This window comes from Lissotriton vulgaris, chromosome 2_1, assembly GCF_964263255.1.
Source record: "Lissotriton vulgaris chromosome 2_1, aLisVul1.2, whole genome shotgun sequence".
NCBI classification, from domain to species: Eukaryota; Metazoa; Chordata; class Amphibia; order Caudata; family Salamandridae; genus Lissotriton; species Lissotriton vulgaris.
The window spans coordinates 1,060,826,359-1,060,970,537 of NC_141687.1; positions in this window are offsets into that span (position 1 = coordinate 1,060,826,359).

The following is a 144,179-nucleotide window of genomic DNA, read 5'->3' on the forward strand; positions in this document are numbered from 1 at the left end:
AAATTGCCATTTTTACAGAGTTTTGCTTACTCAAAAGCTTCAATTTTGCCCCGTTTCAGGCACAGAAATGACTTTAAACACACTTATTTTAGTTGACAAAGTCATAATTCACATCCAACAGTCATTTAGATTAAAACGATTAAATGTTAAAATTTCATCATTATAGACCATTTTGGGAACGTTCGACAGGTCCGGAGTCATCGCTTTTCATCCGAAAATTGATTTTTTGGACTCTACCAAAAATGATTCAAAATGTCAATTGGATCATGCCTCATGTTGAATAACCACTTTTTAAACCCTCACAGTGACCAAAATTGCCATTTTTAAAGAGTTTTGCTTACTCAAAAGCTTCAATTTTGACCCGTTTCAGGCACAGAAATGACTTTAAACACACTTAGTTTAGTTGACAAAGTCATAATTCACATCCAAAAGTCATTTAGAGTCAAAAGATTAAATGTTAAAATTTCATCCATATTGACCATTTTGGGATCGTTCGACAGGTCCGGAGTCATAGTTTTTCATCCGAAAATTTATTTTTTGGACTGTACCAAAAATGATTCAAAATGTCAATTGGATCGTGCCTCATGTTGAATAACCACTTTTTAAACCCTCACAGTGACAAAAATTGCCATTTTTACAGAGTTTTGCTTACTCAGAGGCTTCAATGTGGACCAGTTTCAGGCACAGAAATGACTTTAAACACACTTATTTCAGTTGAAAAAGTCATAATTCACATCCAACAGTCATTTAGATTCAAAAGATTAAATGTTAAAATTTCATCATTATAGACCATTTTGGGAACGTTCGACAGGTCCGGAGTCATCGCTTTTCATCCGAAAATTGATTTTTTGGACTCTACCAAAAATGATTCAAAATGTCAATTGGATCGTGCCTCATGTTGAATAACCACTTTTTAAACCCTCACAGTGACCAAAATTGCCATTTTTAAAGAGTTTTGCTTACTCAAAAGCTTCAATTTTTACCCGTTTCAGGCACAGAAATGACTTTAAACACACTTATTTTAGTTGACAAAGTCATAATTCACATCCAACAGTCATATAGAGTCAAAAGATTGAATGTTAAAATTTCATCTATATTGACCATTTTGGGATCGTTCGACAGGTCCGGAGTCATAGTTTTTCATCCGAAAATTTATTTTTTGGACTGTACCAAAAATGATTCAAAATGTCAATTGGATCGTGCCTCATGTTGAATAACCACTTTTTAAACCCTCACAGTGACAAAAATTGCCATTTTTACAGAGTTTTGCTAACTAAAAAGCTTTAATTTTGACCCGTTTCAGGCACAGAAATGACTTTAAACACACTTATTTTAGTTGACAAAGTCATAATTCACATCCGACAGTCATTTAGAGTCAAAAGATTAAATGTTAAAATTTCATCCATATTGACCATTTTGGGAACGTTCGACAGGTCCGGAATCATCGTTTTTTATCCGAAAATTGATTTTTTGGACTCTACCAAAAATGATTCAAAATGTCAATTGGATCGTGCCTCATGTTGAATAACCACTTTTTAAACCTTCACAGTGACCAAAATTGCCATTTTTACAGAGTTTTGCTTACTCAAAAGCTTCAATTTTGACCCATTTCAGGCACAGAAATGACTTTAAACACACTTATTTTAGTTGACAAAGTCATAATTCACATCCAACAGTCATTTAGAGTCAAAAGATTAAATGTTAAAATTTCATCCATATTGACCATTTTGGGATCGTTCGACAGGTCCGGAGTCATCGTGTTTCATCCGAAAATTCATTTTTTGGACTGTACCAAAAATGATTCAAAATGTCAATTGGATCGTGCCTCATGTTGAATAACCACTTTTTAAACCCTCACAGTGACCAAAATTGCCATTTTTAAAGAGTTTTGCTTACTCAGAGGCTTCAATTTGGACCAGTTTCAGGCACAGAAATGACTTTAAACACACTTATTTCAGTTGAAAAAGTCATAATTCACATCCAACAGTCATTTAGATTTAAAAGATTAAATGTTAAAATTTCATCATTATAGACCATTTTGGGAACGTTCGACAGGTCCGGAGTCATCGTTTTTCATCCGAAAATTGTTTTTTTGGACTGTACCAAAAATGATTCAAAATGTCAATTGGATCGTGCCTCATGTTGAATAACCACTTTTTAAACCCTCACAGTGACAAAAATTGCCATTTTTACAGAGTTTTGCTAACTCAAAAGCTTCAATTTTGACCCGTTTCAGGCACAGAAATGACTTTAAACACACTTATTTTAGTTGACAAAGTCATAATTCACATCCGACAGTCATATAGAGTCAAAAGATTGAATGTTAAAATTTCATCTATATTGACCATTTTGGGATCGGTCGACAGGTCCGGAGTCATAGTTTTTCATCCGAAAATTGATTTTTTGGACTGTACCAAAAATGATTCAAAATGTCAATTGGATCGTGCCTCATGTTGAATAACCACTTTTTAAACCCTCACAGTGACAAAAATTGCCATTTTTACAGAGTTTTGCTAACTAAAAAGCTTCAATTTTGACCCGTTTCAGGCACAGAAATGACTTTAAACACACTTATTTTAGTTGACAAAGTCATAATTCACATCCGACAGTCATTTAGAGTCAAAAGATTAAATGTTAAAATTTCATCCATATTGACCATTTTGGGAACGTTCGACAGGTCCGGAGTCATCGTTTTTTATCCGAAAATTGATTTTTTGGACTCTACCAAAAATGATTCAAAATGTCAATTGGATCGTGCCTCATGTTGAATAACCACTTTTTAAACCCTCACAGTGACCAAAATTGCCATTTTTACAGAGTTTTGCTTACTCAAAAGCTTCAATTTTGACCCATTTCAGGCACAGAAATGACTTTAAACACACTTATTTTAGTTGAAAAAGTCATAATTCACATCCAACAGTCATTTAGATTCAAAAGATTAAATGTTAAAATTTCATCATTATAGACCATTTTGGGAACGTTCGACAGGTCCGAAGTCATAGTTTTTCAACCGAAAATTGATTTTTTGGACTCTACCAAAAATGATTCAAAATGTCAATTGGATCGTGCCTCATGTTGAATAACCACTTTTTAAACCCTCACAGTGACCAAAATTGCCATTTTTAAAGAATTTTGCTTACTCAAAAGCTTCAATTTTGACCCGTTTCAGGCACAGAAATGACTTTAAACACACTTATTTTAGTTGACAAAGTCATAATTCACATCCAACAGTCATTTAGAGTCAAAAGATTAAATGTTAAAATTTCATCCATATTGACCATTTTGGGATCGTTCGACAGGTCCGGAGTCATCGTTTTTCATCCGAAAATTGATTTTTTGGACTGTACCAAAAATGATTCAAAATGTCAATTGGATCGTGCCTCATGTTGAATAACCACTTTTTAAACCCTCACAGTGACCAAAATTGCCATTTTTAAAGAGTTTTGCTTACTGAAAAGCTTCAATTTTGCCCCGTTTCAGACACAGAAATGACTTTAAACACACTTATTTTAGTTGACAAAGTCATAATTCACATCCAACAGTCATTTAGATTCAAACGATTAAATGTTAAAATGTCATCATTATAGACCATTTTGGGAACGTTCGACAGGTCCGGAGTCATCGCTTTTCATCCGAAAATTGATTTTTTGGACTCTACCGAAAATGATTCAAAATGTCAATTGGATCATGCCTCATGTTGAATAACCACTTTTTAAACCCTCACAGTGACCAAAATTGCCATTTTTAAAGAGTTTTGCTTACTCAAAAGCTTCAATTTTGACCCGTTTCAGGCACAGAAATGACTTTAAACACACTTATTTTAGTTGACAAAGTCATAATTCACATCCAACAGTCATTTAGAGTCAAAAGATTAAATGTTAAAATTTCATCCATATTGACCATTTTGGGATCGTTCGACAGGTCCGGAGTCATCGTTTTTGATCCGAAAATTGATTTTTTGGACTGTACCAAAAATGATTCAAAATGTCAATTGGATCGTGCCTCATGTTGAATAACCACTTTTTAAACCCTCACAGTGACCAAAATTGCCATTTTTAAAGAGTTTTGCTTACTCAAAAGCTTTAATTTTGACCCGTTTCAGGCACAGAAATGACTTTAAACACACTTATTTTAGTTGAAAAAGTCATGATTCACATCCAACAGTCATTTAGATTCAAAAGATTAAATGTTAAAATTTCATCATTATAGACCATTTTGGGAACGCTCGACAGGTCCGAAGTCATGGTTTTTCATCCGAAAATTGATTTTTTGGACTCTACCAAAAATGATTCAAAATGTCAATTGGATCGTGCCTCATGTTGAATAACCACGTTTTAAACCCTCACAGTGACCAAAATTGCCATTTTTACAGAGTTTTGCTTACTCAAAAGCTTCAATTTTGCCCCGTTTCAGGCACAGAAATGACTTTAAACACACTTATTTTAGTTGACAAAGTCATAATTCACATCCAACAGTCATTTAGATTCAAACGATTAAATGTTAAAATTTCATCATTATAGACCATTTTGGGAACGTTCGACAGGTCCGGAGTCATCGCTTTTCATCCGAAAATTGATTTTTTGGACTCTACCAAAAATGATTCAAAATGTCAATTGGATCATGCCTCATGTTGAATAACCACTTTTTAAACCCTCACAGTGACAAAAATTGCCATTTTTAAAGAATTTTGCTCACTCAAAAGATTCTATTTTGACCCATTTCAGGCACAGAAATGACTTTAAACACACTTATTTTAGTTGAAAAAGTCATAATTCACATCCAACAGTCATTTAGAGTGAAAAGATTAAATGTTAAAATTTCATCCATATTGACCATTTTGGGATCGTTTGACAGGTCCGGAGTCATCGTTTTTGATCCGAAAATTGATTTTTTGGACTGTACCAAAAATGATTCAAAATGTCAATTGGATCGTGCCTCATGTTGAATAACCACTTTTTAAACCCTCACAGTGACCAAAATTGCCATTTTTACAGAGTTTTGCTTACTCAAAAGCTTCAATTTTGACCCGTTTCAAGCACCGAAATGACTTTAAACACACTTATTTTAGTTGACAAAGTCATAATTCACATCCAACAGTCATTTAGAGTCAAAAGATTAAATGTTAAAATTTCATCCATATTGACCATTTTGGGATCGTTCGACAGGTCCGGAGTCATCGTGTTTCATCCGAAAATTCATTTTTTGGACTGTACCAAAAATGATTCAAAATGTCAATTGGATCGTGCCTCATGTTGAATAACCACTTTTTAAACCCTCACAGTGACCAAAATTGCCATTTTTAAAGAGTTTTGCTTACTCAGAGGCTTCAATTTGGACCAGTTTCAGGCACAGAAATGACTTTAAACACACTTATTTTAGTTTAAAAAGTCATAATTCACATCCAACAGTCATTTAGAGTGAAAAGATTAAATGTTAAAATTTCATCCATATTGACCATTTTGGGATCGTTTGACAGGTCCGGAGTCATCGTTTTTGATCCGAAAATTGATTTTTTGGACTGTACCAAAAATGATTCAAAATGTCAATTGGATCGTGCCTCATGTTGAATAACCACTTTTTAAACCCTCACAGTGACCAAAATTGCCATTTTTAAAGAGTTTTGCTTACTCAGAGGCTTCAATTTGGACCAGTTTCAGGCACAGAAATGACTTTAAACACACTTATTTCAGTTGAAAAAGTCATAATTCACATCCAACAGTCATTTAGATTCAAAAGATTAAATGTTAAAATGTCATCATTATAGACCATTTTGGGAACGTTCGACAGGTCCGGAGTCATCGCTTTTCATCCGAAAATTGATTTTTTGGACTCTACCAAAAATGATTCAAAATGTCAATTGGATCGTGCCTCATGTTGAATAACCACTTTTTAAACTCTCACAGTGACAAAAATTGCCATTTTTACAGAGTTTTGCTAACTAAAAAGCTTCAATTTTGACCCGTTTCAGGCACAGAAATGACTTTAAACACACTTATTTTAGTTGACAAAGTCATAATTCACATCCGACAGTCATTTAGAGTCAAAAGATTAAATGTTAAAATTTCATCCATATTGACCATTTTGGGAACGTTCGACAGGTCCGGAGTCATCGTGTTTCATCCGAAAATTCATTTTTTGGACTGTACCAAAAATGATTCAAAATGTCAATTGGATCGTGCCTCATGTTGAATAACCACTTTTTAAACCCTCACAGTGACCAAAATTGCCATTTTTAAAGAGTTTTGCTTACTCAGAGGCTTCAATTTGGACCAGTTTCAGGCACAGAAATGACTTTAAACACACTTATTTCAGTTGAAAAAGTCATAATTCACATCCAACAGTCATTTAGATTCAAAAGATTAAATGTTAAAATTTCATCATTATAGACCATTTTGGGAACGTTCAACAGGTCCGGAGTCATCGTTTTTCATCCGAAAATTGTTTTTTTGGACTGTACCAAAAATGATTCAAAATGTCAATTGGATCGTGCCTCATGTTGAATAACCACTTTTTAAACCCTCACAGTGACAAAAATTGCCATTTTTACAGAGTTTTACTAACTCAAAAGCTTCAATTTTGACCCGTTTCAGGCACAGAAATGACTTTAAACACACTTATTTTAGTTGACAAAGTCATAATTCACATCCGACAGTCATTTAGAGTCAAAAGATTAAATGTTAAAATTTCATCCATATTGACCATTTTGGGAACGTTCGACAGGTCCGGAGTCATCGTTTTTTATCCGAAAATTGATTTTTTGGACTTTACCAAAAATGATTCAAAATGTCAATTGGATCGTGCCTCATGTTGAATAACCACTTTTTAAACCCTCACAGTGACCAAAATTGCCATTTTTAAAGAATTTTGCTTACTCAAAAGCTTCAATTTTGACCCATTTCAGGCACAGAAATGACTTTAAACACACTTATTTTAGTTGACAAAGTCATAATTCACATCCAACAGTCATATAGAGTCAAAAGATTAAATGTTAAAATTTCATCCATATTGACCATTTTGGGATCGTTCGACAGGTCCGGAGTCATCGTTTTTGATCCGAAAATTGATTTTTTGGACTGTACCAAAAATGATTCAAAATGTCAATTGGATCGTGCTTCATGTTGAATAACCTCTTTTTAAACCCTCACAGTGACCAAAATTGCCATTTTTAAAGAGTTTTGCTTACTCAAAAGCTTCAATTTTGACCCGTTTCAGGCACAGAAATGACTTTAAACACACTTAGTTTAGTTGACAAAGTCACAATTCACATCCAACAGTCATTTAGAGTCAAAAGATTAAATGTTAAAATTTCATCCATATTGACCATTTTGGGATCGTTCGACAGGTCCGGAGTCATCGTTTTTCATCCGAAAATTGATTTTTTGGACTCTACCAAAAATGATTCAAAATGTCAATTGGATCGTGCCTCATGTTGAATAACCACTTTTTAAACCCTCACAGTGACCAAAATTGCCATTTTTAAAGAATTTTGCTCACTCAAAAGATTCAATTTTGACCCATTTCAGGCACAGAAATGACTTTAAACACACTTATTTTAGTTGAAAAAGTCATAATTCACATCCAACCGTCATTTAGAGTGAAAAGATTAAATGTTAAAATTTCATCCATATTGACCATTTTGGGATCGTTTGACAGGTCCGGAGTCATCGTTTTTGATCCGAAAATTGATTTTTTGGACTGTACCAAAAATTATTCAAAATGTCAATTGGATCGTGCCTCATGTTGAATAACCACTTTTTAAACCCTCACAGTGACCAAAAATTGCCATTTTTAAAGAATTTTGCTCACTCAAAAGATTCAATTTTGACCCATTTCAGGCACAGAAATGACTTTAAACACACTTATTTTAGTTTGAAAAGTCATAATTCACATCCAACAGTCATTTAGAGTGAAAAGATTAAATGTTAAAATTTCATCCATATTGACCATTTTGGGATCGTTTGACAGGTCCGGAGTCATCGTTTTTGATCCGAAAATTGATTTTTTGGACTGTACCAAAAATGATTCAAAATGTCAATTGGATCGTGCCTCATGTTGAATAACCACTTTTTAAACCCTCACAGTGACCAAAATTGCCATTTTTAAAGAGTTTTGCTTACTCAGAGGCTTCAATGTGGACCAGTTTCAGGCACAGAAATGACTTTAAACACACTTATTTCAGTTGAAAAAGTCATAATTCACATCCAACAGTCATTTAGATTCAAAAGATTAAATGTTAAAATTTCATCATTATAGACCATTTTGGGAACGTTCGACAGGTCCGGAGTCATCGCTTTTCATCCGAAAATTGATTTTTTGGACTCTACCAAAAATGATTCAAAATGTCAATTGGATCGTGCCTCATGTTGAATAACCACTTTTTAAACCCTCACAGTGACCAAAATTGCCATTTTTAAAGAGTTTTGCTTACTCAAAAGCTTCAATTTTTACCCGTTTCAGGCACAGAAATGACTTTAAACACACTTATTTTAGTTGACAAAGTCATAATTCACATCCAACAGTCATATAGAGTCAAAAGATTGAATGTTAAAATTTCATCTATATTGACCATTTTGGGATCGTTCGACAGGTCCGGAGTCATAGTTTTTCATCCGAAAATTTATTTTTTGGACTGTACCAAAAATGATTCAAAATGTCAATTGGATCGTGCCTCATGTTGAATAACCACTTTTTAAACCCTCACAGTGACAAAAATTGCCATTTTTACAGAGTTTTGCTAACTAAAAAGCTTTAATTTTGACCCGTTTCAGGCACAGAAATGACTTTAAACACACTTATTTTAGTTGACAAAGTCATAATTCACATCCGACAGTCATTTAGAGTCAAAAGATTAAATGTTAAAATTTCATCCATATTGACCATTTTGGGAACGTTCGACAGGTCCGGAATCATCGTTTTTTATCCGAAAATTGATTTTTTGGACTCTACCAAAAATGATTCAAAATGTCAATTGGATCGTGCCTCATGTTGAATAACCACTTTTTAAACCTTCACAGTGACCAAAATTGCCATTTTTACAGAGTTTTGCTTACTCAAAAGCTTCAATTTTGACCCATTTCAGGCACAGAAATGACTTTAAACACACTTATTTTAGTTGACAAAGTCATAATTCACATCCAACAGTCATTTAGAGTCAAAAGATTAAATGTTAAAATTTCATCCATATTGACCATTTTGGGATCGTTCGACAGGTCCGGAGTCATCGTGTTTCATCCGAAAATTCATTTTTTGGACTGTACCAAAAATGATTCAAAATGTCAATTGGATCGTGCCTCATGTTGAATAACCACTTTTTAAACCCTCACAGTGACCAAAATTGCCATTTTTAAAGAGTTTTGCTTACTCAGAGGCTTCAATTTGGACCAGTTTCAGGCACAGAAATGACTTTAAACACACTTATTTCAGTTGAAAAAGTCATAATTCACATCCAACAGTCATTTAGATTCAAAAGATTAAATGTTAAAATTTCATCATTATAGACCATTTTGGGAACGTTCGACAGGTCCGGAGTCATCGTTTTTCATCCGAAAATTGTTTTTTTGGACTGTACCAAAAATGATTCAAAATGTCAATTGGATCGTGCCTCATGTTGAATAACCACTTTTTAAACCCTCACAGTGACAAAAATTGCCATTTTTACAGAGTTTTGCTAACTCAAAAGCTTCAATTTTGACCCGTTTCAGGCACAGAAATGACTTTAAACACACTTATTTTAGTTGACAAAGTCATAATTCACATCCGACAGTCATATAGAGTCAAAAGATTGAATGTTAAAATTTCATCTATATTGACCATTTTGGGATCGTTCGACAGGTCCGGAGTCATAGTTTTTCATCCGAAAATTGATTTTTTGGACTGTACCAAAAATGATTCAAAATGTCAATTGGATCGTGCCTCATGTTGAATAACCACTTTTTAAACCCTCACAGTGACAAAAATTGCCATTTTTACAGAGTTTTGCTAACTAAAAAGCTTCAATTTTGACCCGTTTCAGGCACAGAAATGACTTTAAACACACTTATTTTAGTTGACAAAGTCATAATTCACATCCGACAGTCATTTAGAGTCAAAAGATTAAATGTTAAAATTTCATCCATATTGACCATTTTGGGAACGTTCGACAGGTCCGGAGTCATCGTTTTTTATCCGAAAATTGATTTTTTGGACTCTACCAAAAATGATTCAAAATGTCAATTGGATCGTGCCTCATGTTGAATAACCACTTTTTAAACCCTCACAGTGACCAAAATTGCCATTTTTACAGAGTTTTGCTTACTCAAAAGCTTCAATTTTGACCCATTTCAGGCACAGAAATGACTTTAAACACACTTATTTTAGTTGAAAAAGTCATAATTCACATCCAACAGTCATTTAGATTCAAAAGATTAAATGTTAAAATTTCATCATTATAGACCATTTTGGGAACGTTCGACAGGTCCGAAGTCATAGTTTTTCAACCGAAAATTGATTTTTTGGACTCTACCAAAAATGATTCAAAATGTCAATTGGATCGTGCCTCATGTTGAATAACCACTTTTTAAACCCTCACAGTGACCAAAATTGCAATTTTTAAAGAATTTTGCTTACTCAAAAGCTTCAATTTTGACCCGTTTCAGGCACAGAAATGACTTTAAACACACTTATTTTAGTTGACAAAGTCATAATTCACATCCAACAGTCATTTAGAGTCAAAAGATTAAATGTTAAAATTTCATCCATATTGACCATTTTGGGATCGTTCGACAGGTCCGGAGTCATCGTTTTTCATCCGAAAATTGATTTTTTGGACTGTACCAAAAATGATTCAAAATGTCAATTGGATCGTGCCTCATGTTGAATAACCACTTTTTAAACCCTCACAGTGACCAAAATTGCCATTTTTAAAGAGTTTTGCTTACTCAAAAGCTTCAATTTTGCCCCGTTTCAGACACAGAAATGACTTTAAACACACTTATTTTAGTTGACAAAGTCATAATTCACATCCAACAGTCATTTAGATTCAAACGATTAAATGTTAAAATGTCATAATTATAGACCATTTTGGGAACGTTCGACAGGTCCGGAGTCATCGCTTTTCATCCGAAAATTGATTTTTTGGACTCTACCAAAAATGATTCAAAATGTCAATTGGATCATGCCTCATGTTGAATAACCACTTTTTAAACCCTCACAGTGACCAAAATTGCCATTTTTAAAGAGTTTTGCTTACTCAAAAGCTTCAATTTTGACCCGTTTCAGGCACAGAAATGACTTTAAACACACTTATTTTAGTTGACAAAGTCATAATTCACATCCAACAGTCATTTAGAGTCAAAAGATTAAATGTTAAAATTTCATCATTATAGACCATTTTGGGAACGCTCGACAGGTCCGAAGTCATGGTTTTTCATCCGAAAATTGATTTTTTGGACTCTACCAAAAATGATTCAAAATGTCCATTGGATCGTGCCTCATGTTGAATAACCACGTTTTAAACCCTCACAGTGACCAAAATTGCCATTTTTACAGAGTTTTGCTTACTCAAAAGCTTCAATTTTGCCCCGTTTCAGGCACAGAAATGACTTTAAACACACTTATTTTAGTTGACAAAGTCATAATTCACATCCAACAGTCATTTAGATTCAAACGATTAAATGTTAAAATTTCATCATTATAGACCATTTTGGGAACGTTCGACAGGTCCGGAGTCATCGCTTTTCATCCGAAAATTGATTTTTTGGACTCTACCAAAAATGATTCAAAATGTCAATTGGATCATGCCTCATGTTGAATAACCACTTTTTAAACCCTCACAGTGACCAAAATTGCCATTTTTAAAGAGTTTTGCTTACTCAAAAGCTTCAATTTTGACCCGTTTCAGGCACAGAAATGACTTTAAACACACTTAGTTTAGTTGACAAAGTCATAATTCACATCCAAAAGTCATTTAGAGTCAAAAGATTAAATGTTAAAATTTCATCCATATTGACCATTTTGGGATCGTTCGACAGGTCCGGAGTCATCGTTTTTCATCCGAAAATTGATTTTTTGGACTCTACCAAAAATGATTCAAAATGTCAATTGGATCGTGCCTCATGTTGAATAACCACTTTTTAAACCCTCACAGTGACAAAAATTGCCATTTTTAAAGAATTTTGCTCACTCAAAAGATTCTATTTTGACCCATTTCAGGCACAGAAATGACTTTAAACACACTTATTTTAGTTGAAAAAGTCATAATTCACATCCAACAGTCATTTAGAGTGAAAAGATTAAATGTTAAAATTTCATCCATATTGACCATTTTGGGATCGTTTGACAGGTCCGGAGTCATCGTTTTTGATCCGAAAATTGCTTTTTTGGACTGTACCAAAAATGATTCAAAATGTCAATTGGATCGTGCCTCATGTTGAATAACCACTTTTTAAACCCTCACAGTGACCAAAATTGCCATTTTTACAGAGTTTTGCTTACTCAAAAGCTTCAATTTTGACCCGTTTCAAGCACCGAAATTACTTTAAACACACTTATTTTAGTTGACAAAGTCATAATTCACATCCAACAGTCATTTAGAGTCAAAAGATTAAATGTTAAAATTTCATCCATATTGACCATTTTGGGATCGTTCGACAGGTCCGGAGTCATCGTGTTTCATCCGAAAATTCATTTTTTGGACTGTACCAAAAATGATTCAAAATGTCAATTGGATCGTGCCTCATGTTGAATAACCACTTTTTAAACCCTCACAGTGACCAAAATTGCCATTTATAAAGAGTTTTGCTTACTCAGAGGCTTCAATTTGGACCAGTTTCAGGCACAGAAATGACTTTAAACACACTTATTTTAGTTTAAAAAGTCATAATTCACATCCAACAGTCATTTAGAGTGAAAAGATTAAATGTTAAAATTTCATCCATATTGACCATTTTGGGATCGTTTGACAGGTCCGGAGTCATCGTTTTTGATCCGAAAATTGATTTTTTGGACTGTACCAAAAATGATTCAAAATGTCAATTGGATCGTGCCTCATGTTGAATAACCACTTTTTAAACCCTCACAGTGACCAAAATTGCCATTTTTAAAGAGTTTTGCTTACTCAGAGGCTTCAATTTGGACCAGTTTCAGGCACAGAAATGACTTTAAACACACTTATTTCAGTTGAAAAAGTCATAATTCACATCCAACAGTCATTTAGATTCAAAAGATTAAATGTTAAAATGTCATCATTATAGACCATTTTGGGAACGTTCGACAGGTCCGGAGTCATCGCTTTTCATCCGAAAATTGATTTTTTGGACTCTACCAAAAATGATTCAAAATGTCAATTGGATCGTGCCTCATGTTGAATAACCACTTTTTAAACCCTCACAGTGACAAAAATTGCCATTTTTACAGAGTTTTGCTAACTAAAAAGCTTCAATTTTGACCCGTTTCAGGCACAGAAATGACTTTAAACACACTTATTTTAGTTGACAAAGTCATAATTCACATCCGACAGTCATTTAGAGTCAAAAGATTAAATGTTAAAATTTCATCCATATTGACCATTTTGGGAACGTTCGACAGGTCCGGAGTCATCGTGTTTCATCCGAAAATTCATTTTTTGGACTGTACCAAAAATGATTCAAAATGTCAATTGGATCGTGCCTCATGTTGAATAACCACTTTTTAAACCCTCACAGTGACCAAAATTGCCATTTTTAAAGAGTTTTGCTTACTCAGAGGCTTCAATTTGGACCAGTTTCAGGCACAGAAATGACTTTAAACACACTTATTTCAGTTGAAAAAGTCATAATTCACATCCAACAGTCATTTAGATTCAAAAGATTAAATGTTAAAATTTCATCATTATAGACCATTTTGGGAACGTTCGACAGGTCCGGAGTCATCGTTTTTCATCCGAAAATTGTTTTTTTGGACTGTACCAAAAATGATTCAAAATGTCAATTGGATCGTGCCTCATGTTGAATAACCACTTTATAAAACCCTCACAGTGACAAAAATTGCCATTTTTACAGAGTTTTACTAACTCAAAAGCTTCAATTTTGACCCGTTTCAGGCACAGAAATGACTTTAAACACACTTATTTTAGTTGACAAAGTCATAATTCACATCCGACAGTCATTTAGAGTCAAAAGATTAAATGTTAAAATTTCATCCATATTGACCATTTTGGGAACGTTCGACAGGTCCGGAGTCATCGTTTTTTATCCGAAAATTGATTTTTTGGACTCTACCAAAAATGATTCAAAATGTCAATTGGATCGTGCCTCATGTTGAATAACCACTTTTTAAACCCTCACAGTGACCAAAATTGCCATTTTTAAAGAATTTTGCTTACTCAAAAGCTTCAATTTTGACCCATTTCAGGCACAGAAATGACTTTAAACACACTTATTTTAGTTGACAAAGTCATAATTCACATCCAACAGTCATATAGAGTCAAAAGATTAAATGTTAAAATTTCATCCATATTGACCATTTTGGGATCGTTCGACAGGTCCGGAGTCATCGTTTTTGATCCGAAAATTGATTTTTTGGACTGTACCAAAAATGATTCAAAATGTCAATTGGATCGTGCTTCATGTTGAATAACCTCTTTTTAAACCCTCACAGTGACCAAAATTGCCATTTTTAAAGAGTTTTGCTTACTCAAAAGCTTCAATTTTGACCCGTTTCAGGCACAGAAATGACTTTAAACACACTTAGTTTAGTTGACAAAGTCACAATTCACATCCAACAGTCATTTAGAGTCAAAAGATTAAATGTTAAAATTTCATCCATATTGACCATTTTGGGATCGTTCGACAGGTCCGGAGTCATCGTTTTTCATCCGAAAATTGATTTTTTGGACTCTACCAAAAATGATTCAAAATGTCAATTGGATCGTGCCTCATGTTGAATAACCACTTTTTAAACCCTCACAGTGACCAAAATTGCCATTTTTAAAGAATTTTGCTCACTCAAAAGATTCAATTTTGACCCATTTCAGGCACAGAAATGACTTTAAACACACTTATTTTAGTTGAAAAAGTCATAATTCACATCCAACCGTCATTTAGAGTGAAAAGATTAAATGTTAAAATTTCATCCATATTGACCATTTTGGGATCGTTTGACAGGTCCGGAGTCATCGTTTTTGATCCGAAAATTGATTTTTTGGACTGTACCAAAAATGATTCAAAATGTCAATTGGATCGTGCCTCATGTTGAATAACCACTTTTTAAACCCTCACAGTGACCAAAATTGCCATTTTTAAAGAATTTTGCTCACTCAAAAGATTCAATTTTGACCCATTTCAGGCACAGAAATGACTTTAAACACACTTATTTTAGTTTAAAAAGTCATAATTCACATCCAACAGTCATTTAGAGTGAAAAGATTAAATGTTAAAATTTCATCATTATAGACCATTTTGGGAACGTTCGACAGGTCCGGAGTCATCGCTTTTCATCCGAAAATTGATTTTTTGGACTCTACCAAAAATGATTCAAAATGTCAATTGGATCGTGCCTCATGTTGAATAACCACTTTTTAAACCCTCACAGTGACCAAAATTGCCATTTTTAAAAAGTTTTGCTTACTCAAAAGCTTCAATTTTTACCCGTTTCAGGCACAGAAATGACTTTAAACACACTTATTTTAGTTGACAAAGTCATAATTCACATCCAACAGTCATATAGAGTCAAAAGATTGAATGTTAAAATTTCATCTATATTGACCATTTTGGGATCGTTCGACAGGTCCGGAGTCATAGTTTTTCATCCGAAAATTGATTTTTTGGACTGTACCAAAAATGATTCAAAATGTCAATTGGATCGTGCCTCATGTTGAATAACCACTTTTTAAACCCTCACAGTGACAAAAATTGCCATTTTTACAGAGTTTTGCTAACTAAAAAGCTTTAATTTTGACCCGTTTCAGGCACAGAAATGACTTTAAACACACTTATTTTAGTTGACAAAGTCATAATTCACATCCAACAGTCATTTAGAGTCAAAAGATTAAATGTTAAAATTTCATCCATATTGACCATTTTGGGAACGTTCGACAGGTCCGGAATCATCGTTTTTTATCCGAAAATTGATTTTTTGGACTCTACCAAAAATGATTCAAAATGTCAATTGGATCGTGCCTCATGTTGAATAACCACTTTTTAAACCTTCACAGTGACCAAAATTGCCATTTTTACAGAGTTTTGCTTACTCAAAAGCTTCAATTTTGACCCATTTCAGGCACAGAAATGACTTTAAACACACTTATTTTAGTTGACAAAGTCATAATTCACATCCAACAGTCATTTAGAGTCAAAAGATTAAATGTTAAAATTTCATCCATATTGACCATTTTGGGATCGTTCGACAGGTCCGGAGTCATCGTGTTTCATCCGAAAATTCATTTTTTGGACTGTACCAAAAATGATTCAAAATGTCAATTGGATCGTGCCTCATGTTGAATAACCACTTTTTAAACCCTCACAGTGACAAAAATTGCCATTTTTACAGAGTTTTACTAACTCAAAAGCTTCAATTTTGACCCGTTTCAGGCACAGAAATGACTTTAAACACACTTATTTTAGTTGACAAAGTCATAATTCACATCCGACAGTCATTTAGAGTCAAAAGATTAAATGTTAAAATTTCATCCATATTGACCATTTTGGGAACGTTCGACAGGTCCGGAGTCATCGTTTTTTATCCGAAAATTGATTTTTTGGACTCTACCAAAAATGATTCAAAATGTCAATTGGATCGTGCCTCATTTGAATAACCACTTTTTAAACCCTCACAGTGACCAAAATTGCCATTTTTAAAGAATTTTGCTTACTCAAAAGCTTCAATTTTGACCCGTTTCAGGCACAGAAATGACTTTAAACACACTTAGTTTAGTTGACAAAGTCATAATTCACATCCAACAGTCATATAGAGTCAAAAGATTAAATGTTAAAATTTCATCCATATTGACCATTTTGGGATCGTTCGACAGGTCCGGAGTCATCGTTTTTGATCCGAAAATTGATTTTTTGGACTGTACCAAAAATGATTCAAAATGTCAATTGGATCGTGCTTCATGTTGAATAACCTCTTTTTAAACCCTCACAGTGACCAAAATTGCCATTTTTAAAGAGTTTTGCTTACTCAAAAGCTTCAATTTTGACCCGTTTCAGGCACAGAAATGACTTTAAACACACTTAGTTTAGTTGACAAAGTCACAATTCACATCCAACAGTCATTTAGAGTCAAAAGATTAAATGTTAAAATTTCATCCATATTGACCATTTTGGGATCGTTCGACAGGTCCGGATTCATCGTTTTTCATCCGAAAATTGATTTTTTGGACTCTACCAAAAATGATTCAAAATGTCAATTGGATCGTGCCTCATGTTGAATAACCACTTTTTAAACCCTCACAGTGACCAAAATTGCCATTTTTAAAGAATTTTGCTCACTCAAAAGATTCAATTTTGACCCATTTCAGGCACAGAAATGACTTTAAACACACTTATTTTAGTTGAAAAAGTCATAATTCACATCCAACCGTCATTTAGAGTGAAAAGATTAAATGTTAAAATTTCATCCATATTGACCATTTTGGGATCGTTTGACAGGTCCGGAGTCATCGTTTTTGATCCGAAAATTGATTTTTTGGACTGTACCAAAAATGATTCAAAATGTCAATTGGATCGTGCCTCATGTTGAATAACCACTTTTTAAACCCTCACAGTGACCAAAATTGCCATTTTTAAAGAATTTTGCTCACTCAAAAGATTCAATTTTGACCCATTTCAGGCACAGAAATGACTTTAAACACACTTATTTTAGTTTAAAAAGTCATAATTCACATCCAACAGTCATTTAGAGTGAAAAGATTAAATGTTAAAATTTCATCCATATTGACCATTTTGGGATCGTTTGACAGGTCCGGAGTCATCGTTTTTGATCCGAAAATTGATTTTTTGGACTGTACCAAAAATGATTCAAAATGTCAATTGGATCGTGCCTCATGTTGAATAACCACTTTTTAAACCCTCACAGTGACCAAAATTGCCATTTTTAAAGAGTTTTGCTTACTCAGAGGCTTCAATTTGGACCAGTTTCAGGCACAGAAATGACTTTAAACACACTTATTTCAGTTGAAAAAGTCATAATTCACATCCAACAGTCATTTAGATTCAAAAGATTAAATGTTAAAATGTCATCATTATAGACCATTTTGGGAACGTTCGACAGGTCCGGAGTCATCGCTTTTCATCCGAAAATTGATTTTTTGGACTCTACCAAAAATGATTCAAAATGTCAATTGGATCGTGCCTCATGTTGAATAACCACTTTTTAAACCCTCACAGTGACAAAAATTGCCATTTTTACAGAGTTTTGCTAACTAAAAAGCTTCAATTTTGACCCGTTTCAGGCACAGAAATGACTTTAAACACACTTATTTTAGTTGACAAAGTCATAATTCACATCCGACAGTCATTTAGAGTCAAAAGATTAAATGTTAAAATTTCATCCATATTGACCATTTTGGGAACGTTCGACAGGTCCGGAGTCATCGTGTTTCATCCGAAAATTCATTTTTTGGACTGTACCAAAAATGATTCAAAATGTCAATTGGATCGTGCCTCATGTTGAATAACCACTTTTTAAACCCTCACAGTGACCAAAATTGCCATTTTTAAAGAGTTTTGCTTACTCAGAGGCTTCAATTTGGACCAGTTTCAGGCACAGAAATGACTTTAAACACACTTATTTCAGTTGAAAAAGTCATAATTCACATCCAACAGTCATTTAGATTCAAAAGATTAAATGTTAAAATTTCATCATTATAGACCATTTTGGGAACGTTCGACAGGTCCGGAGTCATCGTTTTTCATCCGAAAATTGTTTTTTTGGACTGTACCAAAAATGATTCAAAATGTCAATTGGATCGTGCCTCATGTTGAATAACCACTTTTTAAACCCTCACAGTGACAAAAATTGCCATTTTTACAGAGTTTTACTAACTCAAAAGCTTCAATTTTGACCCGTTTCAGGCACAGAAATGACTTTAAACACACTTATTTTAGTTGACAAAGTCATAATTCACATCCGACAGTCATTTAGAGTCAAAAGATTAAATGTTAAAATTTCATCCATATTGACCATTTTGGGAACGTTCGACAGGTCCGGAGTCATCGTTTTTTATCCGAAAATTGATTTTTTGGACTCTACCAAAAATGATTCAAAATGTCATATGGATCGTGCCTCATGTTGAATAACCACTTTTTAAACCCTCACAGTGACCAAAATTGCCATTTTTAAAGAGTTTTGCTTACTCAAAAGCTTCAATTTTGACCCGTTTCAGGCACAGAAATGACTTTAAACACACTTAGTTTAGTTGACAAAGTCACAATTCACATCCAACAGTCATTTAGAGTCAAAAGATTAAATGTTAAAATTTCATCCATATTGACCATTTTGGGATCGTTCGACAGGTCCGGAGTCATCGTTTTTCATCCGAAAATTGATTTTTTGGACTCTACCAAAAATGATTCGAAATGTCAATTGGATCGTGCCTCATGTTGAATAACCACTTTTTAAACCCTCACAGTGACCAAAATTGCCATTTTTAAAGAATTTTGCTCACTCAAAAGATTCAATTTTGACCCATTTCAGGCACAGAAATGACTTTAAACACACTTATTTTAGTTGAAAAAGTCATAATTCACATCCAACCGTCATTTAGAGTGAAAAGATTAAATGTTAAAATTTCATCCATATTGACCATTTTGGGATCGTTTGACAGGTCCGGAGTCATCGTTTTTGATCCGAAAATTGATTTTTTGGACTGTACCAAAAATGATTCAAAATGTCAATTGGATCGTGCCTCATGTTGAATAACCACTTTTTAAACCCTCACAGTGACCAAAATTGCCATTTTTAAAGAATTTTGCTCACTCAAAAGATTCAATTTTGACCCATTTCAGGCACAGAAATGACTTTAAACACACTTATTTTAGTTTAAAAAGTCATAATTCACATCCAACAGTCATTTAGAGTGAAAAGATTAAATGTTAAAATTTCATCATTATAGACCATTTTGGGAACGTTCGACAGGTCCGGAGTCATCGCTTTTCATCCGAAAATTGATTTTTTGGACTCTACCAAAAATGATTCAAAATGTCAATTGGATCGTGCCTCATGTTGAATAACCACTTTTTAAACCCTCACAGTGACCAAAATTGCCATTTTTAAAAAGTTTTGCTTACTCAAAAGCTTCAATTTTTACCCGTTTCAGGCACAGAAATGACTTTAAACACACTTATTTTAGTTGACAAAGTCATAATTCACATCCAACAGTCATATAGAGTCAAAAGATTAAATGTTAAAATTTCATCCATATTGACCATTTTGGGATCGTTCGACAGGTCCGGAGTCATCGTTTTTGATCCGAAAATTGATTTTTTGGACTGTACCAAAAATGATTCAAAATGTCAATTGGATCGTGCTTCATGTTGAATAACCTCTTTTTAAACCCTCACAGTGACCAAAATTGCCATTTTTAAAGAGTTTTGCTTACTCAAAAGCTTCAATTTTGACCCGTTTCAGGCACAGAAATGACTTTAAACACACTTAGTTTAGTTGACAAAGTCACAATTCACATCCAACAGTCATTTAGAGTCAAAAGATTAAATGTTAAAATTTCATCCATATTGACCATTTTGGGATCGTTCGACAGGTCCGGAGTCATCGTTTTTCATCCGAAAATTGATTTTTTGGACTCTACCAAAAATGATTCAAAATGTCAATTGGATCGTGCCTCATGTTGAATAACCACTTTTTAAACCCTCACAGTGACCAAAATTGCCATTTTTAAAGAATTTTGCTCACTCAAAAGATTCAATTTTGACCCATTTCAGGCACAGAAATGACTTTAAACACACTTATTTTAGTTTAAAAAGTCATAATTCACATCCAACAGTCATTTAGAGTGAAAAGATTAAATGTTAAAATTTCATCCATATTGACCATTTTGGGATCGTTTGACAGGTCCGGAGTCATCGTTTTTGATCCGAAAATTGATTTTTTGGACTGTACCAAAAATGATTCAAAATGTCAATTGGATCGTGCCTCATGTTGAATAACCACTTTTTAAACCCTCACAGTGACCAAAATTGCCATTTTTAAAGAGTTTTGCTTACTCAGAGGCTTCAATTTGGACCAGTTTCAGGCACAGAAATGACTTTAAACACACTTATTTCAGTTGAAAAAGTCATAATTCACATCCAACAGTCATTTAGATTCAAAAGATTAAATGTTAAAATGTCATCATTATAGACCATTTTGGGAACGTTCGACAGGTCCGGAGTCATCGCTTTTCATCCGAAAATTGATTTTTTGGACTCTACCAAAAATGATTCAAAATGTCAATTGGATCGTGCCTCATGTTGAATAACCACTTTTTAAACTCTCACAGTGACAAAAATTGCCATTTTTACAGAGTTTTGCTAACTAAAAAGCTTCAATTTTGACCCGTTTCAGGCACAGAAATGACTTTAAACACACTTATTTTAGTTGACAAAGTCATAATTCACATCCGACAGTCATTTAGAGTCAAAAGATTAAATGTTAAAATTTCATCCATATTGACCATTTTGGGAACGTTCGACAGGTCCGGAGTCATCGTGTTTCATCCGAAAATTCATTTTTTGGACTGTACCAAAAATGATTCAAAATGTCAATTGGATCGTGCCTCATGTTGAATAACCACTTTTTAAACCCTCACAGTGACCAAAATTGCCATTTTTAAAGAGTTTTGCTTACTCAGAGGCTTCAATTTGGACCAGTTTCAGGCACAGAAATGACTTTAAACACACTTATTTCAGTTGAAAAAGTCATAATTCACATCCAACAGTCATTTAGATTCAAAAGATTAAATGTTAAAATTTCATCATTATAGACCATTTTGGGAACGTTCAACAGGTCCGGAGTCATCGTTTTTCATCCGAAAATTGTTTTTTTGGACTGTACCAAAAATGATTCAAAATGTCAATTGGATCGTGCCTCATGTTGAATAACCACTTTTTAAACCCTCACAGTGACAAAAATTGCCATTTTTACAGAGTTTTACTAACTCAAAAGCTTCAATTTTGACCCGTTTCAGGCACAGAAATGACTTTAAACACACTTATTTTAGTTGACAAAGTCATAATTCACATCCGACAGTCATTTAGAGTCAAAAGATTAAATGTTAAAATTTCATCCATATTGACCATTTTGGGAACGTTCGACAGGTCCGGAGTCATCGTTTTTTATCCGAAAATTGATTTTTTGGACTTTACCAAAAATGATTCAAAATGTCAATTGGATCGTGCCTCATGTTGAATAACCACTTTTTAAACCCTCACAGTGACCAAAATTGCCATTTTTAAAGAATTTTGCTTACTCAAAAGCTTCAATTTTGACCCATTTCAGGCACAGAAATGACTTTAAACACACTTATTTTAGTTGACAAAGTCATAATTCACATCCAACAGTCATATAGAGTCAAAAGATTAAATGTTAAAATTTCATCCATATTGACCATTTTGGGATCGTTCGACAGGTCCGGAGTCATCGTTTTTGATCCGAAAATTGATTTTTTGGACTGTACCAAAAATGATTCAAAATGTCAATTGGATCGTGCTTCATGTTGAATAACCTCTTTTTAAACCCTCACAGTGACCAAAATTGCCATTTTTAAAGAGTTTTGCTTACTCAAAAGCTTCAATTTTGACCCGTTTCAGGCACAGAAATGACTTTAAACACACTTAGTTTAGTTGACAAAGTCACAATTCACATCCAACAGTCATTTAGAGTCAAAAGATTAAATGTTAAAATTTCATCCATATTGACCATTTTGGGATCGTTCGACAGGTCCGGAGTCATCGTTTTTCATCCGAAAATTGATTTTTTGGACTCTACCAAAAATGATTCAAAATGTCAATTGGATCGTGCCTCATGTTGAATAACCACTTTTTAAACCCTCACAGTGACCAAAATTGCAATTTTTAAAGAATTTTGCTCACTCAAAAGATTCAATTTTGACCCATTTCAGGCACAGAAATGACTTTAAACACACTTATTTTAGTTGAAAAAGTCATAATTCACATCCAACCGTCATTTAGAGTGAAAAGATTAAATGTTAAAATTTCATCCATATTGACCATTTTGGGATCGTTTGACAGGTCCGGAGTCATCGTTTTTGATCCGAAAATTGATTTTTTGGACTGTACCAAAAATGATTCAAAATGTCAATTGGATCGTGCCTCATGTTGAATAACCACTTTTTAAACCCTCACAGTGACCAAAATTGCCATTTTTAAAGAATTTTGCTCACTCAAAAGATTCAATTTTGACCCATTTCAGGCACAGAAATGACTTTAAACACACTTATTTTAGTTTGAAAAGTCATAATTCACATCCAACAGTCATTTAGAGTGAAAAGATTAAATGTTAAAATTTCATCCATATTGACCATTTTGGGATCGTTTGACAGGTCCGGAGTCATCGTTTTTGATCCGAAAATTGATTTTTTGGACTGTACCAAAAATGATTCAAAATGTCAATTGGATCGTGCCTCATGTTGAATAACCACTTTTTAAACCCTCACAGTGACCAAAATTGCCATTTTTAAAGAGTTTTGCTTACTCAGAGGCTTCAATGTGGACCAGTTTCAGGCACAGAAATGACTTTAAACACACTTATTTCAGTTGAAAAAGTCATAATTCACATCCAACAGTCATTTAGATTCAAAAGATTAAATGTTAAAATTTCATCATTATAGACCATTTTGGGAACGTTCGACAGGTCCGGAGTCATCGCTTTTCATCCGAAAATTGATTTTTTGGACTCTACCAAAAATGATTCAAAATGTCAATTGGATCGTGCCTCATGTTGAATAACCACTTTTTAAACCCTCACAGTGACCAAAATTGCCATTTTTAAAGAGTTTTGCTTACTCAAAAGCTTCAATTTTTACCCGTTTCAGGCACAGAAATGACTTTAAACACACTTATTTTAGTTGACAAAGTCATAATTCACATCCAACAGTCATATAGAGTCAAAAGATTGAATGTTAAAATTTCATCTATATTGACCATTTTGGGATCGTTCGACAGGTCCGGAGTCATAGTTTTTCATCCGAAAATTTATTTTTTGGACTGTACCAAAAATGATTCAAAATGTCAATTGGATCGTGCCTCATGTTGAATAACCACTTTTTAAACCCTCACAGTGACAAAAATTGCCATTTTTACAGAGTTTTGCTAACTAAAAAGCTTTAATTTTGACCCGTTTCAGGCACAGAAATGACTTTAAACACACTTATTTTAGTTGACAAAGTCATAATTCACATCCGACAGTCATTTAGAGTCAAAAGATTAAATGTTAAAATTTCATCCATATTGACCATTTTGGGAACGTTCGACAGGTCCGGAATCATCGTTTTTTATCCGAAAATTGATTTTTTGGACTCTACCAAAAATGATTCAAAATGTCAATTGGATCGTGCCTCATGTTGAATAACCACTTTTTAAACCTTCACAGTGACCAAAATTGCCATTTTTACAGAGTTTTGCTTACTCAAAAGCTTCAATTTTGACCCATTTCAGGCACAGAAATGACTTTAAACACACTTATTTTAGTTGACAAAGTCATAATTCACACCCAACAGTCATTTAGAGTCAAAAGATTAAATGTTAAAATTTCATCCATATTGACCATTTTGGGATCGTTCGACAGGTCCGGAGTCATCGTGTTTCATCCGAAAATTCATTTTTTGGACTGTACCAAAAATGATTCAAAATGTCAATTGGATCGTGCCTCATGTTGAATAACCACTTTTTAAACCCTCACAGTGACCAAAATTGCCATTTTTAAAGAGTTTTGCTTACTCAGAGGCTTCAATTTGGACCAGTTTCAGGCACAGAAATGACTTTAAACACACTTATTTCAGTTGAAAAAGTCATAATTCACATCCAACAGTCATTTAGATTCAAAAGATTAAATGTTAAAATTTCATCATTATAGACCATTTTGGGAACGTTCGACAGGTCCGGAGTCATCGTTTTTCATCCGAAAATTGTTTTTTTGGACTGTACCAAAAATGATTCAAAATGTCAATTGGATCGTGCCTCATGTTGAATAACCACTTTTTAAACCCTCACAGTGACAAAAATTGCCATTTTTACAGAGTTTTGCTAACTCAAAAGCTTCAATTTTGACCCGTTTCAGGCACAGAAATGACTTTAAACACACTTATTTTAGTTGACAAAGTCATAATTCACATCCGACAGTCATATAGAGTCAAAAGATTGAATGTTAAAATTTCATCTATATTGACCATTTTGGGATCGTTCGACAGGTCCGGAGTCATAGTTTTTCATCCGAAAATTGATTTTTTGGACTGTACCAAAAATGATTCAAAATGTCAATTGGATCGTGCCTCATGTTGAATAACCACTTTTTAAACCCTCACAGTGACAAAAATTGCCATTTTTACAGAGTTTTGCTAACTAAAAAGCTTCAATTTTGACCCGTTTCAGGCACAGAAATGACTTTAAACACACTTATTTTAGTTGACAAAGTCATAATTCACATCCGACAGTCATTTAGAGTCAAAAGATTAAATGTTAAAATTTCATCCATATTGACCATTTTGGGAACGTTCGACAGGTCCGGAGTCATCGTTTTTTATCCGAAAATTGATTTTTTGGACTCTACCAAAAATGATTCAAAATGTCAATTGGATCGTGCCTCATGTTGAATAACCACTTTTTAAACCCTCACAGTGACCAAAATTGCCATTTTTACAGAGTTTTGCTTACTCAAAAGCTTCAATTTTGACCCATTTCAGGCACAGAAATGACTTTAAACACACTTATTTTAGTTGAAAAAGTCATAATTCACATCCAACAGTCATTTAGATTCAAAAGATTAAATGTTAAAATTTCATCATTATAGACCATTTTGGGAACGTTCGACAGGTCCGAAGTCATAGTTTTTCAACCGAAAATTGATTTTTTGGACTCTACCAAAAATGATTCAAAATGTCAATTGGATCGTGCCTCATGTTGAATAACCACTTTTTAAACCCTCACAGTGACCAAAATTGCCATTTTTAAAGAATTTTGCTTACTCAAAAGCTTCAATTTTGACCCGTTTCAGGCACAGAAATGACTTTAAACACACTTATTTTAGTTGACAAAGTCATAATTCACATCCAACAGTCATTTAGAGTCAAAAGATTAAATGTTAAAATTTCATCCATATTGACCATTTTGGGAACGTTCGACAGGTCCGGAGTCATCGTGTTTCATCCGAAAATTCATTTTTTGGACTCTACCAAAAATGATTCAAAATGTCAATTGGATCGTGCCTCATGTTGAATAACCACTTTTTAAACCCTCACAGTGACAAAAATTGCCATTTTTACAGAGTTTTGCTAACTAAAAAGCTTCAATTTTGACCCGTTTCAGGCACAGAAATGACTTTAAACACACTTATTTTAGTTGACAAAGTCATAATTCACATCCGACACACTTATTTCAGTTGAAAAAGTCATAATTCACATCCAACAGTCATTTAGATTCAAAAGATTAAATGTTAAAATGTCATCATTATAGACCATTTTGGGAACGTTCGACAGGTCCGGAGTCATCGTGTTTCATCCGAAAATTCATTTTTTGGACTGTACCAAAAATGATTCAAAATGTCAATTGGATCGTGCCTCATGTTGAATAACCACTTTTTAAACCCTCACAGTGACAAAAATTGCCATTTTTACAGAGTTTTACTAACTCAAAAGCTTCAATTTTGACCCGTTTCAGGCACAGAAATGACTTTAAACACACTTATTTTAGTTGACAAAGTCATAATTCACATCCGACAGTCATTTAGAGTCAAAAGATTAAATGTTAAAATTTCATCCATATTGACCATTTTGGGAACGTTCGACAGGTCCGGAGTCATCGTTTTTTATCCGAAAATTGATTTTTTGGACTCTACCAAAAATGATTCAAAATGTCAATTGGATCGTGCCTCATTTGAATAACCACTTTTTAAACCCTCACAGTGACCAAAATTGCCATTTTTAAAGAATTTTGCTTACTCAAAAGCTTCAATTTTGACCCGTTTCAGGCACAGAAATGACTTTAAACACACTTAGTTTAGTTGACAAAGTCATAATTCACATCCAACAGTCATATAGAGTCAAAAGATTAAATGTTAAAATTTCATCCATATTGACCATTTTGGGATCGTTCGACAGGTCCGGAGTCATCGTTTTTGATCCGAAAATTGATTTTTTGGACTGTACCAAAAATGATTCAAAATGTCAATTGGATCGTGCTTCATGTTGAATAACCTCTTTTTAAACCCTCACAGTGACCAAAATTGCCATTTTTAAAGAGTTTTGCTTACTCAAAAGCTTCAATTTTGACCCGTTTCAGGCACAGAAATGACTTTAAACACACTTAGTTTAGTTGACAAAGTCACAATTCACATCCAACAGTCATTTAGAGTCAAAAGATTAAATGTTAAAATTTCATCCATATTGACCATTTTGGGATCGTTCGACAGGTCCGGAGTCATCGTTTTTCATCCGAAAATTGATTTTTTGGACTCTACCAAAAATGATTCAAAATGTCAATTGGATCGTGCCTCATGTTGAATAACCACTTTTTAAACCCTCACAGTGACCAAAATTGCCATTTTTAAAGAATTTTGCTCACTCAAAAGATTCAATTTTGACCCATTTCAGGCACAGAAATGACTTTAAACACACTTATTTTAGTTGAAAAAGTCATAATTCACATCCAACCGTCATTTAGAGTGAAAAGATTAAATGTTAAAATTTCATCCATATTGACCATTTTGGGATCGTTTGACAGGTCCGGAGTCATCGTTTTTGATCCGAAAATTGATTTTTTGGACTGTACCAAAAATGATTCAAAATGTCAATTGGATCGTGCCTCATGTTGAATAACCACTTTTTAAACCCTCACAGTGACCAAAATTGCCATTTTTAAAGAATTTTGCTCACTCAAAAGATTCAATTTTGACCCATTTCAGGCACAGAAATGACTTTAAACACACTTATTTTAGTTTAAAAAGTCATAATTCACATCCAACAGTCATTTAGAGTGAAAAGATTAAATGTTAAAATTTCATCCATATTGACCATTTTGGGATCGTTTGACAGGTCCGGAGTCATCGTTTTTGATCCGAAAATTTATTTTTTGGACTGTACCAAAAATGATTCAAAATGTCAATTGGATCGTGCCTCATGTTGAATAACCACTTTTTAAACCCTCACAGTGACCAAAATTGCCATTTTTAAAGAGTTTTGCTTACTCAGAGGCTTCAATTTGGACCAGTTTCAGGCACAGAAATGACTTTAAACACACTTATTTCAGTTGAAAAAGTCATAATTCACATCCAACAGTCATTTAGATTCAAAAGATTAAATGTTAAAATGTCATCATTATAGACCATTTTGGGAACGTTCGACAGGTCCGGAGTCATCGCTTTTCATCCGAAAATTGATTTTTTGGACTCTACCAAAAATGATTCAAAATGTCAATTGGATCGTGCCTCATGTTGAATAACCACTTTTTAAACCCTCACAGTGACAAAAATTGCCATTTTTACAGAGTTTTGCTAACTAAAAAGCTTCAATTTTGACCCGTTTCAGGCACAGAAATGACTTTAAACACACTTATTTTAGTTGACAAAGTCATAATTCACATCCGACAGTCATTTAGAGTCAAAAGATTAAATGTTAAAATTTCATCCATATTGACCATTTTGGGAACGTTCGACAGGTCCGGAGTCATCGTGTTTCATCCGAAAATTCATTTTTTGGACTGTACCAAAAATGATTCAAAATGTCAATTGGATCGTGCCTCATGTTGAATAACCACTTTTTAAACCCTCACAGTGACCAAAATTGCCATTTTTAAAGAGTTTTGCTTACTCAGAGGCTTCAATTTGGACCAGTTTCAGGCACAGAAATGACTTTAAACACACTTATTTCAGTTGAAAAAGTCATAATTCACATCCAACAGTCATTTAGATTCAAAAGATTAAATGTTAAAATTTCATCATTATAGACCATTTTGGGAACGTTCGACAGGTCCGGAGTCATCGTTTTTCATCCGAAAATTGTTTTTTTGGACTGTACCAAAAATGATTCAAAATGTCAATTGGATCGTGCCTCATGTTGAATAACCACTTTTTAAACCCTCACAGTGACAAAAATTGCCATTTTTACAGAGTTTTACTAACTCAAAAGCTTCAATTTTGACCCGTTTCAGGCACAGAAATGACTTTAAACACACTTATTTTAGTTGACAAAGTCATAATTCACATCCGACAGTCATTTAGAGTCAAAAGATTAAATGTTAAAATTTCATCCATATTGACCATTTTGGGAACGTTCGACAGGTCCGGAGTCATCGTTTTTTATCCGAAAATTGATTTTTTGGACTCTACCAAAAATGATTCAAAATGTCATATGGATCGTGCCTCATGTTGAATAACCACTTTTTAAACCCTCACAGTGACCAAAATTGCCATTTTTAAAGAGTTTTGCTTACTCAAAAGCTTCAATTTTGACCCGTTTCAGGCACAGAAATGACTTTAAACACACTTAGTTTAGTTGACAAAGTCACAATTCACATCCAACAGTCATTTAGAGTCAAAAGATTAAATGTTAAAATTTCATCCATATTGACCATTTTGGGATCGTTCGACAGGTCCGGAGTCATCGTTTTTCATCCGAAAATTGATTTTTTGGACTCTACCAAAAATGATTCGAAATGTCAATTGGATCGTGCCTCATGTTGAATAACCACTTTTTAAACCCTCACAGTGACCAAAATTGCCATTTTTAAAGAATTTTGCTCACTCAAAAGATTCAATTTTGACCCATTTCAGGCACAGAAATGACTTTAAACACACTTATTTTAGTTGAAAAAGTCATAATTCACATCCAACCGTCATTTAGAGTGAAAAGATTAAATGTTAAAATTTCATCCATATTGACCATTTTGGGATCGTTTGACAGGTCCGGAGTCATCGTTTTTGATCCGAAAATTGATTTTTTGGACTGTACCAAAAATGATTCAAAATGTCAATTGGATCGTGCCTCATGTTGAATAACCACTTTTTAAACCCTCACAGTGACCAAAATTGCCATTTTTAAAGAATTTTGCTCACTCAAAAGATTCAATTTTGACCCATTTCAGGCACAGAAATGACTTTAAACACACTTATTTTAGTTTAAAAAGTCATAATTCACATCCAACAGTCATTTAGAGTGAAAAGATTAAATGTTAAAATTTCATCATTATAGACCATTTTGGGAACGTTCGACAGGTCCGGAGTCATCGCTTTTCATCCGAAAATTGATTTTTTGGACTCTACCAAAAATGATTCAAAATGTCAATTGGATCGTGCCTCATGTTGAATAACCACTTTTTAAACCCTCACAGTGACCAAAATTGCCATTTTTAAAAAGTTTTGCTTACTCAAAAGCTTCAATTTTTACCCGTTTCAGGCACAGAAATGACTTTAAACACACTTATTTTAGTTGACAAAGTCATAATTCACATCCAACAGTCATATAGAGTCAAAAGATTAAATGTTAAAATTTCATCCATATTGACCATTTTGGGATCGTTCGACAGGTCCGGAGTCATCGTTTTTGATCCGAAAATTGATTTTTTGGACTGTACCAAAAATGATTCAAAATGTCAATTGGATCGTGCTTCATGTTGAATAACCTCTTTTTAAACCCTCACAGTGACCAAAATTGCCATTTTTAAAGAGTTTTGCTTACTCAAAAGCTTCAATTTTGACCCGTTTCAGGCACAGAAATGACTTTAAACACACTTAGTTTAGTTGACAAAGTCACAATTCACATCCAACAGTCATTTAGAGTCAAAAGATTAAATGTTAAAATTTCATCCATATTGACCATTTTGGGATCGTTCGACAGGTCCGGAGTCATCGTTTTTCATCCGAAAATTGATTTTTTGGACTCTACCAAAAATGATTCAAAATGTCAATTGGATCGTGCCTCATGTTGAATAACCACTTTTTAAACCCTCACAGTGACCAAAATTGCCATTTTTAAAGAATTTTGCTCACTCAAAAGATTCAATTTTGACCCATTTCAGGCACAGAAATGACTTTAAACACACTTATTTTAGTTTAAAAAGTCATAATTCACATCCAACAGTCATTTAGAGTGAAAAGATTAAATGTTAAAATTTCATCCATATTGACCATTTTGGGATCGTTTGACAGGTCCGGAGTCATCGTTTTTGATCCGAAAATTGATTTTTTGGACTGTACCAAAAATGATTCAAAATGTCAATTGGATCGTGCCTCATGTTGAATAACCACTTTTTAAACCCTCACAGTGACCAAAATTGCCATTTTTAAAGAGTTTTGCTTACTCAGAGGCTTCAATTTGGACCAGTTTCAGGCACAGAAATGACTTTAAACACACTTATTTCAGTTGAAAAAGTCATAATTCACATCCAACAGTCATTTAGATTCAAAAGATTAAATGTTAAAATGTCATCATTATAGACCATTTTGGGAACGTTCGACAGGTCCGGAGTCATCGCTTTTCATCCGAAAATTGATTTTTTGGACTCTACCAAAAATGATTCAAAATGTCAATTGGATCGTGCCTCATGTTGAATAACCACTTTTTAAACTCTCACAGTGACAAAAATTGCCATTTTTACAGAGTTTTGCTAACTAAAAAGCTTCAATTTTGACCCGTTTCAGGCACAGAAATGACTTTAAACACACTTATTTTAGTTGACAAAGTCATAATTCACATCCGACAGTCATTTAGAGTCAAAAGATTAAATGTTAAAATTTCATCCATATTGACCATTTTGGGAACGTTCGACAGGTCCGGAGTCATCGTGTTTCATCCGAAAATTCATTTTTTGGACTGTACCAAAAATGATTCAAAATGTCAATTGGATCGTGCCTCATGTTGAATAACCACTTTTTAAACCCTCACAGTGACCAAAATTGCCATTTTTAAAGAGTTTTGCTTACTCAGAGGCTTCAATTTGGACCAGTTTCAGGCACAGAAATGACTTTAAACACACTTATTTCAGTTGAAAAAGTCATAATTCACATCCAACAGTCATTTAGATTCAAAAGATTAAATGTTAAAATTTCATCATTATAGACCATTTTGGGAACGTTCAACAGGTCCGGAGTCATCGTTTTTCATCCGAAAATTGTTTTTTTGGACTGTACCAAAAATGATTCAAAATGTCAATTGGATCGTGCCTCATGTTGAATAACCACTTTTTAAACCCTCACAGTGACAAAAATTGCCATTTTTACAGAGTTTTACTAACTCAAAAGCTTCAATTTTGACCCGTTTCAGGCACAGAAATGACTTTAAACACACTTATTTTAGTTGACAAAGTCATAATTCACATCCGACAGTCATTTAGAGTCAAAAGATTAAATGTTAAAATTTCATCCATATTGACCATTTTGGGAACGTTCGACAGGTCCGGAGTCATCGTTTTTTATCCGAAAATTGATTTTTTGGACTTTACCAAAAATGATTCAAAATGTCAATTGGATCGTGCCTCATGTTGAATAACCACTTTTTAAACCCTCACAGTGACCAAAATTGCCATTTTTAAAGAATTTTGCTTACTCAAAAGCTTCAATTTTGACCCATTTCAGGCACAGAAATGACTTTAAACACACTTATTTTAGTTGACAAAGTCATAATTCACATCCAACAGTCATATAGAGTCAAAAGATTAAATGTTAAAATTTCATCCATATTGACCATTTTGGGATCGTTCGACAGGTCCGGAGTCATCGTTTTTGATCCGAAAATTGATTTTTTGGACTGTACCAAAAATGATTCAAAATGTCAATTGGATCGTGCTTCATGTTGAATAACCTCTTTTTAAACCCTCACAGTGACCAAAATTGCCATTTTTAAAGAGTTTTGCTTACTCAAAAGCTTCAATTTTGACCCGTTTCAGGCACAGAAATGACTTTAAACACACTTAGTTTAGTTGACAAAGTCACAATTCACATCCAACAGTCATTTAGAGTCAAAAGATTAAATGTTAAAATTTCATCCATATTGACCATTTTGGGATCGTTCGACAGGTCCGGAGTCATCGTTTTTCATCCGAAAATTGATTTTTTGGACTCTACCAAAAATGATTCAAAATGTCAATTGGATCGTGCCTCATGTTGAATAACCACTTTTTAAACCCTCACAGTGACCAAAATTGCCATTTTTAAAGAATTTTGCTCACTCAAAAGATTCAATTTTGACCCATTTCAGGCACAGAAATGACTTTAAACACACTTATTTTAGTTGAAAAAGTCATAATTCACATCCAACCGTCATTTAGAGTGAAAAGATTAAATGTTAAAATTTCATCCATATTGACCATTTTGGGATCGTTTGACAGGTCCGGAGTCATCGTTTTTGATCCGAAAATTGATTTTTTGGACTGTACCAAAAATGATTCAAAATGTCAATTGGATCGTGCCTCATGTTGAATAACCACTTTTTAAACCCTCACAGTGACCAAAATTGCCATTTTTAAAGAATTTTGCTCACTCAAAAGATTCAATTTTGACCCATTTCAGGCACAGAAATGACTTTAAACACACTTATTTTAGTTTGAAAAGTCATAATTCACATCCAACAGTCATTTAGAGTGAAAAGATTAAATGTTAAAATTTCATCCATATTGACCATTTTGGGATCGTTTGACAGGTCCGGAGTCATCGTTTTTGATCCGAAAATTGATTTTTTGGACTGTACCAAAAATGATTCAAAATGTCAATTGGATCGTGCCTCATGTTGAATAACCACTTTTTAAACCCTCACAGTGACCAAAATTGCCATTTTTAAAGAGTTTTGCTTACTCAGAGGCTTCAATGTGGACCAGTTTCAGGCACAGAAATGACTTTAAACACACTTATTTCAGTTGAAAAAGTCATAATTCACATCCAACAGTCATTTAGATTCAAAAGATTAAATGTTAAAATTTCATCATTATAGACCATTTTGGGAACGTTCGACAGGTCCGGAGTCATCGCTTTTCATCCGAAAATTGATTTTTTGGACTCTACCAAAAATGATTCAAAATGTCAATTGGATCGTGCCTCATGTTGAATAACCACTTTTTAAACCCTCACAGTGACCAAAATTGCCATTTTTAAAGAGTTTTGCTTACTCAAAAGCTTCAATTTTTACCCGTTTCAGGCACAGAAATGACTTTAAACACACTTATTTTAGTTGACAAAGTCATAATTCACATCCAACAGTCATATAGAGTCAAAAGATTGAATGTTAAAATTTCATCTATATTGACCATTTTGGGATCGTTCGACAGGTCCGGAGTCATAGTTTTTCATCCGAAAATTTATTTTTTGGACTGTACCAAAAATGATTCAAAATGTCAATTGGATCGTGCCTCATGTTGAATAACCACTTTTTAAACCCTCACAGTGACAAAAATTGCCATTTTTACAGAGTTTTGCTAACTAAAAAGCTTTAATTTTGACCCGTTTCAGGCACAGAAATGACTTTAAACACACTTATTTTAGTTGACAAAGTCATAATTCACATCCGACAGTCATTTAGAGTCAAAAGATTAAATGTTAAAATTTCATCCATATTGACCATTTTGGGAACGTTCGACAGGTCCGGAATCATCGTTTTTTATCCGAAAATTGATTTTTTGGACTCTACCAAAAATGATTCAAAATGTCAATTGGATCGTGCCTCATGTTGAATAACCACTTTTTAAACCTTCACAGTGACCAAAATTGCCATTTTTACAGAGTTTTGCTTACTCAAAAGCTTCAATTTTGACCCATTTCAGGCACAGAAATGACTTTAAACACACTTATTTTAGTTGACAAAGTCATAATTCACACCCAACAGTCATTTAGAGTCAAAAGATTAAATGTTAAAATTTCATCCATATTGACCATTTTGGGATCGTTCGACAGGTCCGGAGTCATCGTGTTTCATCCGAAAATTCATTTTTTGGACTGTACCAAAAATGATTCAAAATGTCAATTGGATCGTGCCTCATGTTGAATAACCACTTTTTAAACCCTCACAGTGACCAAAATTGCCATTTTTAAAGAGTTTTGCTTACTCAGAGGCTTCAATTTGGACCAGTTTCAGGCACAGAAATGACTTTAAACACACTTATTTCAGTTGAAAAAGTCATAATTCACATCCAACAGTCATTTAGATTCAAAAGATTAAATGTTAAAATTTCATCATTATAGACCATTTTGGGAACGTTCGACAGGTCCGGAGTCATCGTTTTTCATCCGAAAATTGTTTTTTTGGACTGTACCAAAAATGATTCAAAATGTCAATTGGATCGTGCCTCATGTTGAATAACCACTTTTTAAACCCTCACAGTGACAAAAATTGCCATTTTTACAGAGTTTTGCTAACTCAAAAGCTTCAATTTTGACCCGTTTCAGGCACAGAAATGACTTTAAACACACTTATTTTAGTTGACAAAGTCATAATTCACATCCGACAGTCATATAGAGTCAAAAGATTGAATGTTAAAATTTCATCTATATTGACCATTTTGGGATCGTTCGACAGGTCCGGAGTCATAGTTTTTCATCCGAAAATTGATTTTTTGGACTGTACCAAAAATGATTCAAAATGTCAATTGGATCGTGCCTCATGTTGAATAACCACTTTTTAAACCCTCACAGTGACAAAAATTGCCATTTTTACAGAGTTTTGCTAACTAAAAAGCTTCAATTTTGACCCGTTTCAGGCACAGAAATGACTTTAAACACACTTATTTTAGTTGACAAAGTCATAATTCACATCCGACAGTCATTTAGAGTCAAAAGATTAAATGTTAAAATTTCATCCATATTGACCATTTTGGGAACGTTCGACAGGTCCGGAGTCATCGTTTTTTATCCGAAAATTGATTTTTTGGACTCTACCAAAAATGATTCAAAATGTCAATTGGATCGTGCCTCATGTTGAATAACCACTTTTTAAACCCTCACAGTGACCAAAATTGCCATTTTTACAGAGTTTTGCTTACTCAAAAGCTTCAATTTTGACCCATTTCAGGCACAGAAATGACTTTAAACACACTTATTTTAGTTGAAAAAGTCATAATTCACATCCAACAGTCATTTAGATTCAAAAGATTAAATGTTAAAATTTCATCATTATAGACCATTTTGGGAACGTTCGACAGGTCCGAAGTCATAGTTTTTCAACCGAAAATTGATTTTTTGGACTCTACCAAAAATGATTCAAAATGTCAATTGGATCGTGCCTCATGTTGAATAACCACTTTTTAAACCCTCACAGTGACCAAAATTGCCATTTTTAAAGAATTTTGCTTACTCAAAAGCTTCAATTTTGACCCGTTTCAGGCACAGAAATGACTTTAAACACACTTATTTTAGTTGACAAAGTCATAATTCACATCCAACAGTCATTTAGAGTCAAAAGATTAAATGTTAAAATTTCATCCATATTGACCATTTTGGGAACGTTCGACAGGTCCGGAGTCATCGTGTTTCATCCGAAAATTCATTTTTTGGACTCTACCAAAAATGATTCAAAATGTCAATTGGATCGTGCCTCATGTTGAATAACCACTTTTTAAACCCTCACAGTGACAAAAATTGCCATTTTTACAGAGTTTTGCTAACTAAAAAGCTTCAATTTTGACCCGTTTCAGGCACAGAAATGACTTTAAACACACTTATTTTAGTTGACAAAGTCATAATTCACATCCGACACACTTATTTCAGTTGAAAAAGTCATAATTCACATCCAACAGTCATTTAGATTCAAAAGATTAAATGTTAAAATGTCATCATTATAGACCATTTTGGGAACGTTCGACAGGTCCGGAGTCATCGCTTTTCATCCGAAAATTGATTTTTTGGACTCTACCAAAAATGATTCAAAATGTCAATTGGATCGTGCCTCATGTTGAATAACCACTTTTTAAACCCTCACAGTGACAAAAATTGCCATTTTTACAGAGTTTTGCTAACTAAAAAGCTTCAATTTTGACCCGTTTCAGGCACAGAAATGACTTTAAACACACTTATTTTAGTTGACAAAGTCATAATTCACATCCGACAGTCATTTAGAGTCAAAAGATTAAATGTTAAAATTTCATCCATATTGACCATTTTGGGAACGTTCGACAGGTCCGGAGTCATCGTGTTTCATCCGAAAATTCATTTTTTGGACTGTACCAAAAATGATTCAAAATGTCAATTGGATCGTGCCTCATGTTGAATAACCACTTTTTAAACCCTCACAGTGACCAAAATTGCCATTTTTAAAGAGTTTTGCTTACTCAGAGGCTTCAATTTGGACCAGTTTCAGGCACAGAAATGACTTTAAACACACTTATTTCAGTTGAAAAAGTCATAATTCACATCCAACAGTCATTTAGATTCAAAAGATTAAATGTTAAAATTTCATCATTATAGACCATTTTGGGAACGTTCGACAGGTCCGGAGTCATCGTTTTTCATCCGAAAATTGTTTTTTTGGACTGTACCAAAAATGATTCAAAATGTCAATTGGATCGTGCCTCATGTTGAATAACCACTTTTTAAACCCTCACAGTGACAAAAATTGCCATTTTTACAGAGTTTTACTAACTCAAAAGCTTCAATTTTGACCCGTTTCAGGCACAGAAATGACTTTAAACACACTTATTTTAGTTGACAAAGTCATAATTCACATCCGACAGTCATTTAGAGTCAAAAGATTAAATGTTAAAATTTCATCCATATTGACCATTTTGGGAACGTTCGACAGGTCCGGAGTCATCGTTTTTTATCCGAAAATTGATTTTTTGGACTCTACCAAAAATGATTCAAAATGTCAATTGGATCGTGCCTCATGTTGAATAACCACTTTTTAAACCCTCACAGTGACCAAAATTGCCATTTTTAAAGAATTTTGCTCACTCAAAAGATTCAATTTTGACCCATTTCAGGCACAGAAATGACTTTAAACACACTTATTTTAGTTGAAAAAGTCATAATTCACATCCAACCGTCATTTAGAGTGAAAAGATTAAATGTTAAAATTTCATCCATATTGACCATTTTGGGATCGTTTGACAGGTCCGGAGTCATCGTTTTTGATCCGAAAATTGATTTTTTGGACTGTACCAAAAATGATTCAAAATGTCAATTGGATCGTGCCTCATGTTGAATAACCACTTTTTAAACCCTCACAGTGACCAAAATTGCCATTTTTAAAGAATTTTGCTCACTCAAAAGATTCAATTTTGACCCATTTCAGGCACAGAAATGACTTTAAACACACTTATTTTAGTTTAAAAAGTCATAATTCACATCCAACAGTCATTTAGAGTGAAAAGATTAAATGTTAAAATTTCATCATTATAGACCATTTTGGGAACGTTCGACAGGTCCGGAGTCATCGCTTTTCATCCGAAAATTGATTTTTTGGACTCTACCAAAAATGATTCAAAATGTCAATTGGATCGTGCCTCATGTTGAATAACCACTTTTTAAACCCTCACAGTGACCAAAATTGCCATTTTTAAAAAGTTTTGCTTACTCAAAAGCTTCAATTTTTACCCGTTTCAGGCACAGAAATGACTTTAAACACACTTATTTTAGTTGACAAAGTCATAATTCACATCCAACAGTCATATAGAGTCAAAAGATTAAATGTTAAAATTTCATCCATATTGACCATTTTGGGATCGTTCGACAGGTCCGGAGTCATCGTTTTTGATCCGAAAATTGATTTTTTGGACTGTACCAAAAATGATTCAAAATGTCAATTGGATCGTGCTTCATGTTGAATAACCTCTTTTTAAACCCTCACAGTGACCAAAATTGCCATTTTTAAAGAGTTTTGCTTACTCAAAAGCTTCAATTTTGACCCGTTTCAGGCACAGAAATGACTTTAAACACACTTAGTTTAGTTGACAAAGTCACAATTCACATCCAACAGTCATTTAGAGTCAAAAGATTAAATGTTAAAATTTCATCCATATTGACCATTTTGGGATCGTTCGACAGGTCCGGAGTCATCGTTTTTCATCCGAAAATTGATTTTTTGGACTCTACCAAAAATTATTCAAAATGTCAATTGGATCGTGCCTCATGTTGAATAACCACTTTTTAAACCCTCACAGTGACCAAAATTGCCATTTTTAAAGAATTTTGCTCACTCAAAAGATTCAATTTTGACCCATTTCAGGCACAGAAATGACTTTAAACACACTTATTTTAGTTTAAAAAGTCATAATTCACATCCAACAGTCATTTAGAGTGAAAAGATTAAATGTTAAAATTTCATCCATATTGACCATTTTGGGATCGTTTGACAGGTCCGGAGTCATCGTTTTTGATCCGAAAATTGATTTTTTGGACTGTACCAAAAATGATTCAAAATGTCAATTGGATCGTGCCTCATGTTGAATAACCACTTTTTAAACCCTCACAGTGACCAAAATTGCCATTTTTAAAGAGTTTTGCTTACTCAGAGGCTTCAATTTGGACCAGTTTCAGGCACAGAAATGACTTTAAACACACTTATTTCAGTTGAAAAAGTCATAATTCACATCCAACAGTCATTTAGATTCAAAAGATTAAATGTTAAAATGTCATCATTATAGACCATTTTGGGAACGTTCGACAGGTCCGGAGTCATCGCTTTTCATCCGAAAATTGATTTTTTGGACTCTACCAAAAATGATTCAAAATGTCAATTGGATCGTGCCTCATGTTGAATAACCACTTTTTAAACTCTCACAGTGACAAAAATTGCCATTTTTACAGAGTTTTGCTAACTAAAAAGCTTCAATTTTGACCCGTTTCAGGCACAGAAATGACTTTAAACACACTTATTTTAGTTGACAAAGTCATAATTCACATCCGACAGTCATTTAGAGTCAAAAGATTAAATGTTAAAATTTCATCCATATTGACCATTTTGGGAACGTTCGACAGGTCCGGAGTCATCGTGTTTCATCCGAAAATTCATTTTTTGGACTGTACCAAAAATGATTCAAAATGTCAATTGGATCGTGCCTCATGTTGAATAACCACTTTTTAAACCCTCACAGTGACCAAAATTGCCATTTTTAAAGAGTTTTGCTTACTCAGAGGCTTCAATTTGGACCAGTTTCAGGCACAGAAATGACTTTAAACACACTTATTTCAGTTGAAAAAGTCATAATTCACATCCAACAGTCATTTAGATTCAAAAGATTAAATGTTAAAATTTCATCATTATAGACCATTTTGGGAACGTTCAACAGGTCCGGAGTCATCGTTTTTCATCCGAAAATTGTTTTTTTGGACTGTACCAAAAATGATTCAAAATGTCAATTGGATCGTGCCTCATGTTGAATAACCACTTTTTAAACCCTCACTGTGACAAAAATTGCCATTTTTACAGAGTTTTACTAACTCAAAAGCTTCAATTTTGACCCGTTTCAGGCACAGAAATGACTTTAAACACACTTATTTTAGTTGACAAAGTCATAATTCACATCCGACAGTCATTTAGAGTCAAAAGATTAAATGTTAAAATTTCATCCATATTGACCATTTTGGGAACGTTCGACAGGTCCGGAGTCATCGTTTTTTATCCGAAAATTGATTTTTTGGACTTTACCAAAAATGATTCAAAATGTCAATTGGATAGTGCCTCATGTTGAATAACCACTTTTTAAACCCTCACAGTGACCAAAATTGCCATTTTTAAAGAATTTTGCTTACTCAAAAGCTTCAATTTTGACCCATTTCAGGCACAGAAATGACTTTAAACACACTTATTTTAGTTGACAAAGTCATAATTCACATCCAACAGTCATATAGAGTCAAAAGATTAAATGTTAAAATTTCATCCATATTGACCATTTTGGGATCGTTCGACAGGTCCGGAGTCATCGTTTTTGATCCGAAAATTGATTTTTTGGACTGTACCAAAAATGATTCAAAATGTCAATTGGATCGTGCTTCATGTTGAATAACCTCTTTTTAAACCCTCACAGTGACCAAAATTGCCATTTTTAAAGAGTTTTGCTTACTCAAAAGCTTCAATTTTGACCCGTTTCAGGCACAGAAATGACTTTAAACACACTTAGTTTAGTTGACAAAGTCACAATTCACATCCAACAGTCATTTAGAGTCAAAAGATTAAATGTTAAAATTTCATCCATATTGACCATTTTGGGATCGTTCGACAGGTCCGGAGTCATCGTTTTTCATCCGAAAATTGATTTTTTGGACTCTACCAAAAATGATTCAAAATGTCAATTGGATCGTGCCTCATGTTGAATAACCACTTTTTAAACCCTCACAGTGACCAAAATTGCCATTTTTAAAGAATTTTGCTCACTCAAAAGATTCAATTTTGACCCATTTCAGGCACAGAAATGACTTTAAACACACATATTTTAGTTGAAAAAGTCATAATTCACATCCAACCGTCATTTAGAGTGAAAAGATTAAATGTTAAAATTTCATCCATATTGACCATTTTGGGATCGTTTGACAGGTCCGGAGTCATCGTTTTTGATCCGAAAATTGATTTTTTGGACTGTACCAAAAATGATTCAAAATGTCAATTGGATCGTGCCTCATGTTGAATAACCACTTTTTAAACCCTCACAGTGACCAAAATTGCCATTTTTGAAGAATTTTGCTCACTCAAAAGATTCAATTTTGACCCATTTCAGGCACAGAAATGACTTTAAACACACTTATTTTAGTTTGAAAAGTCATAATTCACATCCAACAGTCATTTAGAGTGAAAAGATTAAATGTTAAAATTTCATCCATATTGACCATTTTGGGATCGTTTGACAGGTCCGGAGTCATCGTTTTTGATCCGAAAATTGATTTTTTGGACTGTACCAAAAATGATTCAAAATGTCAATTGGATCGTGCCTCATGTTGAATAACCACTTTTTAAACCCTCACAGTGACCAAAATTGCCATTTTTAAAGAGTTTTGCTTACTCAGAGGCTTCAATGTGGACCAGTTTCAGGCACAGAAATGACTTTAAACACACTTATTTCAGTTGAAAAAGTCATAATTCACATCCAACAGTCATTTAGATTCAAAAGATTAAATGTTAAAATTTCATCATTATAGACCATTTTGGGAACGTTCGACAGGTCCGGAGTCATCGCTTTTCATCCGAAAATTGATTTTTTGGACTCTACCAAAAATGATTCAAAATGTCAATTGGATCGTGCCTCATGTTGAATAACCACTTTTTAAACCCTCACAGTGACCAAAATTGCCATTTTTAAAGAGTTTTGCTTACTCAAAAGCTTCAATTTTTACCCGTTTCAGGCACAGAAATGACTTTAAACACACTTATTTTAGTTGACAAAGTCATAATTCACATCCAACAGTCATATAGAGTCAAAAGATTGAATGTTAAAATTTCATCTATATTGACCATTTTGGGATCGTTCGACAGGTCCGGAGTCATAGTTTTTCATCCGAAAATTTATTTTTTGGACTGTACCAAAAATGATTCAAAATGTCAATTGGATCGTGCCTCATGTTGAATAACCACTTTTTAAACCCTCACAGTGACAAAAATTGCCATTTTTACAGAGTTTTGCTAACTAAAAAGCTTTAATTTTGACCCGTTTCAGGCACAGAAATGACTTTAAACACACTTATTTTAGTTGACAAAGTCATAATTCACATCCGACAGTCATTTAGAGTCAAAAGATTAAATGTTAAAATTTCATCCATATTGACCATTTTGGGAACGTTCGACAGGTCCGGAATCATCGTTTTTTATCCGAAAATTGATTTTTTGGACTCTACCAAAAATGATTCAAAATGTCAATTGGATCGTGCCTCATGTTGAATAACCACTTTTTAAACCTTCACAGTGACCAAAATTGCCATTTTTACAGAGTTTTGCTTACTCAAAAGCTTCAATTTTGACCCATTTCAGGCACAGAAATGACTTTAAACACACTTATTTTAGTTGACAAAGTCATAATTCACATCCAACAGTCATTTAGAGTCAAAAGATTAAATGTTAAAATTTCATCCATATTGACCATTTTGGGATCGTTCGACAGGTCCGGAGTCATCGTGTTTCATCCGAAAATTCATTTTTTGGACTGTACCAAAAATGATTCAAAATGTCAATTGGATCGTGCCTCATGTTGAATAACCACTTTTTAAACCCTCACAGTGACCAAAATTGCCATTTTTAAAGAGTTTTGCTTACTCAGAGGCTTCAATTTGGACCAGTTTCAGGCACAGAAATGACTTTAAACACACTTATTTCAGTTGAAAAAGTCATAATTCACATCCAACAGTCATTTAGATTCAAAAGATTAAATGTTAAAATTTCATCATTATAGACCATTTTGGGAACGTTCGACAGGTCCGGAGTCATCGTTTTTCATCCGAAAATTGTTTTTTTGGACTGTACCAAAAATGATTCAAAATGTCAATTGGATCGTGCCTCATGTTGAATAACCACTTTTTAAACCCTCACAGTGACAAAAATTGCCATTTTTACAGAGTTTTGCTAACTCAAAAGCTTCAATTTTGACCCGTTTCAGGCACAGAAATGACTTTAAACACACTTATTTTAGTTGACAAAGTCATAATTCACATCCGACAGTCATATAGAGTCAAAAGATTGAATGTTAAAATTTCATCTATATTGACCATTTTGGGATCGTTCGACAGGTCCGGAGTCATAGTTTTTCATCCGAAAATTGATTTTTTGGACTGTACCAAAAATGATTCAAAATGTCAATTGGATCGTGCCTCATGTTGAATAACCACTTTTTAAACCCTCACAGTGACAAAAATTGCCATTTTTACAGAGTTTTGCTAACTAAAAAGCTTCAATTTTGACCCGTTTCAGGCACAGAAATGACTTTAAACACACTTATTTTAGTTGACAAAGTCATAATTCACATCCGACAGTCATTTAGAGTCAAAAGATTAAATGTTAAAATTTCATCCATATTGACCATTTTGGGAACGTTCGACAGGTCCGGAGTCATCGTTTTTTATCCGAAAATTGATTTTTTGGACTCTACCAAAAATGATTCAAAATGTCAATTGGATCGTGCCTCATGTTGAATAACCACTTTTTAAACCCTCACAGTGACCAAAATTGCCATTTTTACAGAGTTTTGCTTACTCAAAAGCTTCAATTTTGACCCATTTCAGGCACAGAAATGACTTTAAACACACTTATTTTAGTTGACAAAGTCATAATTCACATCCAACAGTCATTTAGATTCAAACGATTAAATGTTAAAATGTCATCATTATAGACCATTTTGGGAACGTTCGACAGGTCCGGAGTCATCGCTTTTCATCCGAAAATTGATTTTTTGGACTCTACCAAAAATGATTCAAAATGTCAATTGGATCATGCCTCATGTTGAATAACCACTTTTTAAACCCTCACAGTGACCAAAATTGCCATTTTTAAAGAGTTTTGCTTACTCAAAAGCTTCAATTTTGACCCGTTTCAGGCACAGAAATGACTTTAAACACACTTATTTTAGTTGACAAAGTCATAATTCACATCCAACAGTCATTTAGAGTCAAAAGATTAAATGTTAAAATTTCATCCATATTGACCATTTTGGGATCGTTCGACAGGTCCGGAGTCATCGTTTTTCATCCGAAAATTGATTTTTTGGACTGTACCAAAAATGATTCAAAATGTCAATTGGATCGTGCCTCATGTTGAATAACCACTTTTTAAACCCTCACAGTGACCAAAATTGCCATTTTTAAAGAGTTTTGCTTACTCAAAAGCTTTAATTTTGACCCGTTTCAGGCACAGAATTGACTTTAAACACACTTATTTTAGTTGAAAAAGTCATGATTCACATCCAACAGTCATTTAGATTCAAAAGATTAAATGTTAAAATTTCATCATTATAGACCATTTTGGGAACGCTCGACAGGTCCGAAGTCATGGTTTTTCATCCGAAAATTGATTTTTTGGACTCTACCAAAAATGATTCAAAATGTCAATTGGATCGTGCCTCATGTTGAATAACCACGTTTTAAACCCTCACAGTGACCAAAATTGCCATTTTTACAGAGTTTTGCTTACTCAAAAGCTTCAATTTTGACCCGTTTCAGGCACAGAAATGACTTTAAACACACTTAGTTTAGTTGACAAAGTCATAATTCACATCCAAAAGTCATTTAGAGTCAAAAGATTAAATGTTAAAATTTCATCCATATTGACCATTTTGGGATCGTTCGACAGGTCCGGAGTCATCGTTTTTCATCCGAAAATTGATTTTTTGGACTCTACCAAAAATGATTCAAAATGTCAATTGGATCGTGCCTCATGTTGAATAACCACTTTTTAAACCCTCACAGTGACAAAAATTGCCATTTTTAAAGAATTTTGCTCACTCAAAAGATTCAATTTTGACCCATTTCAGGCACAGAAATGACTTTAAACACACTTATTTTAGTTGAAAAAGTCATAATTCACATCCAACAGTCATTTAGAGTGAAAAGATTAAATGTTAAAATTTCATCCATATTGACCATTTTGGGATCGTTTGACAGGTCCGGAGTCATCGTTTTTGATCCGAAAATTGATTTTTTGGACTGTACCAAAAATGATTCAAAATGTCAATTGGATCGTGCCTCATGTTGAATAACCACTTTTTAAACCCTCACAGTGACCAAAATTGCCATTTTTACAGAGTTTTGCTTACTCAAAAGCTTCAATTTTGACCCGTTTCAAGCACCGAAATGACTTTAAACACACTTATTTTAGTTGACAAAGTCATAATTCACATCCAACAGTCATTTAGAGTCAAAAGATTAAATGTTAAAATTTCATCCATATTGACCATTTTGGGATCGTTCGACAGGTCCGGAGTCATCGTGTTTCATCCGAAAATTGATTTTTTGGACTTTACCAAAAATGATTCAAAATGTCAATTGGATCGTGCCTCATGTTGAATAACCACTTTTTAAACCCTCACAGTGACCAAAATTGCCATTTTTAAAGAGTTTTGCTTACTCAGAGGCTTCAATTTGGACCAGTTTCAGGCACAGAAATGACTTTAAACACACTTATTTCAGTTGAAAAAGTCATAATTCACATCCAACAGTCATTTAGATTCAAAAGATTAAATGTTAAAATTTCATCATTATAGACCATTTTGGGAACGTTCAACAGGTCCGGAGTCATCGTTTTTCATCCGAAAATTGTTTTTTTGGACTGTACCAAAAATGATTCAAAATGTCAATTGGATCGTGCCTCATGTTGAATAACCACTTTTTAAACCCTCACAGTGACAAAAATTGCCATTTTTACAGAGTTTTACTAACTCAAAAGCTTCAATTTTGACCCGTTTCAGGCACAGAAATGACTTTAAACACACTTATTTTAGTTGACAAAGTCATAATTCACATCCGACAGTCATTTAGAGTCAAAAGATTAAATGTTAAAATTTCATCCATATTGACCATTTTGGGAACGTTCGACAGGTCCGGAGTCATCGTTTTTCATCCGAAAATTGATTTTTTGGACTCTACCAAAAATGATTCAAAATGTCAATTGGATCGTGCCTCATGTTGAATAACCACTTTTTAAACCCTCACAGTGACCAAAATTGCCATTTTTAAAGAATTTTGCTCACTCAAAAGATTCAATTTTGACCCATTTCAGGCACAGAAATGACTTTAAACACACTTATTTTAGTTGAAAAAGTCATAATTCACATCCAACCGTCATTTAGAGTGAAAAGATTAAATGTTAAAATTTCATCCATATTGACCATTTTGGGATCGTTTGACAGGTCCGGAGTCATCGTTTTTGATCCGAAAATTGATTTTTTGGACTGTACCAAAAATGATTCAAAATGTCAATTGGATCGTGCCTCATGTTGAATAACCACTTTTTAAACCCTCACAGTGACCAAAATTGCCATTTTTAAAGAATTTTGCTCACTCAAAAGATTCAATTTTGACCCATTTCAGGCACAGAAATGACTTTAAACACACTTATTTTAGTTTGAAAAGTCATAATTCACATCCAACAGTCATTTAGAGTGAAAAGATTAAATGTTAAAATTTCATCCATATTGACCATTTTGGGATCGTTTGACAGGTCCGGAGTCATCGTTTTTGATCCGAAAATTGATTTTTTGGACTGTACCAAAAATGATTCAAAATGTCAATTGGATCGTGCCTCATGTTGAATAACCACTTTTTAAACCCTCACAGTGACCAAAATTGCCATTTTTAAAGAGTTTTGCTTACTCAGAGGCTTCAATGTGGACCAGTTTCAGGCACAGAAATGACTTTAAACACACTTATTTCAGTTGAAAAAGTCATAATTCACATCCAACAGTCATTTAGATTCAAAAGATTAAATGTTAAAATTTCATCATTATAGACCATTTTGGGAACGTTCGACAGGTCCGGAGTCATCGCTTTTCATCCGAAAATTGATTTTTTGGACTCTACCAAAAATGATTCAAAATGTCAATTGGATCGTGCCTCATGTTGAATAACCACTTTTTAAACCCTCACAGTGATCAAAATTGCCATTTTTAAAGAGTTTTGCTTACTCAAAAGCTTCAATTTTTACCCGTTTCAGGCACAGAAATGACTTTAAACACACTTATTTTAGTTGACAAAGTCATAATTCACATCCAACAGTCATATAGAGTCAAAAGATTGAATGTTAAAATTTCATCTATATTGACCATTTTGGGATCGTTCGACAGGTCCGGAGTCATAGTTTTTCATCCGAAAATTTATTTTTTGGACTGTACCAAAAATGATTCAAAATGTCAATTGGATCGTGCCTCATGTTGAATAACCACTTTTTAAACCCTCACAGTGACAAAAATTGCCATTTTTACAGAGTTTTGCTAACTAAAAAGCTTTAATTTTGACCCGTTTCAGGCACAGAAATGACTTTAAACACACTTATTTTAGTTGACAAAGTCATAATTCACATCCGACAGTCATTTAGAGTCAAAAGATTAAATGTTAAAATTTCATCCATATTGACCATTTTGGGAACGTTCGACAGGTCCGGAATCATCGTTTTTTATCCGAAAATTGATTTTTTGGACTCTACCAAAAATGATTCAAAATGTCAATTGGATCGTGCCTCATGTTGAATAACCACTTTTTAAACCTTCACAGTGACCAAAATTGCCATTTTTACAGAGTTTTGCTTACTCAAAAGCTTCAATTTTGACCCATTTCAGGCACAGAAATGACTTTAAACACACTTATTTTAGTTGACAAAGTCATAATTCACATCCAACAGTCATTTAGAGTCAAAAGATTAAATGTTAAAATTTCATCCATATTGACCATTTTGGGATCGTTCGACAGGTCCGGAGTCATCGTGTTTCATCCGAAAATTCATTTTTTGGACTGTACCAAAAATGATTCAAAATGTCAATTGGATCGTGCCTCATGTTGAATAACCACTTTTTAAACCCTCACAGTGACCAAAATTGCCATTTTTAAAGAGTTTTGCTTACTCAGAGGCTTCAATTTGGACCAGTTTCAGGCACAGAAATGACTTTAAACACACTTATTTCAGTTGAAAAAGTCATAATTCACATCCAACAGTCATTTAGATTCAAAAGATTAAATGTTAAAATTTCATCATTATAGACCATTTTGGGAACGCTCGACAGGTCCGGAGTCATCGTTTTTCATCCGAAAATTGTTTTTTTGGACTGTACCAAAAATGATTCAAAATGTCAATTGGATCGTGCCTCATGTTGAATAACCACTTTTTAAACCCTCACAGTGACAAAAATTGCCATTTTTACAGAGTTTTGCTAACTCAAAAGCTTCAATTTTGACCCGTTTCAGGCACAGAAATGACTTTAAACACACTTATTTTAGTTGACAAAGTCATAATTCACATCCGACAGTCATATAGAGTCAAAAGATTGAATGTTAAAATTTCATCTATATTGACCATTTTGGGATCGTTCGACAGGTCCGGAGTCATAGTTTTTCATCCGAAAATTGATTTTTTGGACTGTACCAAAAATGATTCAAAATGTCAATTGGATCGTGCCTCATGTTGAATAACCACTTTTTAAACCCTCACAGTGACAAAAATTGCCATTTTTACAGAGTTTTGCTAACTAAAAAGCTTCAATTTTGACCCGTTTCAGGCACAGAAATGACTTTAAACACACTTATTTTAGTTGACAAAGTCATAATTCACATCCGACAGTCATTTAGAGTCAAAAGATTAAATGTTAAAATTTCATCCATATTGACCATTTTGGGAACGTTCGACAGGTCCGGAGTCATCGTTTTTTATCCGAAAATTGATTTTTTGGACTCTACCAAAAATGATTCAAAATGTCAATTGGATCGTGCCTCATGTTGAATAACCACTTTTTAAACCCTCACAGTGACCAAAATTGCCATTTTTACAGAGTTTTGCTTACTCAAAAGCTTCAATTTTGACCCATTTCAGGCACAGAAATGACTTTAAACACACTTATTTTAGTTGAAAAAGTCATAATTCACATCCAACAGTCATTTAGATTCAAAAGATTAAATGTTAAAATTTCATCATTATAGACCATTTTGGGAACGTTCGACAGGTCCGAAGTCATAGTTTTTCAACCGAAAATTGATTTTTTGGACTCTACCAAAAATGATTCAAAATGTCAATTGGATCGTGCCTCATGTTGAATAACCACTTTTTAAACCCTCACAGTGACCAAAATTGCCATTTTTAAAGAATTTTGCTTACTCAAAAGCTTCAATTTTGACCCGTTTCAGGCACAGAAATGACTTTAAACACACTTATTTTAGTTGACAAAGTCATAATTCACATCCAACAGTCATTTAGAGTCAAAAGATTAAATGTTAAAATTTCATCCATATTGACCATTTTGGGATCGTTCGACAGGTCCGGAGTCATCGTTTTTCATCCGAAAATTGATTTTTTGGACTGTACCAAAAATGATTCAAAATGTCAATTGGATCGTGCCTCATGTTGAATAACCACTTTTTAAACCCTCACAGTGACCAAAATTGCCATTTTTAAAGAGTTTTGCTTACTCAAAAGCTTCAATTTTGCCCCGTTTCAGACACAGAAATGACTTTAAACACACTTATTTTAGTTGACAAAGTCATAATTCACATCCAACAGTCATTTAGATTCAAACGATTAAATGTTAAAATGTCATCATTATAGACCATTTTGGGAACGTTCGACAGGTCCGGAGTCATCGCTTTTCATCCGAAAATTGATTTTTTGGACTCTACCAAAAATGATTCAAAATGTCAATTGGATCATGCCTCATGTTGAATAACCACTTTTTAAACCCTCACAGTGACCAAAATTGCCATTTTTAAAGAGTTTTGCTTACTCAAAAGCTTCAATTTTGACCCGTTTCAGGCACAGAAATGACTTTAAACACACTTATTTTAGTTGACAAAGTCATAATTCACATCCAACAGTCATTTAGAGTCAAAAGATTAAATGTTAAAATTTCATCCATATTGACCATTTTGGGATCGTTCGACAGGTCCGGAGTCATCGTTTTTCATCCGAAAATTGATTTTTTGGACTGTACCAAAAATGATTCAAAATGTCAATTGGATCGTGCCTCATGTTGAATAACCACTTTTTAAACCCTCACAGTGACCAAAATTGCCATTTTTAAAGAGTTTTGCTTACTCAAAAGCTTTAATTTTGACCCGTTTCAGGCACAGAAATGACTTTAAACACACTTATTTTAGTTGAAAAAGTCATGATTCACATCCAACAGTCATTTAGATTCAAAAGATTAAATGTTAAAATTTCATCATTATAGACCATTTTGGGAACGCTCGACAGGTCCGAAGTCATGGTTTTTCATCCGAAAATTGATTTTTTGGACTCTACCAAAAATGATTCAAAATGTCAATTGGATCGTGCCTCATGTTGAATAACCACGTTTTAAACCCTCACAGTGACCAAAATTGCCATTTTTACAGAGTTTTGCTTACTCAAAAGCTTCAATTTTGCCCCGTTTCAGGCACAGAAATGACTTTAAACACACTTATTTTAGTTGACAAAGTCATAATTCACATCCAACAGTCATTTAGATTCAAACGATTAAATGTTAAAATTTCATCATTATAGACCATTTTGGGAACGTTCGACAGGTCCGGAGTCATCGCTTTTCATCCGAAAATTGATTTTTTGGACTCTACCAAAAATGATTCAAAATGTCAATTGGATCATGCCTCATGTTGAATAACCACTTTTTAAACCCTCACAGTGACCAAAATTGCCATTTTTAAAGAGTTTTGCTTACTCAAAAGCTTCAATTTTGACCCGTTTCAGGCACAGAAATGACTTTAAACACACTTAGTTTAGTTGACAAAGTCATAATTCACATCCAAAAGTCATTTAGAGTCAAAAGATTAAATGTTAAAATTTCATCCATATTGACCATTTTGGGATCGTTTGACAGGTCCGGAGTCATCGTTTTTGATCCAAAAATTGATTTTTTGGACTCTACCAAAAATGATTCAAAATGTCAATTGGATCGTGCCTCATGTTGAATAACCACTTTTTAAACCCTCACAGTGACCAAAATTGCCATTTTTACAGAGTTTTGCTTACTCAAAAGCTTCAATTTTGACCCGTTTCAAGCACCGAAATGACTTTAAACACACTTATTTTAGTTGACAAAGTCATAATTCACATCCAACAGTCATTTAGAGTCAAAAGATTAAATGTTAAAATTTCATCCATATTGACCATTTTGGGATCGTTCGACAGGTCCGGAGTCATCGTGTTTCATCCGAAAATTCATTTTTTGGACTGTACCAAAAATGATTCAAAATGTCAATTGGATCGTGCCTCATGTTGAATAACCACTTTTTAAACCCTCACAGTGACCAAAATTGCCATTTTTAAAGAGTTTTGCTTACTCAGAGGCTTCAATTTGGACCAGTTTCAGGCACAGAAATGACTTTAAACACACTTATTTTAGTTTAAAAAGTCATAATTCACATCCAACAGTCATTTAGAGTGAAAAGATTAAATGTTAAAATTTCATCCATATTGACCATTTTGGGATCGTTTGACAGGTCCGGAGTCATCGTTTTTGATCCGAAAATTGATTTTTTGGACTGTACCAAAAATGATTCAAAATGTCAATTGGATCGTGCCTCATGTTGAATAACCACTTTTTAAACCCTCACAGTGACCAAAATTGCCATTTTTAAAGAGTTTTGCTTACTCAGAGGCTTCAATTTGGACCAGTTTCAGGCACAGAAATGACTTTAAACACACTTATTTCAGTTGAAAAAGTCATAATTCACATCCAACAGTCATTTAGATTCAAAAGATTAAATGTTAAAATGTCATCATTATAGACCATTTTGGGAACGTTCGACAGTCATCGCTTTTCATCCGAAAATTGGTTTTTTGGACTCTACCAAAAATGATTCAAAATGTCAATTGGATCGTGCCTCATGTTGAATAACCACTTTTTAAACTCTCACAGTGACAAAAATTGCCATTTTTACAGAGTTTTGCTAACTAAAAAGCTTCAATTTTGACCCGTTTCAGGCACAGAAATGACTTTAAACACACTTATTTTAGTTGACAAAGTCATAATTCACATCCGACAGTCATTTAGAGTCAAAAGATTAAATGTTAAAATTTCATCCATATTGACCATTTTGGGAACGTTCGACAGGTCCGGAGTCATCGTGTTTCATCCGAAAATTCATTTTTTGGACTGTACCAAAAATGATTCAAAATGTCAATTGGATCGTGCCTCATGTTGAATAACCACTTTTTAAACCCTCACAGTGACCAAAATTGCCATTTTTAAAGAGTTTTGCTTACTCAGAGGCTTCAATTTGGACCAGTTTCAGGCACAGAAATGACTTTAAACACACTTATTTCAGTTGAAAAAGTCATAATTCACATCCAACAGTCATTTAGATTCAAAAGATTAAATGTTAAAATTTCATCATTATAGACCATTTTGGGAACGTTCAACAGGTCCGGAGTCATCGTTTTTCATCCGAAAATTGTTTTTTTGGACTGTACCAAAAATGATTCAAAATGTCAATTGGATCATACCTCATGTTGAATAACCACTTTTTAAACCCTCACAGTGACAAAAATTGCCATTTTTACAGAGTTTTACTAACTCAAAAGCTTCAATTTTGACCCGTTTCAGGCACAGAAATGACTTTAAACACACTTATTTTAGTTGACAAAGTCATAATTCACATCCGACAGTCATTTAGAGTCAAAAGATTAAATGTTAAAATTTCATCCATATTGACCATTTTGGGAACGTTCGACAGGTCCGGAGTCATCGTTTTTTATCCGAAAATTGATTTTTTGGACTTTACCAAAAATGATTCAAAATGTCAATTGGATCGTGCCTCATGTTGAATAACCACTTTTTAAACCCTCACAGTGACCAAAATTGCCATTTTTAAAGAATTTTGCTTACTCAAAAGCTTCAATTTTGACCCATTTCAGGCACAGAAATGACTTTAAACACACTTATTTTAGTTGACAAAGTCATAATTCACATCCAACAGTCATATAGAGTCAAAAGATTAAATGTTAAAATTTCATCCATATTGACCATTTTGGGATCGTTCGACAGGTCCGGAGTCATCGTTTTTGATCCGAAAATTGATTTTTTGGACTGTACCAAAAATGATTCAAAATGTCAATTGGATCGTGCTTCATGTTGAATAACCTCTTTTTAAACCCTCACAGTGACCAAAATTGCCATTTTTAAAGAGTTTTGCTTACTCAAAAGCTTCAATTTTGACCCGTTTCAGGCACAGAAATGACTTTAAACACACTTAGTTTAGTTGACAAAGTCACAATTCACATCCAACAGTCATTTAGAGTCAAAAGATTAAATGTTAAAATTTCATCCATATTGACCATTTTGGGATCGTTCGACAGGTCCGGAGTCATCGTTTTTCATCCGAAAATTGATTTTTTGGACTCTACCAAAAATGATTCAAAATGTCAATTGGATCGTGCCTCATGTTGAATAACCACTTTTTAAACCCTCACAGTGACCAAAATTGCCATTTTTAAAGAATTTTGCTCACTCAAAATATTCAATTTTGACCCATTTCAGGCACAGAAATGACTTTAAACACACTTATTTTAGTTTGAAAAGTCATAATTCACATCCAACAGTCATTTAGAGTGAAAAGATTAAATGTTAAAATTTCATCCATATTGACCATTTTGGGATCGTTTGACAGGTCCGGAGTCATCGTTTTTGATCCGAAAATTGATTTTTTGGACTGTACCAAAAATGATTCAAAATGTCAATTGGATCGTGCCTCATGTTGAATAACCACTTTTTAAACCCTCACAGTGACCAAAATTGCCATTTTTAAAGAGTTTTGCTTACTCAGAGGCTTCAATGTGGACCAGTTTCAGGCACAGAAATGACTTTAAACACACTTATTTCAGTTGAAAAAGTCATAATTCACATCCAACAGTCATTTAGATTCAAAAGATTAAATGTTAAAATTTCATCATTATAGACCATTTTGGGAACGTTCGACAGGTCCGGAGTCATCGCTTTTCATCCGAAAATTGATTTTTTGGACTCTACCAAAAATGATTCAAAATGTCAATTGGATCGTGCCTCATGTTGAATAACCACTTTTTAAACCCTCACAGTGACCAAAATTGCCATTTTTAAAGAGTTTTGCTTACTCAAAAGCTTCAATTTTTACCCGTTTCAGGCACAGAAATGACTTTAAACACACTTATTTTAGTTGACAAAGTCATAATTCACATCCAACAGTCATATAGAGTCAAAAGATTGAATGTTAAAATTTCATCTATATTGACCATTTTGGGATCGTTCGACAGGTCCGGAGTCATAGTTTTTCATCCGAAAATTTATTTTTTGGACTGTACCAAAAATGATTCAAAATGTCAATTGGATCGTGCCTCATGTTGAATAACCACTTTTTAAACCCTCACAGTGACAAAAATTGCCATTTTTACAGAGTTTTGCTAACTAAAAAGCTTTAATTTTGACCCGTTTCAGGCACAGAAATGACTTTAAACACACTTATTTTAGTTGACAAAGTCATAATTCACATCCGACAGTCATTTAGAGTCAAAAGATTAAATGTTAAAATTTCATCCATATTGACCATTTTGGGAACGTTCGACAGGTCCGGAATCATCGTTTTTTATCCGAAAATTGATTTTTTGGACTCTACCAAAAATGATTCAAAATGTCAATTGGATCGTGCCTCATGTTGAATAACCACTTTTTAAACCTTCACAGTGACCAAAATTGCCATTTTTACAGAGTTTTGCTTACTCAAAAGCTTCAATTTTGACCCATTTCAGGGACAGAAATGACTGTAAACACACTTATTTTAGTTGACAAAGTCATAATTCACATCCAACAGTCATTTAGAGTCAAAAGATTAAATGTTAAAATTTCATCCATATTGACCATTTTGGGATCGTTCGACAGGTCCGGAGTCATCGTGTTTCATCCGAAAATTCATTTTTTGGACTGTACCAAAAATGATTCAAAATGTCAATTGGATCGTGCCTCATGTTGAATAACCACTTTTTAAACCCTCACAGTGACCAAAATTGCCATTTTTAAAGAGTTTTGCTTACTCAGAGGCTTCAATTTGGACCAGTTTCAGGCACAGAAATGACTTTAAACACACTTATTTCAGTTGAAAAAGTCATAATTCACATCCAACAGTCATTTAGATTCAAAAGATTAAATGTTAAAATTTCATCATTATAGACCATTTTGGGAACGTTCGACAGGTCCGGAGTCATCGTTTTTCATCCGAAAATTGTTTTTTTGGACTGTACCAAAAATGATTCAAAATGTCAATTGGATCGTGCCTCATGTTGAATAACCACTTTTTAAACCCTCACAGTGACAAAAATTGCCATTTTTACAGAGTTTTGCTAACTCAAAAGCTTCAATTTTGACCCGTTTCAGGCACAGAAATGACTTTAAACACACTTATTTTAGTTGACAAAGTCATAATTCACATCCGACAGTCATATAGAGTCAAAAGATTGAATGTTAAAATTTCATCTATATTGACCATTTTGGGATCGTTCGACAGGTCCGGAGTCATAGTTTTTCATCCGAAAATTGATTTTTTGGACTGTACCAAAAATGATTCAAAATGTCAATTGGATCGTGCCTCATGTTGAATAACCACTTTTTAAACCCTCACAGTGACAAAAATTGCCATTTTTACAGAGTTTTGCTAACTAAAAAGCTTCAATTTTGACCCGTTTCAGGCACAGAAATGACTTTAAACACACTTATTTTAGTTGACAAAGTCATAATTCACATCCGACAGTCATTTAGAGTCAAAAGATTAAATGTTAAAATTTCATCCATATTGACCATTTTGGGAACGTTCGACAGGTCCGGAGTCATCGTTTTTTATCCAAAAATTGATTTTTTGGACTCTACCAAAAATGATTCAAAATGTCAATTGGATCGTGCCTCATGTTGAATAACCACTTTTTAAACCCTCACAGTGACCAAAATTGCCATTTTTACAGAGTTTTGCTTACTCAAAAGCTTCAATTTTGACCCATTTCAGGCACAGAAATGACTTTAAACACACTTATTTTAGTTGAAAAAGTCATAATTCACATCCAACAGTCATTTAGATTCAAAAGATTAAATGTTAAAATTTCATCATTATAGACCATTTTGGGAACGTTCGACAGGTCCGAAGTCATAGTTTTTCAACCGAAAATTGATTTTTTGGACTCTACCAAAAATGATTCAAAATGTCAATTGGATCGTGCCTCATGTTGAATAACCACTTTTTAAACCCTCACAGTGACCAAAATTGCAATTTTTAAAGAATTTTGCTTACTCAAAAGCTTCAATTTTGACCCGTTTCAGGCACAGAAATGACTTTAAACACACTTATTTTAGTTGACAAAGTCATAATTCACATCCAACAGTCATTTAGAGTCAAAAGATTAAATGTTAAAATTTCATCCATATTGACCATTTTGGGATCGTTCGACAGGTCCGGAGTCATCGTTTTTCATCCGAAAATTGATTTTTTGGACTGTACCAAAAATGATTCAAAATGTCAATTGGATCGTGCCTCATGTTGAATAACCACTTTTTAAACCCTCACAGTGACCAAAATTGCCATTTTTAAAGAGTTTTGCTTACTCAAAAGCTTCAATTTTGCCCCGTTTCAGACACAGAAATGACTTTAAACACACTTATTTTAGTTGACAAAGTCATAATTCACATCCAACAGTCATTTAGATTCAAACGATTAAATGTTAAAATGTCATCATTATAGACCATTTTGGGAACGTTCGACAGGTCCGGAGTCATCGCTTTTCATCCGAAAATTGATTTTTTGGACTCTACCAAAAATGATTCAAAATGTCAATTGGATCATGCCTCATGTTGAATAACCACTTTTTAAACCCTCACAGTGACCAAAATTGCCATTTTTAAAGAGTTTTGCTTACTCAAAAGCTTCAATTTTGACCCGTTTCAGGCACAGAAATGACTTTAAACACACTTATTTTAGTTGACAAAGTCATAATTCACATCCAACAGTCATTTAGAGTCAAAAGATTAAATGTTAAAATTTCATCCATATTGACCATTTTGGGATCGTTCGACAGGTCCGGAGTCATCGTTTTTCATCCGAAAATTGATTTTTTGGACTGTACCAAAAATGATTCAAAATGTCAATTGGATCGTGCCTCATGTTGAATAACCACTTTTTAAACCCTCACAGTGACCAAAATTGCCATTTTTAAAGAGTTTTGCTTACTCAAAAGCTTTAATTTTGACCCGTTTCAGGCACAGAAATGACTTTAAACACACTTATTTTAGTTGAAAAAGTCATGATTCACATCCAACAGTCATTTAGATTCAAAAGATTAAATGTTAAAATTTCATCATTATAGACCATTTTGGGAACGCTCGACAGGTCCGAAGTCATGGTATTTCATCCGAAAATTGATTTTTTGGACTCTACCAAAAATGATTCAAAATGTCAATTGGATCGTGCCTCATGTTGAATAACCACGTTTTAAACCCTCACAGTGACCAAAATTGCCATTTTTACAGAGTTTTGCTTACTCAAAAGCTTCAATTTTGCCCCGTTTCAGGCACAGAAATGACTTTAAACACACTTATTTTAGTTGACAAAGTCATAATTCACATCCAACAGTCATTTAGATTCAAACGATTAAATGTTAAAATTTCATCATTATAGACCATTTTGGGAACGTTCGACAGGTCCGGAGTCATCGCTTTTCATCCGAAAATTGATTTTTTGGACTCTACCAAAAATGATTCAAAATGTCAATTGGATCATGCCTCATGTTGAATAACCACTTTTTAAACCCTCACAGTGACCAAAATTGCCATTTTTAAAGAGTTTTGCTTACTCAAAAGCTTCAATTTTGACCCGTTTCAGGCACAGAAATGACTTTAAACACACTTAGTTTAGTTGACAAAGTCATAATTCACATCCAAAAGTCATTTAGAGTCAAAAGATTAAATGTTAAAATTTCATCCATATTGACCATTTTGGGATCGTTCGACAGGTCCGGAGTCATCGTTTTTCATCCGAAAATTGATTTTTTGGACTCTACCAAAAATGATTCAAAATGTCAATTGGATCGTGCCTCATGTTGAATAACCACTTTTTAAACCCTCACAGTGACAAAAATTGCCATTTTTAAAGAATTTTGCTCACTCAAAAGATTCTATTTTGACCCATTTCAGTCACAGAAATGACTTTAAACACACTTATTTTAGTTGAAAAAGTCATAATTCACATCCAACAGTCATTTAGAGTGAAAAGATTAAATGTTAAAATTTCATCCATATTGACCATTTTGGGATCGTTTGACAGGTCCGGAGTCATCGTTTTTGATCCGAAAATTGATTTTTTGGACTGTACCAAAAATGATTCAAAATGTCAATTGGATCGTGCCTCATGTTGAATAACCACTTTTTAAACCCTCACAGTGACCAAAATTGCCATTTTTACAGAGTTTTGCTTACTCAAAAGCTTCAATTTTGACCCGTTTCAGGCACAGAAATGACTTTAAACACACTTAGTTTAGTTGACAAAGTCATAATTCACATCCAAAAGTCATTTAGAGTCAAAAGATTAAATGTTAAAATTTCATCCATATTGACCATTTTGGGATCGTTCGACAGGTCCGGAGTCATCGTTTTTCATCCGAAAATTGATTTTTTGGACTCTACCAAAAATGATTCAAAATGTCAATTGGATCGTGCCTCATGTTGAATAACCACTTTTTAAACCCTCACAGTGACAAAAATTGCCATTTTTAAAGAATTTTGCTCACTCAAAAGATTCTATTTTGACCCATTTCAGTCACAGAAATGACTTTAAACACACTTATTTTAGTTGAAAAAGTCATAATTCACATCCAACAGTCATTTAGAGTGAAAAGATTAAATGTTAAAATTTCATCCATATTGACCATTTTGGGATCGTTTGACAGGTCCGGAGTCATCGTTTTTGATCCGAAAATTGATTTTTTGGACTGTACCAAAAATGATTCAAAATGTCAATTGGATCGTGCCTCATGTTGAATAACCACTTTTTAAACCCTCACAGTGACCAAAATTGCCATTTTTACAGAGTTTTGCTTACTCAAAAGCTTCAATTTTGACCCGTTTCAAGCACCGAAATGACTTTAAACACACTTATTTTAGTTGACAAAGTCATAATTCACATCCAACAGTCATTTAGAGTCAAAAGATTAAATGTTAAAATTTCATCCATATTGACCATTTTGGGATCGTTCGACAGGTCCGGAGTCATCGTGTTTCATCCGAAAATTCATTTTTTGGACTGTACCAAAAATGATTCAAAATGTCAATTGGATCGTGCCTCATGTTGAATAACCACTTTTTAAACCCTCACAGTGACCAAAATTGCCATTTATAAAGAGTTTTGCTTACTCAGAGGCTTCAATTTGGACCAGTTTCAGGCACAGAAATGACTTTAAACACACTTATTTTAGTTTAAAAAGTCATAATTCACATCCAACAGTCATTTAGAGTGAAAAGATTAAATGTTAAAATTTCATCCATATTGACCATTTTGGGATCGTTTGACAGGTCCGGAGTCATCGTTTTTGATCCGAAAATTGATTTTTTGGACTGTACCAAAAATGATTCAAAATGTCAATTGGATCGTGCCTCATGTTGAATAACCACTTTTTAAACCCTCACAGTGACCAAAATTGCCATTTTTAAAGAGTTTTGCTTACTCAGAGGCTTCAATTTGGACCAGTTTCAGGCACAGAAATGACTTTAAACACACTTATTTCAGTTGAAAAAGTCATAATTCACATCCAACAGTCATTTAGATTCAAAAGATTAAATGTTAAAATGTCATCATTATAGACCATTTTGGGAACGTTCGACAGGTCCGGAGTCATCGCTTTTCATCCGAAAATTGATTTTTTGGACTCTACCAAAAATGATTCAAAATGTCAATTGGATCGTGCCTCATGTTGAATAACCACTTTTTAAACCCTCACAGTGACAAAAATTGCCATTTTTACAGAGTTTTGCTAACTAAAAAGCTTCAATTTTGACCCGTTTCAGGCACAGAAATGACTTTAAACACACTTATTTTAGTTGACAAAGTCATAATTCACATCCGACAGTCATTTAGAGTCAAAAGATTAAATGTTAAAATTTCATCCATATTGACCATTTTGGGAACGTTCGACAGGTCCGGAGTCATCGTGTTTCATCCGAAAATTCATTTTTTGGACTGTACCAAAAATGATTCAAAATGTCAATTGGATCGTGCCTCATGTTGAATAACCACTTTTTAAACCCTCACAGTGACCAAAATTGCCATTTTTAAAGAGTTTTGCTTACTCAGAGGCTTCAATTTGGACCAGTTTCAGGCACAGAAATGACTTTAAACACACTTATTTCAGTTGAAAAGTCATAATTCACATCCAACAGTCATTTAGAGTGAAAAGATTAAATGTTAAAATTTCATCCATATTGACCATTTTGGGATCGTTTGACAGGTCCGGAGTCATCGTTTTTGATCCGAAAATTGATTTTTTGGACTGTACCAAAAATGATTCAAAATGTCAATTGGATCGTGCCTCATGTTGAATAACCACTTTTTAAACCCTCACAGTGACCAAAATTGCCATTTTTAAAGAGTTTTGCTTACTCAGAGGCTTCAATGTGGACCAGTTTCAGGCACAGAAATGACTTTAAACACACTTATTTCAGTTGAAAAAGTCATAATTCACATCCAACAGTCATTTAGATTCAAAAGATTAAATGTTAAAATTTCATCATTATAGACCATTTTGGGAACGTTCGACAGGTCCGGAGTCATCGCTTTTCATCCGAAAATTGATTTTTTGGACTCTACCAAAAATGATTCAAAATGTCAATTGGATCGTGCCTCATGTTGAATAACCACTTTTTAAACCCTCACAGTGACCAAAATTGCCATTTTTAAAGAGTTTTGCTTACTCAAAAGCTTCAATTTTTACCCGTTTCAGGCACAGAAATGACTTTAAACACACTTATTTTAGTTGACAAAGTCATAATTCACATCCAACAGTCATATAGAGTCAAAAGATTGAATGTTAAAATTTCATCTATATTGACCATTTTGGGATCGTTCGACAGGTCCGGAGTCATAGTTTTTCATCCGAAAATTTATTTTTTGGACTGTACCAAAAATGATTCAAAATGTCAATTGGATCGTGCCTCATGTTGAATAACCACTTTTTAAACCCTCACAGTGACAAAAATTGCCATTTTTACAGAGTTTTGCTAACTAAAAAGCTTTAATTTTGACCCGTTTCAGGCACAGAAATGACTTTAAACACACTTATTTTAGTTGACAAAGTCATAATTCACATCCGACAGTCATTTAGAGTCAAAAGATTAAATGTTAAAATTTCATCCATATTGACCATTTTGGGAACGTTCGACAGGTCCGGAATCATCGTTTTTTATCCGAAAATTGATTTTTTGGACTCTACCAAAAATGATTCAAAATGTCAATTGGATCGTGCCTCATGTTGAATAACCACTTTTTAAACCTTCACAGTGACCAAAATTGCCATTTTTACAGAGTTTTGCTTACTCAAAAGCTTCAATTTTGACCCATTTCAGGGACAGAAATGACTGTAAACACACTTATTTTAGTTGACAAAGTCATAATTCACATCCAACAGTCATTTAGAGTCAAAAGATTAAATGTTAAAATTTCATCCATATTGACCATTTTGGGATCGTTCGACAGGTCCGGAGTCATCGTATTTCATCCGAAAATTCATTTTTTGGACTGTACCAAAAATGATTCAAAATGTCAATTGGATCGTGCCTCATGTTGAATAACCACTTTTTAAACCCTCACAGTGACCAAAATTGCCATTTTTAAAGAGTTTTGCTTACTCAGAGGCTTCAATTTGGACCAGTTTCAGGCACAGAAATGACTTTAAACACACTTATTTCAGTTGAAAAAGTCATAATTCACATCCAACAGTCATTTAGATTCAAAAGATTAAATGTTAAAATTTCATCATTATAGACCATTTTGGGAACGTTCGACAGGTCCGGAGTCATCGTTTTTCATCCGAAAATTGTTTTTTTGGACTGTACCAAAAATGATTCAAAATGTCAATTGGATCGTGCCTCATGTTGAATAACCACTTTTTAAACCCTCACAGTGACAAAAATTGCCATTTTTACAGAGTTTTGCTAACTCAAAAGCTTCAATTTTGACCCGTTTCAGGCACAGAAATGACTTTAAACACACTTATTTTAGTTGACAAAGTCATAATTCACATCCGACAGTCATATAGAGTCAAAAGATTGAATGTTAAAATTTCATCTATATTGACCATTTTGGGATCGTTCGACAGGTCCGGAGTCATAGTTTTTCATCCGAAAATTGATTTTTTGGACTGTACCAAAAATGATTCAAAATGTCAATTGGATCGTGCCTCATGTTGAATAACCACTTTTTAAACCCTCACAGTGACAAAAATTGCCATTTTTACAGAGTTTTGCTAACTAAAAAGCTTCAATTTTGACCCGTTTCAGGCACAGAAATGACTTTAAACACACTTATTTTAGTTGACAAAGTCATAATTCACATCCGACAGTCATTTAGAGTCAAAAGATTAAATGTTAAAATTTCATCCATATTGACCATTTTGGGAACGTTCGACAGGTCCGGAGTCATCGTTTTTTATCCAAAAATTGATTTTTTGGACTCTACCAAAAATGATTCAAAATGTCAATTGGATCGTGCCTCATGTTGAATAACCACTTTTTAAACCCTCACAGTGACCAAAATTGCCATTTTTACAGAGTTTTGCTTACTCAAAAGCTTCAATTTTGACCCATTTCAGGCACAGAAATGACTTTAAACACACTTATTTTAGTTGAAAAAGTCATAATTCACATCCAACAGTCATTTAGATTCAAAAGATTAAATGTTAAAATTTCATCATTATAGACCATTTTGGGAACGTTCGACAGGTCCGAAGTCATAGTTTTTCAACCGAAAATTGATTTTTTGGACTCTACCAAAAATGATTCAAAATGTCAATTGGATCGTGCCTCATGTTGAATAACCACTTTTTAAACCCTCACAGTGACCAAAATTGCAATTTTTAAAGAATTTTGCTTACTCAAAAGCTTCAATTTTGACCCGTTTCAGGCACAGAAATGACTTTAAACACACTTATTTTAGTTGACAAAGTCATAATTCACATCCAACAGTCATTTAGAGTCAAAAGATTAAATGTTAAAATTTCATCCATATTGACCATTTTGGGATCGTTCGACAGGTCCGGAGTCATCGTTTTTCATCCGAAAATTGATTTTTTGGACTGTACCAAAAATGATTCAAAATGTCAATTGGATCGTGCCTCATGTTGAATAACCACTTTTTAAACCCTCACAGTGACCAAAATTGCCATTTTTAAAGAGTTTTGCTTACTCAAAAGCTTCAATTTTGCCCCGTTTCAGACACAGAAATGACTTTAAACACACTTATTTTAGTTGACAAAGTCATAATTCACATCCAACAGTCATTTAGATTCAAACGATTAAATGTTAAAATGTCATCATTATAGACCATTTTGGGAACGTTCGACAGGTCCGGAGTCATCGCTTTTCATCCGAAAATTGATTTTTTGGACTCTACCAAAAATGATTCAAAATGTCAATTGGATCATGCCTCATGTTGAATAACCACTTTTTAAACCCTCACAGTGACCAAAATTGCCATTTTTAAAGAGTTTTGCTTACTCAAAAGCTTCAATTTTGACCCGTTTCAGGCACAGAAATGACTTTAAACACACTTATTTTAGTTGACAAAGTCATAATTCACATCCAACAGTCATTTAGAGTCAAAAGATTAAATGTTAAAATTTCATCCATATTGACCATTTTGGGATCGTTCGACAGGTCCGGAGTCATCGTTTTTCATCCGAAAATTGATTTTTTGGACTGTACCAAAAATGATTCAAAATGTCAATTGGATCGTGCCTCATGTTGAATAACCACTTTTTAAACCCTCACAGTGACCAAAATTGCCATTTTTAAAGAGTTTTGCTTACTCAAAAGCTTTAATTTTGACCCGTTTCAGGCACAGAAATGACTTTAAACACACTTATTTTAGTTGAAAAAGTCATGATTCACATCCAACAGTCATTTAGATTCAAAAGATTAAATGTTAAAATTTCATCATTATAGACCATTTTGGGAACGCTCGACAGGTCCGAAGTCATGGTATTTCATCCGAAAATTGATTTTTTGGACTCTACCAAAAATGATTCAAAATGTCAATTGGATCGTGCCTCATGTTGAATAACCACGTTTTAAACCCTCACAGTGACCAAAATTGCCATTTTTACAGAGTTTTGCTTACTCAAAAGCTTCAATTTTGCCCCGTTTCAGGCACAGAAATGACTTTAAACACACTTATTTTAGTTGACAAAGTCATAATTCACATCCAACAGTCATTTAGATTCAAACGATTAAATGTTAAAATTTCATCATTATAGACCATTTTGGGAACGTTCGACAGGTCCGGAGTCATCGCTTTTCATCCGAAAATTGATTTTTTGGACTCTACCAAAAATGATTCAAAATGTCAATTGGATCATGCCTCATGTTGAATAACCACTTTTTAAACCCTCACAGTGACCAAAATTGCCATTTTTAAAGAGTTTTGCTTACTCAAAAGCTTCAATTTTGACCCGTTTCAGGCACAGAAATGACTTTAAACACACTTAGTTTAGTTGACAAAGTCATAATTCACATCCAAAAGTCATTTAGAGTCAAAAGATTAAATGTTAAAATTTCATCCATATTGACCATTTTGGGATCGTTCGACAGGTCCGGAGTCATCGTTTTTCATCCGAAAATTGATTTTTTGGACTCTACCAAAAATGATTCAAAATGTCAATTGGATCGTGCCTCATGTTGAATAACCACTTTTTAAACCCTCACAGTGACAAAAATTGCCATTTTTAAAGAATTTTGCTCACTCAAAAGATTCTATTTTGACCCATTTCAGTCACAGAAATGACTTTAAACACACTTATTTTAGTTGAAAAAGTCATAATTCACATCCAACAGTCATTTAGAGTCAAAAGATTAAATGTTAAAATTTCATCCATATTGACCATTTTGGGATCGTTCGACAGGTCCGGAGTCATCGTGTTTCATCCGAAAATTCATTTTTTGGACTGTACCAAAAATGATTCAAAATGTCAATTGGATCGTGCCTCATGTTGAATAACCACTTTTTAAACCCTCACAGTGACCAAAATTGCCATTTATAAAGAGTTTTGCTTACTCAGAGGCTTCAATTTGGACCAGTTTCAGGCACAGAAATGACTTTAAACACACTTATTTTAGTTTAAAAAGTCATAATTCACATCCAACAGTCATTTAGAGTGAAAAGATTAAATGTTAAAATTTCATCCATATTGACCATTTTGGGATCGTTTGACAGGTCCGGAGTCATCGTTTTTGATCCGAAAATTGATTTTTTGGACTGTACCAAAAATGATTCAAAATGTCAATTGGATCGTGCCTCATGTTGAATAACCACTTTTTAAACCCTCACAGTGACCAAAATTGCCATTTTTAAAGAGTTTTGCTTACTCAGAGGCTTCAATTTGGACCAGTTTCAGGCACAGAAATGACTTTAAACACACTTATTTCAGTTGAAAAAGTCATAATTCACATCCAACAGTCATTTAGATTCAAAAGATTAAATGTTAAAATGTCATCATTATAGACCATTTTGGGAACGTTCGACAGGTCCGGAGTCATCGCTTTTCATCCGAAAATTGATTTTTTGGACTCTACCAAAAATGATTCAAAATGTCAATTGGATCGTGCCTCATGTTGAATAACCACTTTTTAAACCCTCACAGTGACAAAAATTGCCATTTTTACAGAGTTTTGCTAACTAAAAAGCTTCAATTTTGACCCGTTTCAGGCACAGAAATGACTTTAAACACACTTATTTTAGTTGACAAAGTCATAATTCACATCCGACAGTCATTTAGAGTCAAAAGATTAAATGTTAAAATTTCATCCATATTGACCATTTTGGGAACGTTCGACAGGTCCGGAGTCATCGTGTTTCATCCGAAAATTCATTTTTTGGACTGTACCAAAAATGATTCAAAATGTCAATTGGATCGTGCCTCATGTTGAATAACCACTTTTTAAACCCTCACAGTGACCAAAATTGCCATTTTTAAAGAGTTTTGCTTACTCAGAGGCTTCAATTTGGACCAGTTTCAGGCACAGAAATGACTTTAAACACACTTATTTCAGTTGAAAAAGTCATAATTCACATCCAACAGTCATTTAGATTCAAAAGATTAAATGTAAAAATTTCATCATTATAGACCATTTTGGGAACGTTCGACAGGTCCGGAGTCATCGTTTTTCATCCGAAAATTGTTTTTTTGGACTGTACCAAAAATGATTCAAAATGTCAATTGGATCGTGCCTCATGTTGAATAACCACTTTTTAAACCCTCACAGTGACAAAAATTGCCATTTTTACAGAGTTTTACTAACTCAAAAGCTTCAATTTTGACCCGTTTCAGGCACAGAAATGACTTTAAACACACTTATTTTAGTTGACAAAGTCATAATTCACATCCGACAGTCATTTAGAGTCAAAAGATTAAATGTTAAAATTTCATCCATATTGACCATTTTGGGAACGTTCGACAGGTCCGGAGTCATCGTTTTTTATCCGAAAATAGATTTTTTGGACTCTACCAAAAATGATTCAAAATGTCAATTGGATCGTGCCTCATGTTGAATAACCACTTTTTAAACCCTCACAGTGACCAAAATTGCCATTTTTAAAGAATTTTGCTTACTCAAAAGCTTCAATTTTGACCCATTTCAGGCACAGAAATGACTTTAAACACACTTATTTTAGTTGACAAAGTCATAATTCACATCCAACAGTCATATAGAGTCAAAAGATTAAATGTTAAAATTTCATCCATATTGACCATTTTGGGATCGTTCGACAGGTCCGGAGTCATCGTTTTTGATCCGAAAATTGATTTTTTGGACTGTACCAAAAATGATTCAAAATGTCAATTGGATCGTGCTTCATGTTGAATAACCTCTTTTTAAACCCTCACAGTGACCAAAATTGCCATTTTTAAAGAGTTTTGCTTACTCAAAAGCTTCAATTTTGACCCGTTTCAGGCACAGAAATGACTTTAAACACACTTAGTTTAGTTGACAAAGTCACAATTCACATCCAACAGTCATTTAGAGTCAATAGATTAAATGTTAAAATTTCATCCATATTGACCATTTTGGGATCGTTCGACAGGTCCGGAGTCATCGTTTTTCATCCGAAAATTGATTTTTTGGACTCTACCAAAAATGATTCAAAATGTCAATTGGATCGTGCCTCATGTTGAATAACCACTTTTTAAACCCTCACAGTGACCAAAATTGCCATTTTTAAAGAATTTTGCTCACTCAAAAGATTCAATTTTGACCCATTTCAGGCACAGAAATTACTTTAAACACACTTATTTTAGTTGAAAAAGTCATAATTCACATCCAACCGTCATTTAGAGTGAAAAGATTAAATGTTAAAATTTCATCCATATTGACCATTTTGGGATCGTTTGACAGGTCCGGAGTCATCGTTTTTGATCCGAAAATTGATTTTTTGGACTGTACCAAAAATGATTCAAAATGTCAATTGGATCGTGCCTCATGTTGAATAACCACTTTTTAAACCCTCACAGTGACCAAAATTGCCATTTTTAAAGAATTTTGCTCACTCAAAAGATTCAATTTTGACCCATTTCAGGCACAGAAATGACTTTAAACACACTTATTTTAGTTTAAAAAGTCATAATTCACATCCAACAGTCATTTAGAGTGAAAAGATTAAATGTTAAAATTTCATCATTATAGACCATTTTGGGAACGTTCGACAGGTCCGGAGTCATCGCTTTTCATCCGAAAATTGATTTTTTGGACTCTACCAAAAATGATTCAAAATGTCAATTGGATCGTGCCTCATGTTGAATAACCACTTTTTAAACCCTCACAGTGACCAAAATTGCCATTTTTAAAAAGTTTTGCTTACTCAAAAGCTTCAATTTTTACCCGTTTCAGGCACAGAAATGACTTTAAACACACTTATTTTAGTTGACAAAGTCATAATTCACATCCAACAGTCATATAGAGTCAAAAGATTGAATGTTAAAATTTCATCTATATTGACCATTTTGGGATCGTTCGACAGGTCCGGAGTCATAGTTTTTCATCCGAAAATTGATTTTTTGGACTGTACCAAAAATGATTCAAAATGTCAATTGGATCGTGCCTCATGTTGAATAACCACTTTTTAAACCCTCACAGTGACAAAAATTGCCATTTTTACAGAGTTTTGCTTACTCAAAAGCTTCAATTTTGACCCATTTCAGGCACAGAAATGACTTTAAACACACTTATTTTAGTTGACAAAGTCATAATTCACATCCAACAGTCATTTAGAGTCAAAAGATTAAATGTTAAAATTTCATCCATATTGACCATTTTGGGATCGTTCGACAGGTCCGGAGTCATCGTGTTTCATCCGAAAATTCATTTTTTGGACTGTACCAAAAATGATTCAAAATGTCAATTGGATCGTGCCTCATGTTGAATAACCACTTTTTAAACCCTCACAGTGACAAAAATTGCCATTTTTACAGAGTTTTACTAACTCAAAAGCTTCAATTTTGACCCGTTTCAGGCACAGAAATGACTTTAAACACACTTATTTTAGTTGACAAAGTCATAATTCACATCCGACAGTCATTTAGAGTCAAAAGATTAAATGTTAAAATTTCATCCATATTGACCATTTTGGGAACGTTCGACAGGTCCGGAGTCATCGTTTTTTATCCGAAAATTGATTTTTTGGACTCTACCAAAAATGATTCAAAATGTCAATTGGATCGTGCCTCATGTTGAATAACCACTTTTTAAACCCTCACAGTGACCAAAATTGCCATTTTTAAAGAATTTTGCTTACTCAAAAGCTTCAATTTTGACCCGTTTCAGGCACAGAAATGACTTTAAACACACTTAGTTTAGTTGACAAAGTCATAATTCACATCCAACAGTCATATAGAGTCAAAAGATTAAATGTTAAAATTTCATCCACATTGACCATTTTGGGATCGTTCGACAGGTCCGGAGTCATCGTTTTTGATCCGAAAATTGATTTTTTAGACTGTACCAAAAATGATTCAAAATGTCAATTGGATCGTGCTTCATGTTGAATAACCTCTTTTTAAACCCTCACAGTGACCAAAATTGCCATTTTTAAAGAGTTTTGCTTACTCAAAAGCTTCAATTTTGACCCGTTTCAGGCACAGAAATGACTTTAAACACACTTAGTTTAGTTGACAAAGTCACAATTCACATCCAACAGTCATTTAGAGTCAAAAGATTAAATGTTAAAATTTCATCCATATTGACCATTTTGGGATCGTTCGACAGGTCCGGAGTCATCGTTTTTCATCCGAAAATTGATTTTTTGGACTCTACCAAAAATGATTCAAAATGTCAATTGGATCGTGCCTCATGTTGAATAACCACTTTTTAAACCCTCACAGTGACCAAAATTGCCATTTTTAAAGAATTTTGCTCACTCAAAAGATTCAATTTTGACCCATTTCAGGCACAGAAATGACTTTAAACACACTTATTTTAGTTGAAAAAGTCATAATTCACATCCAACCGTCATTTAGAGTGAAAAGATTAAATGTTAAAATTTCATCCATATTGACCATTTTGGGATCGTTTGACAGGTCCGGAGTCATCGTTTTTGATCCGAAAATTGATTTTTTGGACTGTACCAAAAATGATTCAAAATGTCAATTGGATCGTGCCTCATGTTGAATAACCACTTTTTAAACCCTCACAGTGACCAAAATTGCCATTTTAAAAGAATTTTGCTTACTCAAAAGCTTCAATTTTGACCCGTTTCAGGCACAGAAATGACTTTAAACACACTTAGTTTAGTTGACAAAGTCATAATTCACATCCAACAGTCATATAGAGTCAAAAGATTAAATGTTAAAATTTCATCCACATTGACCATTTTGGGATCGTTCGACAGGTCCGGAGTCATCGTTTTTGATCCGAAAATTGATTTTTTGGACTGTACCAAAAATGATTCAAAATGTCAATTGGATCGTGCTTCATGTTGAATAACCTCTTTTTAAACCCTCACAGTGACCAAAATTGCCATTTTTAAAGAGTTTTGCTTACTCAAAAGCTTCAATTTTGACCCGTTTCAGGCACAGAAATGACTTTAAACACACTTAGTTTAGTTGACAAAGTCACAATTCACATCCAACAGTCATTTAGAGTCAAAAGATTAAATGTTAAAATTTCATCCATATTGACCATTTTGGGATCGTTCGACAGGTCCGGAGTCATCGTTTTTCATCCGAAAATTGATTTTTTGGACTCTACCAAAAATGATTCAAAATGTCAATTGGATCGTGCCTCATGTTGAATAACCACTTTTTAAACCCTCACAGTGACCAAAATTGCCATTTTTAAAGAATTTTGCTCACTCAAAAGATTCAATTTTGACCCATTTCAGGCACAGAAATGACTTTAAACACACTTATTTTAGTTGAAAAAGTCATAATTCACATCCAACCGTCATTTAGAGTGAAAAGATTAAATGTTAAAATTTCATCCATATTGACCATTTTGGGATCGTTTGACAGGTCCGGAGTCATCGTTTTTGATCCGAAAATTGATTTTTTGGACTGTACCAAAAATGATTCAAAATGTCAATTGGATCGTGCCTCATGTTGAATAACCACTTTTTAAACCCTCACAGTGACCAAAATTGCCATTTTTAAAGAATTTTGCTCACTCAAAAGATTCAATTTTGACCCATTTCAGGCACAGAAATGACTTTAAACACACTTATTTTAGTTTAAAAAGTCATAATTCACATCCAACAGTCATTTAGAGTGAAAAGATTAAATGTTAAAATTTCATCCATATTGACCATTTTGGGATCGTTTGACAGGTCCGGAGTCATCGTTTTTGATCCGAAAATTGATTTTTTGGACTGTACCAAAAATGATTCAAAATGTCAATTGGATCGTGCCTCATGTTGAATAACCACTTTTTAAACCCTCACAGTGACCAAAATTGCCATTTTTAAAGAGTTTTGCTTACTCAGAGGCTTCAATTTGGACCAGTTTAAGGCACAGAAATGACTTTAAACACACTTATTTCAGTTGAAAAAGTCATAATTCACATCCAACAGTCATTTAGATTCAAAAGATTAAATGTTAAAATGTCATCATTATAGACCATTTTGGGAACGTTCGACAGGTCCGGAGTCATCGCTTTTCATCCGAAAATTGATTTTTTGGACTCTACCAAAAATGATTCAAAATGCCAATTGGATCGTGCCTCATGTTGAATAACCACTTTTTAAACCCTCACAGTGACAAAAATTGCCATTTTTACAGAGTTTTGCTAACTAAAAAGCTTCAATTTTGACCCGTTTCAGGCACAGAAATGACTTTAAACACACTTATTTTAGTTGACAAAGTCATAATTCACATCCGACAGTCATTTAGAGTCAAAAGATTAAATGTTAAAATTTCATCCATATTGACCATTTTGGGAACGTTCGACAGGTCCGGAGTCATCGTGTTTCATCCGAAAATTCATTTTTTGGACTGTACCAAAAATGATTCAAAATGTCAATTGGATCGTGCCTCATGTTGAATAACCACTTTTTAAACCCTCACAGTGACCAAAATTGCCATTTTTAAAGAGTTTTGCTTACTCAGAGGCTTCAATTTGGACCAGTTTCAGGCACAGAAATGACTTTAAACACACTTATTTCAGTTGAAAAAGTCATAATTCACATCCAACAGTCATTTAGATTCAAAAGATTAAATGTTAAAATTTCATCATTATAGACCATTTTGGGAACGTTCGACAGGTCCGGAGTCATCGTTTTTCATCCGAAAATTGTTTTTTTGGACTGTACCAAAAATGATTCAAAATGTCAATTGGATCGTGCCTCATGTTGAATAACCACTTTTTAAACCCTCACAGTGACAAAAATTGCCATTTTTACAGAGTTTTACTAACTCAAAAGCTTCAATTTTGACCCGTTTCAGGCACAGAAATGACTTTAAACACACTTATTTTAGTTGACAAAGTCATAATTCACATCCGACAGTCATTTAGAGTCAAAAGATTAAATGTTAAAATTTCATCCATATTGACCATTTTGGGAACGTTCGACAGGTCCGGAGTCATCGTTTTTTATCCGAAAATTGATTTTTTGGACTCTACCAAAAATGATTCAAAATGTCAATTGGATCGTGCCTCATGTTGAATAACCACTTTTTAAACCCTCACAGTGACCAAAATTGCCATTTTTAAAGAGTTTTGCTTACTCAAAAGCTTCAATTTTGACCCGTTTCAGGCACAGAAATGACTTTAAACACACTTAGTTTAGTTGACAAAGTCACAATTCACATCCAACAGTCATTTAGAGTCAAAAGATTAAATGTTAAAATTTCATCCATATTGACCATTTTGGGATCGTTCGACAGGTCCGGAGTCATCGTTTTTCATCCGAAAATTGATTTTTTGGACTCTACCAAAAATGATTCAAAATGTCAATTGGATCGTGCCTCATGTTGAATAACCACTTTTTAAACCCTCACAGTGACCAAAATTGCCATTTTTAAAGAATTTTGCTCACTCAAAAGATTCAATTTTGACCCATTTCAGGCACAGAAATGACTTTAAACACACTTATTTTAGTTGAAAAAGTCATAATTCACATCCAACCGTCATTTAGAGTGAAAAGATTAAATGTTAAAATTTCATCCATATTGACCATTTTGGGATCGTTTGACAGGTCCGGAGTCATCGTTTTTGATCCGAAAATTGATTTTTTGGACTGTACCAAAAATGATTCAAAATGTCAATTGGATCGTGCCTCATGTTGAATAACCACTTTTTAAACCCTCACAGTGACCAAAATTGCCATTTTTAAAGAATTTTGCTCACTCAAAAGATTCAATTTTGACCCATTTCAGGCACAGAAATGACTTTAAACACACTTATTTTAGTTTAAAAAGTCATAATTCACATCCAACAGTCATTTAGAGTGAAAAGATTAAATGTTAAAATTTCATCATTATAGACCATTTTGGGAACGTTCGACAGGTCCGGAGTCATCGCTTTTCATCCGAAAATTGATTTTTTGGACTCTACCAAAAATGATTCAAAATGTCAATTGGATCGTGCCTCATGTTGAATAACCACTTTTTAAACCCTCACAGTGACCAAAATTGCCATTTTTAAAAAGTTTTGCTTACTCAAAAGCTTCAATTTTTACCCGTTTCAGGCACAGAAATGACTTTAAACACACTTATTTTAGTTGACAAAGTCATAATTCACATCCAACAGTCATATAGAGTCAAAAGATTAAATGTTAAAATTTCATCCATATTGACCATTTTGGGATCGTTCGACAGGTCCGGAGTCATCGTTTTTGATCCGAAAATTGATTTTTTGGACTGTACCAAAAATGATTCAAAATGTCAATTGGATCGTGCTTCATGTTGAATAACCTCTTTTTAAACCCTCACAGTGACCAAAATTGCCATTTTTAAAGAGTTTTGCTTACTCAAAAGCTTCAATTTTGACCCGTTTCAGGCACAGAAATGACTTTAAACACACTTAGTTTAGTTGACAAAGTCACAATTCACATCCAACAGTCATTTAGAGTCAAAAGATTAAATGTTAAAATTTCATCCATATTGACCATTTTGGGATCGTTCGACAGGTCCGGAGTCATCGTTTTTTCATCCGAAAATTGATTTTTTGGACTCTACCAAAAATGATTCAAAATGTCAATTGGATCGTGCCTCATGTTGAATAACCACTTTTTAAACCATCACAGTGACCAAAATTGCCATTTTTAAAGAATTTTGCTCACTCAAAAGATTCAATTTTGACCCATTTCAGGCACAGAAATGACTTTAAACACACTTATTTTAGTTTAAAAAGTCATAATTCACATCCAACAGTCATTTAGAGTGAAAAGATTAAATGTTAAAATTTCATCCATATTGACCATTTTGGGATCGTTTGACAGGTCCGGAGTCATCGTTTTTGATCCGAAAATTGATTTTTTGGACTGTACCAAAAATGATTCAAAATGTCAATTGGATCGTGCCTCATGTTGAATAACCACTTTTTAAACCCTCACAGTGACCAAAATTGCCATTTTTAAAGAGTTTTGCTTACTCAGAGGCTTCAATTTGGACCAGTTTCAGGCACAGAAATGACTTTAAACACACTTATTTCAGTTGAAAAAGTCATAATTCACATCCAACAGTCATTTAGATTCAAAAGATTAAATGTTAAAATGTCATCATTATAGACCATTTTGGGAACGTTCGACAGGTCCGGAGTCATCGCTTTTCATCCGAAAATTGATTTTTTGGACTCTACCAAAAATGATTCAAAATGTCAATTGGATCGTGCCTCATGTTGAATAACCACTTTTTAAACTCTCACAGTGACAAAAATTGCCATTTTTACAGAGTTTTGCTAACTAAAAAGCTTCAATTTTGACCCATTTCAGGCACAGAAATGACTTTAAACACACTTATTTTAGTTGACAAAGTCATAATTCACATCCGACAGTCATTTAGAGTCAAAAGATTAAATGTTAAAATTTCATCCATATTGACCATTTTGGGAACGTTCGACAGGTCCGGAGTCATCGTGTTTCATCCGAAAATTCATTTTTTGGACTGTACCAAAAATGATTCAAAATGTCAATTGGATCGTGCCTCATGTTGAATAACCACTTTTTAAACCCTCACAGTGACCAAAATTGCCATTTTTAAAGAGTTTTGCTTACTCAGAGGCTTCAATTTGGACCAGTTTCAGGCACAGAAATGACTTTAAACACACTTATTTCAGTTGAAAAAGTCATAATTCACATCCAACAGTCATTTAGATTCAAAAGATTAAATGTTAAAATTTCATCATTATAGACCATTTTGGGAACGTTCAACAGGTCCGGAGTCATCGTTTTTCATCCGAAAATTGTTTTTTTGGACTGTACCAAAAATGATTCAAAATGTCAATTGGATCGTGCCTCATGTTGAATAACCACTTTTTAAACCCTCACAGTGACAAAAATTGCCATTTTTACAGAGTTTTACTAACTCAAAAGCTTCAATTTTGACCCGTTTCAGGCACAGAAATGACTTTAAACACACTTATTTTAGTTGACAAAGTCATAATTCACATCCGACAGTCATTTAGAGTCAAAAGATTAAATGTTAAAATTTCATCCATATTGACCATTTTGGGAACGTTCGACAGGTCCGGAGTCATCGTTTTTTATCCGAAAATTGATTTTTTGGACTTTACCAAAAATGATTCAAAATGTCAATTGGATCGTGCCTCATGTTGAATAACCACTTTTTAAACCCTCACAGTGACCAAAATTGCCATTTTTAAAGAATTTTGCTTACTCAAAAGCTTCAATTTTGACCCATTTCAGGCACAGAAATGACTTTAAACACACTTATTTTAGTTGACAAAGTCATAATTCACATCCAACAGTCATATAGAGTCAAAAGATTAAATGTTAAAATTTCATCCATATTGACCATTTTGGGATCGTTCGACAGGTCCGGAGTCATCGTTTTTGATCCGAAAATTGATTTTTTGGACTGTACCAAAAATGATTCAAAATGTCAATTGGATCGTGCCTCATGTTGAATAACCACTTTTTAAACCCTCACAGTGACCAAAATTGCCATTTTTAAAGAGTTTTGCTTACTCAAAAGCTTCAATTTTGACCCATTTCAGGCACAGAAATGACTTTAAACACACTTATTTTAGTTGACAAAGTCATAATTCACATCCAACAGTCATTTAGAGTCAAAAGATTAAATGTTAAAATTTCATCCATATTGACCATTTTGGGATCGTTCGACAGGTCCGGAGTCATCGTGTTTCATCCGAAAATTCATTTTTTGGACTGTACCAAAAATGATTCAAAATGTCAATTGGATCGTGCCTCATGTTGAATAACCACTTTTTAAACCCTCACAGTGACCAAAATTGCCATTTTTAAAGAGTTTTGCTTACTCAGAGGCTTCAATTTGGACCAGTTTCAGGCACAGAAATGACTTTAAACACACTTATTTCAGTTGAAAAAGTCATAATTCACATCCAACAGTCATTTAGATTCAAAAGATTAAATGTTAAAATTTCATCATTATAGACCATTTTGGGAACGTTCGACAGGTCCGGAGTCATCGTTTTTCATCCGAAAATTGTTTTTTTGGACTGTACCAAAAATGATTCAAAATGTCAATTGGATCATGCCTCATGTTGAATAACCACTTTTTAAACCCTCACAGTGACAAAAATTGCCATTTTTACAGAGTTTTGCTAACTCAAAAGCTTCAATTTTGACCCGTTTCAGGCACAGAAATGACTTTAAACACACTTATTTTAGTTGACAAAGTCATAATTCACATCCGACAGTCATATAGAGTCAAAAGATTGAATGTTAAAATTTCATCTATATTGACCATTTTGGGATCGTTCGACAGGTCCGGAGTCATAGTTTTTCATCCGAAAATTGATTTTTTGGACTGTACCAAAAATGATTCAAAATGTCAATTGGATCGTGCCTCATGTTGAATAACCACTTTTTAAACCCTCACAGTGACAAAAATTGCCATTTTTACAGAGTTTTGCTAACTAAAAAGCTTCAATTTTGACCCGTTTCAGGCACAGAAATGACTTTAAACACACTTATTTTAGTTGACAAAGTCATAATTCACATCCGACAGTCATTTAGAGTCAAAAGATTAAATGTTAAAATTTCATCCATATTGACCATTTTGGGAACGTTCGACAGGTCCGGAGTCATCGTTTTTTATCCGAAAATTGATTTTTTGGACTCTACCAAAAATGATTCAAAATGTCAATTGGATCGTGCCTCATGTTGAATAACCACTTTTTAAACCCTCACAGTGACCAAAATTGCCATTTTTACAGAGTTTTGCTTACTCAAAAGCTTCAATTTTGCCCCATTTCAGGCACAGAAATGACTTTAAACACACTTATTTTAGTTGAAAAAGTCATAATTCACATCCAACAGTCATTTAGATTCAAAAGATTAAATGTTAAAATTTCATCATTATAGACCATTTTGGGAACGTTCGACAGGTCCGGAGTCATCGCTTTTCATCCGAAAATTGATTTTTTGGACTCTACCAAAAATGATTCAAAATGTCAATTGGATCATGCCTCATGTTGAATAACCACTTTTTAAACCCTCACAGTGACCAAAATTGCCATTTTTAAAGAGTTTTGCTTACTCAAAAGCTTCAATTTTGACCCGTTTCAGGCACAGAAATGACTTTAAACACACTTATTTTAGTTGACAAAGTCATAATTCACATCCAACAGTCATTTAGAGTCAAAAGATTAAATGTTAAAATTTCATCCATATTGACCATTTTGGGATCGTTCGACAGGTCCGGAGTCATCGTTTTTCATCCGAAAATTGATTTTTTGGACTGTACCAAAAATGATTCAAAATGTCAATTGGATCGTGCCTCATGTTGAATAACCACTTTTTAAACCCTCACAGTGACCAAAATTGCCATTTTTAAAGAGTTTTGCTTACTCAAAAGCTTTAATTTTGACCAGTTTCAGGCACAGAAATGACTTTAAACACACTTATTTTAGTTGAAAAAGTCATGATTCACATCCAACAGTCATTTAGATTCAAAAGATTAAATGTTAAAATTTCATCATTATAGACCATTTTGGGAACGCTCGACAGGTCCGAAGTCATGGTTTTTCATCCGAAAATTGATTTTTTGGACTCTACCAAAAATGATTCAAAATGTCAATTGGATCGTGCCTCATGTTGAATAACCACGTTTTAAACCCTCACAGTGACCAAAATTGCCATTTTTACAGAGTTTTGCTTACTCAAAAGCTTCAATTTTGCCCCGTTTCAGGCACAGAAATGACTTTAAACACACTTATTTTAGTTGACAAAGTCATAATTCACATCCAACAGTCATTTAGATTCAAACGATTAAATGTTAAAATGTCATCATTATAGACCATTTTGGGAACGTTCGACAGGTCCGGAGTCATCGCTTTTCATCCGAAAATTGATTTTTTGGACTCTACCAAAAATGATTCAAAATGTCAATTGGATCATGCCTCATGTTGAATAACCACTTTTTAAACCCTCACAGTGACCAAAATTGCCATTTTTAAAGAGTTTTGCTTACTCAAAAGATTCTATTTTGACCCATTTCAGGCACAGAAATGACTTTAAACACACTTATTTTAGTTGAAAAAGTCATAATTCACATCCAACAGTCATTTAGAGTGAAAAGATTAAATGTTAAAATTTCATCCATATTGACCATTTTGGGATCGTTTGACAGGTCCGGAGTCATCGTTTTTGATCCGAAAATTGATTTTTTGGACTGTACCAAAAATGATTCAAAATGTCAATTGGATCGTGCCTCATGTTGAATAACCACTTTTTAAACCCTCACAGTGACCAAAATTGCCATTTTTACAGAGTTTTGCTTACTCAAAAGCTTCAATTTTGACCCGTTTCAAGCACCGAAATGACTTTAAACACACTTATTTTAGTTGACAAAGTCATAATTCACATCCAACAGTCATTTAGAGTCAAAAGATTAAATGTTAAAATTTCATCCATATTGACCATTTTGGGATCGTTCGACAGGTCCGGAGTCATCGTGTTTCATCCGAAAATTGATTTTTTGGACTGTACCAAAAATGATTCAAAATGTCAATTGGATCGTGCCTCATGTTGAATAACCACTTTTTAAACCCTCACAGTGACCAAAATTGCCATTTATAAAGAGTTTTGCTTACTCAGAGGCTTCAATTTGGACCAGTTTCAGGCACAGAAATGACTTTAAACACACTTATTTTAGTTTAAAAAGTCATAATTCACATCCAACAGTCATTTAGAGTGAAAAGATTAAATGTTAAAATTTCATCCATATGGACCATTTTGGGATCGTTTGACAGGTCCGGAGTCATCGTTTTTGATCCGAAAATGGATTTTTTGGACTGTACCAAAAATGATTCAAAATGTCAATTGGATCGTGCCTCATGTTGAATAACCACTTTTAAAACCCTCACAGTGACCAAAATTGCCATTTTTAAAGAGTTTTGCTTACTCAGAGGCTTCAATTTGGACCAGTTTCAGGCACAGAAATGACTTTAAACACACTTATTTCAGTTGAAAAAGTCATAATTCACATCCAACAGTCATTTAGATTCAAAAGATTAAATGTTAAAATGTCATCATTATAGACCATTTTGGGAACGTTCGACAGGTCCGGAGTCATCGCTTTTCATCCGAAAATTGATTTTTTGGACTCTACCAAAAATGATTCAAAATGTCAATTGGATCGTGCCTCATGTTGAATAACCACTTTTTAAACCCTCACAGTGACAAAAATTGCCATTTTTACAGAGTTTTGCTAACTAAAAAGCTTCAATTTTGACCCGTTTCAGGCACAGAAATGACTTTAAACACACTTATTTTAGTTGACAAAGTCATAATTCACATCCGACAGTCATTTAGAGTCAAAAGATTAAATGTTAAAATTTCATCCATATTGACCATTTTGGGAACATTCGACAGGTCCGGAGTCATCGTGTTTCATCCGAAAATTCATTTTTTGGACTGTACCAAAAATGATTCAAAATGTCAATTGGATCGTGCCTCATGTTGAATAACCACTTTTTAAACCCTCACAGTGACCAAAATTGCCATTTTTAAAGAGTTTTGCTTACTCAGAGGCTTCAATTTGGACCAGTTTCAGGCACAGAAATGACTTTAAACACACTTATTTCAGTTGAAAAAGTCATAATTCACATCCAACAGTCATTTAGATTCAAAAGATTAAATGTTAAAATTTCATCATTATAGACCATTTTGGGAACGTTCGACAGGTCCGGAGTCATCGTTTTTCATCCGAAAATTGTTTTTTTGGACTGTACCAAAAATGATTCAAAATGTCAATTGGATCGTGCCTCATGTTGAATAACCACTTTTTAAACCCTCACAGTGACAAAAATTGCCATTTTTACAGAGTTTTACTAACTCAAAAGCTTCAATTTTGACCCGTTTCAGGCACAGAAATGACTTTAAACACACTTATTTTAGTTGACAAAGTCATAATTCACATCCGACAGTCATTTAGAGTCAAAAGATTAAATGTTAAAATTTCATCCATATTGACCATTTTGGGAACGTTCGACAGGTCCGGAGTCATCGTTTTTTATCCGAAAATTGATTTTTTGGACTCTACCAAAAATGATTCAAAATGTCAATTGGATCGTGCCTCATGTTGAATAACCACTTTTTAAACCCTCACAGTGACCAAAATTGCCATTTTTAAAGAATTTTGCTTACTCAAAAGCTTCAATTTTGACCCATTTCAGGCACAGAAATGACTTTAAACACACTTATTTTAGTTGACAAAGTCATAATTCACATCCAACAGTCATATAGAGTCAAAAGATTAAATGTTAAAATTTCATCCATATTGACCATTTTGGGATCGTTCGACAGGTCCGGAGTCATCGTTTTTGATCCGAAAATTGATTTTTTGGACTGTACCAAAAATGATTCAAAATGTCAATTGGATCGTGCTTCATGTTGAATAACCTCTTTTTAAACCCTCACAGTGACCAAAATTGCCATTTTTAAAGAGTTTTGCTTACTCAAAAGCTTCAATTTTGACCCGTTTCAGGCACAGAAATGACTTTAAACACACTTAGTTTAGTTGACAAAGTCACAATTCACATCCAACAGTCATTTAGAGTCAAAAGATTAAATGTTAAAATTTCATCCATATTGACCATTTTGGGATCGTTCGACAGGTCCGGAGTCATCGTTTTTCATCCGAAAATTGATTTTTTGGACTCTACCAAAAATGATTCAAAATGTCAATTGGATCGTGCCTCATGTTGAATAACCACTTTTTAAACCCTCACAGTGACCAAAATTGCCATTTTTAAAGAATTTTGCTCACTCAAAAGATACAATTTTGACCCATTTCAGGCACAGAAATGACTTTAAACACACTTATTTTAGTTGAAAAAGTCATAATTCACATCCAACCGTCATTTAGAGTGAAAAGATTAAATGTTAAAATTTCATCCATATTGACCATTTTGGGATCGTTTGACAGGTCCGGAGTCATCGTTTTTGATCCGAAAATTGATTTTTTGGACTGTACCAAAAATGATTCAAAATGTCAATTGGATCGTGCCTCATGTTGAATAACCACTTTTTAAACCCTCACAGTGACCAAAATTGCCATTTTTAAAGAATTTTGCTCACTCAAAAGATTCAATTTTGACCCATTTCAGGCACAGAAATGACTTTAAACACACTTATTTTAGTTTAAAAAGTCATAATTCACATCCAACAGTCATTTAGAGTGAAAAGATTAAATGTTAAAATTTCATCATTATAGACCATTTTGGGAACGTTCGACAGGTCCGGAGTCATCGCTTTTCATCCGAAAATTGATTTTTTGGACTCTACCAAAAATGATTCAAAATGTCAATTGGATCGTGCCTCATGTTGAATAACCACTTTTTAAACCCTCACAGTGACCAAAATTGCCATTTTTAAAAAGTTTTGCTTACTCAAAAGCTTCAATTTTTACCCGTTTCAGGCACAGAAATGACTTTAAACACACTTATTTTAGTTGACAAAGTCATAATTCACATCCAACAGTCATATAGAGTCAAAAGATTGAATGTTAAAATTTCATCTATATTGACCATTTTGGGATCGTTCGACAGGTCCGGAGTCATAGTTTTTCATCCGAAAATTGATTTTTTGGACTGTACCAAAAATGATTCAAAATGTCAATTGGATCGTGCCTCATGTTGAATAACCACTTTTTAAACCCTCACAGTGACAAAAATTGCCATTTTTACAGAGTTTTGCTAACTAAAAAGCTTTAATTTTGACCCGTTTCAGGCACAGAAATGACTTTAAACACACTTATTTTAGTTGACAAAGTCATAATTCACATCCGACAGTCATTTAGAGTCAAAAGATTAAATGTTAAAATTTCATCCATATTGACCATTTTGGGAACGTTCGACAGGTCCGGAATCATCGTTTTTTATCCGAAAATTGATTTTTTGGACTCTACCAAAAATGATTCAAAATGTCAATTGGATCGTGCCTCATGTTGAATAACCACTTTTTAAACCTTCACAGTGACCAAAATTGCCATTTTTACAGAGTTTTGCTTACTCAAAAGCTTCAATTTTGACCCATTTCAGGCACAGAAATGACTTTAAACACACTTATTTTAGTTGACAAAGTCATAATTCACATCCAACAGTCATTTAGAGTCAAAAGATTAAATGTTAAAATTTCATCCATATTGACCATTTTGGGATCGTTCGACAGGTCCGGAGTCATCGTGTTTCATCCGAAAATTCATTTTTTGGACTGTACCAAAAATGATTCAAAATGTCAATTGGATCGTGCCTCATGTTGAATAACCACTTTTTAAACCCTCACAGTGACAAAAATTGCCATTTTTACAGAGTTTTACTAACTCAAAAGCTTCAATTTTGACCCGTTTCAGGCACAGAAATGACTTTAAACACACTTATTTTAGTTGACAAAGTCATAATTCACATCCGACAGTCATTTAGAGTCAAAAGATTAAATGTTAAAATTTCATCCATATTGACCATTTTGGGAACGTTCGACAGGTCCGGAGTCATCGTTTTTTATCCGAAAATTGATTTTTTGGACTCTACCAAAAATGATTCAAAATGTCAATTGGATCGTGCCTCATGTTGAATAACCACTTTTTAAACCCTCACAGTGACCAAAATTGCCATTTTTAAAGAATTTTGCTTACTCAAAAGCTTCAATTTTGACCCGTTTCAGGCACAGAAATGACTTTAAACACACTTAGTTTAGTTGACAAAGTCATAATTCACATCCAACAGTCATATAGAGTCAAAAGATTAAATGTTAAAATTTCATCCATATTGACCATTTTGGGATCGTTCGACAGGTCCGGAGTCATCGTTTTTGATCCGAAAATTGATTTTTTGGACTGTACCAAAAATGATTCAAAATGTCAATTGGATCGTGCTTCATGTTGAATAACCTCTTTTTAAACCCTCACAGTGACCAAAATTGCCATTTTTAAAGAGTTTTGCTTACTCAAAAGCTTCAATTTTGACCCGTTTCAGGCACAGAAATGACTTTAAACACACTTAGTTTAGTTGACAAAGTCACAATTCACATCCAACAGTCATTTAGAGTCAAAAGATTAAATGTTAAAATTTCATCCATATTGACCATTTTGGGATCGTTCGACAGGTCCGGAGTCATCGTTTTTCATCCGAAAATTGATTTTTTGGACTCTACCAAAAATGATTCAAAATGTCAATTGGATCGTGCCTCATGTTGAATAACCACTTTTTAAACCCTCACAGTGACCAAAATTGCCATTTTTAAAGAATTTTGCTCACTCAAAAGATTCAATTTTGACCCATTTCAGGCACAGAAATGACTTTAAACACACTTATTTTAGTTGAAAAAGTCATAATTCACATCCAACCGTCATTTAGAGTGAAAAGATTAAATGTTAAAATTTCATCCATATTGACCATTTTGGGATCGTTTGACAGGTCCGGAGTCATCGTTTTTGATCCGAAAATTGATTTTTTGGACTGTACCAAAAATGATTCAAAATGTCAATTGGATCGTGCCTCATGTTGAATAACCACTTTTTAAACCCTCACAGTGACCAAAATTGCCATTTTTAAAGAATTTTGCTCACTCAAAAGATTAAATTTTGACCCATTTCAGGCACAGAAATGACTTTAAACACACTTATTTTAGTTTAAAAAGTCATAATTCACATCCAACAGTCATTTAGAGTGAAAAGATTAAATGTTAAAATTTCATCCATATTGACCATTTTGGGATCGTTTGACAGGTCCGGAGTCATCGTTTTTGATCCGAAAATTGATTTTTTGGACTGTACCAAAAATGATTCAAAATGTCAATTGGATCGTGCCTCATGTTGAATAACCACTTTTTAAACCCTCACAGTGACCAAAATTGCCATTTTTAAAGAGTTTTGCTTACTCAGAGGCTTCAATTTGGACCAGTTTCAGGCACAGAAATGACTTTAAACACACTTATTTCAGTTGAAAAAGTCATAATTCACATCCAACAGTCATTTAGATTCAAAAGATTAAATGTTAAAATTTCATCATTATAGACCATTTTGGGAACGTTCGACAGGTCCGGAGTCATCGTTTTTCATCCGAAAATTGTTTTTTTGGACTGTACCAAAAATGATTCAAAATGTCAATTGGATCGTGCCTCATGTTGAATAACCACTTTTTAAACCCTCACAGTGACAAAAATTGCCATTTTTACAGAGTTTTGCTAACTCAAAAGCTTCAATTTTGACCCGTTTCAGGCACAGAAATGACTTTAAACACACTTATTTTAGTTGACAAAGTCATAATTCACATCCGACAGTCATATAGAGTCAAAAGATTGAATGTTAAAATGTCATCTATATTGACCATTTTGGGATCGTTCGACAGGTCCGGAGTCATAGTTTTTCATCCGAAAATTGATTTTTTGGACTGTACCAAAAATGATTCAAAATGTCAATTGGATCCTGCCTCATGTTGAATAACCACTTTTTAAACCCTCACAGTGACAAAAATTGCCATTTTTACAGAGTTTTGCTAACTAAAAAGCTTCAATTTTGACCCGTTTCAGGCACAGAAATGACTTTAAACACACTTATTTTAGTTGACAAAGTCATAATTCACATCCGACAGTCATTTAGAGTCAAAAGATTAAATGTTAAAATTTCATCCATATTGACCATTTTGGGAACGTTCGACAGGTCCGGAGTCATCGTTTTTTATCCGAAAATTGATTTTTTGGACTCTACCAAAAATGATTCAAAATGTCAATTGGATCGTGCCTCATGTTGAATAACCACTTTTTAAACCCTCACAGTGACCAAAATTGCCATTTTTACAGAGTTTTGCTTACTCAAAAGCTTCAATTTTGACCCATTTCAGGCACAGAAATGACTTTAAAAACACTTATTTTAGTTGGCAAAGTCATAATTCACATTCAACAGTCATTTAGAGTCAAAAGATTAAATGTTAAAAAATTCATCCATATTGACCATATTGGGATCGTTTGACACGTCCGGAGTCATCGTTTTTGATCCGAAAATTGATTTTTTGGACTGTACCAAAAATGGTTCAAAATGTCAATTGGATCGTGCCTCATGTTGAATAACCACTTTTTAAACCCTCACAGTGACCAAAATTGCCATTTTTAAAGAATTTTGCTTACTCAAAAGCTTTAATTTTGACCCATTTCAGGCACAGAAATGACTTTAAACACACTTATTTTAGTTGAAAAAGTCATAATTAACATCCAACAGTCATTTAGAGTCAAAAAATTAAATGTTAAAATTTCATCCATATTGACCATTTTGGGATCGTTCGACTGGTCCGGAGTCATCGTTTTTCATCCGAAAATGGATTTTTTGGACTCTACCAAAAATGATTCAAAATGTCAATTGGATCGTGCCTCATGTTGAATAACCACTTTTTAAACCCTTACAGTGACAAAAATTGCCATTTTTAAAGAGTTTTGCTCACTCAAAAGCTTCAATTTTGACCCGTTTCAGGCACAGAAATTACTTTAAACACACTTATTTTAGTTGAAAAAGTCATAATTCACATCCAACAGTCATTTAGATTCAAAAGATTAAATGTTAAAATTTCATCATTATAGACCATTTTGGGAACGTTCGACAGGTCCGAAGTCATAGTTTTTCAACCGAAAATTGATTTTTTGGACTCTACCAAAAATGATTCAAAATGTCAATTGGATCGTGCCTCATGTTGAATAACCACTTTTTAAACCCTCACAGTGACCAAAATTGCCATTTTTAAAGAATTTTGCTTACTCAAAAGCTTCAATTTTGACCCGTTTCAGGCACAGAAATGACTTTAAACACACTTATTTTAGTTGACAAAGTCATAATTCACATCCAACAGTCATTTAGAGTCAAAAGATTAAATGTTAAAATTTCATCCATATTGACCATTTTGGGATCGTTCGACAGGTCCGGAGTCATCGTTTTTCATCCGAAAATTGATTTTTTGGACTGTACCAAAAATGATTCAAAATGTCAATTGGATCGTGCCTCATGTTGAATAACCACTTTTTAAACCCTCACAGTGACCAAAATTGCCATTTTTAAAGAGTTTTGCTTACTCAAAAGCTTTAATTTTGACCCGTTTCAGGCACAGAAATGACTTTAAACACACTTATTTTAGTTGAAAAAGTCATGATTCACATCCAACAGTCATTTAGATTCAAAAGATTAAATGTTAAAATTTCATCATTATAGACCATTTTGGGAACGCTCGACAGGTCCGAAGTCATGGTTTTTCATCCGAAAATTGATTTTTTGGACTCTACCAAAAATGATTCAAAATGTCAATTGGATTGTGCCTCATGTTGAATAACCACGTTTTAAACCCTCACAGTGACCAAAATTGCCATTTTTACAGAGTTTTGCTTACTCAAAAGCTTCAATTTTGCCCCGTTTCAGGCACAGAAATGACTTTAAACACACTTATTTTAGTTGAAAAAGTCATAATTCACATCCAACAGTCATTTAGAGTGAAAAGATTAAATGTTAAAATTTCATCCATATTGACCATTTTGGGATCGTTCGACAGGTCCGGAGTCATCGTGTTTCATCCGAAAATTCATTTTTTGGACTGTACCAAAAATGATTCAAAATGTCAATTGGATCGTGCCTCATGTTGAATAACCACTTTTTAAACCCTCACAGTGACCAAAATTGCCATTTTTACAGAGTTTTGCTTACTCAAAAGCTTCAATTTTGACCCGTTTCAAGCACCGAAATGACTTTAAACACACTTATTTTAGTTGACAAAGTCATAATTCACATCCAACAGTCATTTAGAGTCAAAAGATTAAATGTTAAAATTTCATCCATATTGACCATTTTGGGATCGTTCGACAGGTCCGGAGTCATCGTGTTTCATCCGAAAATTCATTTTTTGGACTGTACCAAAAATGATTCAAAATGTCAATTGGATCGTGCCTCATGTTGAATAACCACTTTTTAAACCCTCACAGTGACCAAAATTGCCATTTTTAAAGAGTTTTGCTTACTCAGAGGCTTCAATTTGGACCAGTTTCAGGCACAGAAATGACTTTAAACACACTTATTTTAGTTTAAAAAGTCATAATTCACATCCAACAGTCATTTAGAGTGAAAAGATTAAATGTTAAAATTTCATCCATATTGACCATTTTGGGATCGTTTGACAGGTCCGGAGTCATCGTTTTTGATCCGAAAATTGATTTTTTGGACTGTACCAAAAATGATTCAAAATGTCAATTGGATCGTGCCTCATGTTGAATAACCACTTTTTAAACCCTCACAGTGACCAAAATTGCCATTTTTAAAGAGTTTTGCTTACTCAGAGGCTTCAATTTGGACCAGTTTCAGGCACAGAAATGACTTTAAACACACTTATTTCAGTTGAAAAAGTCATAATTCACATCCAACAGTCATTTAGATTCAAAAGATTAAATGTTAAAATTTCATCATTATAGACCATTTTGGGAACGTTCGACAGGTCCGGAGTCATCGTTTTTCATCCGAAAATTGTTTTTTTGGACTGTACCAAAAATGATTCAAAATGTCAATTGGATCGTGCCTCATGTTGAATAACCACTTTTTAAACCCTCACAGTGACAAAAATTGCCATTTTTACAGAGTTTTACTAACTCAAAAGCTTCAATTTTGACCCGTTTCAGGCACAGAAATGACTTTAAACACACTTATTTTAGTTGACAAAGTCATAATTCACATCCGACAGTCATTTAGAGTCAAAAGATTAAATGTTAAAATTTCATCCATATTGACCATTTTGGGAACGTTCGACAGGTCCGGAGTCATCGTTTTTTATCCGAAAATTGATTTTTTGGACTCTACCAAAAATGATTCAAAATGTCAATTGGATCGTGCCTCATGTTGAATAACCACTTTTTAAACCCTCACAGTGACCAAAATTGCCATTTTTAAAGAATTTTGCTTACTCAAAAGCTTCAATTTTGACCCATTTCAGGCACAGAAATGACTTTAAACACACTTATTTTAGTTGACAAAGTCATAATTCACATCCAACAGTCATATAGAGTCAAAAGATTAAATGTTAAAATTTCATCCATATTGACCATTTTGAGATCGTTCGACAGGTCCGGAGTCATCGTTTTTGATCCGAAAATTGATTTTTTGGACTGTACCAAAAATGATTCAAAATGTCAATTGGATCGTGCTTCATGTTGAATAACCTCTTTTTAAACCCTCACAGTGACCAAAATTGCCATTTTTAAAGAGTTTTGCTTACTCAAAAGCTTCAATTTTGACCCGTTTCAGGCACAGAAATGACTTTAAACACACTTATTTTAGTTGACAAAGTCATAATTCACATCCAACAGTCATATAGAGTCAAAAGATTAAATGTTAAAATTTCATCCATATTGACCATTTTGGGATCGTTCGACAGGTCCGGAGTCATCGTTTTTCATCCGAAAATTGATTTTTTGGACTCTACCAAAAATGATTCAAAATGTCAATTGGATCGTGCCTCATGTTGAATAACCACTTTTTAAACCCTCACAGTGACCAAAATTGCCATTTTTAAAGAATTTTGCTCACTCAAAAGATTCAATTTTGACCCATTTCAGGCACAGAAATGACTTTAAACACACTTATTTTAGTTGAAAAAGTCATAATTCACATCCAACCGTCATTTAGAGTGAAAAGATTAAATGTTAAAATTTCATCCATATTGACCATTTTGGGATCGTTTGACAGGTCCGGAGTCATCGTTTTTGATCCGAAAATTGATTTTTTGGACTGTACCAAAAATGATTCAAAATGTCAATTGGATCGTGCCTCATGTTGAATAACCACTTTTTAAACCCTCACAGTGACCAAAATTGCCATTTTTAAAGAATTTTGCTCACTCAAAAGATTCAATTTTGACCCATTTCAGGCACAGAAATGACTTTAAACACACTTATTTTAGTTTAAAAAGTCATAATTCACATCCAACAGTCATTTAGAGTGAAAAGATTAAATGTTAAAATTTCATCCATATTGACCATTTTGGGATCGTTTGACAGGTCCGGAGTCATCGTTTTTGATCCGAAAATTGATTTTTTGGACTGTACCAAAAATGATTCAAAATGTCAATTGGATCGTGCCTCATGTTGAATAACCACTTTTTAAACCCTCACAGTGACCAAAATTGCCATTTTTAAAGAGTTTTGCTTACTCAGAGGCTTCAATTTGGACCAGTTTCAGGCACAGAAATGACTTTAAACACACTTATTTCAGTTGAAAAAGTCATAATTCACATCCAACAGTCATTTAGATTCAAAAGATTAAATGTTAAAATTTCATCATTATAGACCATTTTGGGAACGTTCGACAGGTCCGGAGTCATCGCTTTTCATCCGAAAATTGATTTTTTGGACTCTACCAAAAATGATTCAAAATGTCAATTGGATCGTGCCTCATGTTGAATAACCACTTTTTAAACCCTCACAGTGACCAAAATTGCCATTTTTAAAGAGTTTTGCTTACTCAAAAGCTTCAATTTTTACCCGTTTCAGGCACAGAAATGACTTTAAACACACTTATTTTAGTTGACAAAGTCATAATTCACATCCAACAGTCATATAGAGTCAAAAGATTGAATGTTAAAATTTCATCTATATTGACCATTTTGGGATCGTTCGACAGGTCCGGAGTCATCGCTTTTCATCCGAAAATTGATTTTTTGGACTGTACCAAAAATGATTCAAAATGTCAATTGGATCGTGCCTCATGTTGAATAACCACTTTTTAAACCCTCACAGTGACAAAAATTGCCATTTTTACAGAGTTTTGCTAACTAAAAAGCTTCAATTTTGACCCGTTTCAGGCACAGAAATGACTTTAAACACACTTATTTTAGTTGACAAAGTCATAATTCACATCCGACAGTCATTTAGAGTCAAAAGATTAAATGTTAAAATTTCATCCATATTGACCATTTTGGGAACATTCGACAGGTCCGGAGTCATCGTGTTTCATCCGAAAATTCATTTTTTGGACTGTACCAAAAATGATTCAAAATGTCAATTGGATCGTGCCTCATGTTGAATAACCACTTTTTAAACCCTCACAGTGACCAAAATTGCCATTTTTAAAGAGTTTTGCTTACTCAGAGGCTTCAATTTGGACCAGTTTCAGGCACAGAAATGACTTTAAACACACTTATTTCAGTTGAAAAAGTCATAATTCACATCCAACAGTCATTTAGATTCAAAAGATTAAATGTTAAAATTTCATCATTATAGACCATTTTGGGAACGTTCGACAGGTCCGGAGTCATCGTTTTTCATCCGAAAATTGTTTTTTTGGACTGTACCAAAAATGATTCAAAATGTCAATTGGATCGTGCCTCATGTTGAATAACCACTTTTTAAACCCTCACAGTGACAAAAATTGCCATTTTTACAGAGTTTTACTAACTCAAAAGCTTCAATTTTGACCAGTTTCAGGCACAGAAATGACTTTAAACACACTTATTTTAGTTGACAAAGTCATAATTCACATCCGACAGTCATTTAGAGTCAAAAGATTAAATGTTAAAATTTCATCCATATTGACCATTTTGGGAACGTTCGACAGGTCCGGAGTCATCGTTTTTTATCCGAAAATTGATTTTTTGGACTCTACCAAAAATGATTCAAAATGTCAATTGGATCGTGCCTCATGTTGAATAACCACTTTTTAAACCCTCACAGTGACCAAAATTGCCATTTTTAAAGAATTTTGCTTACTCAAAAGCTTCAATTTTGACCCATTTCAGGCACAGAAATGACTTTAAACACACTTATTTTAGTTGACAAAGTCATAATTCACATCCAACAGTCATATAGAGTCAAAAGATTAAATGTTAAAATTTCATCCATATTGACCATTTTGGGATCGTTCGACAGGTCCGGAGTCATCGTTTTTGATCCGAAAATTGATTTTTTGGACTGTACCAAAAATGATTCAAAATGTCAATTGGATCGTGCTTCATGTTGAATAACCTCTTTTTAAACCCTCACAGTGACCAAAATTGCCATTTTTAAAGAGTTTTGCTTACTCAAAAGCTTCAATTTTGACCCGTTTCAGGCACAGAAATGACTTTAAACACACATAGTTTAGTTGACAAAGTCACAATTCACATCCAACAGTCATTTAGAGTCAAAAGATTAAATGTTAAAATTTCATCCATATTGACCATTTTGGGATCGTTCGACAGGTCCGGAGTCATCGTTTTTCATCCGAAAATTGATTTTTTGGACTCTACCAAAAATGATTCAAAATGTCAATTGGATCGTGCCTCATGTTGAATAACCACTTTTTAAACCCTCACAGTGACCAAAATTGCCATTTTTAAAGAATTTTGCTCACTCAAAAGATACAATTTTGACCCATTTCAGGCACAGAAATGACTTTAAACACACTTATTTTAGTTGAAAAAGTCATAATTCACATCCAACCGTCATTTAGAGTGAAAAGATTAAATGTTAAAATTTCATCCATATTGACCATTTTGGGATCGTTTGACAGGTCCGGAGTCATCGTTTTTGATCCGAAAATAGATTTTTTGGACTGTACCAAAAATGATTCAAAATGTCAATTGGATCGTGCCTCATGTTGAATAACCACTTTTTAAACCCTCACAGTGACCAAAATTGCCATTTTTAAAAAGTTTTGCTTACTCAAAAGCTTCAATTTTTACCCGTTTCAGGCACAGAAATGACTTTAAACACACTTATTTTAGTTGACAAAGTCATAATTCACATCCAACAGTCATATAGAGTCAAAAGATTGAATGTTAAAATTTCATCTATATTGACCATTTTGGGATCGTTCGACAGGTCCGGAGTCATAGTTTTTCATCCGAAAATTGATTTTTTGGACTGTACCAAAAATGATTCAAAATGTCAATTGGATCGTGCCTCATGTTGAATAACCACTTTTTAAACCCTCACAGTGACAAAAATTGCCATTTTTACAGAGTTTTGCTAACTAAAAAGCTTTAATTTTGACCCGTTTCAGGCACAGAAATGACTTTAAACACACTTATTTTAGTTGACAAAGTCATAATTCACATCCGACAGTCATTTAGAGTCAAAAGATTAAATGTTAAAATTTCATCCATATTGACCATTTTGGGAACGTTCGACAGGTCCGGAATCATCGTTTTTTATCCGAAAATTGATTTTTTGGACTCTACCAAAAATGATTCAAAATGTCAATTGGATCGTGCCTCATGTTGAATAACCACTTTTTAAACCTTCACAGTGACCAAAATTGCCATTTTTACAGAGTTTTGCTTACTCAAAAGCTTCAATTTTGACCCATTTCAGGCACAGAAATGACTTTAAACACACTTATTTTAGTTGACAAAGTCATAATTCACATCCAACAGTCATTTAGAGTCAAAAGATTAAATGTTAAAATTTCATCCATATTGACCATTTTGGGATCGTTCGACAGGTCCGGAGTCATCGTGTTTCATCCGAAAATTCATTTTTTGGACTGTACCAAAAATGATTCAAAATGTCAATTGGATCGTGCCTCATGTTGAATAACCACTTTTTAAACCCTCACAGTGACAAAAATTGCCATTTTTACAGAGTTTTACTAACTCAAAAGCTTCAATTTTGACCCGTTTCAGGCACAGAAATGACTTTAAACACACTTATTTTAGTTGACAAAGTCATAATTCACATCCAACAGTCATATAGAGTCAAAAGATTAAATGTTAAAATTTCATCCATATTGACCATTTTGGGATCGTTCGACAGGTCCGGAGTCATCGTTTTTCATCCGAAAATTGATTTTTTGGACTCTACCAAAAATGATTCAAAATGTCAATTGGATCGTGCTTCATGTTGAATAACCTCTTTTTAAACCCTCACAGTGACCAAAATTGCCATTTTTAAAGAGTTTTGCTTACTCAAAAGCTTCAATTTTGACCCGTTTCAGGCACAGAAATGACTTTAAACACACTTAGTTTAGTTGACAAAGTCACAATTCACATCCAACAGTCATTTAGAGTCAAAAGATTAAATGTTAAAATTTCATCCATATTGACCATTTTGGGATCGTTCGACAGGTCCGGAGTCATCGTTTTTCATCCGAAAATTGATTTTTTGGACTCTACCAAAAATGATTCAAAATGTCAATTGGATCGTGCCTCATGTTGAATAACCACTTTTTAAACCCTCACAGTGACCAAAATTGCCATTTTTAAAGAATTTTGCTCACTCAAAAGATTCAATTTTGACCCATTTCAGGCACAGAAATGACTTTAAACACACTTATTTTAGTTGAAAAAGTCATAATTCACATCCAACCGTCATTTAGAGTGAAAAGATTAAATGTTAAAATTTCATCCATATTGACCATTTTGGGATCGTTTGACAGGTCCGGAGTCATCGTTTTTGATCCGAAAATTGATTTTTTGGACTGTACCAAAAATGATTCAAAATGTCAATTGGATCGTGCCTCATGTTGAATAACCACTTTTTAAACCCTCACAGTGACCAAAATTGCCATTTTTAAAGAATTTTGCTCACTCAAAAGATTCAATTGTGACCCATTTCAGGCACAGAAATGACTTTAAACACACTTATTTTAGTTTAAAAAGTCATAATTCACATCCAACAGTCATTTAGAGTGAAAAGATTAAATGTTAAAATTTCATCCATATTGACCATTTTGGGATCGTTTGACAGGTCCGGAGTCATCGTTTTTGATCCGAAAATTGATTTTTTGGACTGTACCAAAAATGATTCAAAATGTCAATTGGATCGTGCCTCATGTTGAATAACCACTTTTTAAACCCTCACAGTGACCAAAATTGCCATTTTTAAAGAGTTTTGCTTACTCAGAGGCTTCAATTTGGACCAGTTTCAGGCACAGAAATGACTTTAAACACACTTATTTCAGTTGAAAAAGTCATAATTCACATCCAACAGTCATTTAGATTCAAAAGATTAAATGTTAAAATTTCATCATTATAGACCATTTTGGGAACGTTCGACAGGTCCGGAGTCATCGTTTTTCATCCGAAAATTGTTTTTTTGGACTGTACCAAAAATGATTCAAAATGTCAATTGGATCGTGCCTCATGTTGAATAACCACTTTTTAAACCCTCACAGTGACAAAAATTGCCATTTTTACAGAGTTTTGCTAACTCAAAAGCTTCAATTTTGACCCGTTTCAGGCACAGAAATGACTTTAAACACACTTATTTTAGTTGACAAAGTCATAATTCACATCCGACAGTCATATAGAGTCAAAAGATTGAATGTTAAAATGTCATCTATATTGACCATTTTGGGATCGTTCGACAGGTCCGGAGTCATAGTTTTTCATCCGAAAATTGATTTTTTGGACTGTACCAAAAATGATTCAAAATGTCAATTGGATCGTGCCTCATGTTGAATAACCACTTTTTAAACCCTCACAGTGACAAAAATTGCCATTTTTACAGAGTTTTGCTAACTAAAAAGCTTCAATTTTGACCCGTTTCAGGCACAGAAATGACTTTAAACACACTTATTTTAGTTGACAAAGTCATAATTCACATCCGACAGTCATTTAGAGTCAAAAGATTAAATGTTAAAATTTCATCCATATTGACCATTTTGGGAACGTTCGACAGGTCCGGAGTCATCGTTTTTTATCCGAAAATTGATTTTTTGGACTCTACCAAAAATGATTCAAAATGTCAATTGGATCGTGCCTCATGTTGAATAACCACTTTTTAAACCCTCACAGTGACCAAAATTGCCATTTTTACAGAGTTTTGCTTACTCAAAAGCTTCAATTTTGACCCATTTCAGGCACAGAAATGACTTTAAAAACACATATTTTAGTTGGCAAAGTCATAATTCACATTCAACAGTCATTTAGAGTCAAAAGATTAAATGTTAAAAAATTCATCCATATTGACCATATTGGGATCGTTTGACAGGTCCGGAGTCATCGTTTTTGATCCGAAAATTGATTTTTTGGACTGTACCAAAAATGGTTCAAAATGTCAATTGGATCGTGCCTCATGTTGAATAACCACTTTTTAAACCCTCACAGTGACCAAAATTGCCATTTTTAAAGAATTTTGCTTACTCAAAAGCTTTAATTTTGACCCATTTCAGGCACAGAAATGACTTTAAACACACTTATTTTAGTTGAAAAAGTCATAATTAACATCCAACAGTCATTTAGAGTCAAAAAATTAAATGTTAAAATTTCATCCATATTGACCATTTTGGGATCGTTCGACTGGTCCGGAGTCATCGTTTTTCATCCGAAAATGGATTTTTTGGACTCTACCAAAAATGATTCAAAATGTCAATTGGATCGTGCCTCATGTTGAATAACCACTTTTTAAACCCTCACAGTGACAAAAATTGCCATTTTTAAAGAGTTTTGCTCACTCAAAAGCTTCAATTTTGACCCGTTTCAGGCACAGAAATGACTTTAAACACACTTATTTTAGTTGAAAAAGTCATAATTCACATCCAACAGTCATTTAGATTCAAAAGATTAAATGTTAAAATTTCATCATTATAGACCATTTTGGGAACGTTCGACAGGTCCGAAGTCATAGTTTTTCAACCGAAAATTGATTTTTTGGACTCTACCAAAAATGATTCAAAATGTCAATTGGATCGTGCCTCATGTTGAATAACCACTTTTTAAACCCTCACAGTGACCAAAATTGCCATTTTTAAAGAATTTTGCTTACTCAAAAGCTTCAATTTTGACCCGTTTCAGGCACAGAAATGACTTTAAACACACTTATTTTAGTTGACAAAGTCATAATTCACATCCAACAGTCATTTAGAGTCAAAAGATTAAATGTTAAAATTTCATCCATATTGACCATTTTGGGATCGTTCGACAGGTCCGGAGTCATCGTTTTTCATCCGAAAATTGATTTTTTGGACTGTACCAAAAATGATTCAAAATGTCAATTGGATCGTGCCTCATGTTGAATAACCACTTTTTAAACCCTCACAGTGACCAAAATTGCCATTTTTAAAGAGTTTTGCTTACTCAAAAGCTTTAATTTTGACCCGTTTCAGGCACAGAAATGACTTTAAACACACTTATTTTAGTTGAAAAAGTCATGATTCACATCCAACAGTCATTTAGATTCAAAAGATTAAATGTTAAAATTTCATCATTATAGACCATTTTGGGAACGCTCGACAGGTCCGAAGTCATGGTTTTTCATCCGAAAATTGATTTTTTGGACTCTACCAAAAATGATTCAAAATGTCAATTGGATTGTGCCTCATGTTGAATAACCACGTTTTAAACCCTCACAGTGACCAAAATTGCCATTTTTACAGAGTTTTGCTTACTCAAAAGCTTCAATTTTGCCCCGTTTCAGGCACAGAAATGACTTTAAACACACTTATTTTAGTTGAAAAAGTCATAATTCACATCCAACAGTCATTTAGAGTGAAAAGATTAAATGTTAAAATTTCATCCATATTGACCATTTTGGGATCGTTCGACAGGTCCGGAGTCATCGTGTTTCATCCGAAAATTCATTTTTTGGACTGTACCAAAAATGATTCAAAATGTCAATTGGATCGTGCCTCATGTTGAATAACCACTTTTTAAACCCTCACAGTGACCAAAATTGCCATTTTTACAGAGTTTTGCTTACTCAAAAGCTTCAATTTTGACCCGTTTCAAGCACCGAAATGACTTTAAACACACTTATTTTAGTTGACAAAGTCATAATTCACATCCAACAGTCATTTAGAGTCAAAAGATTAAATGTTAAAATTTCATCCATATTGACCATTTTGGGATCGTTCGACAGGTCCGGAGTCATCGTGTTTCATCCGAAAATTCATTTTTTGGACTGTACCAAAAATGATTCAAAATGTCAATTGGATCGTGCCTCATGTTGAATAACCACTTTTTAAACCCTCACAGTGACCAAAATTGCCATTTTTAAAGAGTTTTGCTTACTCAGAGGCTTCAATTTGGACCAGTTTCAGGCACAGAAATGACTTTAAACACACTTATTTTAGTTTAAAAAGTCATAATTCACATCCAACAGTCATTTAGAGTGAAAAGATTAAATGTTAAAATTTCATCCATATTGACCATTTTGGGATCGTTTGACAGGTCCGGAGTCATCGTTTTTGATCCGAAAATTGATTTTTTGGACTGTACCAAAAATGATTCAAAATGTCAATTGGATCGTGCCTCATGTTGAATAACCACTTTTTAAACCCTCACAGTGACCAAAATTGCCATTTTTAAAGAGTTTTGCTTACTCAGAGGCTTCAATTTGGACCAGTTTCAGGCACAGAAATGACTTTAAACACACTTATTTCAGTTGAAAAAGTCATAATTCACATCCAACAGTCATTTAGATTCAAAAGATTAAATGTTAAAATTTCATCATTATAGACCATTTTGGGAACGTTCGACAGGTCCGGAGTCATCGTTTTTCATCCGAAAATTGTTTTTTTGGACTGTACCAAAAATGATTCAAAATGTCAATTGGATCGTGCCTCATGTTGAATAACCACTTTTTAAACCCTCACAGTGACAAAAATTGCCATTTTTACAGAGTTTTACTAACTCAAAAGCTTCAATTTTGACCCGTTTCAGGCACAGAAATGACTTTAAACACACTTATTTTAGTTGACAAAGTCATAATTCACATCCGACAGTCATTTAGAGTCAAAAGATGAAATGTTAAAATTTCATCCATATTGACCATTTTGGGAACGTTCGACAGGTCCGGAGTCATCGTTTTTTATCCGAAAATTGATTTTTTGGACTCTACCAAAAATGATTCAAAATGTCAATTGGATCGTGCCTCATGTTGAATAACCACTTTTTAAACCCTCACAGTGACCAAAATTGCCATTTTTAAAGAATTTTGCTTACTCAAAAGCTTCAATTTTGACCCATTTCAGGCACAGAAATGACTTTAAACACACTTATTTTAGTTGACAAAGTCATAATTCACATCCAACAGTCATATAGAGTCAAAAGATTAAATGTTAAAATTTCATCCATATTGACCATTTTGGGATCGTTCGACAGGTCCGGAGTCATCGTTTTTGATCCGAAAATTGATTTTTTGGACTGTACCAAAAATGATTCAAAATGTCAATTGGATCGTGCTTCATGTTGAATAACCTCTTTTTAAACCCTCACAGTGACCAAAATTGCCATTTTTAAAGAGTTTTGCTTACTCAGAGGCTTCAATTTTGACCCGTTTCAGGCACAGAAATGACTTTAAACACACTTATTTTAGTTGACAAAGTCATAATTCACATCCAACAGTCATATAGAGTCAAAAGATTAAATGTTAAAATTTCATCCATATTGACCATTTTGGGATCGTTCGACAGGTCCGGAGTCATCGTTTTTCATCCGAAAATTGATTTTTTGGACTCTACCAAAAATGATTCAAAATGTCAATTGGATCGTGCCTCATGTTGAATAACCACTTTTTAAACCCTCACAGTGACCAAAATTGCCATTTTTAAAGAATTTTGCTCACTCAAAAGATTCAATTTTGACCCATTTCAGGCACAGAAATGACTTTAAACACACTTATTTTAGTTGAAAAAGTCATAATTCACATCCAACCGTCATTTAGAGTGAAAAGATTAAATGTTAAAATTTCATCCATATTGACCATTTTGGGATCGTTTGACAGGTCCGGAGTCATCGTTTTTGATCCGAAAATTGATTTTTTGGACTGTACCAAAAATGATTCAAAATGTCAATTGGATCGTGCCTCATGTTGAATAACCACTTTTTAAACCCTCACAGTGACCAAAATTGCCATTTTTAAAGAATTTTGCTCACTCAAAAGATTCAATTTTGACCCATTTCAGGCACAGAAATGACTTTAAACACACTTATTTTAGTTTAAAAAGTCATAATTCACATCCAACAGTCATTTAGAGTGAAAAGATTAAATGTTAAAATTTCATCCATATTGACCATTTTGGGATCGTTTGACAGGTCCGGAGTCATCGTTTTTGATCCGAAAATTGATTTTTTGGACTGTACCAAAAATGATTCAAAATGTCAATTGGATCGTGCCTCATGTTGAATAACCACTTTTTAAACCCTCACAGTGACCAAAATTGCCATTTTTAAAGAGTTTTGCTTACTCAGAGGCTTCAATTTGGACCAGTTTCAGGCACAGAAATGACTTTAAACACACTTATTTCAGTTGAAAAAGTCATAATTCACATCCAACAGTCATTTAGATTCAAAAGATTAAATGTTAAAATTTCATCATTATAGACCATTTTGGGAACGTTCGACAGGTCCGGAGTCATCGCTTTTCATCCGAAAATTGATTTTTTGGACTCTACCAAAAATGATTCAAAATGTCAATTGGATCGTGCCTCATGTTGAATAACCACTTTTTAAACCCTCACAGTGACCAAAATTGCCATTTTTAAAGAGTTTTGCTTACTCAAAAGCTTCAATTTTTACCCGTTTCAGGCACAGAAATGACTTTAAACACACTTATTTTAGTTGACAAAGTCATAATTCACATCCAACAGTCATATAGAGTCAAAAGATTGAATGTTAAAATTTCATCTATATTGACCATTTTGGGATCGTTCGACAGGTCCGGAGTCATAGTTTTTCATCCGAAAATTGATTTTTTGGACTGTACCAAAAATGATTCAAAATGTCAATTGGATCGTGCCTCATGTTGAATAACCACTTTTTAAACCCTCACAGTGACAAAAATTGCCATTTTTACAGAGTTTTGCTAACTAAAAAGCTTTAATTTTGACCCGTTTCAGGCACAGAAATGACTTTAAACACACTTATTTTAGTTGACAAAGTCATAATTCACATCCGACAGTCATTTAGAGTCAAAAGATTAAATGTTAAAATTTCATCCATATTGACCATTTTGGGAACGTTCGACAGGTCCGGAATCATCGTTTTTTATCCGAAAATTGATTTTTTGGACTCTACCAAAAATGATTCAAAATGTCAATTGGATCGTGCCTCATGTTGAATAACCACTTTTTAAACCTTCACAGTGACCAAAATTGCCATTTTTACAGAGTTTTGCTTACTCAAAAGCTTCAATTTTGACCCATTTCAGGCACAGAAATGACTTTAAACACACTTATTTTAGTTGACAAAGTCATAATTCACATCCAACAGTCATTTAGAGTCAAAAGATTAAATGTTAAAATTTCATCCATATTGACCATTTTGGGATCGTTCGACAGGTCCGGAGTCATCGTGTTTCATCCGAAAATTCATTTTTTGGACTGTACCAAAAATGATTCAAAATGTCAATTGGATCGTGCCTCATGTTGAATAACCACTTTTTAAACCCTCACAGTGACCAAAATTGCCATTTTTAAAGAGTTTTGCTTACTCAGAGGCTTCAATTTGGACCAGTTTCAGGCACAGAAATGACTTTAAACACACTTATTTCAGTTGAAAAAGTCATAATTCACATCCAACAGTCATTTAGATTCAAAAGATTAAATGTTAAAATTTCATCATTATAGACCATTTTGGGAACGTTCGACAGGTCCGGAGTCATCGTTTTTCATCCGAAAATTGTTTTTTTGGACTGTACCAAAAATGATTCAAAATGTCAATTGGATCGTGCCTCATGTTGAATAACCACTTTTTAAACCCTCACAGTGACAAAAATTGCCATTTTTACAGAGTTTTGCTAACTCAAAAGCTTCAATTTTGACCCGTTTCAGGCACAGAAATGACTTTAAACACACTTATTTTAGTTGACAAAGTCATAATTCACATCCGACAGTCATTTAGAGTCAAAAGATTAAATGTTAAAATTTCATCCATATTGACCATTTTGGGATCGTTCGACAGGTCCGGAGTCATCGTTTTTTATCCGAAAATTGATTTTTTGGACTCTACCAAAAATGATTCAAAATGTCAATTGGATCGTGCCTCATGTTGAATAACCACTTTTTAAACCCTCACAGTGACAAAAATTGCCATTTTTAAAGAATTTTGCTCACTCAAAAGATTCAATTTTGACCCATTTCAGGCACAGAAATGACTTTAAACACACTTATTTTAGTTGAAAAAGTCATAATTCACATCCAACAGTCATTTAGAGTGAAAAGATTAAATGTTAAAATTTCATCCATATTGACCATTTTGGGATCGTTTGACAGGTCCGGAGTCATCGTTTTTGATCCGAAAATTGATTTTTTGGACTGTACCAAAAATGATTCAAAATGTCAATTGGATCGTGCCTCATGTTGAATAACCACTTTTTAAACCCTCACAGTGACCAAAATTGCCATTTTTACAGAGTTTTGCTTACTCAAAAGCTTCAATTTTGACCCGTTTCAAGCACCGAAATGACTTTAAACACACTTATTTTAGTTGACAAAGTCATAATTCACATCCAACAGTCATTTAGAGTCAAAAGATTAAATGTTAAAATTTCATCCATATTGACCATTTTGGGATCGTTCGACAGGTCCGGAGTCATCGTGTTTCATCCGAAAATTCATTTTTTGGACTGTACCAAAAATGATTCAAAATGTCAATTGGATCGTGCCTCATGTTGAATAACCACTTTTTAAACCCTCACAGTGACCAAAATTGCCATTTTTAAAGAGTTTTGCTTACTCAGAGGCTTCAATTTGGACCAGTTTCAGGCACAGAAATGACTTTAAACACACTTATTTTAGTTTAAAAAGTCATAATTCACATCCAACAGTCATTTAGAGTGAAAAGATTAAATGTTAAAATTTCATCCATATTGACCATTTTGGGATCGTTTGACAGGTCCGGAGTCATCGTTTTTGATCCGAAAATTGATTTTTTGGACTGTACCAAAAATGATTCAAAATGTCAATTGGATCGTGCCTCATGTTGAATAACCACTTTTTAAACCCTCACAGTGACCAAAATTGCCATTTTTAAAGAGTTTTGCTTACTCAGAGGCTTCAATTTGGACCAGTTTCAGGCACAGAAATGACTTTAAACACACTTATTTCAGTTGAAAAAGTCATAATTCACATCCAACAGTCATATAGAGTCAAAAGATTGAATGTGAAAATTTCATCTATATTGACCATTTTGGGATCGTTCGACAGGTCCGGAGTCATAGTTTTTCATCCGAAAATTGATTTTTTGGACTGTACCAAAAATGATTCAAAATGTCAATTGGATCGTGCCTCATGTTGAATAACCACTTTTTAAACCCTCACAGTGACAAAAATTGCCATTTTTACAGAGTTTTGCTAACTAAAAAGCTTCAATTTTGACCCGTTTCAGGCACAGAAATGACTTTAAACACACTTATTTTAGTTGACAAAGTCATAATTCACATCCGACAGTCATTTAGAGTCAAAAGATTAAATGTTAAAATTTCATCCATATTGACCATTTTGGGAACGTTCGACAGGTCCGGAGTCATCGTGTTTCATCCGAAAATTCATTTTTTGGACTGTACAAAAAATGATTCAAAATGTCAATTGGATCGTGCCTCATGTTGAATAACCACTTTTTAAACCCTCACAGTGACCAAAATTGCCATTTTTAAAGAGTTTTGCTTACTCAGAGGCTTCAATTTGGACCAGTTTCAGGCACAGAAATGACTTTAAACACACTTATTTCAGTCGAAAAAGTCATAATTCACATCCAACAGTCATTTAGATTCAAAAGATTAAATGTTAAAATTTCATCATTATAGACCATTTTGGGAACGTTCGACAGGTCCGGAGTCATCGTTTTTCATCCGAAAATTGTTTTTTTGGACTGTACCAAAAATGATTCAAAATGTCAATTGGATCGTGCCTCATGTTGAATAACCACTTTTTAAACCCTCACAGTGACAAAAATTGCCATTTTTACAGAGTTTTACTAACTCAAAAGCTTCAATTTTGACCCGTTTCAGGCACAGAAATGACTTTAAACACACTTATTTTTAGTTGACAAAGTCATAATTCACATCCGACAGTCATTTAGAGTCAAAAGATTAAATGTTAAAATTTCATCCATATTGACCATTTTGGGAACGTTCGACAGGTCCGGAGTCATCGTTTTTTATCCGAAAATTGATTTTTTGGACTCTACCAAAAATGATTCAAAATGTCAATTGGATCGTGCCTCATGTTGAATAACCACTTTTTAAACCCTCACAGTGATCAAAATTGCCATTTTTAAAGAATTTTGCTTACTCAAAAGCTTCAATTTTGACCCATTTCAGGCACAGAAATGACTTTAAACACACTTATTTTAGTTGACAAAGTCATAATTCACATCCAACAGTCATATAGAGTCAAAAGATTAAATGTTAAAATTTCATCCATATTGACCATTTTGGGATCGTTCGACAGGTCCGGAGTCATCGTTTTTGATCCGAAAATTGATTTTTTGGACTGTACCAAAAATGATTCAAAATGTCAATTGGATCGTGCTTCATGTTGAATAACCTCTTTTTAAACCCTCACAGTGACCAAAATTGCAATTTTTAAAGAGTTTTGCTTACTCAAAAGCTTCAATTTTGACCCGTTTCAGGCACAGAAATGACTTTAAACACACTTAGTTTAGTTGACAAAGTCACAATTCACATCCAACAGTCATTTAGAGTCAAAAGATTAAATGTTAAAATTTCATCCATATTGACCATTTTGGGATCGTTCGACAGGTCCGGAGTCATCGTTTTTCATCCGAAAATTGATTTTTTGGACTCTACCAAAAATGATTCAAAATGTCAATTGGATCGTGCCTCATGTTGAATAACCACTTTTTAAACCCTCACAGTGACCAAAATTGCCATTTTTAAAGAATTTTGCTCACTCAAAAGCTTCAATTTTGACCCATTTCAGGCACAGAAATGACTTTAAACACACTTATTTTAGTTGAAAAAGTCATAATTCACATCCAACCGTCATTTAGAGTGAAAAGATTAAATGTTAAAATTTCATCCATATTGACCATTTTGGGATCGTTTGACAGGTCCGGAGTCATCGTTTTTGATCCGAAAATTGATTTTTTGGACTGTACCAAAAATGATTCAAAATGTCAATTGGATCGTGCCTCATGTTGAATAACCACTTTTTAAACCCTCACAGTGACCAAAATTGCCATTTTTAAAGAGTTTTGCTTACTCAGAGGCTTCAATTTGGACCAGTTTCAGGCACAGAAATGACTTTAAACACACTTATTTCAGTTGAAAAAGTCATAATTCACATCCAACAGTCATTTAGATTCAAAAGATTAAATGTTAAAATTTCATCATTATAGACCATTTTGGGAACGTTCGACAGGTCCGGAGTCATCGCTTTTCATCCGAAAATTGATTTTTTGGACTCTACCAAAAATGATTCAAAATGTCAATTGGATCGTGCCTCATGTTGAATAACCACTTTTTAAACCCTCACAATGACCAAAATTGCCATTTTTAAAGAGTTTTGCTTACTCAAAAGCTTCAATTTTTACCCGTTTCAGGCACAGAAATGACTTTAAACACACTTATTTTAGTTGACAAAGTCATAATTCACATCCAACAGTCATATAGAGTCAAAAGATTGAATGTTAAAATTTCATCTATATTGACCATTTTGGGATCGTTCGACAGGTCCGGAGTCATAGTTTTTCATCCGAAAATTGATTTTTTGGACTGTACCAAAAATGATTCAAAATGTCAATTGGATCGTGCCTCATGTTGAATAACCACTTTTTAAACCCTCACAGTGACAAAAATTGCCATTTTTACAGAGTTTTGCTAACTAAAAAGCTTTAATTTTGACCCGTTTCAGGCACAGAAATGACTTTAAACACCCTTTTTTTAGTTGACAAAGTCATAATTCACATCCGACAGTCATTTAGAGTCAAAAGATTAAATGTTAAAATTTCATCCATATTGACCAATTTGGGAACGTTCGACAGGTCCGGAATCATCGTTTTTCATCCGAAAATTCATTTTTTGGACTGTACCAAAAATGATTCAAAATGTCAATTGGATCGTGCCTCATGTTGAATAACCACTTTTTAAACCCTCACAGTGACCAAAATTGCCATTTTTAAAGAGTTTTGCTTACTCAGAGGCTTCAATTTGGACCAGTTTCAGGCACAGAAATGACTTTAAACACACTTATTTCAGTTGAAAAAGTCATAATTCACATCCAACAGTCATTTAGATTCAAAAGATTAAATGTTAAAATTTCATCATTATAGACCATTTTGGGAACGTTCGACAGGTCCGGAGTCATCGTTTTTCATCCGAAAATTGTTTTTTTGGACTGTACCAAAAATGATTCAAAATGTCAATTGGATCGTGCCTCATGTTGAATAACCACTTTTTAAACCCTCACAGTGACAAAAATTGCCATTTTTACAGAGTTTTGCTAACTCAAAAGCTTCAATTTTGACCCGTTTCAGGCACAGAAATGACTTTAAACACACTTATTTTAGTTGACAAAGTCATAATTCACATCCGACAGTCATTTAGAGTCAAAAGATTAAATGTTAAAATTTCATCCATATTGACCATTTTGGGAACGTTCGACAGGTCCGGAGTCATCGTTTTTTATCCGAAAATTGATTTTTTGGACTCTACCAAAAATGATTCAAAATGTCAATTGGATCGTGCCTCATGTTGAATAACCACTTTTTAAACCCTCACAGTGACCAAAATTGCCATTTTTAAAGAATTTTGCTTACTCAAAAGCTTCAATTTTGACCCATTTCAGGCACAGAAATGACTTTAAACACACTTATTTTAGTTGACAAAGTCATAATTCACATCCAACAGTCATATAGAGTCAAAAGATTAAATGTTAAAATTTCATCCATATTGACCATTTTGGGATCGTTCGACAGGTCCGGAGTCATCGTTTTTGATCCGAAAATTGATTTTTTGGACTGTACCAAAAATGATTCAAAATGTCAATTGGATCGTGCTTCATGTTGAATAACCTCTTTTTAAACCCTCACAGTGACCAAAATTGCCATTTTTAAAGAGTTTTGCTTACTCAAAAGCTTCAATTTTGACCCGTTTCAGGCACAGAAATGACTTTAAACACACTTAGTTTAGTTGACAAAGTCACAATTCACATCCAACAGTCATTTAGAGTCAAAAGATTAAATGTTAAAATTTTATCCATATTGACCATTTTGGGATCGTTCGACAGGTCCGGAGTCATCGTTTTTCATCCGAAAATTGATTTTTTGGACTCTACCAAAAATGATTCAAGATGTCAATTGGATCGTGCCTCATGTTGAATAACCACGTTTTAAACCCTCACAGTGACCAAAATTGCCATTTTTACAGAGTTTTGCTTACTCAAAAGCTTCAATTTTGCCCCGTTTCAGGCACAGAAATGACTTTAAACACACTTATTTTAGTTGACAACGTCATAATTCACATCCAAAAGTCATTTAGAGTCAAAAGATTAAATGTTAAAATTTCATCCATATTGACCATTTTGGGATCGTTCGACAGGTCCGGAGTCATCGTTTTTCATAAGAAAATTGATTTTTTGGACTCTACCAAAAATGATTCAAAATGTCAATTGGATCGTGCCTCATGTTGAATAACCACTTTTTAAACCCTCACAGTGACCAAAATTGCCATTTTTAAAGAATTTTGCTCACTCAAAAGATTCAATTTTGACCCATTTCAGGCACAGAAATGACTTTAAACACACTTATTTTAGTTGAAAAAGTCATAATTCACATCCAACCGCATTTAGAGTGAAAAGATTAAATGTTAAAATTTCATCCATATTGACCATTTTGGGATCGTTTGACAGGTCCGGAGTCATCGTTTTTGATCCGAAAATTGATTTTTTGGACTGTACCAAAAATGATTCAAAATGTCAATTGGATCGTGCCTCATGTTGAATAACCACTTTTTAAACCCTCACAGTGACCAAAATTGCCATTTTTAAAGAATTTTGCTCACTCAAAAGATTCAATTTTGACCCATTTCAGGCACAGAAATGACTTTAACCACATGGCTGCTGCCATGATTTTTCCCGTATGCTGGAAATTGCTCTTTTGCTGCAGATATGACGAGCTCAGCTCGTCATCAGCACACGACACCCGTGGGTGATGACGAGCTGAGCTCGTCATCAGCAGCGAAAGGGTTAAACACACTTATTTTAGTTTAAAAAGTCATAATTCACATCCAACAGTCATTTAGAGTGAAAAGATTAAATGTTAAAATTTCATCCATATTGACCATTTTGCGATCGTTTGACAGGTCCGGAGTCATCGTTTTTGATCCGAAAATTGATTTTTTGGACTGTACCAAAAATGATTCAAAATGTCAATTGGATCGTGCCTCATGTTGAATAACCACTTTTTAAACCCTCACAGTGACCAAAATTGCCATTTTTAAAGAGTTTTGCTTACTCAGAGGCTTCAATTTGGACCAGTTTCAGGCACAGAAATGACTTTAAACACACTTATTTCAGTTGAAAAAGTCATAATTCACATCCAACAGTCATTTAGATTCAAAAGATTAAATGTTAAAATTTCATCATTATAGACCATTTTGGGAACGTTCGACAGGTCCGGAGTCATCGCTTTTCATCCGAAAATTGATTTTTTGGACTCTACCAAAAATGATTCAAAATGTCAATTGGATCGTGCCTCATGTTGAATAACCACTTTTTAAACCCTCACAGTGACAAAAATTGCCATTTTTACAGAGTTTTGCTAACTAAAAAGCTTCAATTTTGACCAGTTTCAGGCACAGAAATGACTTTAAACACACTTATTTTAGTTGACAAAGTCATAATTCACATCCGACAGTCATTTAGAGTCAAAAGATTAAATGTTAAAATTTCATCCATATTGACCATTTTGGGAACGTTCGACAGGTCCGGAGTCATCGTTTTTTATCCGAAAATTGATTTTTTGGACTCTACCAAAAATGATTCAAAATGTCAATTGGATCGTGCCTCATGTTGAATAACCACTTTTTAAACCCTCACAGTGACCAAAATTGCCATTTTTACAGAGTTTTGCTTACTCAAAAGCTTCAATTTTGACCCATTTCAGGCACAGAAATGACTTTAAAAACACCTATTTTAGTTGACAAAGTCATAATTCACATTCAACAGTCATTTAGAGTCAAAAGATTGAATGTTAAAATTTCATCTATATTGACCATTTTGGGATCGTTCGACAGGTCCGGAGTCATAGTTTTTCATCCGAAAATTGATTTTTTGGACTGTACCAAAAATGATTCAAAATGTCAATTGGATCGTGCCTCATGTTGAATAACCACTTTTTAAACCCTCACAGTGACCAAAATTGCCATTTTTACAGAGTTTTGCTTACTCAAAAGCTTCAATTTTGACCCATTTCAGGCACAGAAATGACTTTAAAAACACTTATTTTAGTTGGCAAAGTCATAATTCACATTCAACAGTCATTTAGAGTCAAAAGATTAAATGTTAAAAAATTCATCCATATTGACCATTTTGGGATCGTTTGACAGGTCCGGAGTCATCGTTTTTGATCCGAAAATTGATTTTTTGGACTGTACCAAAAATGGTTCAAAATGTCAATTGGATCGTGCCTCATGTTGAATAACCACTTTTTAAACCCTCACAGTCACCAAAATTGCCATTTTTAAAGAATTTTGCTTACTCAAAAGCTTCAATTTTGACCCATTTCAGGCACAGAAATGACTTTAAACACACTTATTTTAGTTGAAAAAGTCATAATTCACATCCAACAGTCATTTAGATTCAAAAGATTAAATGTTAAAATTTCATCATTATAGACCATTTTGGGAACGTTCGACAGGTCCGAAGTCATAGTTTTTCATCCGAAAATTGATTTTTTGGACTCTACCAAAAATGATTCAAAATGTCAATTGGATCGTGCCTCATGTTGAATAACCACTTTTTAAACCCTCACAGTGACCAAAATTGCCATTTTTAAAGAATTTTGCTTACTCAAAAGCTTCAATTTTGACCCGTTTCAGGCGCAGAAATGACTTTAAACACACTTATTTTAGTTGACAAAGTCATAATTCACATCCAACAGTCATTTAGAGTCAAAAGATTAAATGTTAAAATTTCATCCATATTGACCATTTTGGGATCGTTCGACAGGTCCGGAGTCATCGTTTTTCATCCGAAAATTGATTTTTTGGACTGTACCAAAAATGATTCAAAATGTCAATTGGATCGTGCCTCATGTTGAATAACCACTTTTTAAACCCTCACAGTGACCAAAATTGCCATTTTTAAAGAGTTTTGCTTACTCAAAAGCTTCAATTTTGCCCCGTTTCAGACACAGAAATGACTTTAAACACACTTATTTTAGTTGACAAAGTCATAATTCACATCCAACAGTCATTTAGATTCAAACGATTAAATGTTAAAATGTCATGATTATAGACCATTTTGGGAACGTTCGACAGGTCCGGAGTCATCGCTTTTCATCCGAAAATTGATTTTTTGGACTCTACCAAAAATGATTCAAAATGTCAATTGGATCGTGCCTCATGTTGAATAACCACTTTTTAAACCCTCACAGTGACCAAAATTGCCATTTTTAAAGAGTTTTGCTTACTCAAAAGCTTCAATTTTGACCCGTTTCAGGCACAGAAATGACTTTAAACACACTTATTTTAGTTGACAAAGTCATAATTCACATCCAACAGTCATTTAGAGTCAAAAGATTAAATGTTAAAATTTCATCCATATTGACCATTTTGGGATCGTTCGACAGGTCCGGAGTCATCGTTTTTCATCCGAAAATTGATTTTTTGGACTGTACCAAAAATGATTCAAAATGTCAATTGGATCGTGCCTCATGTTGAATAACCACTTTTTAAACCCTCACAGTGACCAAAATTGCCATTTTTAAAGAGTTTTGCTTACTCAAAAGCTTCAATTTTGACCCGTTTCAGGCACAGAAATGACTTTAAACACACTTATTTTAGTTGAAAAAGTCATGATTCACATCCAACAGTCATTTAGAATCAAAAGATTAAATGTTAAAATTTCATCATTATAGACCATTTTGGGAACGCTCGACAGGTCCGAAGTCATGGTTTTTCATCCGAAAATTGATTTTTTGGACTCTACCAAAAATGATTTAAAATGTCAATTGGATCGTGCCTCATGTTGAATAACCACGTTTTAAACCCTCACAGTGACCAAAATTGCCATTTTTACAGAGTTTTGCTTACTCAAAAGCTTCAATTTTGCCCCGTTTCAGGCACAGAAATGACTTTAAACACACTTATTTTAGTTGACAAAGTCATAATTCACATCCAACAGTCATTTAGATTCAAACAATTAAATGTTAAAATGTCATCATTATAGACCATTTTGGGAACGTTCGACAGGTCCGGAGTCATCGCTTTTCATCCGAAAATTGATTTTTTGGACTCTACCAAAAATGATTCAAAATGTCAATTGGATCATGCCTCATGTTGAATAACCACTTTTTAAACCCTCACAGTGACCAAAATTGCCATTTTTAAAGAGTTTTGCTTACTCAAAAGCTTCAATTTTGACCCATTTCAGGCACAGAAATGACTTTAAACACACTTAGTTTAGTTGACAAAGTCATAATTCACATCCAAAAGTCATTTAGAGTCAAAAGATTAAATGTTAAAATTTCATCCATATTGACCATTTTGGGATCGTTCGACAGGTCCGGAGTCATCGTTTTTCATCCGAAAATTGATTTTTTGGACTCTACCAAAAATGATTCAAAATGTCAATTGGATCGTGCCTCATGTTGAATAACCACTTTTTAAACCCTCACAGTGACAAAAATTGCCATTTTTAAAGAATTTTGCTCACTCAAAAGATTCAATTTTGACCCATTTCAGGCACAGAAATGACTTTAAACACACTTATTTTAGTTGAAAAAGTCATAATTCACATCCAACAGTCATTTAGAGTGAAAAGATTAAATGTTAAAATTTCATCCATATTGACCATTTTGGGAACGTTCGACAGGTCCGGAGTCATCGTTTTTTATCCGAAAATTGATTTTTTGGACTCTACCAAAAATGATTCAAAATGTCAATTGGATCGTGCCTCATGTTGAATAACCACTTTTTAAACCCTCACAGTGACCAAAATTGCCATTTTTACAGAATTTTGCTTACTCAAAAGCTTCAATTTTGACCCATTTCAGGCACAGAAATGACTTTAAACACACTTATTTTAGTTGAAAAAGTCATAATTAACATCCAACAGTCATTTAGAGTCAAAAGATTAAATGTTAAAATTTCATCCATATTGACCATTTTGGGATCGTTCGACAGGTCCGGAGTCATCGCTTTTCATCCGAAAATTGATTTTTTGGACTCTACCAAAAATGATTCAAAATGTCAATTGGATCATGCCTCATGTTGAATAACCACTTTTTAAACCCTCACAGTGACCAAAATTGCCATTTTTAAAGAGTTTTGCTTACTCAAAAGCTTCAATTTTGACCCATTTCAGGCACAGAAATGACTTTAAACACACTTAGTTTAGTTGACAAAGTCATAATTCACATCCAAAAGTCATTTAGAGTCAAAAGATTAAATGTTAAAATTTCATCCATATTGACCATTTTGGGATCGTTCGACAGGTCCGGAGTCATCGTTTTTCATCCGAAAATTGATTTTTTGGACTCTACCAAAAATGATTCAAAATGTCAATTGGATCGTGCCTCATGTTGAATAACCACTTTTTAAACCCTCACAGTGACAAAAATTGCCATTTTTAAAGAATTTTGCTCACTCAAAAGATTCAATTTTGACCCATTTCAGGCACAGAAATGACTTTAAACACACTTATTTTAGTTGACAACGTCATAATTCACATCCAAAAGTCATTTAGAGTCAAAAGATTAAATGTTAAAATTTCATCCATATTGACCATTTTGGGATCGTTCGACAGGTCCGGAGTCATCGTTTTTCATAAGAAAATTGATTTTTTGGACTCTACCAAAAATGATTCAAAATGTCAATTGGATCGTGCCTCATGTTGAATAACCACTTTTTAAACCCTCACAGTGACCAAAATTGCCATTTTTAAAGAATTTTGCTCACTCAAAAGATTCAATTTTGACCCATTTCAGGCACAGAAATGACTTTAACCACATGGCTGCTGCCATGATTTTTCCCGTATGCTGGAAATTGCTCTTTTGCTGCAGATATGACGAGCTCAGCTCGTCATCAGCACACGACACCCGTGGGTGATGACGAGCTGAGCTCGTCATCAGCAGCGAAAGGGTTAAACACACTTATTTTAGTTTAAAAAGTCATAATTCACATCCAACAGTCATTTAGAGTGAAAAGATTAAATGTTAAAATTTCATCCATATTGACCATTTTGCGATCGTTTGACAGGTCCGGAGTCATCGTTTTTGATCCGAAAATTGATTTTTTGGACTGTACCAAAAATGATTCAAAATGTCAATTGGATCGTGCCTCATGTTGAATAACCACTTTTTAAACCCTCACAGTGACCAAAATTGCCATTTTTAAAGAGTTTTGCTTACTCAGAGGCTTCAATTTGGACCAGTTTCAGGCACAGAAATGACTTTAAACACACTTATTTCAGTTGAAAAAGTCATAATTCACATCCAACAGTCATTTAGATTCAAAAGATTAAATGTTAAAATTTCATCATTATAGACCATTTTGGGAACGTTCGACAGGTCCGGAGTCATCGCTTTTCATCCGAAAATTGATTTTTTGGACTCTACCAAAAATGATTCAAAATGTCAATTGGATCGTGCCTCATGTTGAATAACCACTTTTTAAACCCTCACAGTGACAAAAATTGCCATTTTTACAGAGTTTTGCTAACTAAAAAGCTTCAATTTTGACCAGTTTCAGGCACAGAAATGACTTTAAACACACTTATTTTAGTTGACAAAGTCATAATTCACATCCGACAGTCATTTAGAGTCAAAAGATTAAATGTTAAAATTTCATCCATATTGACCATTTTGGGAACGTTCGACAGGTCCGGAGTCATCGTTTTTTATCCGAAAATTGATTTTTTGGACTCTACCAAAAATGATTCAAAATGTCAATTGGATCGTGCCTCATGTTGAATAACCACTTTTTAAACCCTCACAGTGACCAAAATTGCCATTTTTACAGAGTTTTGCTTACTCAAAAGCTTCAATTTTGACCCATTTCAGGCACAGAAATGACTTTAAAAACACCTATTTTAGTTGACAAAGTCATAATTCACATTCAACAGTCATTTAGAGTCAAAAGATTGAATGTTAAAATTTCATCTATATTGACCATTTTGGGATCGTTCGACAGGTCCGGAGTCATAGTTTTTCATCCGAAAATTGATTTTTTGGACTGTACCAAAAATGATTCAAAATGTCAATTGGATCGTGCCTCATGTTGAATAACCACTTTTTAAACCCTCACAGTGACCAAAATTGCCATTTTTACAGAGTTTTGCTTACTCAAAAGCTTCAATTTTGACCCATTTCAGGCACAGAAATGACTTTAAAAACACTTATTTTAGTTGGCAAAGTCATAATTCACATTCAACAGTCATTTAGAGTCAAAAGATTAAATGTTAAAAAATTCATCCATATTGACCATTTTGGGATCGTTTGACAGGTCCGGAGTCATCGTTTTTGATCCGAAAATTGATTTTTTGGACTGTACCAAAAATGGTTCAAAATGTCAATTGGATCGTGCCTCATGTTGAATAACCACTTTTTAAACCCTCACAGTCACCAAAATTGCCATTTTTAAAGAATTTTGCTTACTCAAAAGCTTCAATTTTGACCCATTTCAGGCACAGAAATGACTTTAAACACACTTATTTTAGTTGAAAAAGTCATAATTCACATCCAACAGTCATTTAGATTCAAAAGATTAAATGTTAAAATTTCATCATTATAGACCATTTTGGGAACGTTCGACAGGTCCGAAGTCATAGTTTTTCATCCGAAAATTGATTTTTTGGACTCTACCAAAAATGATTCAAAATGTCAATTGGATCGTGCCTCATGTTGAATAACCACTTTTTAAACCCTCACAGTGACCAAAATTGCCATTTTTAAAGAATTTTGCTTACTCAAAAGCTTCAATTTTGACCCGTTTCAGGCGCAGAAATGACTTTAAACACACTTATTTTAGTTGACAAAGTCATAATTCACATCCAACAGTCATTTAGAGTCAAAAGATTAAATGTTAAAATTTCATCCATATTGACCATTTTGGGATCGTTCGACAGGTCCGGAGTCATCGTTTTTCATCCGAAAATTGATTTTTTGGACTGTACCAAAAATGATTCAAAATGTCAATTGGATCGTGCCTCATGTTGAATAACCACTTTTTAAACCCTCACAGTGACCAAAATTGCCATTTTTAAAGAGTTTTGCTTACTCAAAAGCTTCAATTTTGCCCCGTTTCAGACACAGAAATGACTTTAAACACACTTATTTTAGTTGACAAAGTCATAATTCACATCCAACAGTCATTTAGATTCAAACGATTAAATGTTAAAATGTCATCATTATAGACCATTTTGGGAACGTTCGACAGGTCCGGAGTCATCGCTTTTCATCCGAAAATTGATTTTTTGGACTCTACCAAAAATGATTCAAAATGTCAATTGGATCGTGCCTCATGTTGAATAACCACTTTTTAAACCCTCACAGTGACCAAAATTGCCATTTTTAAAGAGTTTTGCTTACTCAAAAGCTTCAATTTTGACCCGTTTCAGGCACAGAAATGACTTTAAACACACTTATTTTAGTTGACAAAGTCATAATTCACATCCAACAGTCATTTAGAGTCAAAAGATTAAATGTTAAAATTTCATCCATATTGACCATTTTGGGATCGTTCGACAGGTCCGGAGTCATCGTTTTTCATCCGAAAATTGATTTTTTGGACTGTACCAAAAATGATTCAAAATGTCAATTGGATCGTGCCTCATGTTGAATAACCACTTTTTAAACCCTCACAGTGACCAAAATTGCCATTTTTAAAGAGTTTTGCTTACTCAAAAGCTTCAATTTTGACCCGTTTCAGGCACAGAAATGACTTTAAACACACTTATTTTAGTTGAAAAAGTCATGATTCACATCCAACAGTCATTTAGAATCAAAAGATTAAATGTTAAAATTTCATCATTATAGACCATTTTGGGAACGCTCGACAGGTCCGAAGTCATGGTTTTTCATCCGAAAATTGATTTTTTGGACTCTACCAAAAATGATTTAAAATGTCAATTGGATCGTGCCTCATGTTGAATAACCACGTTTTAAACCCTCACAGTGACCAAAATTGCCATTTTTACAGAGTTTTGCTTACTCAAAAGCTTCAATTTTGCCCCGTTTCAGGCACAGAAATGACTTTAAACACACTTATTTTAGTTGACAAAGTCATAATTCACATCCAACAGTCATTTAGATTCAAACAATTAAATGTTAAAATGTCATCATTATAGACCATTTTGGGATCGTTCGACAGGTCCGGAGTCATCGTTTTTCATCCGAAAATTGATTTTTTGGACTCTACCAAAAATGATTCAAAATGTCAATTGGATCGTGCCTCATGTTGAATAACCACTTTTTAAACCCTCACAGTGACAAAAATTGCCATTTTTAAAGAATTTTGCTCACTCAAAAGATTCAATTTTGACCCATTTCAGGCACAGAAATGACTTTAAACACACTTATTTTAGTTGAAAAAGTCATAATTCACATCCAACAGTCATTTAGAGTGAAAAGATTAAATGTTAAAATTTCATCCATATTGACCATTTTGGGAACGTTCGACAGGTCCGGAGTCATCGTTTTTTATCCGAAAATTGATTTTTTGGACTCTACCAAAAATGATTCAAAATGTCAATTGGATCGTGCCTCATGTTGAATAACCACTTTTTAAACCCTCACAGTGACCAAAATTGCCATTTTTACAGAATTTTGCTTACTCAAAAGCTTCAATTTTGACCCATTTCAGGCACAGAAATGACTTTAAACACACTTATTTTAGTTGAAAAAGTCATAATTAACATCCAACAGTCATTTAGAGTCAAAAGATTAAATGTTAAAATTTCATCCATATTGACCATTTTGGGATCGTTCGACAGGTCCGGAGTCATCGCTTTTCATCCGAAAATTGATTTTTTGGACTCTACCAAAAATGATTCAAAATGTCAATTGGATCATGCCTCATGTTGAATAACCACTTTTTAAACCCTCACAGTGACCAAAATTGCCATTTTTAAAGAGTTTTGCTTACTCAAAAGCTTCAATTTTGACCCATTTCAGGCACAGAAATGACTTTAAACACACTTAGTTTAGTTGACAAAGTCATAATTCACATCCAAAAGTCATTTAGAGTCAAAAGATTAAATGTTAAAATTTCATCCATATTGACCATTTTGGGATCGTTCGACAGGTCCGGAGTCATCGTTTTTCATCCGAAAATTGATTTTTTGGACTCTACCAAAAATGATTCAAAATGTCAATTGGATCGTGCCTCATGTTGAATAACCACTTTTTAAACCCTCACAGTGACAAAAATTGCCATTTTTAAAGAATTTTGCTCACTCAAAAGATTCAATTTTGACCCATTTCAGGCACAGAAATGACTTTAAACACACTTATTTTAGTTGAAAAAGTCATAATTCACATCCAACAGTCATTTAGAGTGAAAAGATTAAATGTTAAAATTTCATCCATATTGACCATTTTGGGAACGTTCGACAGGTCCGGAGTCATCGTTTTTTATCCGAAAATTGATTTTTTGGACTCTACCAAAAATGATTCAAAATGTCAATTGGATCGTGCCTCATGTTGAATAACCACTTTTTAAACCCTCACAGTGACCAAAATTGCCATTTTTACAGAATTTTGCTTACTCAAAAGCTTCAATTTTGACCCATTTCAGGCACAGAAATGACTTTAAACACACTTATTTTAGTTGACAAAGTCATAATTCACATCCAACAGTCATATAGAGTCAAAAGATTGAATGTTAAAATTTCATCTATATTGACCATTTTGGGATCGTTCGACAGGTCCGGAGTCATAGTTTTTCATCCGAAAATTGATTTTTTGGACTGTACCAAAAATGATTCAAAATGTCAATTGGATCGTGCCTCATGTTGAATAACCACTTTTTAAACCCTCACAGTGACAAAAATTGCCATTTTTACAGAGTTTTGCTAACTAAAAAGCTTTAATTTTGACCCGTTTCAGGCACAGAAATGACTTTAAACACACTTATTTTAGTTGACAAAGTCATAATTCACATCCGACAGTCATTTAGAGTCAAAAGATTAAATGTTAAAATTTCATCCATATTGACCAATTTGGGAACGTTCGACAGGTCCGGAATCATCGTTTTTCATCCGAAAATTCATTTTTTGGACTGTACCAAAAATGATTCAAAATGTCAATTGGATCGTGCCTCATGTTGAATAACCACTTTTTAAACCCTCACAGTGACAAAAATTGCCATTTTTACAGAGTTTTGCTAACTAAAAAGCTTTAATTTTGACCCGTTTCAGGCACAGAAATGACTTTAAACACACTTATTTTAGTTGACAAAGTCATAATTCACATCCGACAGTCATTTAGAGTCAAAAGATTAAATGTTAAAATTTCATCCATATTGACCAATTTGGGAACGTTCGACAGGTCCGGAATCATCGTTTTTCATCCGAAAATTCATTTTTTGGACTGTACCAAAAATGATTCAAAATGTCAATTGGATCGTGCCTCATGTTGAATAACCACTTTTTAAACCCTCACAGTGACCAAAATTGCCATTTTTAAAGAGTTTTGCTTACTCAGAGGCTTCAATTTGGACCAGTTTCAGGCACAGAAATGACTTTAAACACACTTATTTCAGTTGAAAAAGTCATAATTCACATCCAACAGTCATTTAGATTCAAAAGATTAAATGTTAAAATTTCATCATTATAGACCATTTTGGGAACGTTCGACAGGTCCGGAGTCATCGTTTTTCATCCGAAAATTGTTTTTTTGGACTGTACCAAAAATGATTCAAAATGTCAATTGGATCGTGCCTCATGTTGAATAACCACTTTTTAAACCCTCACAGTGACAAAAATTGCCATTTTTACAGAGTTTTGCTAACTCAAAAGCTTCAATTTTGACCCGTTTCAGGCACAGAAATGACTTTAAACACACTTATTTTAGTTGACAAAGTCATAATTCACATCCGACAGTCATTTAGAGTCAAAAGATTAAATGTTAAAATTTCATCCATATTGACCATTTTGGGAAAGTTCGACAGGTCCGGAGTCATCGTTTTTTATCCGAAAATTGATTTTTTGGACTCTACCAAAAATGATTCAAAATGTCAATTGGATCGTGCCTCATGTTAAATAACCACTTTTTAAACCCTCACAGTGACCAAAATTGCCATTTTTAAAGAATTTTGCTTACTCAAAAGCTTCAATTTTGACCCATTTCAGGCACAGAAATGACTTTAAACACACTTATTTTAGTTGACAAAGTCATAATTCACATCCAACAGTCATATAGAGTCAAAAGATTAAATGTTAAAATTTCATCCATATTGACCATTTTGGGATCGTTCGACAGGTCCGGAGTCATCGTTTTTGATCCGAAAATTGATTTTTTGGACTGTACCAAAAATGATTCAAAATGTCAATTGGATCGTGCTTCATGTTGAATAACCTCTTTTTAAACCCTCACAGTGACCAAAATTGCCATTTTTAAAGAGTTTTGCTTACTCAAAAGCTTCAATTTTGACCCGTTTCAGGCACAGAAATGACTTTAAACACACTTAGTTTAGTTGACAAAGTCACAATTCACATCCAACAGTCATTTAGAGTCAAAAGATTAAATGTTAAAATTTTATCCATATTGACCATTTTGGGATCGTTCGACAGGTCCGGAGTCATCGTTTTTCACCCGAAAATTGATTTTTTGGACTCTACCAAAAATGATTCAAGATGTCAATTGGATCGTGCCTCATGTTGAATAACCACTTTTTAAACCCTCACAGTGACCAAAATTGCCATTTTTAAAGAATTTTGCTCACTCAAAAGATTCAATTTTGACCCATTTCAGGCACAGAAATGACTTTAAACACACTTATTTTAGTTGAAAAAGTCATAATTCACATCCAACCGCATTTAGAGTGAAAAGATTAAATGTTAAAATTTCATCCATATTGACCATTTTGGGATCGTTTGACAGGTCCGGAGTCATCGTTTTTGATCCGAAAATTGATTTTTTGGACTGTACCAAAAATGATTCAAAATGTCAATTGGATCGTGCCTCATGTTGAATAACCACTTTTTAAACCCTCACAGTGACCAAAATTGCCATTTTTAAAGAATTTTGCTCACTCAAAAGATTCAATTTTGACCCATTTCAGGCACAGAAATGACTTTAACCACATGGCTGCTGCCATGATTTTTCCCGTATGCTGGAAATTGCTCTTTTGCTGCAGATATGACGAGCTCAGCTCGTCATCAGCACACGACACCCGTGGGTGATGACGAGCTGAGCTCGTCATCAGCAGCGAAAGGGTTAAACACACTTATTTTAGTTTAAAAAGTCATAATTCACATCCAACAGTCATTTAGAGTGAAAAGATTAAATGTTAAAATTTCATCCATATTGACCATTTTGCGATCGTTTGACAGGTCCGGAGTCATCGTTTTTGATCCGAAAATTGATTTTTTGGACTGTACCAAAAATGATTCAAAATGTCAATTGGATCGTGCCTCATGTTGAATAACCACTTTTTAAACCCTCACAGTGACCAAAATTGCCATTTTTAAAGAGTTTTGCTTACTCAGAGGCTTCAATTTGGACCAGTTTCAGGCACAGAAATGACTTTAAACACACTTATTTCAGTTGAAAAAGTCATAATTCACATCCAACAGTCATTTAGATTCAAAAGATTAAATGTTAAAATTTCATCATTATAGACCATTTTGGGAACGTTCGACAGGTCCGGAGTCATCGCTTTTCATCCGAAAATTGATTTTTTGGACTCTACCAAAAATGATTCAAAATGTCAATTGGATCGTGCCTCATGTTGAATAACCACTTTTTAAACCCTCACAGTGACAAAAATTGCCATTTTTACAGAGTTTTGCTAACTAAAAAGCTTCAATTTTGACCAGTTTCAGGCACAGAAATGACTTTAAACACACTTATTTTAGTTGACAAAGTCATAATTCACATCCGACAGTCATTTAGAGTCAAAAGATTAAATGTTAAAATTTCATCCATATTGACCATTTTGGGAACGTTCGACAGGTCCGGAGTCATCGTTTTTTATCCGAAAATTGATTTTTTGGACTCTACCAAAAATGATTCAAAATGTCAATTGGATCGTGCCTCATGTTGAATAACCACTTTTTAAACCCTCACAGTGACCAAAATTGCCATTTTTACAGAGTTTTGCTTACTCAAAAGCTTCAATTTTGACCCATTTCAGGCACAGAAATGACTTTAAAAACACCTATTTTAGTTGACAAAGTCATAATTCACATTCAACAGTCATTTAGAGTCAAAAGATTGAATGTTAAAATTTCATCTATATTGACCATTTTGGGATCGTTCGACAGGTCCGGAGTCATAGTTTTTCATCCGAAAATTGATTTTTTGGACTGTACCAAAAATGATTCAAAATGTCAATTGGATCGTGCCTCATGTTGAATAACCACTTTTTAAACCCTCACAGTGACAAAAATTGCCATTTTTACAGAGTTTTGCTAACTAAAAAGCTTCAATTTTGACCCGTTTCAGGCACAGAAATGACTTTAAACACACTTATTTTAGTTGACAAAGTCATAATTCACATCCGACAGTCATTTAGAGTCAAAAGATTAAATGTTAAAATTTCATCCATATTGACCATTTTGGGAACGTTCGACAGGTCCGGAGTCATCGTTTTTTATCCGGAAATTGATTTTTTGGACTCTACCAAAAATGATTCAAAATGTCAATTGGATCGTGCCTCATGTTGAATAACCACTTTTTAAACCCTCACAGTGACCAAAATTGCCATTTTTACAGAGTTTTGCTTACTCAAAAGCTTCAATTTTGACCCATTTCAGGCACAGAAATGACTTTAAAAACACTTATTTTAGTTGGCAAAGTCATAATTCACATTCAACAGTCATTTAGAGTCAAAAGATTAAATGTTAAAAAATTCATCCATATTGACCATTTTGGGATCGTTTGACAGGTCCGGAGTCATCGTTTTTGATCCGAAAATTGATTTTTTGGACTGTACCAAAAATGGTTCAAAATGTCAATTGGATCGTGCCTCATGTTGAATAACCACTTTTTAAACCCTCACAGTGACCAAAATTGCCATTTTTAAAGAATTTTGCTTACTCAAAAGCTTCAATTTGGACCCATTTCAGGCACAGAAATGACTTTAAACACACTTATTTTAGTTGAAAAAGTCATAATTCACATCCAACAGTCATTTAGATTCAAAAGATTAAATGTTAAAATTTCATCATTATAGACCATTTTGGGAACGTTCGACAGGTCCGAAGTCATAGTTTTTCATCCGAAAATTGATTTTTTGGACTCTACCAAAAATGATTCAAAATGTCAATTGGATCGTGCCTCATGTTGAATAACCACTTTTTAAACCCTCACAGTGACCAAAATTGCCATTTTTAAAGAATTTTGCTTACTCAAAAGCTTCAATTTTGACCCGTTTCAGGCGCAGAAATGACTTTAAACACACTTATTTTAGTTGACAAAGTCATAATTCACATCCAACAGTCATTTAGAGTCAAAAGATTAAATGTTAAAATTTCATCCATATTGACCATTTTGGGATCGTTCGACAGGTCCGGAGTCATCGTTTTTCATCCGAAAATTGATTTTTTGGACTGTACCAAAAATGATTCAAAATGTCAATTGGATCGTGCCTCATGTTGAATAACCACTTTTTAAACCCTCACAGTGACCAAAATTGCCATTTTTAAAGAGTTTTGCTTACTCAAAAGCTTCAATTTTGCCCCGTTTCAGACACAGAAATGACTTTAAACACACTTATTTTAGTTGACAAAGTCATAATTCACATCCAACAGTCATTTAGATTCAAACGATTAAATGTTAAAATGTCATCATTATAGACCATTTTGGGAACGTTCGACAGGTCCGGAGTCATCGCTTTTCATCCGAAAATTTATTTTTTGGACTCTACCAAAAATGATTCAAAATGTCAATTGGATCATGCCTCATGTTGAATAACCACTTTTTAAACCCTCACAGTGACCAAAATTGCCATTTTTAAAGAGTTTTGCTTACTCAAAAGCTTCAATTTTGACCCGTTTCAGGCACAGAAATGACTTTAAACACACTTATTTTAGTTGAAAAAGTCATGATTCACATCCAACAGTCATTTAGAATCAAAAGATTAAATGTTAAAATTTCATCATTATAGACCATTTTGGGAACGCTCGACAGGTCCGAAGTCATGGTTTTTCATCCGAAAATTGATTTTTTGGACTCTACCAAAAATGATTTAAAATGTCAATTGGATCGTGCCTCATGTTGAATAACCACGTTTTAAACCCTCACAGTGACCAAAATTGCCATTTTTACAGAGTTTTGCTTACTCAAAAGCTTCAATTTTGCCCCGTTTCAGGCACAGAAATGACTTTAAACACACTTATTTTAGTTGACAAAGTCATAATTCACATCCAACAGTCATTTAGATTCAAACAATTAAATGTTAAAATGTCATCATTATAGACCATTTTGGGAACGTTCGACAGGTCCGGAGTCATCGCTTTTCATCCGAAAATTGATTTTTTGGACTCTACCAAAAATGATTCAAAATGTCAATTGGATCATGCCTCATGTTGAATAACCACTTTTTAAACCCTCACAGTGACCAAAATTGCCATTTTTAAAGAGTTTTGCTTACTCAAAAGCTTCAATTTTGACCCATTTCAGGCACAGAAATGACTTTAAACACACTTAGTTTAGTTGACAAAGTCATAATTCACATCCAAAAGTCATTTAGAGTCAAAAGATTAAATGTTAAAATTTCATCCATATTGACCATTTTGGGATCGTTCGACAGGTCCGGAGTCATCGTTTTTCATCCGAAAATTGATTTTTTGGACTCTACCAAAAATGATTCAAAATGTCAATTGGATCGTGCCTCATGTTGAATAACCACTTTTTAAACCCTCACAGTGACAAAAATTGCCATTTTTAAAGAATTTTGCTCACTCAAAAGATTCAATTTTGACCCATTTCAGGCACAGAAATGACTTTAAACACACTTATTTTAGTTGAAAAAGTCATAATTCACATCCAACAGTCATTTAGAGTGAAAAGATTAAATGTTAAAATTTCATCCATATTGACCATTTTGGGAACGTTCGACAGGTCCGGAGTCATCGTTTTTTATCCGAAAATTGATTTTTTGGACTCTACCAAAAATGATTCAAAATGTCAATTGGATCGTGCCTCATGTTGAATAACCACTTTTTAAACCCTCACAGTGACCAAAATTGCCATTTTTACAGAATTTTGCTTACTCAAAAGCTTCAATTTTGACCCATTTCAGGCACAGAAATGACTTTAAACACACTTATTTTAGTTGAAAAAGTCATAATTAACATCCAACAGTCATTTAGAGTCAAAAGATTAAATGTTAAAATTTCATCCATATTGACCATTTTGGGATCGTTCGACAGGTCCGGAGTCATCGTTTTTCATCCGAAAATTGATTTTTTGGACTCTACCAAAAATGATTCAAAATGTCAATTGGATCGTGCCTCATGTTGAATAACCACTTTTTAAACCCTCACAGTGACCAAAATTGCCATTTTGAAAGAATTTTGCTTACTCAAAAGCTTCAATTTTGACCCGTTTCAGGCACAGAAATGACTTTAAACACACTTATTTTAGTTGACAAAGTCATAATTCACATCCAACAGTCATTTAGAGTCAAAAGATTAAATGTTAAAATTTCATCCATATTGACCATTTTGGGATCGTTCGACAGGTCCGGAGTCATCGTTTTTCATCCGAAAATTGATTTTTTGGACTGTACCAAAAATGATTCAAAATGTCAATTGGATCGTGCCTCATGTTGAATAACCACTTTTTAAACCCTCACAGTGACCAAAATTGCCATTTTTAAAGAGTTTTGCTTACTCAAAAGCTTCAATTTTGACCCGTTTCAGGCACAGAAATGACTTTAAACACACTTATTTTAGTTGAAAAAGTCATGATTCACATCCAACAGTCATTTAGATTCAAAAGATTAAATGTTAAAATTTCATCATTATAGACCATTTTGGGAACGCTCGACAGGTCCGAAGTCATGGTTTTTCATCCGAAAATTGATTTTTTGGACTCTACCAAAAATGATTCAAAATGTCAATTGGATCGTGCCTCATGTTGAATAACCACGTTTTAAACCCTCACAGTGACCCAAATTGCCATTTTTACAGAGTTTTGCTTACTCAAAAGCTTCAATTTTGCCCCGTTTCAGGCACAGAAATGACTTTAAACACACTTATTTTAGTTGACAAAGTCATAATTCACATCCAACAGTCATTTAGATTCAAACGATTAAATGTTAAAATGTCATCATTATAGACCATTTTGGGAACGTTCGACAGGTCCGGAGTCATTGCTTTTCATCCGAAAATTAATTTTTAGGACTCTACCAAAAATGATTCAAAATTTCAATTGGATCATGCCTCATGTTGAATAACCACTTTTTAAACCCTCACAGTGACCAAAATTGCCATTTTTAAAGAGTTTTGCTTACTCAAAAGCTTCAATTTTGACCCGTTTCAGGCACAGAAATGACTTTAAACACACTTATTTTAGTTGAAAAAGTCATAATTCACATCCAACAGTCATTTAGATTCAAAAGATTAAATGTTAAAATTTCATCATTATAGACCATTTTGGGAACGTTCGACAGGTCCGAAGTCATGGTTTTTCATCCGAAAATTGATTTTTTGGACTCTACCAAAAATGATTCAAAATGTCAATTGGATCGTGCCTCATGTTGAATAACCACTTTTTAAACCCTCACAGTGACCAAAATTGCCATTTTTAAAGAATTTTGCTTACTCAAAAGCTTCAATTTTGACCCGTTTCAGGCACAGAAATGACTTTAAACACACTTATTTTAGTTGACAAAGTCATAATTCACATCCAACAGTCATTTAGAGTCAAAAGATTAAATGTTAAAATTTCATCCATATTGACCATTTTGGGATCGTTCGACAGGTCCGGAGTCATCGTTTTTCATCCGAAAATTGATTTTTTGGACTGTACCAAAAATGATTCAAAATGTCAATTGGATCGTGCCTCATGTTGAATAACCACTTTTTAAACCCTCACAGTGACCAAAATTGCCATTTTTAAAGAGTTTTGCTTACTCAAAAGCTTCAATTTTGACCCGTTTCAGGCACAGAAATGACTTTAAACACACTTATTTTAGTTGAAAAAGTCATGATTCACATCCAACAGTCATTTAGATTCAAAAGATTAAATGTTAAAATTTCATCATTATAGACCATTTTGGGAACGCTCGACAGGTCCGAAGTCATGGTTTTTCATCCGAAAATTGATTTTTTGGACTCTACCAAAAATGATTCAAAATGTCAATTGGATCGTGCCTCATGTTGAATAACCACGTTTTAAACCCTCACAGTGACCCAAATTGCCATTTTTACAGAGTTTTGCTTACTCAAAAGCTTCAATTTTGCCCCGTTTCAGGCACAGAAATGACTTTAAACACACTTATTTTAGTTGACAAAGTCATAATTCACATCCAACAGTCATTTAGATTCAAACGATTAAATGTTAAAATGTCATCATTATAGACCATTTTGGGAACGTTCGACAGGTCCGGAGTCATCGCTTTTCATCCGAAAATTGATTTTTTGGACTCTACCAAAAATGATTCAAAATGTCAATTGGATCATGCCTCATGTTGAATAACCACTTTTTAAACCCTCACAGTGACCAAAATTGCCATTTTTAAAGAGTTTTGCTTACTCAAAAGCTTCAATTTTGACCCATTTCAGGCACAGAAATGACTTTAAACACACTTAGTTTAGTTGACAAAGTCATAATTCACATCCAAAAGTCATTTAGAGTCAAAAGATTAAATGTTAAAATTTCATCCATATTGACCCTTTTGGGATCGTTCGACAGGTCCGTCGTTTTTCATCCGAAAATGGATTTTTTGGACTCTACCAAAAATGATTCAAAATGTCAATTGGATCGTGCCTCATGTTGAATAACCACTTTTTAAACCCTCACAGTGACCAAAATTGCCATTTTTAAAGAGTTTTGCTTACTCAAAAGCTTCAATTTTGACCTGTTTCAGGCACAGAAATGACTTTAAACACACTTATTTTAGTTGAAAAAGTCATAATTCACATCCAACAGTCATTTAGATTCAAAAGATTAAATGTTAAAATTTCATCATTATAGACCATTTTGCGAACGTTCGACAGGTCCGAAGTCATGGTTTTTCATCTGAAAATTGATTTTTTGGACTCTACCAAAAATGATTCAAAATGTCAATTGGATCGTGCCTCATGTTGAATACCCACTTTTTAAACCCTCACAGTGACCAAAATTGCCATTTTTAAAGAGTTTTGCTTACTCAAAAGCTTCAATTTTGACCCGTTTCAGGCACAGAAATGACTTTAAACACACTTTTTTAGTTGAAAAAGTCATAATTCACATCCAACAGTCATTTAGAGTCAAAAGATTAAATGTTAAAATTTCATCCATATTGACCATTTTGGGATCGTTCGACAGGTCCGGAGTCATCGTGTTTCATCCGAAAATTCATTTTTTGGACTGTACCAAAAATGATTCAAAATGTCAATTGGATCGTGCCTCATGTTGAATAACCACTTTTTAAACCCTCACAGTGACCAAAATTGCCATTTTTAAAGAGATTTGCTTACTCAGAGGCTTCAATTTGGACCAGTTTCAGGCACAGAAATGACTTTAAACACACTTATTTCAGTTGAAAAAGTCATAATTCACATCCAACAGTCATTTAGATTCAAAAGATTAAATGTTGAAATTTCATCATTATAGACCATTTTGGGAACGTTCGACAGGTCCGGAGTCATCGTTTTTCATCCGAAAATTGTTTTTTTGGACTGTACCAAAAATGATTCAAAATGTCAATTGGATCGTGCCTCATGTTGAATAACCACTTTTTAAACCCTCACAGTGACCAAAATTGCCATTTTTAAAGAGTTTTGCTCACTCAAAAGCTTCAATTTTGACCTGTTTCAGGCACAGAAATGACTTTAAACACACTTATTTTAGTTGAAAAAGTCATAATTCGCATCCAACAGTCATTTAGATTCAAAAGATTAAATGTTAAAATTTCATCATTATAGACCATTTTGGGAACGTTCGACAGGTCCGGAGTCATCGCTTTTCATCCGAAAATTGATTTTTTGGACTCTACCAAAAATGATTCAAAATGTCAATTGGATCGTGCCTCATGTTGAATAACCACTTTTTAAACCCTCACAGTGACCAAAATTGCCATTTTTAAAGAGTTTTGCTTACTCAAAAGCTTCAATTTTGACCCGTTTCAGGCACAGAAATGACTTTAAACACACTTATTTTAGTTGACAAAGTCATAATTCACATCCAACAGTCATACAGAGTCAAAAGATTGAATGTTAAAATTTCATCTATATTGACCATTTTGGGATCGTTCGACAGGTCCGGAGTCATAGTTTTTCATCCGAAAATTGATTTTTTGGACTGTACCAAAAATGATTCAAAATGTCAATTGGATCGTGCCTCATGTTGAATAACCACTTTTTAAACCCTCACAGTGACAAAAATTGCCATTTTTACAGAGTTTTGCTAACTAAAAAGCTTCAATATTGACCCGTTTCAGGCCCAGAAATGACTTTAAACACACTTATTTTAGTTGACAAAGTCATAATTCACATTCAACAGTCATTTAGAGTCAAAAGATTAAATGTTAAAAATTCATCCATATTGACCATTTTGGGATCGTTTGACAGGTCCGGAGTCATCGTTTTTGATCCGAAAATTGATTTTGTGGACTGTACCAAAAATGGTTCAAAATGTCAATTGGATCGTGCCTCATGTTGAATAACCACTTTTTAAACCCACACAGTGACCAAAATTGCCATTTTTACAGAGTTTTGCTTACTCAAAAGCTTCAATTTTGACCCATTTCAGGCACAGAAATGACTTTAAAAACACTTATTTTAGTTGACAAAGTCATAATTCACATTCAACAGTCATTTAGAGTCAAAAGATTAAATGTTAAAAATTCATCCATATTGACCATTTTGGGATCGTTTGACAGGTCCGGAGTCATCGTTTTTGATCCGAACATTGCTTTTTTGGACTGTACCAAAAATGGTTCAAAATGTCAATTGGATCGTGCCTCATGTTGAATAACCACTTTTTAAACCCTCACAGTGACCAAAATTGCCATTTTTAAAGAATTTTGCTTACTCAAAAGCTTCAATTTTGAACCATTTCAGGAACAGAAATGACTTTAAACACACTTATTTTAGTTGAAAAAGTCATAATTAACATCCAACAGTCATTTAGAGTCAAAAGATTAAATGTTAAAATTTCATCCATATTGACCATTTTGGGATCGTTCGACAGGTCCGGAGTCATCGTTTTTCATCCGAAAATGGATTTTTTGGACTCTACCAAAAATGATTCAAAATGTCAATTGGATCGTGCGTCATGTTGAATAACCACTTTTTAAACCCTCACAGTGACCAAAATTGCCATTTTTAAAGAGTTTTGCTTACTCAAAAGCTTCAATTTTGACCCGTTTCAGGCACAGAAATGACTTTAAACACACTTATTTTAGTTGAAAAAGTCATAATTCACATCCAACAGTCATTTAGATTCAAAAGATTAAATGTTAAAATTTCATCATTATAGACCATTTTGGGAACGTTCGACAGGTCCGAAGTCATGGTTTTTCATCCGAAAATTGATTTTTTGGACTCTACCAAAAATGATTCAAAATGTCAATTGGATCGTGCCTCATGTTGAATAACCACTTTTTAAACCCTCACAGTGACCAAAATTGCCATTTTTAAAGAATTTTGCTTACTCAAAAGCTTCAATTTTGACCCGTTTCAGGCACAGAAATGACTTTAAACACACTTATTTTAGTTGAAAAAGTCATAATTCACATCCAACAGTCATTTAGATTCAAAAGATTAAATGATAAACTTTCATCATTATAGACCATTTTGGGAACGTTCAACAGGTCCGGAGTCATCGTTTTTCATCCGAAAATTGATTTTTTGAACTGTACCAAAAATGATTCAAAATGTCAATTGGATCGTGCCTCATGTTGAATAACCACGTTTTAAACACTCACAGTGACCAAAATTGCCATTTTTACAGAGTTTTGCTTACTCAAAAGCTTCAATTTTGCCCCGTTTCAGGCACAGAAATGACTTTAAACACACTTATTTTAGTTGAAAAAGTCATAATTCACATCCAACAGTCATTTAGATTCAAACGATTAAATGTTAAAATTTCATCATTGTAGACCATTTTGGGAACGTTCGACAGGTCCGGAGTCATCGCTTTTCATCCGAAATTGATTTTTTGGACTCTACCAAAAATGATTCAAAATGTCAATTGGATCATGCTTCATGTTGAATAACCACTTTTTAAACCCTCACAGTGACAAAAATTGCCATTTTTAAAGAATTTTGCTCACTCAAAAGATTCAATTTTGACCCATTTCAGGCACAGAAATGACTTTATACTCACTTATTTTAGTTGAAAAAGTCATAATTCACATCCAACAGTCATTTAGAGTGAAAAGATTAAATGTTAAAATTTCATCCATATTGACCATTTTGGGATCGTTTGACAGGTCCGGAGTCATCGTTTTTGATCCGAAAATTGATTTTTTGGACTCTACCAAAAATGATTCAAAATGTCAATTGGATCATGCTTCATGTTGAATAACCACTTTTTAAACCCTCACAGTGACCAAAATTGCCATTTTTACAGAGTTTTGCTTACTCAAAAGCTTCAATTTTGACCCGTTTCAAGCACCGAAATGACTTTAAACACACTTATTTTAGTTGACAAAGTCATAATTCACATCCAACAGTCATTTAGAGTCAAAAGATTAAATGTTAAAATTTCATCCATATTGACCATTTTGGGATCGTTCGACAGGTCCGGAGTCATCGTGTTTCATCCGAAAATTCATTTTTTGGACTGTACCAAAAATGATTCAAAATGTCAATTGGATCGTGCCTCATGTTGAATAACCACTTTTTAAACCCTCACAGTGACCAAAATTGCCATTTTTAAAGAGTTTTGCTTACTCAGAGGCTTCAATTTGGACCAGTTTCAGGCACAGAAATGACTTTAAACACACTTATTTCAGTTGAAAAAGTCATAATTCACATCCAACAGTCATTTAGATTCAAAAGATTAAATGTTAAAATTTCATCATTATAGACCATTTTGGGAACGTTCGACAGGTCCGGAGTCATCGTTTTTTCATCCGAAAATTGTTTTTTTGGACTGTACCAAAAATGATTCAAAATGTCAATTGGATCGTGCCTCATGTTGAATAACCACTTTTTAAACCCTCACAGTGACAAAAATTGCCATTTTTACAGAGTTTTGCTAACTCAAAAGCTTCAATTTTGACCCGTTTCAGGCACAGAAATGACTTTAAACACACTTATTTTAGTTGACAAAGTCATAATTCACATCCGACAGTCATTTAGAGTCAAAAGATTAAATGTTAAAATTTCATCCATATTGACCATTTTGGGAACGTTCGACAGGTCCGGAGTCATCGTTTTTTATCCGAAAATTGATTTTTTGGACTTTACCAAAAATGATTCAAAATGTCAATTGGATCGTGCCTCATGTTGAATAACCACTTTTTAAACCCTCACAGTGACCAAAATTGCCATTTTTAAAGAATTTTGCTTACTCAAAAGCTTCAATTTTGACCCATTTCAGGCACAGAAATGACTTTAAACACACTTATTTTAGTTGACAAAGTCATAATTCACATCCAACAGTCATATAGAGTCAAAAGATTAAATGTTAAAATTTTATCCATATTGACCATTTTGGGATCGTTCGACAGGTCCGGAGTCATCGTTTTTCATCCGAAAATTGATTTTTTGGACTCTACCAAAAATGATTCAAAATGTCAATTGGATCGTGCCTCATGTTGAATAACCACGTTTTAAACCCTCACAGTGACCAAAATTGCCATTTTTACAGAGTTTTGCTTACTCAAAAGCTTCAATTTTGCCCCGTTTCAGGCACAGAAATGACTTTAAACACACTTATTTTAGTTGACAACGTCATAATTCACATCCAAAAGTCATTTAGAGTCAAAAGATTAAATGTTAAAATTTCATCCATATTGACCATTTTGGGATCGTTCGACAGGTCCGGAATCATCGTTTTTCATCCGAAAATTGATTTTTTGGACTCTACCAAAAATGATTCAAAATGTCAATTGGATCGTGCCTCATGTTGAATAACCACTTTTTAAACCCTCACAGTGACCAAAATTGCCATTTTTAAAGAATTTTGCTCACTCAAAAGATTCAATTTTGACCCATTTCAGGCACAGAAATGACTTTAAACGCACTTATTTTAGTTGAAAAAGTCATAATTCACATCCAACCGTCATTTAGAGTGAAAAGATTAAATGTTAAAATTTCATCCATATTGACCATTTTGGGATCGTTTGACAGGTCCGGAGTCATCGTTTTTGATCCGAAAATTGATTTTTTGGACTGTACCAAAAATGATTCAAAATGTCAATTGGATCGTGCCTCATGTTGAATAACCACTTTTTAAACCCTCACAGTGACCAAAATTGCAATTTTTAAAGAATTTTGCTCACTCAAAAGATTCAATTTTGACCCATTTCAGACACAGAAATGACTTTAAACACACTTATTTTAGTTTAAAAAGTCATAATTCACATCCAACAGTCATTTAGAGTGAAAAGATTAAATGTTAAAATTTCATCCATATTGACCATTTTGGGATCGTTTGACAGGTCCGGAGTCATCGTTTTTGATCCGAAAATTGATTTTTTGGACTGTACCAAAAATGATTCAAAATGTCAATTGGATCGTGCCTCGTGTTGAATAACCACTTTTTAAACCCTCACAGTGACCAAAATTGCCATTTTTAAAGAGTTTTGCTTACTCAGAGGCTTCAATTTGGACCAGTTTCAGGCACAGAAATGACTTTAAACACACTTATTTCAGTTGAAAAAGTCATAATTCACATCCAACAGTCATTTATATTCAAAAGATTAAATGTTAAAATTTCATCATTATAGACCATTTTGGGAACGTTCGACAGGTCCGGAGTCATCGCTTTTCATCCGAAAATTGATTTTTTGGACTCTACCAAAAATGATTCAAAATGTCAATTGGATCGTGCCTCATGTTGAATAACCACTTTTTAAACCCTCACAGTGACCAAAATTGCCATTTTTAAAGAGTTTTGCTTACTCAAAAGCTTCAATTTTGACCCGTTTCAGGCACAGAAATGACTTTAAACACACTTATTTTAGTTGACAAAGTCATAATTCACATCCAACAGTCATATAGAGTCAAAAGATTGAATGTTAAAATTTCATCTATATTGACCATTTTGGGATCGTTCGACAGGTCGGGAGTCATAGTTTTTCATCCGAAAATTGATTTTTTGGACTGTACCAAAAATGATTCAAAATGTCAATTGGATCGTGCCTCATGTTGAATAACCACTTTTTAAACCCTCACAGTGACAAAAATTGCCATTTTTACAGAGTTTTGCTAACTAAAAAGCTTCAATTTTGACCCGTTTCAGGCACAGAAATGATTTTAAACACACTTATTTTAGTTGACAAAGTCATAATTCACATCCGACAGTCATTTAGAGTCAAAAGATTAAATGTTAAAATTTCATCCATATTGACCATTTTGGGAACGTTCGACAGGTCCGGAGTCATCTTTTTTTATCCGAAAATTGATTTTTTGGACTCTACCAAAAATGATTCAAAATGTCAATTGGATCGTGCCTCATGTTGAATAACCACTTTTTAAACCCTCACAGTGACCAAAATTGCCATTTTTACAGAGTTTTGCTTACTCAAAAGCTTCAATTTTGACCCATTTCAGGCACAGAAATGACTTTAAAAACACTTATTTTAGTTGACAAAGTCATAATTCACATTCAACAGTCATTTAGAGTCAAAAGATTAAATGTTAAAAATTCATCCATATTGACCATTTTGGGATCGTTTGACAGGTCCGGAGTCATCGTTTTTGATCTGAAAATTGATTTTTTGGACTGTACCAATAATGGTTCAAAATGTCAATTGGATCATGCCTCATGTTGAATACCACTTTTTAAACCCTCACAGTGACCAAAATTGCCATTTTTAAAGAATTTTGCTTACTCAAAAGCTTCAATTTTGACCCATTTCAGGCACAGAAATGACTTTAAACACACTTATTTTAGTTGAAAAAGTCATAATTAACATCCAACAGTCATTTAGATTCAAAAGATTAAATGTTAAAATTTCATCATTATAGACCATTTTGGGAACGTTCGACAGGTCCGGAGTCATCGCTTTTCATCCGAAAATTGATTTTTTGGACTCTACCAAAAATGATTCAAAATGTCAATTGGATCGTGCCTCATGTTGAATAACCACTTTTTAAACCCTCACAGTGACCAAAATTGCCATTTTTAAAGAGTTTTGCTTACTCAAAAGCTTCAATTTTGACCCGTTTCAGGCACAGAAATGACTTTAAACACACTTATTTTAGTTGACAAAGTCATAATTCACATCCAACAGTCATATAGAGTCAAAAGATTGAATGTTAAAATTTCATCTATATTGACCATTTTGGGATCGTTCGACAGGTCCGGAGTCATAGTTTTTCATCCGAAAATTGATTTTTTGGACTGTACCAAAAATGATTCAAAATGTCAATTGGATCATGCCTCATGTTGAATAACCACTTTTTAAACCCTCACAGTGACAAAAATTGCTATTTTTACAGAGTTTTGCTAACTAAAAAGCTTCAATTTTGACCCGTTTCAGGCACAGAAATGACTTTAAACACACTTATTTTAGTTGACAAAGTCATAATTCACATCCGACAGTCATTTAGAGTCAAAAGATTAAATGTTAAAATTTCATCTATATTGACCATTTTGGGAACGTTCGACAGGTCGGAGTAATCGTTTTTTATCCGAAAATTGATTTTTTGGACTCTACCAAAAATGATTCAAAATGTCAATTGGATCGTGCCTCATGTTGAATAACCACTTTTTAAACCCTCACAGTGACCAAAATTGCCATTTTTACAGAGTTTTGCTTACTCAAAAGCTTCAATTTTGACCCATTTCAGGCACAGAAATGACTTTAAAAACACTTATTTTAGTTGACAAAGTCATAATTCACATTCAACAGTCATTTAGAGTCAAAAGATTAAATGTTAAAAATTCATCCATATTGACCATTTTGGGATCGTTTGACAGGTCCGGAGTCATCGTTTTTCATCCGAAAATGGATTTTTTGGACTCTACCAAAAATGATTCAAAATGTCAATTGGATCGTGCCTCATGTTGAATAACCACTTTTTAAACCCTCACAGTGACCAAAATTGCCATTTTTAAAGAGTTTTGCTTACTCAAAAGCTTCAATTTTGACCTGTTTCAGGCACAGAAATGACTTTAAACACACTTATTTTAGTTGAAAAAGTCATAATTCACATCCAACAGTCATTTAGATTCAAAAGATTAAATGTTAAAATTTCATCATTATAGACCATTTTGCGAACGTTCGACAGGTCCGAAGTCATGGTTTTTCATCTGAAAATTGATTTTTTGGACTCTACCAAAAATGATTCAAAATGTCAATTGGATCGTGCCTCATGTTGAATACCCACTTTTTAAACCCTCACAGTGACCAAAATTGCCATTTTTAAAGAGTTTTGCGTACTCAAAAGCTTCAATTTTGACCCGTTTCAGGCACAGAAATGACTTTAAACACACTTTTTTAGTTGAAAAAGTCATAATTCACATCCAACAGTCATTTAGAGTCAAAAGATTAAATGTTAAAATTTCATCCATATTGACCATTTTGGGATCGTTCGACAGGTCCGGAGTCATCGTGTTTCATCCGAAAATTCATTTTTTGGACTGTACCAAAAATGATTCAAAATGTCAATTGGATCGTGCCTCATGTTGAATAACCACTTTTTAAACCCTCACAGTGACCAAAATTGCCATTTTTAAAGAGTTTTGCTTACTCAGAGGCTTCAATTTGGACCAGTTTCAGGCACAGAAATGACTTTAAACACACTTATTTCAGTTGAAAAAGTCATAATTCACATCCAACAGTCATTTAGATTCAAAAGATTAAATGTTGGAATTTCATCATTATAGACCATTTTGGGAACGTTCGACAGGTCCGGAGTCATCGTTTTTCATCCGAAAATTGTTTTTTTGGACTGTACCAAAAATGATTCAAAATGTCAATTGGATCGTGCCTCATGTTGAATAACCACTTTTTAAACCCTCACAGTGACAAAAATTGCCATTTTTACAGAGTTTTGCTAACTCAAAAGCTTCAATTTTGACCCGTTTCAGGCGCAGAAATGACTTTAAACACACTTATTTTAGTTGACAAAGTCATAATTCACATCCGACAGTCATTTAGAGTCAAAAGATTAAATGTTAAAATTTCATCCATATTGACCATTTTGGGAACGTTCGACAGGTCCGGAGTCATCGTTTTTTATCTGAAAATTGATTTTTTGGACTCTACCAAAAATGATTCAAAATGTCAATTGGATCGTGCCTCATGTTGAATAACCACTTTTTAAACCCTCACAGTGACCAAAATTGTTTTTTTTAAAGAATTTTGCTTACTCAAAAGCTTCAATTTTGACCCATTTCAGGCACAGAAATGACTTTAAACACACTTATTTTAATTGACAAAGTCATAATACACATCCAACAGTCATATAGAGTCAAAAGATTAAATGTTAAAATTTCATCCATATTGACCATTTTGGGATCGTTCGACAGGTCCGGAGTCATCGTTTTTGATCCGAAAATTGATTTTTTGGACTGTACCAAAAATGATTCAAAATGTCAATTGGATCGTGCTTCATGTTGAATAACCTCTTTTTAAACCCTCACAGTGACCAAAATTGCCATTTTTAAAGAGTTTTGCTTACTCAAAAGCTTCAATTTTGACCCGTTTCAGGCACAGAAATGACTTTAAACACACTTAGTTTAGTTGACAAAGTCACACTTCACATCCAACAGTCATTTAGAGTCAAAAGATTAAATGTTAAAATTTTATCCATATTGACCATTTTGGGATCGTTCGACAGGTCCGGAGTCATCGTTTTTCATCCGAAAATTGATTTTTTGGACTCTACCAAAAATGATTCAAAATGTCAATTGGATTGTGCCTCATGTTGAATAACCACGTTTTAAACCCTCACAGTGACCAAAATTGCCATTTTTACAGAGTTTTGCTTACTCAAAAGCTTCAATTTTGCCCCGTTTCAGGCACAGAAATGACTTTAAACACACTTATTTTAGTTGACAACGTCATAATTCACATCCAAAAGTCATTTAGAGTCAAAAGATTGAATGTTAAAATTTCATCCATATTGACCATTTTGGGATCGTTCGACAGGTCCGGAGTCATCGTTTTTCATCCGAAAATTGATTTTTTGGACTCTACCAAAAATGATTCAAAATGTCAATTGGATCGTGCCTCATGTTGAATAACCACTTTTTAAACCCTCACAGTGACCAAAATTGCCATTTTTAAAGAGTTTTGCTCACTCAAAAGATTCAATTTTGACCCATTTCAGGCACAGAAATGACTTTAAACACACTTATTTTAGTTGAAAAAGTCATAATTCACATCCAACCGTCATTTAGAGTGAAAAGATTAAATGTTAAAATTTCATCCATATTGACCATTTTGGGATCGTTTGACAGGTCCGGAGTCATCGTTTTTGATCCGAAAATTGATTTTTTGGACTGTACCAAAAATGATTCAAAATGTCAATTGGATCGTGCCTCATGTTGAATAACCACTTTTTAAACCCTCACAGTGACCAAAATTGCCATTTTTAAAGAGTTTTGCTCACTCAAAAGCTTCAATTTTGACCTGTTTCAGGCACAGAAATGACTTTAAACACACTTATTTTAGTTGAAAAAGTCATAATTCGCATCCAACAGTCATTTAGATTCAAAAGATTAAATGTTAAAATTTCATCATTATAGACCATTTTGGGAACATTCGACAGGTCCGGAGTCATCGCTTTTCATCCGAAAATTGATTTTTTGGACTCTACCAAAAATGATTCAAAATGTCAATTGGATCGTGCCTCATGTTGAATAACCACTTTTTAAACCCTCACAGTGACCAAAATTGCCATTTTTAAAGAGTTTTGCTTACTCAAAAGCTTCAATTTTGACCCGTTTCAGGCACAGAAATGACTTTAAACACACTTATTTTAGTTGACAAAGTCATAATTCACATCCAACAGTCATACAGAGTCAAAAGATTGAATGTTAAAATTTCATCTATATTGACCATTTTGGGATCGTTCGACAGGTCCGGAGTCATAGTTTTTCATCCGAAAATTGATTTTTTGGACTGTACCAAAAATGATTAAAAATGTCAATTGGATCGTGCCTCATGTTGAATAACCACTTTTTAAACCCTCACAGTGACAAAAATTGCCATTTTTACAGAGTTTTGCTAACTAAAAAGCTTCAATATTGACCCGTTTCAGGCCCAGAAATGACTTTAAACACACTTATTTTAGTTGACAAAGTCATAATTCACATTCAACAGTCATTTAGAGTCAAAAGATTAAATGTTAAAAATTCATCCATATTGACCATTTTGGGATCGTTTGACAGGTCCGGAGTCATCGTTTTTGATCCGAAAATTGATTTTTTGGACTGTACCAAAAATGGTTCAAAATGTCAATTGGATCGTGCCTCATGTTGAATAACCACTTTTTAAACCCTCACAGTGACCAAAATTGCCATTTTTAAAGAATTTTGCTTACTCAAAAGCTTCAATTTTGACCCATTTCAGGCACAGAAATGACTTTAAACACACTTTTTTAGTTGAAAAAGTCATAATTAACATCCAACAGTCATTTAGAGTGAAAAGATTAAATGTTAAAATTTCATCCATATTGACCATTTTGGGATCGTTTGACAGGTCCGGAGTCATCGTTTTTGATCCGAAAATTGATTTTTTGGACTGTACCAAAAATGATTCAAAATGTCAATTGGATCGTGCCTCATGTTGAATAACCACTTTTTAAACCCTCACAGTGACCAAAATTGCCATTTTTAAAGAGTTTTGCTCACTCAAAAGCTTCAATTTTGACCTGTTTCAGGCACAGAAATGACTTTAAACACACTTATTTTAGTTGAAAAAGTCATAATTCGCATCCAACAGTCATTTAGATTCAAAAGATTAAATGTTAAAATTTCATCATTATAGACCATTTTGGGAACGTTCGACAGGTCCGGAGTCATCGCTTTTCATCCGAAAATTGATTTTTTGGACTCTACCAAAAATGATTCAAAATGTCAATTGGATCGTGCCTCATGTTGAATAACCACTTTTTAAACCCTCACAGTGACCAAAATTGCCATTTTTAAAGAGTTTTGCTTACTCAAAAGCTTCAATTTTGACCCGTTTCAGGCACAGAAATGACTTTAAACACACTTATTTTAGTTGACAAAGTCATAATTCACATCCAACAGTCATACAGAGTCAAAAGATTGAATGTTAAAATTTCATCTATATTGACCATTTTGGGATCGTTCGACAGGTCCGGAGTCATAGTTTTTCATCCGAAAATTGATTTTTTGGACTGTACCAAAAATGATTCAAAATGTCAATTGGATCGTGCCTCATGTTGAATAACCACTTTTTAAACCCTCACAGTGACCAAAATTGCCATTTTTAAAGAGTTTTGCTTACTCAGAGGCTTCAATTTGGACCAGTTTCAGGCACAGAAATGACTTTAAACACACTTATTTCAGTTGAAAAAGTCATAATTCACATCCAACAGTCATTTATATTCAAAAGATTAAATGTTAAAATTTCATCATTATAGACCATTTTGGGAACGTTCGACAGGTCCGGAGTCATCGCTTTTCATCCGAAAATTGATTTTTTGGACTCTACCAAAAATGATTCAAAATGTCAATTGGATCGTGCCTCATGTTGAATAACCACTTTTTAAACCCTCACAGTGACCAAAATTGCCATTTTTAAAGAGTTTTGCTTACTCAAAAGCTTCAATTTTGACCCGTTTCAGGCACAGAAATGACTTTAAACACACTTATTTTAGTTGACAAAGTCATAATTCACATCCAACAGTCATATAGAGTCAAAAGATTGAATGTTAAAATTTCATCTATATTGACCATTTTGGGATCGTTCGACAGGTCGGGAGTCATAGTTTTTCATCCGAAAATTGATTTTTTGGACTGTACCAAAAATGATTCAAAATGTCAATTGGATCGTGCCTCATGTTGAATAACCACTTTTTAAACCCTCACAGTGACCAAAATTGCCATTTTTACAGAGTTTTGCTTACTCAAAAGCTTCAATTTTGACCCATTTCAGGCACAGAAATGACTTTAAAAACACTTATTTTAGTTGACAAAGTCATAATTCACATTCAACAGTCATTTAGAGTCAAAAGATTAAATGTTAAAAATTCATCCATATTGACCATTTTGGGATCGTTTGACAGGTCCGGAGTCATCGTTTTTGATCCGAAAATTGATTTTTTGGACTGTACCAAAAATGATTCAAAATGTCAATTGGATCGTGCCTCATGTTGAATAACCACTTTTTAAACCCTCACAGTGACCAAAATTGCCATTTTTAAAGAGTTTTGCTCACTCAAAAGCTTCAATTTTGACCCGTTTCAGGCACAGAAATGACTTTAAACACACTTAGTTTAGTTGACAAAGTCACACTTCACATCCAACAGTCATTTAGAGTCAAAAGATTAAATGTTAAAATTTTATCCATATTGACCATTTTGGGATCGTTCGACAGGTCCGGAGTCATCGTTTTTCATCCGAAAATTGATTTTTTGGACTCTACCAAAAATGATTCAAAATGTCAATTGGATTGTGCCTCATGTTGAATAACCACGTTTTAAACCCTCACAGTGACCAAAATTGCCATTTTTACAGAGTTTTGCTTACTCAAAAGCTTCAATTTTGCCCCGTTTCAGGCACAGAAATGACTTTAAACACACTTATTTTAGTTGACAACGTCATAATTCACATCCAAAAGTCATTTAGAGTCAAAAGATTAAATGTTAAAATTTCATCCATATTGACCATTTTGGGATCGTTTGACAGGTCCGGAGTCATCGTTTTTCATCCGAAAATTGATTTTTTGGACTGTACCAAAAATGATTCAAAATGTCAATTGGATCGTGCCTCATGTTGAATAACCACTTTTTAAACCCTCACAGTGACCAAAATTGCCATTTTTAAAGAATTTTGCTTACTCAAAAGCTTCAATTTTGACCCATTTCAGGCACAGAAATGACTTTAAACACACTTATTTTAGTTGAAAAAGTCATAATTAACATCCAACAGTCATTTAGATTCAAAAGATTAAATGTTAAAATTTCATCATTATAGACCATTTTGGGAACGTTCGACAGGTCCGGAGTCATCGCTTTTCATCCGAAAATTGATTTTTTGGACTCTACCAAAAATGATTCAAAATGTCAATTGGATCGTGCCTCATGTTGAATAACCACTTTTTAAACCCTCACAGTGACCAAAATTGCCATTTTTAAAGAGTTTTGCTTACTCAAAAGCTTCAATTTTGACCCGTTTCAGGCACAGAAATGACTTTAAACACACTTATTTTAGTTGACAAAGTCATAATTCACATCCAACAGTCATACAGAGTCAAAAGATTGAATGTTAAAATGTCATCTATATTGACCATTTTGGGATCGTTCGACAGATCCGGAGTCATAGTTTTTCATCCGAAAATTGATTTTTTGGACTGTACCAAAAATGATTAAAAATGTCAATTGGATCGTGCCTCATGTTGAATAACCACTTTTTAAACCCTCACAGTGACAAAAATTGCCATTTTTACAGAGTTTTGCTAACTAAAAAGCTTCAATATTGACCCGTTTCAGGCCCAGAAATGACTTTAAACACACTTATTTTAGTTGACAAAGTCATAATTCACATTCAACAGTCATTTAGAGTCAAAAGATTAAATGTTAAAAATTCATCCATATTGACCATTTTGGGATCGTTTGACAGGTCCGGAGTCATCGTTTTTATATCCGAAAATTGATTTTTTGGACTGTACCAAAAATGGTTCAAAATGTCAATTGGATCGTGCCTCATGTTGAATAACCACTTTTTAAACCCTCACAGTGACCAAAATTGCCATTTTTAAAGAATTTTGCTTACTCAAAAGCTTCAATTTTGACCCATTTCAGGCACAGAAATGACTTTAAACACACTTTTTTAGTTGAAAAAGTCATAATTAACATCCAACAGTCATTTAGAGTGAAAAGATTAAATGTTAAAATTTCATCCATATTGACCATTTTGGGATCGTTTGACAGGTCCGGAGTCATCGTTTTTGATCCGAAAATTGATTTTTTGGACTGTACCAAAAATGATTCAAAATGTCAATTGGATCGTGCCTCATGTTGAATAACCACTTTTTAAACCCTCACAGTGACCAAAATTGCCATTTTTAAAGAGTTTTGCTCACTCAAAAGCTTCAATTTTGACCTGTTTCAGGCACAGAAATGACTTTAAACACACTTATTTTAGTTGAAAAAGTCATAATTCGCATCCAACAGTCATTTAGATTCAAAAGATTAAATGTTAAAATTTCATCTATATTGACCATTTTGGGATCGTTCGACAGGTCGGGAGTCATAGTTTTTCATCCGAAAATTGATTTTTTGGACTGTACCAAAAATGATTCAAAATGTCAATTGGATCGTGCCTCATGTTGAATAACCACTTTTTAAACCCTCACAGTGACCAAAATTGCCATTTTTACAGAGTTTTGCTTACTCAAGCTTCAATTTTGACCCATTTCAGGCACAGAAATGACTTTAAAAACACTTATTTTAGTTGACAAAGTCATAATTCACATTCAACAGTCATTTAGAGTCAAAAGATTAAATGTTAAAAATTCATCCATATTGACCATTTTGGGATCGTTTGACAGGTCCGGAGTCATCGTTTTTGATCCGAAAATTGATTTTTTGGACTGTACCAAAAATGATTCAAAATGTCAATTGGATCGTGCCTCATGTTGAATAACCACTTTTTAAACCCTCACAGTGACCAAAATTGCCATTTTTAAAGAGTTTTGCTCACTCAAAAGCTTCAATTTTGACCCGTTTCAGGCACAGAAATGACTTTAAACACACTTAGTTTAGTTGACAAAGTCACACTTCACATCCAACAGTCATTTAGAGTCAAAAGATTAAATGTTAAAATTTTATCCATATTGACCATTTTGGGATCGTTCGACAGGTCCGGAGTCATCGTTTTTCATCCGAAAATTGATTTTTTGGACTCTACCAAAAATGATTCAAAATGTCAATTGGATTGTGCCTCATGTTGAATAACCACGTTTTAAACCCTCACAGTGACCAAAATTGCCATTTTTACAGAGTTTTGCTTACTCAAAAGCTTCAATTTTGCCCCGTTTCAGGCACAGAAATGACTTTAAACACACTTATTTTAGTTGACAACGTCATAATTCACATCCAAAAGTCATTTAGAGTCAAAAGATTAAATGTTAAAATTTCATCCATATTGACCATTTTGGGATCGTTCGACAGGTCCGGAGTCATCGTTTTTCATCCGAAAATTGATTTTTTGGACTCTACCAAAAATGATTCAAAATGTCAATTGGATCGTGCCTCATGTTGAATAACCACTTTTTAAACCCTCACAGTGACCAAAATTGCCATT